The sequence below is a fragment of the Poecile atricapillus genome, chromosome W (assembly GCF_030490865.1).
Source record: "Poecile atricapillus isolate bPoeAtr1 chromosome W, bPoeAtr1.hap1, whole genome shotgun sequence".
NCBI lineage: Eukaryota > Metazoa > Chordata > Aves > Passeriformes > Paridae > Poecile > Poecile atricapillus.
Window position 1 is genome coordinate 26,066,773 of NC_081288.1, and position 136,443 is coordinate 26,203,215.

A 136,443-nucleotide genomic window follows, 5' to 3' on the forward strand; every position below is an offset into this window, starting at 1 on the left:
TGAAATTCTGTGCTAAAGGGCTGAAAAGCTGGAGATGCACTCCCCAGGGTGACTGCAGACAGGAAAGAACAGTCCCAGCACAGCAGTCAGGTCAACACAGAATGGGCTTCACCTTCACCAGCAGAACAGACTCAGCAGTGGGGTTTTGATCCCATGCCTATCTCCATGGCATCTGATGCTATGCTATAAGGCACCATGCATCCACTGAGACTCCCCACACCAGTGATGCCTGGGGACTTTTATAGAGTCCTCGCAAGTAGCAACATCGAGGGACAAAACCCATCAAGTCATTCACCTCAACCTGACTCCTGGTAGCTTGTTTCCCACCTCTTAAAATGCCATGGAAAGAGTGACAACTGCCCTTCCCTCCTTCTGTACCTCAGCTGGTCAGCTGGAACTGGATTTCCTCTTGGCTTATGAATGTTGAGAAAATGAGGTCATTTCTCCTCAGTGACAGAAAATTATTTGGTGAGGAAAGCAGTTCATCTCAGGCAATGGCTGTGTACCCCTGAGCTACCCAGGAGACCCTTAAAGAGGAGGTCAGGGCAAAGCAAGGCACGAAACCAACACCAGCTGGGGAGCACAGGAAAGTCATGGCACAAATGCAGCGCTGCTGAAGTGAGGCTGTAACTGCTGCCAGACCAGCTCACCACTGAAGCAAACACAACAGCAGTCCCACAGTCATTGTCACCTGCAAAGTGTCAAGCTTGACTCATCTGGGGACTTAAATACAGCACTCATCTGGTTCACAGCTGTGAGAAACTCATCCTGACCCAGCAGAGAGAAAGGGCTGGAGGTGGGTCACAGCCCCTTGGTCTGCTCCCTGAGTTTTGCATTCTCCCCTTCCAGACCATAGAAGGGATTCAGTGCCCTGCTGCCCTGGCAAAAGAGGTGGCTCCCATGCATTCCACTTGCCTCCCCTTCAGTAGCTCACTCCATGTCCTCCCTCACCCTCTTCCCACATGGAAAGGCACTGGGGGACACAGAGCTCTGCTCCTTCACAGCTGCTCAAGCACTTGCTGTAAGTCCAGTCTGGGAAATCCTCACCAGCAGGACCTGCAGAGCTGCCAGGCAAACTCCAGCTTTCCCCACAGCTGCCAGCAGCCTGGGATCCCTCACTGCTCAGGACAGCTCTGCTCCTACATGAAGGAGAAAAGCAAAACCACCTCTGCTCCCAGAAAAAGGGATGATTTTCTGGAAGACATGTGCTCTGCACCTAAGCTGCTTCTGTCCTACTCTGGTGCACAGGCATGGGCAAGGGCTGTAAGTGTTTTTTGGGACATCACATCCCTTTACCAGAGCAAGGCGTCCCTCGTGAGCTCACAAGGGTGTGAGGACAGAGGTGTTCCCTGCATGTCCTCTGCCCTCCCTCACACTAATAAAAGAAACAGCTTAGCCCAGGTCCATATTTACAGGGACCAAGGGGAAAAAAACCCCAGTATTTAGGATGAAGGAGAGAGCATCCAGGTCTCTCTCCCTCAGCAAATGTGCTGATATTTTCTGACACAGCTGATAAGAGCACTGGGAGGTTTCAACAGGCCCTGATACGACCAGTAGCTTTTTTTCCCAGGTGGGCAGAGCTTTTCACCACTCTTCAGCAGGGTCAGGTGAGGCAGCTGCACTCTGCCTGGAGCTGCATCTGGCTTCTGACATGACCCAGGTAAGAGCAAACATCACAGACATCATCGCAGCTATGCTTCCCTCCCTTCTGCCTTCCCTGCAATTTTTACCTTTCCGATTTGCAAGCTGCCCCCCAGCAAAACCTACGCCTCCATATGCCCCCCTTTCCCAAATGCCCTCTCTACCCTCCAAGTGGCTTCTGCTCCACAGCGTAGCTTTGCACCAGTGCAGTGGATCAGACAGCATATTCCCAAATACCCACTTTGCCTGGAGCTGGGGGAAGAGCGGGAAAGGCCATGCATCCACAGTTCTTCCCTTGGTGTCGTAGTTTTCAATGGGGGAAAAGCAACGAAGGCAGTTTGCTTCATGCTGACAAATCTGCATGCTTGCGGGTTGGGTGTCCTGAAAGCCAATCACCCCCCAAGGAAAATAATGGCGTGAGGAGGGTGGCAGATGGGGAAGGGGTTGGGGGTGGGGGCAAGGTTGGTAGGTTGGGGAAATCAGTGGGATTAAAGTGTCTGCTCCTCACCCCTGGCACTGCATCGGCACCCTTCCACTCCCTGCAGCTTCCTCACTGCTGCTGGTACGGTCTGCACAGAGCGGGGAGGCGAGAGGGGGGCTGTATTTAAATGTATTAATAATGCATGTTCCATGCAAATGAAGCTTCCCTTGAATATTACATTAGCGATGCTGTCAGGCTGCGTTTCTTGGGACCCAGGAGTGACGGGATGAGTGGGGACCCGGAAGGGGGGTGTGGGGAGGTAGGGCTCACCAGAAATTCCCTCATACCCCAGCACAGCCTCCTTTCTCCCCCTCCAGCCCAGCTCCCCCACATTACACACACTCCCACTCGCTCCCACCTCTCCGTGCATGACAAATTCCTTGGCTCGCAGTGTGCAATGCAGCCAGGTTCCCCAGGCCCCCTCCAGTGGCATGGCCCACCCCATTCCCTACATAATCTTTACCCCCCCTCCAATGTCAGCAATCCTCTCCCTGCTCCACAGCTTGCTTTATAGCTCTGTACCTCCCGAGCAGGTAGAAGGGTCCTGCTCTGCAGCCTTTTGGGGCAGGGAAGGGCAGCAGTTCCCAAGTCTGGCCTGCACATGTGCACCCCTTTTGCTTGCACCCACCGTGCCCGTGTGAGCCCAGAGTGGGTGCCACAGCTCCACGGGCTGTGCCAGATGTGTTTGCCCGCAGCACAGGAGCGATGCTCTCCATCCCCATCACCGACAGCCCCTTCCCTGGGCGCTGGAGAGGCTCTTTGGTGTTTGTGCACAGCTCTGTGCACACTCAGGCGTGGGACACGCACCCGTGTGTTGCATGGTGGGGCACACCAGCGCACACACGCGAGAGGGCATTACGTGTCACAATATTGTCACAATTACGCACAGCAGCTCCCGAATGTGCTGCCTCCTGCAGTATTAGCTGATTTATGCTGCCTTTCCCCAGCCAGATCCAAGCTCTGGAATGGGAACAGTGGCAGCTGTGCACTCCTGCCTGTCCTGGGATGAGAATAGGATGCGCCTGTTCGTCTCTCTCCCCCACCCCCACCTCTCCTCCTTCCCCCTCCTTTTGCTCCCATTCATTCATTCAGCTTCTCCTCCCCCCCCCCCCCCTTCATCCCATGCCCCAAAGCAGGAAGATCCTTATGCATAAAAATGTGGGCATGTTTTCTCTGGTGGAATAAACGGGCATGCAGACACCCTGCAGGCAATACATACACACTTACATATGCATTCGAGTAGCTGTCCTGGGCCCCTACATAAATACCCGGCTCCCACCACCACCACAGACACATTCACACACCCGACAGACACCACGCAATGACTTTTCTGCAGCCAGCCAGTCTCCCAGCAGAGCGGTGTAAGAGCAGAGGAGAGATTTACTCTGCATGCAAACCAGGCGAATATTCACACACCGCACGACGGACAGACACACAGACACGGACAAACCACTGTCCGCAGGGGCTCCCCGACAAAGTTTGCAGAGAGACAGGGAGCAGGGGGCTGAGGGGTGGGACTGGGTCCTTCTCTGTCCCATAACTGCGGGCAATACCCGGAGAGGTCTGCCTGTCTGTCTGCACACGCACATGCATGCATGTGTGGGAGTACACACATACACCTATAGCTACACCTATACACGGCTACACACATGAACACACACATATATACAGATATATATATGTACATATATCGCCTCCTCTTGCAAGGTCTGAATAGATGCAGGCGGGTCAAACCCAGCTGTGTGCAGCAAGCCCTGAACCTATTCATGATCCCAGTCCTAAGCAGAGCACACACACACACACACACACACACACACACACACACACACACACACAGATCCGTCTCCAAGCCTCTCTCCCTCCCTCCCATCACCCTATATAAGCATAATCTCCCCCCCTCCCCACACTCACACACCCTGGGCCACTTCCCCATCTCCTTTGCACTCACCCCTCGCCTTCATCCTCAGATCAGAGGCATCCAGCCCCCAGGGAGTGCGTGCACAAGCTGGAGGAAAAGGGCAATCCATGCATCCTGCCCTTCTTCCCCTTTTCCAATCTCAGCTGCTTCTCCGAGAGGCAACACGGACGGCAGCCGGGAGCCGAGGACACGCGAGGCAGCAGCACAAGGACTGCACACAAAAACGTGTCACACACACACCCACACACAAACACACACACACACACACAAACACACCCACACCCACACACCACAAACACGTACCTGCTTCTGGAGGGGTGACTGCTCCCAGCTTCCATACGGGGCATGACAGAGACGAAGTGGAGGCACAAAATACCCCGGTCCTCAAGCAACTTGCAGCCCTGCAGATGTGTCTGGGGGGCGGTGGGGGGTGTGTGTGGGTATCCCCCACTTGTGTCACCCCTTGGAGCTGGAGCGATGCTCGCCCCGCAGCTGTCTCATTCCCGGCCGCACCTAGGCAGCGCTCCCAGCCATGCACACGCGCGGCCACGGCAGGCGGGGATGGAGCAGCAGTCCAGGGAGGGCACGCACAGCCGGAGGATTTGCTGCCTTCGCCGCATCCGCATCACTGGGGGAAGAAGGCAGAAAGGGCTGTATTGGCATTTAAAACGCAAGTGATTAATTCGCCACAGGCTCGGCTGATAGGGCTCTGGGACCAGAGCCGGCGGCACTGCTTCTCCCGGCTGGGAAGGCTCTCACAGGCAAAGGACCCTCTCCCATGGAGCCAGTTCCGAGCTCTCCTCGCCTGCACAGCCACTGCTCCGGTGCAGGCGGAAAGGGGTGGGCCTCCACCGGAGACATGAGCACACGCATGCAACAGCTGCTGGGAACTGCACACACACACACACACAAACACACACACACAGACACAATTCCCCACAACAGCTGCTCAGGAGCTGCACACAACACACAACAGCTTCCCAGGAATACACACAAACAACAGCTGCTGAGGAATCACACACACACACACAGAGGCTACAGCTTCTCAGGATTAAGTCACCCACATGAAAATACAACAGCTTCTAGGAACCACACAGCTACAAGCAACAGCTGCTGAGGACACACACACACACACACATGCACGCAATAGCTATACACCTACCGACACAGGTATGTGCAACAGCCATGGGAAACTACACCTGGATACAAGCCCCTGTGGTATTTGCTAAAAAATTCACACATAAAAACGTAGCAGGAGGTGGAGAAAACCTTTCATCCACACACAAACACACTGCTCTGGGGGGATTGTCTATCATACACCTCCTCAAATCACCACCACAGAAACACAACAGCTCTTCAGCCCCTGGAGCCACATACCCTCATGAACATCTGGAAGACCTTCCACCTCTCTCTCCCCAAACCCACACGTGCCATCACCCATGGAGATCACAGTCAGAAACAAGCATCCATGTGCACCATAAGCATCCATGTGCTGGGGACTCAGCCACAGCTTGGCCCCCAAATACTTCACACAGGCAGTGCCTGCTAGGAAAGCACATTACCAAACACAGGGTCACTCTCAAGAAATTACTCCTCAGTTTCTTGACAGAAAGCAGAAGCACACATGACAGACATAAATAATCTCTGCATAGACATGCAAGACCACAACTTAGGGGACACAATGCACCCCTCACACTCACCACAACAGCAGAAAGACTGCCTGCCTCACTCAGAGACACACGCACATGCAACAGCTGAAAAAACTTAGGGACATTGGATGGGAGCTGGCTTCCTGGGATGTACAATCCAGCCTCCTGCTATTCCAGGCAACCACATCATACAGCCGTGCTCAGAAATGTCTCAAGGTCCATCTGAGTACTGTGAGACTATTTTCTTCATGCTCAGAAGCCACGTTGAAGTTAAAAGCCTGCCCCAACATCTGCATTTACCCAGGCCCAATTCAAACCCACATGTTCCTGGGCCAGCTGGTCACGTTCTTCACCCGGGGAATGCACAGAGGTTACAAGAACAAATGGAAGCGCCCTGAACCTCCACTCCCACCTGAACAGACACCTCCTGTTCCCCAGCTTCACACAGACATAACACACACACAACATCTGGGTGAAGACCTTCCCCTCGGCATAAGTACCAACATGATTGCAACAGCTTCTAGGTAAAGGCACCTAAGGCTGCCACCCACAGCACTCACATGTACTCGGGTACAGAATATACAAACATGTATAACCTCTGATGGGAAACCAGTGACTTTCTTCATGCAGTCCAGAAACTGAAGAGGAATTAGGCCAACACACACACCCCACTGCAAGCAACACTGTTATTGAATGTATTATATTAATGGCATGAGACTGCATCAGGGGAGGTTTAGGATATTAGGAAAAGATTTTTCACCCAGAGGGTGGTTGACATTTGAACAGAGTCCCCAGGGAAGTGGTCACAGCACCAGCCTGACAGAGCTCAAGAGGCATTTGAGCAATACTGTGAGGCACACGGTGTGATTTTTGGATTGTCTTGTGCAGAACCAGAAGTTGGACTCCATGTTTCTTGTGGATCTTTTCCAATTCAGGCTATTCTATTCTATTCTATTCTATTCTATTCTATTCTATTCTATTCTATTCTATTCTATTCTATTCTATTCTATTCTATTCTATTCTATTCTATTCTATTCTATTCTATTCTATTCTATTCTATTCTATTCTATTCTATTCTATTCTATTCTATTCTATTCTATTCTATTCTATTCTATCCTCCCCTCTCCTATCCTATCCTATCCTATCCTATCCTATCCTATCCTATCCTATCCTATCCTATCCTATCCTATCCTATCCTATCCTATCCTATCCTATCCTATCCTATCCTATCCTATCCTATCCTATCCTATCCTATCCTATCCTATCCTATCCTATCCTATTCTATTCTTATTCTTTGTGACACCCATTGCATCTAAAGAAGCTCACCTGTGGCCCACCTCCCCATCCTCCTAGCTAATATATGAGCACAAAGCAATGGAATTTCCCCATCTGTCTCACGCCTGCAGCATTATAGAGGGAAGGTGAGCTCCTTTGACCACCCTGCATGAGAGGTCATGCATGATTACCTCATGTAAATCCAACCCCAGCAAGCAGAGGACTGCCCCTAATGATCTCACATGCTCTACAAGAGCCTCATGGACAAAGCACCAAACCAATAAACCTCTACACGGGGAAGCAAACAATAAATAGCCCTAAGGGAAAAACAAAACAAAGGACCCATCTACAGAAGGAGGCCCAGGATCACACACAACAGCTGGATGGCATGGAGAAACAAACTGGCCCACTAGGCACAAACACACAAGTGATCAATCCTTTTGAAAATGACACATAGGAAGCTTGTTGTGCCCTCTTGTACTCCAAACCTGCAAACTCAAGTGGGAAAAATCACCCAGACACAAAAATACACACAAAGACACACACTCCTCAGGAAGACAGGCATGCAGCTCTGAGGACAATTCTGGATGTTCCCTGGACCATCTGTAGACATCTGTTCCCAGTGGATTAAGTGCCAAAACTACTCACACCTCCCAGAATCAGAGAAGGAAGCTTGTCTTGGCAACTACAGGCTCAAGTTTCCTCGCCTTTATCACTTTGGAGTGTTATGACTGTGGGGTGTTTCCTCCAAGCTCTTTTGAAACTAAAAGCTAAAGGAACAGAGACTTGCTTCCATCTCTCTCTACTTCCTCCAAGGACAGACAGTATCTAATTTTAGAGGGTGTTGAAGTAGGAGAAAAGGTTTCCAACTCCAAATTAATGCAGGATTTGTTCCTGCTTGAGCTCCTCCAGGATCATCTTGCAGTCTGTTTGTGATGAGTCTCCCAGAGACTCTCCTGCTGGCACACATCTCTTCAGGACTCGGAAGTGCTGGGGCAGGATCCTTGTACTAGCAGGACCTCTGGGGGTCAAATAGTATTTGCTCATATTCCCACCGACCCAGGAACAACACTTAACTCCAGCAGAACAGAGGTGCCCCAAGAGACAAGCAGAAGCAAGTACCACATTTCCAGCAGTGTGGGACATCTGGGTCCTCAATCTGATTCAAAGCCAGTCCCTCCATGCCTATTTGTCCCATTGCAGATGATCTAGAGGGTACAGAAGCTCACCCCCATGTTTATTTTGCAGTGGCTCTGACCTTGCCAAAAGCCCTGGAGAGACTCTGTTGTTTTTTACTTCACACACACACACACACACAAAAAAAAAAAAAAAAAAAAAAAAAAAAAAATCACTGAGAGGAAAAAAAAAACCTCCTAAGGACGTCATAGATACTTTAAGCCAGCTGCAGAGGTGCCTCATTCCCTATGTCCAGCAATACCGAAAAGAATCACCTTCTAATTCTTTTGTGCCAGTGTCTTTGAGACCACTACCTACAGTCAGGCCTGACCTCTCTGCCCCCTTAATGGGGATGAAAACAGCCCCAAAAAACACTTTGGTTTATACCTTTCTGCTCAGCTCCTGCTCTTTTGGGCTGCCACATCCTCTAAGACTGGAGATGCTGTTAGGGGTGAACAAGGGAGCTGACCTTATTAGAGCAATTCCCTAGTGTTTTTCCAACTTATGCCAGGGAGCTGTTAAGTCCTAGAATAGCCCAGAATCTGGGAATCACAAAAGTGATGATTAAACTGATATTTTAACCCGCTGTGGCCCGCCTGGGGATTGTCAGTTCAGTGGGGATGGTACCTGCACTCCATGTAAGGAGTAGGGGCGGGGAGTGCAGCCAGCCATCCCCGTCTCACCCATCACCTTGTGCCGCTTCTGCCCAGGAGGAGGGCAGAGCCGGCAGGGAAGGCAGCCACGCAGCCTGCCTCTACCTGCGGTGGGTGCTGCCAGGGAAGGGAGCCTCGCTGGCAGCGATTCCAGCTCACGGAGCCGGCGAATCAGCCCTTCTCCCTCTCTACCTCTTCCCCTGCCCATCTCCCGCTAGGGCACAGCCGGGTCCCACGGATGGGGAAAACAGGCCGAGGGAGAAGGCTGGGCTCTGCCCTCGTTGCAGTCAGAATCTCTCCGCTGATCTATACTGCGGTGAGCAGTGACAGATTGATTTTACAGCTCTGCTTGGAGCCGGCCGCTGGCCCTGGGCTGTGGATGAATCAGCTTTCTCTGGTCCTTGGCTTTTATTTCATTATTTTACTGCAACCTCGCTCACAGGCAGCTAAAGAGGGAGCGACAGGGAGAAACACGAAGTTGGCAGATTTCCTTCCCTGCTCGTGTGCTCCCAGCCTCCCAGCCTGGCTTTGGGACTCCAGCAGGAGGGAGGGAAGGGATTGTTTTCCAGGAACTGACATCTGTCAGGAATAAAGACATGAGGAGGCTCCTTCTACATGGGCAGATGCATGTTGCAGTGGCTGTGGGAGCCGGCAAGGACTGCGTAGGCACTGCACAGCATGAACGCTTCCTGCTCTGCTGTGACAATGCTGCCATCCTTGCCAAATGGAGGGGGGCACAGTTTTCAATACAAGGGGCAGCATGTTTGGAACTAACAATGCATTCAATCCATGAGTGCACTGGACACTAACCTGCTTACAGCGTGGAAGTGATTCCAGGTTCTCCTCTTATAGCTGTGGAGGTAGAGGAGAGGGCAAGGGCTGTACCCTGCTGTCCCCAGGAGGTCTCAGAGCATACCGCAGATATAAGGTTCTCCTGGAATGAGGAAGCACCTCCAGGCACAGAATTAACCTTCTTCCCTCTCCTGGCTGTGGATATTGTAGACATTGTCCAGGGGAAGCCACTTCTAACTCTCTTGGTTCTTGTGCTGTCAAGAAGAGCAACAGTGAACTCAAGCGAGGATGGAGAAACAAAATCAAAGGGCAGAAAGATGTTGAGTTTTTCCAGCTCTGATCTCTAACTACAGTGGGACAGTTCAAGCCAGACTGTTGAAACAGTCTGGAGACAGAAGAGCAGAGAACAGAGGACCAACCCAAGTGCAACAAATGGTCCTCACCACACCCCCAACACCTCAGGAGTGAATAAGAGCAAATATCTGCTCTATCAGACTTGCTTCTGAAAAAATGTCGTCAGAACAGAAGATCTCACCTCTGCTGACACCTGCTCTGCAAGAGGAGGAGTAGCCAAAGGAACCCAGCACCAGTTTGGTCTGCTCCAGCATTCTTCCCACATGCTCACTTCCTGAGGGGGCTTCACATCACCATGGATGGTACTTCCACTGCAATGGGTTCAGGACACCTTGGAGCTTTCTTCTGCCTTATTCCAGAGCTCTCCAGCACTACAGACAGTGTAGGGAAGGAGTGCTCCTCAGAGAACAAATGTCTGAAGACAGACAGCAAAGCACTGTGTCATTGGGCTTCCCCAAGCTCACACATATCCTTTCTCTCCACCTGCCCCTGCACAATCGTCAGAGTGGCCTTGAAGGTGGCCAGCACAGCTCAAACTGTCAAAAGGCAAGGGCCTTTAGATCTGCAAAGATCAAGGTGTGGGAGGGGAAGGGAGGGCAATCAAGACAGGAAAAGCAGGAGAGGCTTCCCAGTGGTCTGTCCCAGCAAGAGGGAGGGAAGCAGCAAAGTCCATCTCATCCACTTTGTGTCATCTTTTAATCTCTTGGGTTTTAATCTTTCACATCAAGAATGAGACACATCATTAAGAGCAGAAGAAATCCCAGTTGGAAGGCAGATGGGGATGGGGAAGGAGACAAAAAGTCCTCTTACTTCTAAGTCTTCTGACTTGTTCCCTTTCTCTATGTCTCTCTCTCCCCTCCTTCATTTTTCCTCTCCGCTTACAAGCAATAATATAGGTGACCTGAGAGACAGAGAACACACTGGGGGCCTCAGCACCTGCGGGAAGGGCAGTGTCATGGCCTAGGGGTGGTGCAGGTCAAGCCCTCCCTTGGTGACAACCTGTGGTGACACACAGGCACAAGGCTCAGTGTGCCAGCTCCTCCTGAAAAGCTCTTCTGCAGCCAGAGGGACAAACAGCAAACATTGCCAGCCAGCTTTTCTCTTGTCAGAGACAGGGTGACCTGTAGAAGCCAGCCCACCCCTCACCGTGAGAGGAGAGACAAGTTTTTGGAGGGCAAAGGAGGACCTGGTGGCACTGACTGACTTGTCCCACAGCCTCAGGCTGGGCACTCCACATCTCAGCTTCTCCCATCTGTCCAATCCCGTGGATAACAATCCTCACCTCAGAGGGTGATTGAAAGAGGTTAATGAATTAACATTTGTAAAAGCTTTAGATAAAAGGCTAAGGATTATTACTGTTGTTATGCTTGGAAACAACTCCTAACGAGCATTTCCCATCTCCTCCCTCCTCTGAGCCTGGGGGATCATCTGACACAGATCCTGCCACACAGGAGCTCCCCCAGAGATGGAATTACAGGGAGAGGGCTGCAGGCTGCCAGAGACACTAATCAGGGGAAGACAAATTGGGGCCACTCCATCAACCAGCAGTGCGCGGGGCTGTGGGGCCGAGAGCCTCTCCACTCACTCTCTAATGACTGGTGACAGGTCCATGCCACTCCTGTCCAAGTTCAGCAGGAAAAGGCTGCTGACTTCTGACCATAGCAAGCCTGCCCCTCCTCTTGCCCTTTCGAGGCTGTCGACTGACCCAAGATAGATGCGCAAGGATTTGCTTTAAGGAAAGCTTAATCCTCAAAGGAAACTTCTGGGCTGCTGGCTTGCAGCAAGATTCAGGAACAGGCCAGACAGACATGCCAATCATAGGCATAGGAAGAGACTAGCTGGGATCAGTTTTTGGTGTCTTAAACCTTGAGCAAAACATTTTTTAAGGGTTTGGGATGAGAAGTAATTCCAAGCAGAAGTCTTAATGTTATACATCTCTTCCTCACACACAAGTACAACCTCAAGGGAGAAAAGCCCTCCCTAACTCTCCTGCTATAAATACACCAAACCACTAAAAATGGCTATGTTAAAAGAGAGCTGGTAATTTGATAGTGGTCTCCACTTAATTAGATTAGGCTCTTCTTGAACTCAAGGGCTGAAAGCAGCTGATCCTCCTTTCTTTTTCAGTACTATCCCGTCAGCTGCCATGCAGGAAATTATTGTAGTCGCTCATGTCTTGGGCAGCTGGATCACCAGCCCCATGTGTGCCACAAAGTGCAGAGCTCCAGGTCCCAGAAGAGAGTGGCTGCAGCAGTACAGTGCCCCGTCTGGGCTGCTCAGCAGTGTTGGAAGGAAACAGTGCTGTGCACAGCTTGGTGACAAAGTTCTTCTGTCACATCTGGGGCACAAATCAGCCTCTCTGCACTGCAACGGGTGGGAATGACTTTGAGCTAGGCAGCTAGCAAACAGCACAGTGAGTCCCCCCTGCAACAGGAGACCAGAGGACAGCACTACCTTGGTCTTCTCAGGAGACTAGAGCATATGCTAATAAACTATATATGCAGCCAGAATGTTTTTTAAAGTATCTTGTTTGCCTGACTTCTCACTTAGAGGGAAATAAGTGACCTGTTTGTAGGTGACTGGAGCTAGTTGACAGGGTCTGTATCTGATCAACATTGATAGTAAGACAGAAAGTCACTTAGAAGGGAGAGGTGAAGCTGTTCTGGCCTTAGGACAGCGACTTGACTTCATCAACTCTTGAGGGATTTGCCAAACCTCCCCAGCAAGGCAGTCAGCCAGTCATTACCTTTCTCCCTGGAGTCCAATCCAGCTCTCACTCAAACTGAGGATAATTGTGGCACTGCTATTAAACTGCTGTATTGGACTGATGCCCTTCCTATCTGGGTCTTCCAACCTTTGCTCAATGAACTTTATTCTGTCCCTAGCAGGGCTGCATTCTGCTCCCTCCACAGAACACCTCCAGATTTGGAGAATTAAAATTGCCAGACCTTTTGCTCTCCTTCAACAATGGAGGAACCTTGTTTTAACAACACACAATTTTATATTCAGTATGCTCTTAATTAATAATAAAATATGTCTCGGGTTGTTTTGTTGTGAGGTTTGTTGTTGTTGCTTTTTTTTATCTTCCTTTTTTTGTTAGTTATTCAGTTTGATTTTTTTATTTTACCTCGTTAATGTAGTGGTGATTTAGATGCAGTTTCCTCTCTCTGCTGCACTTAATGAGTCGTCAGCTTTATTCACTCTCACCCGCATCCTCATGGGAGCATGCTTTGATTTTCTAGTGGGTGCATGAAAACACAGATTAAAGCAATTAGACAGAAATAATCTTAGGGAAAGGGGAAAGAGATCCAGAGCACCTAATTATACCATTTTAATCAAGATACAATTATGCAGAGACTTTTATAGATTATAAATTAACCAAACTCCAAAGGCAGAAAAAAATATCATTTTAAATATGGTTCATTATGCTTGTTGTTTCTGTCTTCTGAACTCCCTCAAACTGGACTTCAGGGTTAATTTAGACAAAAAATCTGGACAAGGCTGCGCAAAAATGGAGGAGAAATAGAAGACCCTGCTTGCTTGGATCAGGGTCTGGAAATGGCCTCTGAGGGAAGGTGGGTGACCAGAGCACATTTCTCACTCACTGATCTCACCAGTCTTTTCACAGTGAGTAGGTGCACCTGCTGGTCAGCCAGGCTTGACTGAGGACCTCCAGCCACCTGCATGGCTCAGGTAAGGAAAGCCCCAGATGAGGTCTGGGTCTTGCTTTGTCTGAAAAGGCTGTGCCACGCTGCCAGTGAAGGACTGTGGGTACTGTAGTCTAAGGAGCAATTTTCCAAGCTACAAACATTCCAATTAGAAACACAGTGAGTGGGCAAACAAAACACATCAGGCTGGATGTGTTTTCTCCTGAACCCTGGAGGAACTTAAGCCAGCTGCTCCAGATTTATAGCTGCTCCAGATTTATTGCAGCAAAACCACGAGGCACTCAGGCTCTCAGAGCACGTAGGAAGGTGCTCTGCTCCTGCCATCTCTGCAGAAGAGACAGGGAGACCCTCACCCCCTCAAAACTCCAGGGAGTCCCAGTTTCCCATGTAGCTGTCACACTGACTTTATGATGGGGAAAGTGTCCAGACATTGGGCAGAAGCAGGAGGAGAACTCGGGCACCTCTGACTTTGTGGCTGCAGCCCAGTGATGTCTGTGAAGCATCCCGCTGTTCACTTCTGCCTTGAGCACAGCTCAAGTGATCCCTCCTGCACTGGCATGTGGCACTCCTTGAGCTGCTTCCAGGTGACGAGGAGACAGGAGAGGGCTCACCGCAGTGATCCTCAGCTTCCTGAGAGGTTTGCCAGCAAGTCTCCTGAAAGGTTTTGCTGCACTGCGGCCTGTGCAAAACACTTCTCCAGAAGAGTCTGCTGCCAGGCACCTCTCACAAGGGTATCTCAACCCATCAGGGCTGCTCTCCATGGCCATGGCCACCCTATGCCAGGAGCAGCAGTGCTGAGATGGCTCCTGTCTTCTCCATTCAGGGCAATGCTCTCATTTGCCAAAGGACCAGCCTTGACCATTTCCCACCTGCGAGTCAGTCCTGCTGACATTGTCTGCAATGTGAGGATGGCTGGGATGCGCCCACAGTGACAGCGACATCACCAGGACAGGCAGCTGGGAAAGGAAGGGGACTGATGGGTCCTACTATTGAGCCTGAGGCTCCAAGGAGTGAAAGACAGCTGCCCTTTCACTCAGCTGTGCCAGAGCCAGGCTACACCCACTGCCTTGGCGGGGAAAACCCTGGGCTGTGTGTCCTGTATCTCCCATCCACGGCTGTGTCCGAGTGAGCTGATGGAGACAGACATGGGAGATTCCTAGGACATCTCCCTCTTGCATCCTCCTCGCCCATTTCCCCCTCCCGCAGTGTTGAAAACACGGCTTGCAAGGCTGCTGCACTTCATCATCACCTCCTCCTCCAGTCAGGGCAAAGCCCCTAAGGGCTGCAGGGTTTTGGGGGCGGCCCCGTTCCCCATCTGAGGGCTCGGTCTGGTGGGTGAGCGGTGGTATCGGAGTGCCCTCTGCTGGCCCCATTTCCGGACTATCTGGCCTGTCCGAGCCTTGCACACCCCCCAGTAGCCCTGGAAAGCTGAGCCTCGGCTTGCTCCCGCCGTGCCCCGAAACCCCTGCCATGGTGGGCACCTCTCCAGCAGCCACACCAGCCAGCCCACGGGCAACACGGAGCCCTGCCAGGGCCGGGACACAGCCCCAGAGGAGCCAGCACGGTGGGGAAGCGGGGACAGAAATCACTGTAAGTCAGCAATTGCTCTCCTGCTTACCGAGTGCTACGGCAGAGATGCGGCAGAGACTCACAGTGACCTTCGGGATGTGTCCCCCATTCCGCAGAAGGAAAAGTCCACCCCCTCCTCCTTAGCCCCAAGAGGCAAGAAAATGAGAGTTGTGGTGAAGGGGGCAGTGGAAGAGCACTCTCTCTCCCTTTAGGTTTGGGGCCATTCAAATGGTTGACCCTATGAATGAATTTCAACAGAGCTGGGGCAAAACATCCTGACCGTTTACCTGTTCCAGGTGGTTGGGATCTTCCATCACACTGGGATGTGCATGCATCTTATTCTCTTACTCCTCATGCCAAATTTTCCTGCAGAGCTCCCCTAGATAACTCCCAGTGTTTTGACTGCCCCAATTTTCCACAGTGAAACTGGCAGGGAAGACTGGAATCATTCTGCCTGGACCCAGGACACCTGGATTAGGACCCATCTGTGGATTCCTGAGTTATGCTAAGAAAGCTCCCAGGACTGAGTATGCAGAGTGGGGGTCTGAAATCCCTGTGGATCGATGCTGATTTACACCAGCAGAAAACCTGGCATGTCGTCTCTGGGCTCTGGAACTAAAAAGGTGACCTTCAGGTGCTCTTAGGAGTGGAGAAAAGGAGAGAGATAACAATCCAAGGAGCTCAGGTCCCTCTGTGGAGCTGGTCATTCATGCAGGGATCGCGCTGACCTGACAGATACGAGGTGAGCTAACTAGCAGTGCTCTTCTCAGGCTCCTTCCAAGCTCAAGTGCTGCAGAAATGCTGAATACCAGGTCTAGTTACCATTCAGGGCAATTGTTAGCTGGAAAGAGGTAATGGAGACTGGTTGTCTGGGGAGATGACTTGAGTTTGGGTCTGGGAGTGTGTTGAGGTATTTGGGGGCCTGTAAGGGAGAGATGCAGCGAGGTGCTGAACATGCCAGCACGAATGGGCCTGACAGAGCAGAGAGGAGTCCCAGAGGAGCCCTGGAAAAGAATCCCTGAGGAGAAACTTCTTCCCACATGTCATGGTAGGCAGCTGAGCCCTGCAAGCACTTCCATCAGGAACTGCCCTTTATAAATATTACAAAACAGTGACAGCAAAAAAAAAAAAAAAAAAAAAAAAAAAAAAATGCAGTGGAAGGAGGGTTTTTTAAAGGAAAAAAAAAGAAAAAGGCATCCTGCAGCCTCATCAAGGGGAACAGAGCTGTGTCCTGCACTGGGAGAAAACATTGAAATTACTTAGATATGCAGTACATCAGAAGACTACATCTTGGGACTAACACATTGTGTTGCCACCCTCACTGGGACTGCTTGTGGTCTTGAAATGCCATGCATGGCAGCTCTCTGCCAGGGAGGGGGCTATGAGTGGACACCATTCTTTCCTGCCCTTCATTAGAGTAATGTAAAATGCAAGCTGACAGCATCTGAGGTGAAGTAAAAACTTCCCTTTCCCTCAGCTTTTCATTAAGCACTGCTGAAACCACTGCCCTCTCTCCCATCTGATAGTCATCTAAATGTTGAGCCACAGACAATGAGGAGCCAACCTCTGCTCCTATTAACCAAAGTGCTGGAAGAATTGCAGGGCAGAAAAACTACTTTGCCTGGTAAAAATGTAAATGTCACTTTACAGAAGACAACTAAAATTTGACAGAAAATCCATCACCTCTTCCAAACACTTTGTGAGCTCTTTTGGATGCCATGCCATGGCTTGTTGAGCAAGCAAGGTGGAACACAACTGCTCTTTTTCCACATCCATCTACTCAATCTCCATCTGTAGTCCATTTATCTGTCACTGGATGGGCCTGTCACTGCCACAAGGGCTCCCATTTTAAAAAAGCACCAAAAAAAGTGAAAGGCAGCCAAGACCTCCTTCCTTTCTCCTCACTAGACAAATTCCAATCCCTAAGATGTTGGCATGGATCCCATTCTCCATGGTCCCCTGGCTAAATCCCAACCAAAGTGGTGTCAGACTGGGAGTTCCCTGGGCTCCTCTAAATGAAAATTATTTTCTGCAACTGAAATTGAGATCCCATTATCCCAGTCTGGATCACTTCCAAGTAGCACAGAAGCCTTCAGCCTGTTTTCTCACCCACTAGGTACCGGTTCCTACCAAGTAAATCAATACACTTTCCTGGTGACCTGCAGCAGTGTTGGGGAACAGCTTCAGGGCTTCTCAGGGTTTGAACTCAAAGGTTCTTCCTCCCAGGGGGAAGAAGTCTGTGATGATTCCTGTGCCACCAAAACTAGACTTTCAAGAGAAGAGCTGAAAGATAGAAATCCACACTGAAGTCCTGGAACAAGCCCTGACTATAAAGCTCTGCAAGATTATTTTCCTCAAGGTCTCTGTGGCTTTCTGCCCTATTCACAGCCTGGTTGATCTGTGTTGGCACAGACCATGTGGGAAACAAAGAACCAGAATTCTTGAGATATAGGAAATGCTTTTTATCAGAGCTCTACCCAATCCACTCATCCATTAGTCAGTGACTCCCACTGTCTGCCAGACCGCTTTAATTCCTTTTCTGTGAATTCTTCCTGCCTTCACCACCCTGGGAGTTCCTCCTTAGATCAGGTGGAAGGCACGAGGCAGTATGTGAAATAGTTAACTCCCCTGCTGAAGATGCCAAGCTCCTTCAGCCGTGCCAGGGTTCCAAAAAACTAAGAACACTCCAGGTATTTTGCACTCCAGGGCACAGAGGGCTCTCAGAAAAACTCACAGCACTGTGGAAATAACCACAGAGAAACAACCAGAAGAGCAAATGAGAAAAAGAGATATAAAAAGGAAAGCAGAAAAATGCACACATTTGAGGGCAGGGAAAGCACAAAGAGCAATGTGGAGATGCAGAGCAGCAGAAAGTGAGAAGATAAAATTATATTCACAGACACCTGGCTATAGGGAAAGAAAAGGGAGGAAGCCATATAGAGGGGAGAGCATAGATGCAAGGAAAGAGAATATGGAAGGGAAGGGGGGAGTCAGACAAGGAGAAAGGGAGGGATCTGTAGGGATTGCCTGATGTCAAATCTGATAGAAAAGAGGATTTATCTGCAAAAATAACCCACATCTAAGCCACAGCTTCAGAGCAGCTGCACACACAGCCACAGCACTATTTGCTCTTAAGCAAGAGAAAAAATGTGCTGGTGCAGGTTGCAAGGCAAAGCAGGGTCGTGCCACACCAGGAGGCTTCCCATCCCAGCCTGCCCATCAGCCTGGACCAGGGCGAAGGGAAGGCAAGGCAAGGGAGAGAGAGAAAGAAAGGCAAATCAGAAGAAGCAATGGCGAGCAGGGGCGGCCGGTCCGTCCCTGTCCAGGGTGCTGACCAGAGCCTCCTTCCTCCAGACCCGGCTGCTCTCCTCCTCCTCCTCCTGCCCCTTCCTCTGTCCCTCCTGCTGCTGGATCCCAGAGATGGGAGGATGAGCTCACAGCTGTCCCACCCGTACCTGATCCATCCAGAGTATATAACCAGGAATTGGCAGTCACAAAAGTGCAGGTGTGTTGGGCCATGTTTCCACCAGGGAGTTTTTGGTGGGGATGTTTCACTCCATGGCCTTGATGCTTACAAAAGGCTTAGTCTGAAAAGAGGTCTGAAAACCACAGCCCACCCACAGGTGGACAGCTGCACTGTCCACACAGCAGTTTGAGCTGTGGACTGCCAAGTCATTTCAAAAGATGAAAGGGCTGGAATGGAGCTTGGCCTCCTCTGCCCTCAGCTCTAGGATGTGTCTCTGCCTCTTCCCAAACACATCCTGGCCTCACCAGGCCATTTTTGTTCCAGAGAATTGCAAAGCAGCTGCCTCACAGAGGAGAAAGCAGTGTCCAGGACCCTGACAGAGCTGCTCAAAGGGCATCTACGGATGGTGTTGGCACAGCGCTGCAGAACAAACCTGTCTTTTCAAGATCAACCAGGTATCAGTGCTTTACTATCAGAAACTGGGTTTTCAATTCCAGCACTGATAGTCTGGACCAGAACAATGTGTTTTAAAGAGCCAGTTAGACAAACATTTGATGGAAGGGGTATAAGGGGCTTCAGGACTAGATAACCTCCTGCTGGCTGGATAACAGCACCTCTCTAACTCTCTGTGATTCTAAAATGTGACCAAGTCAGAGAGCAGTTCCCAGTCACACAGATCGTTGTGCTACCAGACTAATAACAACACAAACATTTTTTTCCAGCACTGAAATCTTGCTTATATGTCACATGTAGCAGGAACTTGATATGGCACAAACATGATTCATGCTATGCCCATGTAACAGCAAGCAGGACTCTAAAAGCACCTTTCTTCAGGTCACCATAAGAGGCAAAAATACCTCCAGAGATGCAGATACAGGGCATCAACTGGGTCCCAACTCTTCTGTGAACCAAGCAAATTAGGGAGCTTTTAATCACCTGGGCCCATCTTACATGAAGATGTTCTGCCTGGCAGCAAGCCAGCCCCATCTTTTGGGATGACTGAAGCCAGGAAAATAAATCAAGAAGAATCAGAACAGAACAGTGCCAGGTTAGCTAGGATAAATTACCTGCCCTGTGGCATCTCCCCCAGCTCTGCTCTCCTTGGCTGTCCTGTGCCCAGTAGCTTGCTGGCTGAGTAGCCATCTCTCTCCAGTGGGCCAGTGCCACACGTTTAAGTTGGAACATCATTCTCCAGTTCTAGGAAATTGGATTAAGGGTCAGACAACACTGACTGTTATTTACCTTTGATTAAAACCAGCCCTCCTCCCTCCCGGGCCTGAGAGACCGATGTTGCTGTTATTTACTCTGCTGCCAAACTCGGAGTTCAATCCCTGCCCCGCGGCACTCAATAAAAGTCAGCACAGAGGTGGGGGTGTGCAGCAGGCAGGGCTGAGTGGGTGGAAGGGGAGTGATTATCCAGGCCACCATGTGCAGTTTGTTTCTTTTGAGACTCTGGCTCAGCAAGGACAGGGGCGGTCAAAGTGCCTGCCTCTGTGGCTCATGGGGCTGAGGAATCCAGCCAGGGTGATCCCAAGCAAGCCCTGTTTGCCCCATGCCTGTCTCTGGCGCTCTCCTCTCAACAAATCCCCATTTCCACACAGCTTCCCTTTCTGTTTATGTTCTTCTTTCTCTCTCTTCCTTCAGCCTCCCCTCCCTGCCTCCCCTTTCTGCCTTTTCCTCTCTTCTGCTCCCACTCCTTCCCACCCTCTTCCCCCCAGTCCCTTTCTCATTCCTCTCATTCTCCTCCTTCCCTCTCCCCCACTCTCCAAGCCGCTATTCCAGGACAATAGAGCAGATGGCAGGCTGTTTGTTTTATATGTCCCTTTGGAAAATCAGCTCAGCTGTTGAATCTGCGACTTTTGCTAAAAACAGACACCGTCCAATAGAGCTGAATGCCAGGGAGAAAGGAGAGGGTGTGGGGGGGCCCTGCTCTCCCTACCAGCTGCACCGAGACTCTGTCCGCACCCCACGCCATGCCTTTGGGAAACAAGCCTGTCAGAGAGCCCAGAGAGGAGCTTCTCCCCTGCAGAAAAAACACTGTGGCAAGCAGGGAGCTTGGCTAGCTTCTACAGCCAGCCTCGCTCCAGCCACAGCTGATGGTGATGTGGGAAAGGTGGGGCAGTGTGGAAGGGGCAGACTCTTGTCAGCACATCCATCCTGATCCTGCTCATTGCCTCAGCCTGCTGCTTCTCCTAGGGCTCGTGGAAGCTGAGGTACGTGGGGTATGCTCAGGCAGAAGATGTGGCACAGAGCAGAAGATGATGCTCTTTGCCAGCCCCACATCTCTTCCTGTGCTACTGGGAGAGCTGTGAGTGAGAAACCACCAGCCAGCAATGAGTGTGTGGAGAGGGGACGAGAGTCCTTGCCTTTTTCCTTCTGGCTTTCCCCTCTTTTCTTTTATCCCCTAAGCCCCAAGGTACTGGTCATCAGGCCACCATTCATTTTCTGCCACCACAGCCATGAAGAGGATGTAGATTTTTTTCTCTGGTTCTTTCTCTTATCCAAGCCACTTGCTTTGTCCCTCACGTCTCCCTTCACATGTGATTATACCAAACATCTTTCAGAACTTCATGGTATTTCTGGGTGCAAACTCTGCTCCTGAACTTTGCCCCTCCCTGGCCCAAAAAAGCATCTTCTTCTCCCTGCTTAGACATGACAATACTGTCTCATCAATCCTGTAAGCCCTCTCCTCCTTCCTCACCCTGTCTGTGCTTCTAAGTAATTCAGAGTAGGCACCCTGTCCAGCATGAAGTACAAACTTGCCTTGGCTCAGAACCAGGGCTGCTGGATTCTCTCTCTGCCAGTGCAATTGCTGGATATTTGATGGCATATCCTGCATCTGATAGGTGGCCAAAGGCACCAGCTGCAGATTCTCTCTGTGCCCCACTTCTGGGGGTGGGATGGGGAAGGCAGGGTTTCAGAATAGCAGCATCGCTCCCCATCCAAATGCCCTGTTTCATCGCACTTCTTTTTCCTACAGTGCTAAAATCAACACTGTCTTGTTTTCAAGCAGTGGCAGAAGGGTCAGGGCCAGAAAATCCTGTTTAATTTGTTCTTAAAGTTCATTATGGATCACATGCAGCTCCCAAAAAAACCAAGAGAGGCTTAACCAAGGCACAGTCAGCTGTAAAATCGGAAGAGGCTCCTTAGCCTTGCAAAATCCTGGAAGGCATTTTAAACACAAGAGATAGGCAAGGAGCCCATTCTTGGGGTCTGTAATTAATCACTTACAGTTCAGGCAGGGAGAGAGATAAGTTCCCAGCTTGCTTGGAGCCGAAGCTGGATCAAACAGGAAGGGAAAAAACCTCTCAGGCTGTCAAGGAACAGCCTGAAGAGGCAATGCCATCTGAGCAACAACAGCTCAGCTCTGCACTCCTTTGAGCTCCCAGGTATTTAGGCAGAAAGTCTACAGGAAAAATTCCTGCATCAACTGGTGAGAACAAGCACAGTTACTTGAACACTTATGATGCTGCTTTGTCTTCTGACAAAGTGTTGCTTATGTCTATGGCAACACTTGCATCCTCTTCAGTGCAGCCACATGATGAGCACTATTTGGCAGAAGAGAAAGTTCCAGTTAGTCTGAGATTCCATCTCAGGCTCCAACTGCTAGCAGGCTCCTCGAGGGAAAACATGAGGATGGTCCAGGCCTCCCTGTGACCATGCACTTACTGAATGCAGTAGTCACCCACCCTCCTCCAGCTTTCCATCCATCCCAGAAGTGTGTAGAGCCAGATGTCAAGTCAGGTTTTTCAGAGATTGATAACAAAAAAAATTTAACAAATTAATTAAAAGAGCTGCTGCTCCCACTCTGGACTGTCTGAAAAGCCTGCATTGTAAGCAAGGGCAGAAGAAGTAAATTAAGAAGCTAAATCTGTTGTAAGCAAGTGACTGTAACACTGATGAAAAGCCACTGACTTATCTGCAGTGTTATTATATACATATGCAGTGTATATTATATGCATATACTTATATGCAGAGGAGAGGTTCAGGGCCAACCAAATGGATCTCACCTGAACTCTGTCTCACAGGCTGGCATTCTCAGTGGCATTGCTGTGCTGCAGTTGCCCTGATCACAATAAAAAATCCAGAGCTGGGGGGCCAGGCAGCTCCCAAACAGTACTTTCAGTGCACTGCTAAAATTCCCATGCTCCTCCAAGGCCTCGCTCAGTGGTTTCTTTCCTTCCAATCTCCTTTCTTCCTGTTCCTATTCCTCATCCTTTGGCTTCTGTCTGATAAACTGCTCGCCTTTTGAAGGCTGCTTCCTTAGCAAGAAGCCTGGGGAGAGAGCTGAAGGCTGCAGTGTGGGTACAAGTTGGGCAAATCCCACAGAGGCTCAGGAATCTGTTTTTCTTTGGCAGCAGAGCTGTTAAGAGGAGTTGGCACCAGAGACAGAACCATTGTCTAGTGTTGCTATTCTTCTCTCTCTCCCCTTCAAGTCTTTAGCAACAACTGCAGTTTCCCACCTATTTCAACTAACTTCTCTTTCCCCCTAAAGAAAGGATAGTCATTAGCATTTTTTTTGCACTGTCAAATAGGGCTCTTCTTATAAAAAATCTTCACGCTAAGGGGAAAGTGAAGAAAAGATATTGTTAACATGAAAGCCTTACTTAATATTTTACATTTCAAATACTGTAACTGCTTTTTTTTTTTTTCCCCTCCTTCTCCTTTTTCTGAATTTTCAGTACACAGCTTAAACATCATTAATAGTGTTGGTTGCTATGGCGTTGGGCAGGCAGAGGTGTCTGTACTTGAAACCTTGAACTACACTTAATGTTGTACAACAGCAGGGTCATGCCAACACCCTTGACTTTGACCCCATTTTTCCCAGTAAAATATAAAGACCATGTCTCCATTCCTTTTTATTCTTGGGAGAGGGCTTTTTTTTTATTCCCCCTGCAATGAGAAAAGGAAGTGTGAGCTAGAGAAAGGTAAAAAAAAAAAAAAAAAAAAAAAGAGAAAATACAAATTTAATAGACCCAGCGGAACCTTTCCAAAATCTTTGTTATATCAAGAGAAAGAGAATAAAAAAAGACAGCCCCCTGAAAAGTTTCACATGAGATTGTTTCTCATTTTCCCAAGCAGCTAAACATTTTAATAAACTAGGAAAATGAGATTGTAAAACCACAACATCTGACAGCAAGCCCCAGGGGCAGGAACCATTCCTGAAACTAATTTTAACTCATGTTTTAGCGTTGATCAGATTTCATGTGGTGAACGTCCCATTAAGCTGTCTCTCTGTTCTTAGAGAAAACCTGGTTTCTTTTGTCGACTCAGAAGCTATTTTCTTTCCAGAGTACTGTCGTCACAGGCATAGCAGGACTTTTCTGTCATTCATTTCTCTATGGCCCAAGAGCTGCCCTGCCCCAGACATCTTCTCATCTGTTCTGTTTCCTTATGAGACAAGACATTTTCCACAAAAGTGGCACTTAACTGCTCCAGCAATGAAACCCAGTCTTAAACAGGTCCCCATGCAGCCACTCAAGGATTCAACCTATTAAACATCTGATCTTCAGCCATGCAAAAGGCACCAGGTCAATTCAGACCAACTGAATCCAGGATCCAAAGCAAGCTTTCAGTTTCTCTGCTTTGCTTTTACCCCAGGGAAGTGAAGCTGCTGTACCAGTTTCCTCACATGAATTGCATTTTGCTCTGATTGTCACCAGGACATCTACAGACAGGACCAGCTTTTTAGCTCAAAGTCTCTATTAACATCAGCTGAAAAGATGAATAGGGAAAAATGATATATCCAAGTAGTGTAGGTTTCTCTTGAAAACTCATTCTTTCTCACAAAACTGTATTTCATCTTCTGGCTACGTTCAAGCCCAGCCACTGTGGGGCAGGACTTCTTGGTGCTGCAACTCTCTTCCAATAGCTGTGTCTCTGTTTTGTGCCACGTAGATTCTTGGCTGGCATAGCCACGTGAGCCAAGGGCTTTCCACAACTCGAGGAATGATCACTGGCATCAGCTTGCTCCTGTGCCTGCTCAGGATGAGCTTCTACTTCAAAGGCCTGTTGTGCAACAGAAGAAAGCAAGGATGTGTGCTGCTACACAAGCTGACTAAATGCCAGTAAGAATGGCCAGGTTGAAAAACAGCTCTACAGGCTCCTGCCTTCTGTTTTTTCCAGAAATTAAAGTGCTTGTTCCTTTCTAGATTCCCCCTTTGCAGAGGTGGAAGGTCTTTCTGACGCCTTTCCTTTAAACTTTGTGTGCACTGTGTAGGAGATGCTGGTGCTTGGGGGTGGAAGGAGGTGACAAAGTGGCCAGTTTTCAAAACAGCAAAGCCACAGTGACAGTCCCCTTTGGCTCTTCCAGCCCACCAGCAGCAGGCTTAGTCACATCAGCAGCATCAAAGCTGAACAGCTCTTTAGAGAAAGGGCATTTGTCCTTTCATCTGGAGATTACAGGATCTCTCACAGATCCCAGCAGTCTGTTTTGAAATGCTCTTTCAAGAAAAATACCTGTTTGTGGCACCACCTGCCATTTAAAACAGCCTCTTTTGCCTTCCAGCTTTTCCTGAAAAACCCTCCCCCAGCCACTTAACTGTGGGTACAAGGACAAAATGATGCCAAAGTTCATTCCCCAGCAAGGACCATTGCCCAGCTTTCACACTGGGCACTGTATTGCAAAAAGAACCCTTCACAGACATGCCAGAAACCTTGTAACCTGTTTGGGTCCACTCCTTCCCCCTGTTGCGCTCAGCAGGGAGAGCAGGAAGGCAGAAAGCCGCTATTAGCATCTGGAGGAAAGACCCACAGAGATAAAAAGCTCTTTGCCTTGCTGTTTCCATTCCTTCATGACTCAATTTTTGTGGTTGGGGACAGAAAAGATTATAAAGCTGTAACCTCTAATCCGCTCCTAAGCGCTCCTTCTCCATCTCTTCCTTTCTCCTCTCTTCCAGGCAGTTCTAATCCTTTATGTCTCTTCTCACAGATAGGAGCTGGAGTCTAATCTCAGACGACAGGTTGGTAATTAGAGCAAGAGATTATCCTGACCCCACATCAAGAAGGTAAAAGGAGAGGAATAATGCAGCACCATACAAGATCGAACCTTCAACATTCAATGCGGGAACCATCCCCAGCTCACTCAGTTTCCTCCTGGCTCCCTTACCCCATGCCCTCCCTTTTGTCCCAGCAGAGCAGGGAATTCCTAATGCTTTGTACTTCCTGCCCATCTCCCCTCTGTTGAGCAAGGACTATGCTCCTCCAGGATTCATTCAGCACAGAAATGGTCACATTTTCCATTTCTATAGACTTTGACTATGCAGAGACTCAGCAGGTCTATGGCTGCAAGCGTGGGCAGTAGGGAAAGCACGGATATGGAGGAAGAGGCCCTGCTCAGAGAGTCTGGAGCCATGACGTGCTGCCACCCACCAGGAGCTGGTATACACACATATATATATATATATACCAGGTATAAACACACAGGGCCCTTCCAATCCAGCAAGACTGCCAGCCAGGGCACAGAGCAGCAGCAGCAAGTCCTCATCTCTACCCAGGTGGCCAGCAGTCACTGTCCGATCCTCAATGTGCTCAGTAGGCACACTGCTGCCATCCCTTGCACACAGCCCAGCACAGCTGAGAAGCTCATTCATGTGTCCAGCCCATCTTATCCATCTTTGGATCAGACCTTGTCTCTTGTCCTGTGTCACCGGAATTGAGCGAGGCACAAGAAAACCACCACAGAGCCCCAAAACCACCACAGTGAAGGTGAAATTGGGAGCACCAAGCTTCTTCAGTCTCCCGCTCCCTCCAGGGTGTCACCTGGATCCGCTGTAGCTGGGGCTCAGGCATCACCAGCCAACAGCCTGCAGGCACCAGGAAGTGTCGGGGTAGAGGTGGCAGTGGAGGGATCGAAACCTGCTGGGGAGAAAGCAAAGTAAGGTCAGAGGACAGTTTTTACACCAGCACACAGCTGGAAGATGAAGACCTCTCCCTCATGCCCCCATTCCACATCAGGCGCCCACCCTGCACCACAGAGCTCAGGACTGGCTGTTCACCCTGAAATGTCTTTTCTCAGCAAAGCCTCCCTCTGATACCCAAACCCAGCTCTAGACCATGGAGCCCAAGCCCACAGCTCACCCTAATCAGGGAGATGGGCACTGCACCAGCCCCTGCTACATGGTTCTCTTGATGCTCTTTTCATCACCTAGCTGCATCCCACCCCTGCTATCTCCAGCCAGGATCTTCCTACTCATGCTCTGCAAATAACAACTTTAGGTTTGTTCACTCAAAGAGAAGAAGGTAAATCAAAGAACAGTTTTGTTTGCAGTCAGCCTGAAGTGAACCTTTTTCTTTTTTCCCTTCAGTTTTCTCAGCAAAGCATAAAATGAAAAAACAATCAGAATTTCCTTTCCTGAGTTTAAAAGACCATTTCTGTTCCTGTCCCTGAGGTAAAAGGTTAGCTTGTTCAGCCTCAAAATGGGAAATAAACAGCAATACTTTTGGCTTAGGCATTGTCCAAATAAAATGTTTTGAATGCTTCATTTCTTCCCACTCACCCAAAAAGGTTTGCAAAGTTTATAAGCGTTCACAAACAGATTAGTGCTGGGGTGCCCCTCACCCAACAAGCCATGGGGCTGTAAGGTTTCTGTCCCTCCCTCCAGCCCTCCTGCACCCTGCTGGGCTGCCTTCCCCTCTCAGCCTGTTGTCTGAGGGCTCACACAGCAGCAACACCCAGAGCAGTCATGCCCCATACCTTGAGGGATCCTCCTGGGGCGAGAAGGGGCCGCTGAGCTCAATGACATTGAGCTTGTTCTCAAACACACCATAGCTGAGGGTGACCTACAAAGTAGTGGTGAGAAAGGAGTAGAGAGAATGAGATGAGTTCAGGAGACAGGAATTTGCTGTGGATGATGAAAACTCCCATTCTAGCTCTTTCTCTGCTGGCTTAGCCTCTATCTTCCACATCTCTCCCATCTTCCTTCTTCCCATGACGGTCCACCCTACTAGTCATTTGCAAGGCAGACACAGTGCCATGTCAAAGGCCCTTTCCCAATTATCATTTCTGCTTGTCCTTGTACCACATTCTCCCAGGGATGCCCTCAATCCTCCCATCACTCCCCATACAGTGCTCCCCCACTACTGATCCCAGGGCACCGTGACTGCCAGCTGTGCTGCAGGCAACATCTGCTCCTTATTTCAAAGAAGCATTTGTCAGGAAAGCCTGCCCGGAAGAGCGGATGATTGATTCAATGCACATCAGTGCAACAACGTGCCTGTAAGCTCCCCTCCACTTCTCCTTCCTCACACACCTCCCTCTTGCTTCCTCTCCCCTCCTCACCTGCTGCACGAGCTGAGAGGTGGGGATGAGCTGCAGGTTCTCCAGGTGGGAGTGGAAGAGTGTATTGGGAATCAGCTGCCCACCGACTTTGCACTCGATGATGTAACCCACGGTGCAGTCATCCGGCAGGCGGATGAGCTCGGAAGTGCTCAGGAAGTTCCTGCCACTGGAAGAGAGTAGGGCTGCACGGGTTAGGAAAAGGGTAGGAGCAGATGTGGGCATCCATTTGGGCAGGAGATTACTGAAAACCAGGGTAAATCCTGTAACAAGGCATGATATCCCCGAGTTCCACCTGCAAATACTTGGGAATGGGTTTGCTCTTTCAGCATTCCCAGCCATGCTGTCCCTGATACACAATCCAAGTTCTTGGTAAACTGATGCTGACAGACTCAGCTTCACTGAGGCATTTCTCCACGTGTTTGGTGAAGTGCACTGCGCCCCTGGGAGGGGCGGGGGGGGGGGGGGGGGGTCAGTCAGACAAGAGAAACAGTGGGAGCACATGGCAACGTCCAGGGGGAAGAAAAAACAGGACATGCAGCTTGGATAAGCCATCTACTGTAACGTAACACCACATACTGGGCCACTTTTTGATGACAGGCTAAACCAAATTTTAAGGCTTCTGGAATTGGAATTTACACAGTGTGAAGCACTGTCTACTACAACAACCCCCAGCAAACTTAAAAGTGTTTTAAGCATTTTAAAAACAGTAGTGGCAGACTTTATGCCAGGTTAGGCATTGTCTACCTGTGTCACTTTCACTTTACCCCAGATCACAGATCATCCTCTTGAGTGGGTCTACCATAAAACACATTTCATGGTTTTTGGCTAAAGCAGCCAGCTGGTGTGGATCAGATCTGTCCTTCTGGGTATGCTCAGATCTGGTTAAGGCTGGCACAGCCAATGGCTACCAGTGTACCCGCCTGTGGTATAAGCTAGGGCATCATGGAATACATCATCCTGTTCTAGGCTGGGATAAGATGACCTTGGGACCTACCTCTGTTTCCATGCATCAGGCTGAGGAAATGACAGTGGACACCTGAAGCCAAAGAGAGTGTGGGGTGAGGGAACAGAAAATGAGCTCAGGAGGGAGGTACAGAAAGCTGGAAAGAGACTGATGAAGGGGAGATGAGATAGGCAGATGGGAAAAGAGTCATTTGAAGCTGAAAGGGATGGGAAGGAGTGTGGGGAGTAAGCAAGAGCCTTAAGGAGATGGGGAAGAGGCATCATCCTGTGACCATGTTTCCTGATGCGCCTGCTCTTGCCAGTTTTCAATCAGTTGGCAGACACAGCCACTACATCCTTCCTCCAGTCTCACATCTGGCAGACGTGCAGCACGTGGCACTCTGCACCTCTGCAAACACCACAGGCACAAATCCAGGTCTGACATGGCCAGGAATTAATGTGCAGCCATGCTGCTCACCCCCAAAGGCTCCCACACTCCCCAGCTCACCTGGCCCAGGGCACCATCTTCCTTGCCAGCTCGCGGCTGATGCAGAACCCAGCCCCTCCTGTGGCAAACCAGAAGTGCACGGGTTTCTGGAGAGAAACACCAGAGAAAATCAGTGGCAGAGGCTCAGACAGTACCATACTCCCAGAGGTGAGAATGCTGGAAACCCGGCTTTGATGTCAGGACAAACACAGCCTTATTGTCACCCCAGCCCCCTGACTGCTGCCCAGAAGAAGGACTTGCTGGCAGCACAGCATGGATTTTCACTTCCTCATAACTGGAACAGCCAGTTGCTCCTGCTGGCAGCAACAGGTGGGGTGCGAGGGCAGGCTTATGTCCTGTCAGACAAGTACCCAAAGGCAGAGCAGCAATGTGGGACTGCCCCTTGGATGATCAAATTTAGTCAACACCTACAGCCATGTTCAGACAAGATGGCAAGTTTTCAGCTGTTGCCATTGCTCCTGGGACCTGGCTCTCCTTGCAATACTGTGCTGGTTTTGGCCAGGGTGGGTAGAGTTAACTTTCTTCACAGTGGCTGGTGTGGGGCTGTGTTTTGGATTTGTGCTGAACACAGAGCTGACGATACAAAGATGTTTTTGCTATTGCTAAGCAGGGTTTACACAGAGCCTTTTCTGCTTTTCATACTGACCCACTGGTGAGGAAACTGGGGATGCAGGGGAGGCTGGGAGGAAACACTGCTGGGACTGGTGACCCCAACTGACCAAAGGGATTTTCCAGGCCATATGACACCATGTTAGTATATATATAAAGAGTGGGGAGAAGCAGGAAGGGGGGAACATTTGGAGTGATGGTATTTGTCTTCCCAAGTCACCACGATGTGTGATGGGCCTCTGGAGGTGGCTAAACACCTGCTTGCCAATGGGAAGCAGGGATTCAATTCCTTGTTTTACTTTGCTTGTGTACATGGCTTTTGCTTTCCCTTTCTTTATCTTAACCCAGGTTTTCTACCTTTTGCCCACTCCCTCTTGGTGGGGGAGTGAGTGAGCAGCTGCACAGTGCTTGGCTGCTGGTGGAGTTAAGCCATGACAAATGTGAGCCAGAGCACCAAAACAACCCACTGCCCCCGCACCACCACCACGGGCCGTACTGTCTGGTTGTTTGGCAGCGTTTCAGAGGCCCAGATGGGTCGGTTCAGGCTGGGTTTGCCCAGGTAAACATCCCACGTCTCCGCGTAGGAGGACAAGAGCTTCAGGAGCGCCCGAGGGTTCAGGTAGTTGTCATCATCCAAGTGGCAAAACCAGCTGGGGCAGACAAGAAGACACAAGAAGTTCGTGGTGAGGAGGGTGCCTCTTGCTCTCAGGGGTCCCCCCACGGCAGCCCTGCCTCACCTCAGACCGCTGGCCAGGAAGGCGTCGAACTCTGCAGCCATTTTGCAGGACAGCGCCAGGTGGCTGTGCTCAGCAGAGCAGTTGGTGAAGATCACATGGCCACCTGCCAGAGGAGGGAAAACTCAGAGCCAGCCCACTTTGCACAGTCACAGGGAGGACATCTGGGCAGGAGGGAAGGGGTTTGTTCACAGACAGTCTCCTCATGGCCTCCCAAAAGGCATCCATGGCAACATGGGTTCCACTCTTCCCCCTACCAGGGGATGAAACCTGGACAAAGCCAAGCAACTTGGCCAAGACTAGGACACCTGCCATCCACACTTTCACCTTGCCAACCATGTTGCAGAGGTTGAGGGGCTCTGTCATGTGCTGCTTCTGCCCATGGATGCTTTAAAGCAGACAGCACTCTTCCTCCAGTCAGCTGCATGCCCTGGGTTAAGCCACTACTCCAAATCACCACCACCACAGGAAACATGGCAAGGGGTGTGTTTTGATGGGCAGTGCTGGGGCAGGACAGCCAGCCCTCACACCAGACCCCTCTCAAGGCCAGGGCAGTTCAGCGGCTGAAGGTGGAGTAGAAAGGTGGTGTCATAGGACAGGTCATTACCCATTCTGCTTTTCAAGGCACCGTCTTCTTCATCAGTGAAGATGTAGGTCTGGGGAAACAAGGAGAAGAGATTGCTGTCAGGGATGGAGCTGGTGCTGTTCCTGGCTGCCCACTTCTTCCTCCCACAGCTGGACACACTTGACATGGCTACCCCACTCCATCCTCTGCTGCTGTACCCACTCCCAGGCAGCAGATGATCAGAAGGATGGCTGTGCTCCCCCTTCCTGCAGGGCACAACCATCAGCACTTGCGTGGCTTCATTTTCCCCCCCACCCCACTGCCTTGGGAACAGGGGACCCGTGACGCTGAGCGAGGGGGTGAGGAAGCCCTGGAATTGGTGTCAGTGGTAGAAAAATTAAAGCATTGTGGTTAAATGATGCTTGGGTTAAAAGAACATCTGCTTGTGTGTGAAGTGTGCACAGCCCCCTGCCACTTTCTGCCCCCACCTCCTCCTCTTCCTCCACTCTCAGGCTCCTCTAATCCCCCTTGCTGCCATTATGTGGCACATCTCCCCCTTTTCAGAGCCAGGCGAGGATCAGGGCTGGTGGAGAAAAGCTTTCCTCAAGCAGAAAATGAGCTTTCATGAAATGAAAAAGGAGTCGCGAGCCATAAACAGTCTCCCCACCAGCTGCCCACAGGCTGGTTAAACACAGCACCTGCGCAGGCACAAAGGGAACAAGGCAGGCAGACAACAGCTCCAGCAGCCAGCACTGCTCCCCAAAGGCTCTGGCAGGGAGACACGAGTCTACATCTCCCCACAGCCACTCAGCATTTGGGAGATGGATCCCTATCTAGAGGACACAGCAGGAGAAAAGCTGTGTACGTGAAAATAAGGCAATGAAGGATCCTCAGAGATCACCTGGCCCAAGCAGAGACAGCAGGATGGTTTTGTGATCTCAGATGGATGAGCTACAGTGCTTGATGAATTACCCTCCAAGAGCTGAGCTGCAGCAATGGAGCATGCACACATTCCTACCCTGCCCCACCAGTAAAGTCGCTTAGTTAAAACCACTTTCAAGAAGTAATTAACTAAGTCTCAGGTAAAGGAACTGCTCTGGGTCAGGGGACCATATCACAACCTTCAGGCAAGGCAGGGATTGTCAGCAGCATGGGATTTCTCTTGCCAGCACGTCAGAGTTAGAAATTTCCACTCTGGCAAATGCTTTCATCTTAAGAAAAACAAAATCGGAAACCATTGAAACTTTCTGACATTTTCATTAAAAATAAAAAAACCAAAAAACCCAAGAAATATTGTTGCTGGAAATTACTTGCTCACAGATATAAAACCAACTAGATACCACGTGTCTAACAAACATCTAATTTGATTGGCTTAAAATAGCAATCTGCATCTTTTCCAAATTTTCTTGTAAAAATATTCTGAGGTTCCCAGTTTTCTCTTGATGCAAGATGGGAAATGTTTTTGGTTTTTTTTGCAGACATCCAACATGTTTCTGTGGAACCCAAAGATAAAAGTACACCATCACCACAGGCAACACCAGACTGTCCAAAATAACTGGAAAATGGGAAATATGAGTGTGGGGACTAGGCAAGTATGATTTTTCTGGCACTTTCTAACTTTGATCTCCATGGCACACCTGACTGTGCTCGAGAAGTGCAAAAGAAAATCACAATAGCACATGCAGCTGCCTCCATCCTCCTCTCTCCATCCCTCACAACCCTGAGGGTGGGAAACCTGGAACAGCAGTTGCTGCCAGAGATGAAGCACAGAAAGTATACTTCCATTCTGGAGTGGGAAAGATGTCTGTGTAGGAAAGGATGTCTGCTGGACAGCAGTGCCAGCAGTGACATGGAGCCACTGTGTCAAGCAGCTTTTTCTGGCAAATCTTCATGAACCTAAGAGCCCAGGCAATGGATGAACACTAGACTTTGAGACCTCCTCAGCCCAAACTGGGGAAATAGCCTAGCAACAAAAAACTAGGAAAAGGGAATAAAGGTGTGGAACCTGACAATCCAGGGCCATGTTCATCGCCTAGGTTCCCAGGGTACCCCTTTTCTATGAAGAAACCCTCTCTAAAATGCAAACACATCAGCAGGATTACTGTTGTGTCCTGCACAGAAAACAGATTCAAAATCTGTGGTGCGTCCACATCACTGAAAATCTGAAAACAAGTTCAGGATGGGCCATTCAAAGGTTTTATTTCAATTGGCTGGGTGTGTGGGCTTCCAAAAGGAGGGGAAGTGCTAGAAATAGTTCACGTTACCAAACCACAGAAAGCTGGACTTATCTCTGTCAAAACTACTGGGGCCAGGAGTGTAAGTGACTCCAGGATTCCACCCAGCTAAACAGTCATCAGAACCCGCACTTCTATTTAGATTAAGTTTTTGCTGAGGAAAAGGCCTTTCACTAAAACGACTTTCACATCAATCTCCAGTGGGAAGTTTGTCATGGATCAGTTCTCAAGAGGCAGAGCATGGTCCAGCAGAAAGTGCCCATCTCCCACTTCCCCATCTCTCACCAACTGCATGATTTCAGATTAAACAGAGCATTTGCAGAGACAATCTCTCCCTCTCTTATTTTCTACCCAAACAGAGGATTTTTAATTCAGCTCCCATACAGTCTGTCCTTGCCATCAAAACCACAGCTGTTCCTGCCTCCTGTTACAGTCACCTAAGCCTGACCTGGGAGGTCTGGGTTGCTTCTTCCAGGAGGAAACCATGCAGTTCTCCAGCTCTGAAGCTAGGCTTGGCATCAGCAACACAGCCAGCTGCTAAAATTTCCCTGCTGGCTACTGGTGGAGAAAGACTCACTGAATTGGTCTCCAGCCATGATTAAGGGCAAGTGAGACATAAGTTGCTGGATCAGCCCTAGGAGAAAGCAGCCTCTGCACATCAGGACTTCTGAGACCTGAATTTCTCCAGGACTGGCTCCTAAAGCCTGTGTCTCTCCATAAGGACTCACTAATAGGAGGTCTGGTGCACTATTCCTTTCCCCACAACAATTAAATGTTCTTTGCAAATTGAAAGCTGTCCTTTTTTTGCTAAGCAAAGTTTTCTATATTGTCAAATTTTCTAAAACTAACCTTTTCCTGTAAACTTAAAAAACCCTTAAGCAGGAATATATTAAAAAAAAGGTTTTGATTTTTACATACTTCTCTTTATCTCCCTTTCTGCTCCTACTCCACTTCCCTCAAAGCCATTTCATATAAAAAGCAGAAGAAAAACAACAAAAATTGAGGAGGAAGGAGGAAAATACTGAGCTTGCAACAAAAATTGATAACACTGAAAAAACTCTGTTTAAAAATGAGTGACACTCCCATTCTACCCCTTCCTTCCTACATTCCTGCTCAGTCTGTGTAGTTTTCCAGAGGCTGGCAGCTGCATGGGAAATTCAACACCTCTTCCAAGGTTTGGACATCACTTGCAAGCCAGAGGGGATCAGATGAATCTGGGGAGCTAGTATCTAATTCCTGTCATCAGCAGAATGGCCAGGCACTGATTTATCAAACAAAGGAGGGACAGGCAAATTGCTCCTTCAAAACCCACTGGGAAGGCCCCAGGAGCAATATCCTAATGCCAGTGCAGCCATGCAGTTGGGTTTGGCCTCTCCAAGGAGCTGCGGGGCTGGGGCAGGCCAGAGGGGAGAAGTGCATCTGGAGGAGGAAGAAGGGCATCTGAGATGGTGAGAGGGACACGCAGCCAGGAGAGGAAGCATGCTCAAAATAGGACACGGCTTCCTGTGACGACCGCAGCAGACCAGACAGTTGCAGCACCATGAAATGGAAAACCACCCTTACCCAGAAAACTCTGCATTGCTTCAGGCACTCTCCTACCCAGCACCTTCGCCCCCGTCCGCCTTCCTCGCTGGGGCCTGAATTTGCCTTATAGGCACCCATCACACACAGGCAGAGGCAAAAAAAACCCACCCCTCAGGGCAGCCACAGGATTTCTTCTTTCTTGAGAAGCAGCTCTGCGAGGGAGGGAGGAAAGCACCGGAGCTCTGGGGAGTACTCCTGCCCACCAGTTTGCACAGCACCACTGATGTGGTGCCCCACATCAGTTTCTCTAGCAGGAAGGAAACTCTCCAAACAGTTCTAGCAAAGGATGGAAACATTGGGCCTCAGTTTAAAAAAAAAAAAGAAAAGAAGAAAAGCACACCCACATCACCTCAAGATCATGCACATGAAAGCATCTGCCTAAGAATGGAAAGTATGGATTGTGCTGATGGTGCTGATGGTTGAGCAGGGCTAACTACAGGAGGTCCTCCAGGAGCCTGCCTGCCTTGTTCTCTTGCCCACTGCACTGCACCTTTCCAGGGCAATGGTGTCCAGGCACAGTGTAGGCATCCTGACAAAGGGCCAGGGGAGCCTGTCAGCTCCAAACCCAACAAACTCATGGCACTAGGAGGTGGAAATGCATTTCGTACAGACACAGGATGGTCTGTGCATTCAGTCTGACACGGCGTCTTCACCAGCCTGTCACATGAAGCAGTTACTGGTGAAACATTTTGCTGGGTAGCATCTCCCTCTGAACATGAAGTGAGAAACAGAGAAAATGGGACAAAGTACTGAGGGGCACTACAGTGCCCAGCCTCCCTCCTCTGGCTTTTATCCCCTTGCCCTGACACCCCATCCTTTCCCCATTACTAACACCTTCTCTCTAGTCAGAACCCACACACTCACCTGTTCGCTGACCTGGGATATCCACGTGTCCAGGAGCAGCTCCATCCTGCTCTGGTGAAACCTCTTGGTTGTCTTCACAGCTATGAAGATGTCCCCAAGCGTCAGGCTGCCCTCAGTCCTGTATACCTCCGGAGGATGGAGTTTGAGGTCCTTCTGCCCCCTGCCACCAGCTCCCTCTGGGCTCCCTTCTCTCTGTTGCTCTGGCTTCTCCAACATCCCCTCCCAGAGCCCTGGGTACCGAGCTGCTTCCCGAGCCCCACGGTGCCACACAGAGAGGAGAGCCACACTGGCAAGGAAGAGTGCGGCTCCAGAGACACCATGGATGAGCCGGCGGCCCATGGCTCCCGAATCGATGCCGCTGCAGCCAGTATCCTACAGAACGAGGACAAACTCTGCCTGTACCTCCGAGTGACGCTGTCTGCTCTTCCCGAAGCCTCCGAAAGGGCAGGGTTAGTCAAGAGCAAGGTCTGGACAGGATGTGGTCAAGGAACAGGGTGGGCAAAGACCAGGAAGCCAAAGAGTCAGCAGAACTGAAGGATCCCGATGAAGCAGGGTGGCTGTGATTTTCACGGACTACGGAGGGCTCAGTGACCCAGCGAGGCAGGGACACACGCCTGGGAAACACTCCGAGGAGACGGCACGTGGCCGGCACAGCCTGCCAGGAGGAAAGCCAGCATCCCTGCTCCCGACGGAGAGGCCGAGTGTCCCGGGCTGGGGGTCGAGGGGGCGGCGGAGGAGATCAGAGCCATGGGTGGGCAGTCTGGACCGCAGGCATCAGCTGCCCAGCGGCTCGGGAGCGGGCGGGCAGACACGGGGCTCAGCCTCGGCACCTGCTCCCCGCCGCTCCCGGCCGGCCCCGGTCCCGCCTCCGGGCACAGGGCGGGGCGCCAGCCCGGGCAGGGAGAACGGGGGAGCCCTGCCTCTGACAGGGCGTTCGTCTCCACAGGGCATCCCCGCTCCGGAACACCGCCAAGGTGACGAGGGGCACATATAGGAGGACAGACCTGTTGCTTGAGTGATTTCCCCGCTTGTCTGTGACAGTTCAGACCGATCCCTGCAGCCCTGCTCGTCCCGGTGCTCTTGAGAGAGGAGGGGACGGTGACACTGATGTGGGTTCTGGTGAAGTTAAGGTGCGGGGTCCTCTGTTGTTCTTGCTGGGAACGATTTTTCCCCAGGAATTCCCTCAGCCCCAAACTTTTCCTATGGACGCAGGTCTGAATTGCTGCCCCTGCCTTTTAGACCCAGCTTGCTTGCCAAAGCAGGATCGTGTGTTCCCTGCTGTCCCTCCTACCACCACACCCCAGAGTCTCAAGCTGGGGTGTGAACCCCACTTCTGACACCCAGCTCCTAAACCACGACTCTGCTCTGGAAGGTCCCTTTTCCTCGGCCTCCAGCCCTGGAACCGCCGCCCTCTGCCCCATCTCACATCCCCACCAGGATGTCCAAGGACATTCTGCTGCCCAGGTGGCTGCAGAACCGGTGATACCCACAGGAAGAGGTACACCAGCAACCACAAGCATGAGGAAGGGCCTACTGCCTCCCTTTCAGTTGTAGAATCACAGAATGACTTGGGTTGGAAAGAACTTTGAAGATAATCCAGTTCCAAGCCCACTGCCACGGGCAGGGAAACCTTCCACTAGACCAAGCTGCTCAGAACCTCATCAAACCTGGCCTTGAACGTTTCTGGGGGAGCACGGGGGGCTGGGGTGTGCAGTGCCACTGCTGACTTTATATCCCACCCAGGTCCTCGCCTCCTGCAGCAGGGCTGAGCTCAGCAACTTGTCTCTTGTGGCTTTCATGCTGTCCAAGATGTAGCTTTCCCTGGGCAAGGAAAGGGGATGTCCTCTCTCTTTGGAAAACCTCAGAGACCTGCAGGCACAGCAGCAAAGTGGCACCTCCACCTCCTTCCTCACCCCCCACCCTCACCACTGAGCCACCTTCACTTCCAGCCCTCTGGTTGCCAGCAAGGGATAGGGATATCAGACACCCTCAAAAGGTGTGAGAGCCCCTCCCAAGGACAAAGACCACGATGGAAGGGAAATTCTGGGGTCAGCACCACAGATGGCTGCATGCTTTTGCTGGTTAGGTATGGGGCAGGTGACCATGCAGTCCCCTTCACACCACCTGTAGGGCACTTTGCAGAGCAGCCAGGGGGATACAGAGAGACAACCAGCCCAGGATGGGGGGGGATGATACCCATAGCCCCATCTCAGCTTCCCTGTGCAGCGGGTGTGGGGACAGCAGGATGGCAGTGCTCTACATAAGCTGCCGAAATCAGAGCGCCTCCTCAGGGAGCTACAAGCTGTGGCCATCCAACCTCAGCATACCAAAAAAATAAAAATAAAAAGTAATAAGTTTGGGCCCAGGAGAATTGGTGGGGGTGTGGAATGGCTCCATGTGGAAAAGGACACCCCACCCCATGCACATGTCAGATCATGGGGCCTTAGAAAAGAGGGGCAGGACAGCCTGCCAGGGTCCCTCTGTTCCACACTCCCACCGTGTGTCCAGCCACAGACACTTCCCAGACACACAAGGAAGACCTCCCTGCAGGGCTAAATCTATGTGCTCAGTTTCTCCACTTCTCAGACACACTTTCACTCTGCCCCTGTCCCTGGCTACAACTTTTTACTTTTGTAAGTAAGGAACCACTGAATCTACTTCTCTTCCCTCCTCCCCTGTATTTCTCTAAGTCTCAAAGGCTCCTGCCTTCCCCTGAAGCAAGTACATCTCCAGAGCATCTCCCATATCCCTTTGGAGAGTCCCTGCAGGTTTTATTTTTAGATCACTTTGAATACTGATGCTTTCTTACACTGATTTGGGACATGGGGGGAGTCATTCACCTTCAGGCCTTACATTACTGCAGGGATGTGAACCTGGTGTGACTGGGATTGCTCACATAGCTGGCTAATGCTCCTGAACTAGAAATTAACCTTCCTGAGTGCTCCAGCCACATGCCAGCAGCCTCGGGCACCTGTAAAGGAAGCTTCTATAGCTCCAAGGCATCCTGCTGCACCTCCCAGCTCTGGCTTAGGAGATCATTTGGGAGGCACAGGTGAAGCACAGGCACAGCTCCTTAGTGATGGCCCCAGAAGACATTACAAATACAATTCAAAGCTACCTCATACAGAGCATGGTGCCAGGAAACTCTGCTGGGGCAGGGAGCCACTGTGGACAAGGCTGGTGACTGCCCAGGGTGACACATATGCCACCTCAACCATCCCCTCCCTGGAGGGAGAAATCTTGCTCTCACTGACTCTTTACAGGGGTTTGCACAAGGCTGTTACAGCAGGTAATTGGTGCCCAGGGCTGCTAATTGCATTGTGCCTGTTACCTAAACCGTGACTCATTCCTCTAAGCAGGCAGCCACCCCCCCAGGAGGTAAAAAGAAGGTGGGCTGGGGTGTGCAGGGCAGAGAGGGTCATTTATATTTGCCTTGGAGCCCTCTGCCTCACTTCTCACCCTCGTCCAGAACAAGTTAAGGCTGGATTTTGAGCTGGATAAAGAGAGAGCCTGGAAGAAGCCTGGGAGCAGGGGAGGCAGTGCTGCTGCTGCTTGGCTAGCTGGGCAGTGCCAACCTGCCTCCCAGCAACCTTCCTCTGCCTCCCTTTCCCTGTGGTTGGACAGCCCAGGGAAGTGCTGGGGGATGTGATTCTTTGGGAGGGCAGCAAGGGCTAAGCTGGGAGCACAGCCTGACTACCCAAGGTGGAGGGGCTGCATTTAACCCCCTTCAGCCTAGGCCACAGGGCTGGGGCTGGTTCCCAGTGCCAGCAGGGACACGAGGAAGTTGCACGCCCTGAGTCACAGTGCCTCACACTCAGTGTTTTCCCTGAATACTCAAGTGCTACTTTTCCCCAGCAAAGATGCAAATTCAAATCTCCAAATCCATGACAGGGTGAATGGGAACTTGTTTTGGGACTTGTCTTCTCATCAGCTCAACAAGAAACCCACTTTGTTTGCCTGCAGGGCAAGCACCCTCCCAGGGGACTGGCTGTGCCGGGATGCTCAGCTGCATCCCCTGGAGTGGATGCCACTTGGGAGCTTTCATCTGGAGCCCTGTGTATGCCAGCTCCCCCTTCCCTGAGAGAAGAGCTGCATGGCTCCAGGGCAGAGGACTTTGCTCTACATTTTAGTGACTGCAAGTTAAAATCTTCATTCTCTTTCCTCCCCCCTTCACTCTCGTCCTCATAAAAGACACTGGCAACTGGTTTAGAGCCTGAAATAACACCTCACAGGGGACTCGTGAAGATCAGCAAGTTAATCTTTGCTCAGAGCTTCACAAGTGCATGCATGGCACCAGCAGTGCCAGACCACAGGGGTAAGGAGGACAGTCAGAGGACCTGACTGGCGCTGGCTGCCCATCTTCTCCCACTGACCCCAGAATCAGCAGACTCTGCCTGACTTCATACCCCAAGAGCCCCAAGCATCCCAGCGCCACAGACTTCATTTTCCTCTGGCATGCCTCAGGAAAGCCCACCTACCACCCCAATCACCATCTCTCCACAGCCTGGGTATCCTGGCACCCCTTTCCTGTGGGTGGATACGACGGTGGCTGCATAACAGGATCCAGGACCACGCACCCTAAGTGAGCGCTGCTGTGGCTACCCAAAGCCTCCATCTTCCCCCTGCCAGAGTCTGAACCCACTCTTGGCCCTGTGTGAGGGTAAGAACCCCACCTTGCAGGGGCACTGTCCCCCTTTCTCCTAGCAGCATGGCTGGGCTCAGTCTCCTTGTTGTCCCCCAGGAGGGGGAAGTAGCTGGCTTGTCACTTCACACTAACCAGGGCACGGAGGGATGCAAAGCTCTAGGGACCCAGCCAGACACAATTCAAAACTCAAGTGAGTTTTGCCCTTACTTTCCTAAAGCACCCTGACCAACATCAGTGGTGGGGAGAGGCAAGGGGCTGAAAACCAGGGGCCAGATAGAAAAGGGAGAGGACATAGTCTGTGGCACACTTAGCCTGTCCCCTCCCCACACTTCTTGCTGCCCTACAACAGCAATGGCAGTGCTCCCTCCTTCCCCTGGAGGGCTGGGCAGTTGGGTCTCACCTCAAGGAGGAGCAAAAGATCCCATTGTGCATCACCCATGCCTTCCCAGTAACAGACAAGCCCACAGCCTGCCACCTATTCCCATTATGAATGGTATTTAATTCTCCTTTATGGGCAGTTTGCCAGTGAAAGGCTCCATTAATAATTTACAAGCAATAAAGAGTAAAGCTCCTATGAAACGAGGGTTTGTTGAAACCTTAGTGTCACTCCAGCCGCAGTGGGTCACAGGAAGATGAGCCATGTGCCCTGTGCCTTGGGGCCAGAGGTGAGGTAGATGGGAAGAGAGGACCCGGAGCACACAGTGCCACTGGGCAGGGGAGATGGTGGTGACGGGAGAAGAGCTTCCAATGTGTGTGAGAAATGCTCCTAGGCAGCCTGACCCCACACAGTTCCCTCCCTACGTTCCCTGTCTGTCAATCTGACCCTGTACAAGGGCAGCCCACGGTGCCAGGGAACAGCCCACAGGGGTGGTTTCCACCATGACGGTGCAAGATGTCTCTCCAATGGAATACAGGAAGCTCAGACAGGGGAGGCACTATCTGTTACTTCCTGGCTCTTGCTGGCCATCAAGGGGACAAGAAAGGCTACCCTGGGGGCCTTAGCTACCAGCCTCCCCTCAGGGAGGAAGAACACTCCACCTGGAGGGGCTTGGGAAGGCAGGGACCTCTGAGAGCAGCTCTTGGGGACAGTAGGTGGCTACCCCCCCACCACTCCCCCTCAGTCACTGCCCTCCTCAATCCACAGCGGGCGGGTTTGCTCCTGGAAGATGCATCCACGAACCACCTTGGGCAGCTCCTCGGCGTGGCTCCAGGCGTGGGGCTCCACTCGGGCCCAGGAGCACGGCAGGGCGTGGAGAGCCCGCTCCACACCACGGCACACCTTCAGCACCTCCGAGTCCCGCTGGCCCGCCTTCCCCAGCAAGCTCCTACGGAAAACACAGGGACAAATGCTACCCTTGGCACAGAGAGGTGGGGTGGAAAAAACACCCAGCAATGCGCTCACACATACAGAAAGCCAATTATTCCCCTCACAGCACCAACCCCAGCACACACATCCAGTGCTCTCGCCTGATCCTTGTCTCTGAACAGAGACAAGGGCTTCCCTCTCCTCCCGTGACATCCTCCATCCATGCCACGCCGTCTTTCATCACCTGAGCCCTCTGACGTTCTTCTCAGTGACCTCGACGTGGATAACAATGGGGTATATTTCACTTTTAATTAGATCCCTCACACCCTCAACTCCCAGCTCTAGCAGGCAGTGTTTATTCTGGAAAGGAAATTGAATAGATTTACTGATTTAAATGGAGAAAAAATAACCCCAGCCCCTGACAGTTACATTAAATCAAACCCCATACTGTGCAATATCATTGCTTTTCCAATACTAATTCCATTAAAAGTGAGATTTATGGACAGTGCCAATAGAAAAGGGGAGAATTAAAGAGCAGGGTCACCCACTCCATCACTGCCAGTCCAACCCAAGGGCTCACTGGACCCCTCTCTCAGCCACAGCTCATCTTCACATCCCCTTTGTCATCGCTGTCACCCACAGCCTCACATTTCTGCTCCGAGCAGAGCTGTTGCCACCTTGAACATGAGGAATGTGAGAGCAGGGAGGTCACTTCTGAGTATGGCATGTCCCACTGCCTCCCCCACAAATCCCTGTTTGCCATTTATTTTATCTGAGCTCATCAGAGACTCAGGGAAATGTCCCTATCTGCTGCTCCACAACTCCACAGCACCTCGACCCACAACACTCTCCAAATTACACAGCCCCCAAGCAAGCAGCTCCTTCTCTGTCACCACACCACTCTCCCTCTTCCCCCATTCAGCTACCTCCTTCCCTTCTCCAGTCTGAATGAGGTGCCCCATCCTGGCCCTTTCTCCCCCCACCAAAAGGCTCAGCACCTTCTCCATTGCCTCCCGGATCATGTGGATTCGTCCACTCTCCCTCTGGTCCTGGGGGGAAGTTCTAGACACAGGGTGCTCCTGAGCATGGATTGCACTGGGATCCCCTCCTGCCAGCTTGTCTGCAAGCCAAGAGGAAATAGGAAGAGAGAGATGTCAGCCCCCTCTTCCTCTTGCACAGACTTTCTACCTCAGATCCCACACGTTTGCTGCTGTGCTGGTGCTTGTCAAGTTCAGTGTTTATGGATTCTGGAGAGCAAGGCTAATTATACAGCATCACACTTTGGCATGGATCTCCTGCAGCTTTCTGGTAGGGAACAAGCGAGATATCACAGCTGAAGACACCCTGCATGGCAAGAGCAGCACCTTGTGTTGTACCACAGCAGCCTTAGCTGGCTCACAGACATTACCCACCCACTTCCCCACTGCCACACTGTCCCAACCCCTCCCTAACAGAGCATGGCAGAAAAATAACCACTTTATCTTGCCAGATAGGTTTTCTGCAGGGTTTGAGTGCTACACAGGCTTATATTCGGCTCCTGTAAGTGAGCACCACGGCTGGGGAAGCAAGAGGAGTGGGTGTATGCTGGCAGAGTGGGAGGAAAATGGGCTGAACCTCCTTTTACTGGTGGCAGCCTGCTCAGAGGCAGGACAGCACAAAGCAGCCAGTGCCAGGAAAGCAGAGGTGATGCTGGGACAGAGAACTGGGGGCAGAGCCAGCTGTGAAGAGCCATGGTCAAAGCAAGGACAGCCAGGTGAACTCCCAGCAGAGGCTGACCCAACACACACACCCAGACCTGGCTTGGCAGACACAGGCCCTGCATGCCAGTGTGGCTGAGGCAGGTGCCAAGCTTCACCTGCCCACCATGCTGCTCTAGGCAGATGCCCACACTGCCATGGAAACATGAGGAGGCATCATAAAAAGGCTTTTAGGAGCTGCTTGTCCCTACGATAGAAATAAAGTAATATTTTTAGCAGAAGGCATGTTTGGAACTGCATCCAGAGCATGTTCCAGTTATCCCAGGGCCCAGGCTGGCTGGGCATACTCTGCCTGGTGGCACAGTAATTCCCAGGCAGACCTGGATCCTGCAAAGCCGTGTTTCCTTTGCAGGCAGCATACTCTCCTGGAGGATCGGAAGAAAATACAGGCAGCAAACAAAAGAGAAACAGCTTGGGGTTCGTGGATTATTTTCCTTCCCTCACAGCAGGCGAAACTATCAGGGGAAAATGAAGTTTTTGCCCCCAGTGAAAATTCCCAGTTGCAGTAAAAGCTTGGAAGCAGGTCCCCCGTGCAGTGTGAGGGGGACCCTGCAGAGGGCTCAGCAGGACAGGATATATGGCCAAGTCACTCAGCTGAGAAGCCCAGCAGCCAAAATTTTCAGAGCCATCCTTCAGCAAACCAGAGATTTTTCACTACCTCCATCATTACCCTGCAAACAAGTAAACCAACTAATTTTTCAGTCCTGCAGTTGGCAAAAGGAGAACTCTAAACACTGGGAAAAGGGCGGACTGGAGGAGTGAGGAGGAAGGAGGAAAGAGGGAGTTGTCCTCTCTGAACATTCCCTGTGGGAGAAATAACCTTTCCCCAGCAGCCTCTTCAGCTGTGTGTCAGCCTCACATCTGCTGGCAGAAGGAACAGGATAACAGCCCTAAGGTTGGATCCTCCCATTCCTTGAGCAGGAAGAGCTGGCAAGAAGTCAGCCTGCAGATCCCACATCAGCCAGGGTTTCCACCTGTGGGAAGAGCCACCCAGAGCAGGAAGGCAATGCTACACCACCACCCACCCAAGGGTAGAGAGATCCCCATGCCTCAGGCTACCAGAAGGGAGGGCTGGCTTCCCTGTGGGCCAAAGGGATAGGAAACAGTTAAAAACAGCAGGGAATATCTTGCAGACACTCAGCCCAAAAAAGTGATCTGTCAACAGGTATTATACGGGAAGACTGAGAGATTCCCACACCTACCCTCTGAAGAGAGATCTCATGGGTTTTCCAAGACTCCCATGAGACCATAACTCAACCTTCCAAGAAAAGAGCAGCTCCTCACTGAAATGGCCTGAGCAGCCACGTATTGCTGCCTACCTGCTGGGCACACATGGAAGTCCAGGCGAGAGGTGGGCAGGTCCAGCAGGTTCCTGATGAGCCGTGGTGCAATGCAGCTTGGGGACAGCACCACAGGACGAGGCATCTTGACCACCACAGGGCGCACCAGGCTGTAAGGCTTCAGGTTTGTGTCAGGGTCTGGAAGACAGCATTGAGGAAGAGAAAGCCAAAGGTGAGAGTGCAGGAGACCAGACCATCCCATTGTCCTGTACCACCTCCTCATCCTGAATCATGGAGGCACCTACCAAACCATCTTATGTCCCAGGAGAGACCCTACCTTGGTTGCAACACTCACTCATGGACAGATATGCTAGATGTAGACCCCTTGCCTGTTTTCTGGGACTCCCTTGACTTACACAGCAGTTTATTTTTCACAAAACGTTGGATGATCAGGGGACAACTGAGTCTCCAAGGGTGACAGGGCACAGGGCTAACAGCTCACCTGAGCAGGGGTCCAGCCACAGCTGCTGGGGGGGCTGTTCTGGGCTCCTCTGTGGTTTGGATTTCACCAAGCGCAGTTGGCCCAAGGCCCGTTTCTTTAGCTGAGGAGAAAGTGAGGGCAATTAGACGGCGAGCACTGCCCTTTTCACACACATGCAGAACCAGCTGCAGAACACCCTCTGGCAAAAAGGATGGAGCACCCTTACAAAAAGCAAGGGATTAGGTCTGCCACCTGTTAGGTTCAGTCTGGGAAGTGGTAAAGTGGTAGAAAAGCAGCCACAGAGGAGTAACACTGCCTGGCCTAAAAGCTTTGCTTGCTAACCCATCTTCCACCTCTACACAAGTTGGTTTACCAACAGAGTGGGGCAGATTGTCTCTGCGGTGGTGAGATGGCCATGGGCACACACACACACGGCTCTCATCACCCATTTCTTTGGCTTACAGTATTTCTGTGGCCTCTCTGCTGCCCGGGCATCTGGCGCTTCTCCTGGATCTTCAAAAGCTGATGAGCCCTGAAAAGATGGAGAGCTTACACTCAAACAACTCCAGAAGCCCCAGGGACCACAGCCTGCTGGGATCCTCCTCACCAGTCCCACAGACCTGCTGAAGCACAGGCATATCAAAGCCCTCACTCAACCTCCCAGTCCCTCAAGGGCTCCCAAACACCACCACACTGGTCCCCGTACCAGACTTACTCATCCTACACCATCGAGAGGCCAGTCTCCATCCCCAGGACCGCTAGGGCATGGCCAGCACAGCCATACGGGGCAGGAACCCCCTGCCAGCCTCCCTCCTAGTTACCTGCTGTAGTTGGGCACCGTGCCCTTGTCCAGGTCCCGCATGGTCAAGGGATCGACGCGAGAGCAGTACCACTCCAGCCGCCCTTTGTGCATGGTGTCGGTGACGTGCAGGATCTCCCGGCACTTCACGCACAGCGCGTAAGGGTCTGACAGCTCCAGAAGGGACACGTTGGAGCGGACGTAGAACGAGTCTCCAGAAAACTTCTTGCCTTCTTCCAGGGCTGCCCGCAGAGGCCGGTATCCTGGAGCATAAAGCACAGGTCAGCACAGGTGGGACGCAGTAGACAACAGTCACCAATAAGAAAGCCAAGTCCCCAGGCACAGTTGTGATGCTCTGGATTGGGCTTAGGGTGCAGAGGAGGCAAACAGACAGAAGGTCTGTACCTCTGTCCCATAACAGAGGATGCACAAGTCACACCAGAGAGGGAAAGCTACTGGAGCTACAGCCAACCCCTGTGTCTGACATGGTAGCCTAAGACCAAACAGGAGAGGAGAGAGAATAACTGAGATTAATCTCCAGGTTTGAGTGGAGGTTCTAGAAAGGGAGGCAGAGAGCTCAAGTTCAAAGGTGACCCAGCTGCCAGCACCTTACCTTCTAGGTCAAGCTGAAAGATGAGACTGGATGGCTCATCCCAGTGCAGCAGGCTCAGGTAGGCAACCTCCCGTGTGCAGTTCTCCAGGGAAAGCACCTCTTCCTTCAGCAATGGCACCCTCAACTAGCAAGGACTCGATGCCGTTAGATTTAAGGGCTGGAAGAGCACGTACCCCCAGGCTCCCTCACCCATCAGGGTTACACAAAAGGTGTTACAGAGAGAGGCAGGTCTGGAAAAAGCTGTATCTGAGGACAAGGCATCCTCAGTCTGACTCTGGCGCCCTCCTCTGCCTCTGAAATACCTGCTACCAACCATCACCCACCGTCTGGATGGTGGGCTGCTGTGAAAGGAAATGTGTGTGTGCGTGAACGTGTGTGGGAGCAGGAGCACTGGTTTGTTTTCAGCTACAGGTGGCATATTAATTCAAGTAGTGCAGCTGTAATTCATGTGGTGTCATTCTTGGTAAAACAAATGCCCTTCTCTCCTTCCAGGAGCTTTCTTCAGAGCAATTATTCTCTATAGCTCAGGAGGGTCACAGAGGCCTAAGAAAACTTCTCCAGAATTGATTGGTTTGCAATGGGCATGTGCAGGATGCAAACTGCTCTGAAAAACTACAAGGTGATAGACAACTTGAGGGACACAAAGCCGTACTACCATCTTAATTGTGTGGCTCCTTTTTGTTTCTCCCTTCCCACAGCTGAAGGAAGGGTTTCAGAAGGGCTTGGCATTTTTACATGCACAGGTACACTCAAGTGCCATGAGACCTGGGTGGGTGTTTGTGCTGTGTAAAGCTCTAGACAGGGAGCAGTCCTGGAAAATAAGAGAAATGGAGGTGGACTTCAAGCTGAGTAGAGGTCATCTTGAACTGGGGATCACTCCACACTCCTTGCATCATCTCAGGTGCTTTGCAAACCCACAAAAGGAGCCCATTCCCAGACTCACCTCAATGAGCCGGCACCCTTCCCTGAGTCCCGCTTTTTCAACCCGTGAGCCCGGCTTGACCCACTGGACATAAATTCCTGTCCTGTTCCCCCCAAGGATGGAGATGTCTGCTCCAAGCCTCTTCTCCTGCGGTGAGGGCTTGCTAGGATGACCCACACTAGTGAGCTGTACCACCAGTGACCTGGAAAGAACAAATACCAAGTCTGGAAACTGAGGTTTATTGCCTTTTCTAAGGGAAAACCTTAGTCCCCCATGCCTTGTGTACAGCTACAGGGTGTTTACTGCAGCACAGAGCTCATGACTCACAGCGTGCCCATCACCAGGGCACACAGAACTTAAAAAGCCCCCACAGCCCCTTCTATCCCACCAGCCCCGTCACCAAACCAAGCTGGGCTCCCACAGGTGCATGTCCAGCCCAGAGCAACATCTCCACCCCTGCCATAAACAATAGGACAGTGCAAAAAATTGAAGTCCTGCTAGGAAGCAAGGACTATAGGATCTTCCTCCCAATAGCAAGAAAGGGCCTGTAATGGGAGGGGCAGAAAGGCTGGGTCTCCCAAGTGTGGTCCCTGGCACCACAAAATGCCCCCTCAAGCACCACCAGAGAGTGCCCAGCTCAGAGAGTAGCAGTCACCTCCTGGTCACCTCCTTGCGGCTGGAAAGCGTGGACAAGCAGATCTCCGACTTCACCCTGGTGTAGGTGCTGCTGGAAGAAGAGGAGAAGGCCCCCAGCAAGGTGCCAGGAAAACTGCTGCCTAGAAAAGAGCAAAAGGGAGAGGGAGCACTTTACCTGTACTATAATGCTACAGGGAGTTCATGTTCTGGGGGTGGCAAGGGTCTGCCATCCTCTCCTGACCATTTTCTAGCATCTGACTGGGAAACTGAGGCTGCTGGGAGGCTTTGAATGGTCACCCTCAAGAAAAGAGTTTCCTGTGTTTCCTGAGAACAAGCAAATCTTTATTCCCTTCATCAGCATTTCGGTCAGAAGGCAGCAGCAGCCAGGGCCACCTGGCTGTGCCCAGAGATCAGCCACCAGCACCCACCACAGGACCTGCCAGCCCCAGGAGCTTCACCCCAGGAGACTTACAACCCATCACACAGGTAGTAGCAGATGAAGGGAGTATCCAGTAACACCCCAGGGCAAAGGTATTCCCTCTTCTATTACCTACTCCCCCCAACAGCTCTCCATGAGTCAAACAGAGCTGATGCAAATAGCTACCTGCTCTGCAGAGGAAAAGCCAGCTTTTCCAGCTGCTGTGCCTGACAAGGCACGGGGGCACATGAGGGCCCACAGTACCACGCTGCAGGTTCAGAGCCCTCACAATGAGCTGCACAAACCAGAGGTGTGAGGGAGGCTCAGCTGTCCAACCCCTCTCCCCACAGCCCCCACTTCTTTTTAGCTAAGCCCACTGAGGCAAGCCTTGTACCTGTTGCATCTTCAATGCTGCTAAAGGAGCCACAGGACAAGCTACAAAGGAGACACAAAATGGATCTGTAAGGCAGCAGCTTTTCCAAAGCCTGTTTGCATCGCATTCTCAATCTCAGCTCTGCAGACTTCCCCACCACCGCCAAGCACCCCTGGAGCCAGCACACAGCTTCCAGCCAGCCTTTCCACTCCGTTCCCACTCCAGGTTCTCTCCTAACCCTGCCAGGCAGCTCTCCCTGGATCCCACAGACCCCACAGAGGAGACAGAGGCCTCAGCAATCACCTTTTGTAGGGCATGCACCTCTCTTCCCGCTGCCGACGGAGGATGGAGCCGATACAGGGAGGGAAGGGGAAGGTGGAAAGGCGGTTGATATCCTTCTCACTGTCGGGAGTCCCGTCCTTGGGCAGAGTGAGAGACACGATTGCTAACATCAACACCCAGCACCAGTCCTCCCTTCCCTTCAGGCCAGGGGAGCAAACAGCTCCTTGGCTACCACAACCCTCTTTAGGATAATCCACATCCCTCCAAACTCCCAGGGGCACCTTGTTTTCCCGAGCAGATAGCTCAGACAGAGATCCATGACACTGCATCACCATCATTTTGCAAAATACAAGCTGTGGGAGCAGTGGCAGATGAAGAGACTATCCAATCCTTGTTCTTATATTTCTGTTTCAGCCACTACACACCCAGAGGTGTGAGTAACCCATGGGACTGCACTTTTCAGGGTGCTCTGGGATGACAATTCAAGGAGTCAAAGGAAAGAAACTGACTCCCTTAAAAATAATATCACGCTGCTACAGGGTTTAAAAGAGTCTGGATTTCTCCTCCAGCATGCATAGATTAAACAGTGTTTTAGGAAAGATAGCATCTTACACAAGGCTGTTGGTTTCTAGGGTGTCACATGGGATGAAGGATTCTCACACACTTGGTGTGAAACTGGCAGTATTGGCCAGTTTGTTAGAGACGGAGAGCTTTGCATCTGAGATCTGCTCATGCCTTACACACCACCCCATGACCAGTCATCCACCAAGTCACAGCCCCATGATGAAGCCACTCCAATGCCTGTGTGCCCTTCCTGAGCAGTGTCTCCACTGGCCTCAGCTGAGGGCCAGCCTCACGTGGTCAAGCACTCACCATGCTCTGGATGGCTGAATCCCCTGGGAATGGGGTAACAGAAGTCCCCAGAGTATCCATGAGTCCATTTGTAGGGTTGTCTATGAGGCTCCAGGTGCTGCTGAGGTTGGAGCAGAGGGAGTAGGAAGAGCTGCACATCTGGAAGAGAAGGGACTCCATCATCCCATTTGAAGCCCCCAGAAATCAGTCCTGACCCCTTTGTCTTCCCTCTTTCCCCTTCCTTCTAGCCACCCTCACCTTGCTGAGGCTGCGGCCGCCTTGGCACCGCTGCAGCTGTGCCTGCAGCGTGCTGTTCAGCCCTTCTGCCTGGCTCAGCTTGCTTAGGAGCTCATCCCTCTCCTCCTCCAGAGCCCGCACGCGTTTGCGGTAGTGGTCCTTCTCAATCAGGCTCTGGGAGTACTGCAGCTGCACCCCATCACGGCTCCGGATGGCCTGCAAGGAGCCAGACTGAGAGCGAGAAAAGACACAGAACTGCACTGCTCATCCACACCTCCCACCCTGGCATGGCTGGACAAGATCTGCTGGGGAAGGAGAGGGTATCCAGAGCCCTGTGAAAAGCAATTTACCTGGTCCCGCTCTTTTTCGATCTCCTCCAGCTGCAGCAGCACTGTGTTCATACGATGCTTGTAGAGATCACAGTCTTTCTGCAGCGTCCGGTACTTCAGCTGCAGATCTTCCACCTCCTGGAGGTACTGGTAACAGCAAGCAATGAGCATCTCCTGAAAGCAACTGCTTTACAGCCCCCTCCCTCCCCTCTCTTCCAGGCCCTGCTTGGTGTGCAGGGACAGAGGCAGTAATGAGTGCTCTACCTTATCCCTCAGCTCTTCGGCCCACTGCAGCTCATTCTGCAGGGAGTTGAGTTTCTGACAGAGATCCTGCCGGTCGTCTTGGGCTTCCTTCCAGTCATGCTCCAGGATGTCCAGGAGGATCTGCTCAGAGCCTGGAACTGCGGCCTCGCCAGGTTTCTGAGAGGCAAGAGGGTTCTGTCACTGCACCACCAGCACCAAGGGAGCAACAGACCAGGGCAGTGACTGGCAGATTGGCACAAATGCCATCATCATCCTGCATCAATCTGCTGTGCATTACAAGGCACAAAGTCACACTTGTGAGCACAACCAAGAATTACAGAGCTGTAAAAAAGCACCCATCACTACCCAGATGCACTGGCAGCCACCACAGCCAAGCAATATGCTCAGAGGATGGGACAGGCCAGCCCAAAGCAATGATTTCCCCATCTTTCCAGTGGCGATGTAAACAGCACTGGGGGTGGCCCAGGAAAAGAGGTGACCTGGAGCCTGCCCTGCCCTGGCAGGTACCTGCAACATGCCCTGCAGCTCCTGCAGCGATGCTGTGAGCCGCTGGTTCTCAGCCCACAGCTCAGACACGGTGTCAGGGTGGCCCCGCTCCTCCGCCTCTCGCTGGGGCAGTGCTGATGCCTGTTTCCGCAGCAGGCTGCACTCCTCCTCCAGGCTGGAGACTTTGCATTTCAGCTGGTCCACCTGCAACCCAGGGAAGAAACAGTCTGACACACATGGCCCTGCACCTCTGCCTTGTTAGGAGAGCAAAGCAAGGAAGGTGCTGAGAAGAAAACAGGTCTGGAGGCACGTAAGGCACAGGAGGCAACCACAGGGAACCATGTGAAGGAGTATCCTACTGCTGGGCCAAGATTAGCAGCACAGCTGCACACAAAAGCTTCTCCCTCAGGGAAAGGAGGAAGACACACTTGCATAAGCAAATTCAGGATCATCTTTTGGTGCAACAACTTTCTTGCCACCTTGGGGCATCCACAATGCAGCTGGCCTTGACCGTGGGTGGACCTGGGACCTCTGGTGCACTGCCAGGGCCAGCAGCTGTGCGTATCTCCTAGACAGACTCCTAGACAGCTGAGAAACCAATTCACAGCAGAAAAATCCACTGGAGGCTACTCAGTGTGGGAGGCCACCTCTGGCCTGGGAGGTGTTTGAGGTTCAAGCTGCTGGAGGCTGATGCATTCTACAGGGGCATCATCATTCCCTGGCCTGGTCTCACACTCCTCCACCAACATGTCACAGGAGACAGCAGAGGTCAGAGATTTAGGAATAAGAAAGGTCCTGCTAGAACTGTAATAACTGATCAGACTGATCGGAGAACCAGTTTCACAGGAAAGTAAGGCTTTGAGAGGAAATGGAACAGGAGAAAGTTATCAAAAGCCACCAAGAAGCACTGGCCAAGAAGGGATTCAGGAACTGAATTACTTCTGTGAATCTACCCAAAAGACCTACAATGAGTTTTGGGGACCAGATACTTCTGGACCCAGGAGTCAGGAGGGGAAGGCAAGCTGAGACGCTGCTTCCACGGGGATTTCTTCACCCCACGGTTACCTGAAAGTGATTCACCTCCCTGCTCCAAAGAGGCCCAGAGGAGCTGGCATTGGCAGGAATACCAGAAAAAAGCTAGGGGAAGATCCTACCACTGGCAGAACAGAATGAGGTATGAAAGACTGTGTGAGAGATCCAGGCCCAGACTGGTAAGGGGAATGTCAGGAGGCAGCAGAGAACTTAAAAATATGGGTTATTAATAGGTTCAAGGTAGGGCTCTCCTTGCCCAGGCAGGAAATGGGTGCATGTTTGCAGGAGGTGAGAGCTTGGCAGCTGGAGTGCAGTGTCACAAATTCCCGCAGCTATGCAGGGCATGAGTCTTACAAACGTCATGAGAGACATGAGGAGGCGGTGGGGAGTGGCAGGGGGATTGGAGTCCAGGCCAAAAGGCTCCTAAGCTCAGCAAGGCTGGCTGGGCAGCTCCAGGCAGCACACACACACACACCCAGTGTGGGTGGCTACACAGCCACCGGCCTCTCTAGGGAGAGGAAAACACAAACCCTTGAAGGGGAAAAAGTAAATACAGCTTGAGAGAGTGAGCTGCCTGCTCCCTGCCTGTGCTGCCCAGAGAGCAGTGCAGGCAGCACCGGGCAGCAAGCATAGAGGGCATCTCGTGGTGCCAGGCTGAGCATCAAGGGACGCCAGGGAAGGCAATCAGCCCTGCTTCTGGATCCTCTAGTGATGTACCTCCAACTAAATCAGCTGGCAGGAGCTGGTGATGTATTTCCAGCTGTCTCCTGCACTGTGCCCATGTCTCAGCCTCTCTGCAGGGCATGTTTCCATCAAGAGCAGGGCAGGATCCCCAACACACATCCTGTGTGCCATCTGCTCCTCCGTGCTCACAAGCCACCATGTGCAGACATCCATGTGCATCCTTCTCGGCCATCAGACCCCCACCACATCCGGCTGCCCACCTTGTGCTCCCCAGGATCCTACCAGCAGCTGCAGGTCCCTGCTCCGCAGCACAGCCACGTTCTTCTCCTCACAGAGCTGCGCGTAGCGCATGGCCATCATGTAGTTCTCGTCCTTCAGCCTCAGCAGCTCCACGCTGTTGGAGTCCCACTCCTCTCTCAGCCGCTGGCAACGTTCCTGCACCTTCAGGAGCTCCTTCAGCTGCTGCTCCAGCCTGACCTGTTCTTGCTCCAAAGCCTGGTTTTTCACCTGGAGCTGGTGCTCCTTCAGCAGGTGCTCTTTCCGTTGAGCCCTCACCTTCTTCACCTCCATCATCAGGAACTGAGTGAGCCCCTCAGGGCCTTCTTCATCTGGGGAGAGACAAAGGAGAACCTGTTCCTGGCTGCTGAAACAGGGGTAACCCTAAGAAATGGATTTTCCCAATGCTCTGTTTGCCACCAAGAGGTGCCAAGATCTCCAGAGGGTTTGCAGCCCTTGTTGTTCCAGGCTTATGGCACTACAGTAACACCTGTATACATGTCCCCCTCCCTGCCAGTTCCAGAGTACAGAACTGTCAGGATTCCTCACACACCGCCAGCATGAACCAGGTTTTTATGCACGTGAACTCGCACAGTTTTCTGTCCCTTCCCATGCAAGCAGCAGCTGAAGGGAGAACAGAGCACCTGTTCCTACCCAGGATCATAGAGCAGCGCTGGGCTGGTTCCCTCCCCGTGAGCCGTGTGTAGTGCTCAGGGTAGTAAAACTCCAAGGATTCCAGGAAAGCTTCGTAGCCTCGCTTTCCACGGCGCCGAAGGATGTCCATCAGGTAACCTGGAAGAACAGATAGAGAGCTAGGATGAATCCCCTGCAAAACAGAGAGAACGCTGCGTAGCCCCACTTCACGATATGAAAAGAGCATCACCATCAGTTCTACTTCCAGCCACAAAAATGGGAATGGCTAGAAGAGAGAGAATGGGGTGAGAGCGCTGCCCTCCTCTGTGTGCATGCAGGGGGAGGCCCACAGAGGATCAGAGGGGAGGCCCTGGGTACAGAGCACCTCAGAGAACAACAAAGCTGAGGGAGCAGTGCAGTGTGTGTAGCATCCACTCTGTTTCTGGTTATCCCCCCCAAACCAGGCCCATCTGAGTGCAAGTTTGTGTCTTGTCCCACCTGTCTGGTTGCTCTTGCAAGGGAATCGGCACGAGTTCAGCACCTCCTCCTCATCCTGCTCATCTATGACGCGGCACTGGCGCAGGTACGGGGTGAGCTTGGCGGGGTTCAGGGAGCGGGTCAGCTGGTGTCGCGCACTCTCAATCTTCTCCCAGAGGGTGTCTTCTTCCTCCTCCTGCTCTGAGAGGCTGCTGGCTTGGACAGATGCATTCTCCATGGCTAAAAGGATAAAAGGGAAGGATAAGATGATGAGGAATGATTGAGGAGCGCAGGTAGGAGGCATGAGTAGGCATGGAGAACATGAGCAGAGGTATGATCCTGCAAATGATCCGTTAGTCTTGCAAATGGGACTCAGATACAATAGAAAACATTTTACATACAAATGGGTTCAGCAGGATCTTGAGCATCCACCCAGAGCCTTAGATATGCAGAAGGCAAGTGGTGCATAAGGGAGTTAGGAGTGCATACAGTAGGAAGTCTAGAGAAGACATCATCTTTATCTCTCAAACATTCTTAAATCCCCCCAGCCATCACACACCATCCCTTTTGTCCCATCCCTGAGAATAGGAAACTCTCAGGACCAAGAGTTTTCACAGCCTGGGACATGCTTTCTCATACTTGGGGCTGGAAACTATCCAGCAAATGAATCCCTGGCACTGTGCACCAAGCATTGGTGACCAAACAAGTTCTCAAGAGCACCATCCCACAGAGAAACCTGGCTACAGGTACTGGAATCATCAGGGAATCACATGAGCATTATCTTTCATGTCTCTACCACACAGCTGTAAGGAGCCCTGAAAATATGTAGCAACAAGGCAAGCACTCTGCCAACCAAATAGAGCAAGAGAGAACCCCTCAAGTGAATGGGCCAAAACCTCTCAGAGCCATGGTGAACCTTCTCCATTATGTCCTACAGGCTGTGATGGATCAGGTATGCATAATGTGCTCTTTCTCCAGCTATGGATGGATCAACTCAAACAGTTATCTATTTTCACTCAAGAAATGAAGTCTGCTTCCCAGGCCAGCACAAATCCTTTTAGCTGTCAAGGCAAAGCACAGCAAAGTTCTCCTGAAACTTAGAAGCCATTTCTCCTCCAACCAGTGCATGGTTACCTGCTGCTCTGGTGCTAGCATTAAGTCCAGCTTTGGTAGCCCAGGCACACAAACATCCCCAGGGGCAGGGCAGAAATTCAAGTTCCACGGGGGAAGGAAATGTCCTAGTCTTTTTTCCTTTTCTTTGGAAATTTGGGGGTGGAGTTCTGTTGGGTTTTGTTTTTTTTCTTTCTCGTGGTGCAAATGACATCATGCTATTGCAGACTGACAGCCAGCACAACAAGGAGGATGTCTAAGAGAGCTATGCAGAAGTTAATCCTCCAAATACAAACACAGGAGGCTTGGGGTCTGATGGATGAAAGATAGCAGGAACAGAGAATTGCTGACACCACGAAAGATTCCCGAGTGTCTCATTTTCTGCACCAAGGAGTTGAGAAGCCTAAATACAAATACAGATATGTATTGTTCTAGGTTGACTAAAAATAGTGTTTCTTGCAGAAACTGAACTCTCGTTTGAGACTTGCCACATCGACACAAGTATGCTGGAGGGGGACGCAGCAGCAGGCCACAGAAGTTGAGCTGTTCCAAACTCCACAGCAGATTTATCCCTTTTCTCCGAGAAACTCAAGCCGGCTGCGCAAACCTCCACCAGCTTCTCGACAGGCAGGCTCGGCAGGGAGGGAAAGGGCGAGGGGAGGGAGAGAAGGAAAGGGGAGGGGTGGGCAGAAGGTTCCAGAGGCGGTAGCCCCGCTCCCGCCCGGGGTACCCCCCTCCCGCGGCGGGCGGAGGGAGCGCTTCCCTTTCGCCGGTCTGAAGGCGCTCCTCGAGAAATGCCGAGCCGGAGGCCATTCCTGAGGAGGCGGCTGGGGAAGAGGATAAGAAGCGCAGACATCCCCCACCACCACCACCACTCCCGAGCCAGTGCGAAACTCAGGTCCCGGGGCGATGCGGACGAGCAGCCGCCGGCTCCGGGACAGCGGGGGCCGAGCGGGGCTCCCCCGGCGCCGGGAGCCCGCTGCGGGCCGGGGCTCGCCCCTTACCTGCCATCCCCGCTCCGCTCCGCGCTCCGCCGCGCCGCCCCGGCAGGTGTGTCTGAAGCGCCCTCCCCAGCCCGCCGCGCTTTCCCACCCTCTTTCCCTGCCTCCCTCCCTCCCTCGCTCTCTTTCCCTCCCTCGTCCAGCCGGCTGGAAAGAAGCCGGCAACCCCTCGGGCTATGGAGAGCGTAGCTCTGCCCACCTCCGGGGGTCGCGGGGGCAGATCCCCCTCGGCCACTCCCTGTTTCTGAGAGCCTCCGGCTGCTGCCCACCTGGGCGAGCAGGGGAAGGGTTTTTCTCTGCGTGTGTCCTGTCCTTCAAACTCGCCTCGGTCCCTAGCCCCGGGATAGAGCTGCTCCCCGGAAGGATGTGGCTCGCCAGCCACTTCTCTCCCAAAACGCACCCGACAGACCGGTGGGGGAAGGAGGGTGCCCACTTTGTCCAGGACCGTGCCCGGGCAGGATGGATGTCTCCTCCTTGCCAAGGCACAGCCCCATCCCGCCCCCCACCCCCACCCCCCCCACACACACTCTGCTGCAAATAAGAGATTCATAAGAAGAGCCTTCCTTTGGTTCCAGGGCCGCAGAAATTGTAGCCAGGCCACCCAAGTTGTAGGCCTGGTTCTGGATGGTGAGGGGATCCAAGCAAGGGGAAAAAATTGAGAGTGCTGGAAAGATGCCTGATCCAGGCCAAGAAGAGATCCCACAGGCTAGATTTTGGCCCCAGTCCTCAGCTGTGTCTGTGGGTGGAACTGGGTGTGGAGACACCCCAGGGCAGTGTGATGGAGATGTACTCCAGGGCATGCAGGAGCTTGCAACCTGGGCCTGACCCAGCCCTGAGTTGCCCAGGCCAGGAGTGGATACTGGGAAGCCCTCATCTGGTCCAAGTGGCCACAGCAATCACAGGAGTGGACCTCTGTGTCCACACAGCATCCCAAAGAGTTTGCAGAGTACCCTCCACACCTCCCATGTACTCAGTTGCCCAAATCTGTGCACACCACTGGACAAAGAGGGCTCTGGGAGAGATGGAACTGGACACCAACATCAAGCCTCCCCCTTCAAGGCTAAGATGTTTTTCACTTTCTGTAGCAACCCCATTCCACTCTCGTTTCATCACTCTCAGCTGTGTCAAACCTCAATAGCCAGGCTATGCAGCACAGGCTCTGTACAAGAAATTCCCGATGCATTATCAAGCTCACAAGAAATGGGAGTTCCCTGATTCTCCCCAGCCTTGGAGTCAGCCCACGGGGTAGCCCAGAGTACTGCTGTGCACCTCTCCAGGGCTCTGAACTCAACATGAAGGATGCATTGCTCCTGCCCCTGCCAACTCACTCAGAAAAGGGAGGTGCCTTTAGCACCCCACCACTGCCACTTCTAGACCCCACCTCTGCAAGGAAACCTTCCTCTCCTCATACACATAAGTGAAGAAGCAGATATATGAGCTGGGCCACCCTTTCCTAAAGAATTCTGCTGCACCCAAACTGAACATCTTCATTTGTTTCTCGGCCAGGGCCAGTGGCAGGGCTCCTGCACCAGTTTCAGTAAGGTGATTTGAGGGAAGGGAGGCTTTCACGAGACCCTTTCCCCATGCTGCTATGTTCTTTTCAAGATCAAGCACAACCACCACCTGGGAACTGAGAGTGCATCTGTGTGATGCACAGAGCACACAGCCTTTTTGTTGCAAAATACACACAGATATCGAGCAAACACCAGGCACGTGCATGCACGTGGGGCTTTCAACAAACTGCCCTTGGACAGCATCCATCCCAACAGGCCCTGCTTGACACCCTGAGCACATGAATTTGTTGTTGACTCACCCTCCCTGGGAGGGGTCCCAACAGCCCCCTGCCCACCCTTGTAAGCACAGCTCCCACACAGAGGGCACATGGTGACCCAAGACCACCTGCAGCAGGGCACAGCTCTGTCTCCAGCCCTTACCTCCAGCCAGAGGCATCCAGCTGAGTGATGAAAAGCAAGTACAAGCAAGGCTGCCTGCTGGGAACCAAGTCATGTTCTGACTCAGGCCATGTCAATTTTTGCCTCCTAGTTATTCTCTTGAAAACAGCTCAGGTCTGTCTCTTTCCCTCTCTAGTGAAAAGATTTCCTGAGCTGGATATTATGTGGTGATAGAAGATAAGATCTTCACAATCCTGATAAAAGTCCCAAAGCAAGAGTTGGTTTCTCTCATTCACACAGAGACCAACTCAAGGCTGATGACAAAGAAATCCTCTCCCTCCACCCACCCTGACCCCACGGGCAGTGGCTGCAGTGCTTTGTGACTCAGAGCACTCAGACATCAGACAGAGCAGGTCCCACATCAAGAACAGCCAAAGAAATACCTTCACCCTAGGTTGCCCACGGAAGAGTCTCAGACACCCAAGTCCAGGGAAAAATAAATAATTCAATAATTGACAGGTACTGCAATAAGGGCAGGTCCTTGGACTGACTAAGTGACTAATTTCCTTAATTTTTTTCCAAGCTCCATTACCTGTTCTCCTTCATGGAGAGTCTCTGAGCTTGCCTACTCCACAAGCAAGAAGACCACCCTTAGCTCTGGGCTGGGTAACTGATCCCAGCAGCTCCTGATAGGAGCAATACATTCCATCCTTGTTTTTTGGCCAGGGTGTGGAGGCACAGTGATGCAAAGCTTATGCTTTGGAGGGAAGCTGCAGCTGTATAAGACAACCCCAGTTTGCTGGAGATACATAGTCCCACCAGACTGTACATGCTTACAGCCTGGTGCTACATTTCCAAAACAGCTTTTCCAGTAGCACTTGCTGGCACACTTCAGTTCACACTAGGAATGACACCGGAGTGTTTGGGTGGGTTTTTTTTTTTTCTGTTGTTCTTGTATTGTTGGTTTGGTTTGTTGTTTTGGGTTTGTTTTTTTTTCAAATCCTAACCAAAACAGTTGCATTGGTAAAACTTTCCAAACCACACGGGCTCACACAGGAAATCAGTAACAAGCAGATGGTGAGCCACGTGTCCTTTCCACCACCAGATGAGAGGCTTAGCACACACGGCCCAGAGAGTGTGGCAGGCTGCTTGGTTTTCTGCAGGACCTTGAAGTGTGGGGTGACCGATGGCACTGAGAGGTCAGAGGGATCCCTCCAAGGCAAGTGAGCCCGTGCTGTGGAGAGCTGGGCTGGATATGCCTCAGCACTGCATTGTTTGCCCCTGCCTGGAAATAGCTTTAGGAAAGTCTGAGGCGGGGCAGGAATTCAATAAATTCCTGATTATGTGGCTAAAATGCCATTGGTACAAAGCTCAAGCTGTGGTTACAGATGGTGAGCTGGGTGCTCTGTAAAGCCTTGCCCTGTGTTTTGGGAAGAACAGTAAATTTACAAAGCTGAAACTGCCTACCCACATAGTGTCCAGTATGTGAGCTAGTCAGAACATCTTCAGCAATATATTTCTTACTTCATCCTTCTGTTTTTTGGGGGTTTTTTTCTTCCCCAATGAAAATAAGCTATTCTTCTTGCAGCCTGGTGATTTGCAGAGATTTACAGCATCCATTGAAGTTTTAGGGGGGAGGTTTGCTAAGGTCTCCAGGGTGATCGCCCAAGTCAGGTTGAGGAAGCGAGTTTGAAATAATTCTCCTAATAATAAAAACTTCCACCCTGCAGTAGCTGTCCCAACACGATTTGGTGTCATGAAAAAACACTGCAGTTTCTGTTCCTGTGTGGAACAAAACAAATGCCAAAAACACAAAAGAGCTTGTGACACAGAATTACCAACTCCAGCCTGATCTAATTGGCTCATACGCTGCTTCACACTGGATTAGTTAACACACACAGAAAAAAAACCAACCCTTTTCTTAATGACACTCATCAAACTCAGTGTTTATATTAACAGCCTTCGCAAGGACTTTGTCTACCTGCTCTTTTGCCTGACACATTTAACAGCAGACGTAAGACGGCTGCAGCACACTGACAGTGGTTTATTCCCTCCACACCAGTGGCTGCACAGGGGAGGAGGAATGAGGTCCCCCCTCAAAAACCGAGGGCCTTTTATAGCAGGAAGGAAATGCGTGTATCTATGTGCAGATAGCAAAACAAGCAAATATTTCCTTCAGCATTCCTCCCCCTCACCACATGAACACACCCATTGCCTGGAGCTACAAGAGGCAAAAGCATGTGGGAGCCTTTTGGTAAGGCATTGGCAAGAAATCTGCCTCCTCATTAGGGCACCAGAGGTGTGCAGGGTCACAAGGAAGACCTGAACTAGAGCAGAATGACAGGATTAGAGCCACTGGGATGAGCTTTCTCGCTCCAGCTGCCTCTGGCAAAGGGGCTCCACCTCAGCAGTTGCTTTATTCTTAAGCCGTTATCCCAGTGGGATTAGTCCCAGCTCTTTGCCCCTCTCTCTCCAGGATATAAACCAATCAAGGGTCCATCTCGCTGGTCATTGTGAATCCAGTCTGGTTGGTCACCCTTTGCGAGAGGACCATTAAAGTCTGCCTTCGGCTGCACAAGAAGGGTCTGAACAGTGACAGCACAGAGGTTACAGTGAATACAAGGGAGCAGTCTGCTCTCCTCAGATATGACCCACTCTGTCTAGAAACTGGGAGTGAATTCAGCTCTCCAACAAAGGATCCATCTTTGTGTTTTACTGGTGTGTGTGCAAGCAGAATTTGTTTCTCAGGGAGAAGAACCACATGGACTGAGGGTGTACTCACAAAGAATGGGTACCTGCTTGCAGAAGAAAACAAATTACTGTCGAAGAGGAGAGGGGGTGGGGAATGGAGCCTAGAGAAGGAACAAGCCCAATGGCATTTCAAGTGCAGCAAGCATCAGCTCACCAAACCCAGCCCGTTTGCCTTAGTGCCTCCTTGCACGCCAAGGCTGCAGCCACCAGAGGTCAATGTGACCACATGAACCTCACCCAGCTGCTGGGTGCTGCACCCCTTTGAAACTGGGACGTCAAACACAAGTATGAAATAGTGTTTTCCACCTCTTAGGACACAACTTTGGGACAGATTTGCATGTAAACCAACACTCAAAGCATTAATCACAATAGGACCTCAGCATTATCTGGGGAAAAAAAGAGCTTGGGAATGATAATCTCTCTAGTTTGCATCCTGCAAGCCCTCTGAATTGAGACTCTTATTGGCTGTGGACCCCACAAGTGCTCCTGACACCCCAAGCATGTCTCAGTCCTGCTGGTTTCAGTGTCACTCAGGTATTCTCACCAATCCCAGCCCTGGTAGCAGGAAAGGGGTAGAAATGGGCAATATGTCCTTCTCTGAGTCTCATTTCTGCTTTCTGGGGATATAGGTCTGTCATAGTGAATGAGGTCTGCCCCAGAACCAGGCTGGCTGCATAAAACAAGTAGCTGACCTGCAGCCAGAGAAAGGCAAATGGGTTAAATGAGGCAGGGTCATCAGTCTGAGTTAGAAGTCAGCGAGGGATGATGAGACTGCAGAACCAAAATCAATATGTCTAGATAGCTTTGTAACGGCCAGCCATTCCTCTGCATTCCCACATGCACCAGTTCTCCTCTCTATCTCCCCTAAGTCCTCCCCTAGACCTCCTCAAACAGACACCAAGAAGCCCTTTCCATCCTGGCCTCCCAACCCCTTCATCACCTGTGTGGACACCCACCTAGTTAGAGCAAACAAAACACTCCTATTCCACCTCCAGCAGAGTCCCAGCCTTGTGGGATGAACAGGTTTCCCCAGACAGTACACATCATCTTCTCCAAGAAGACTCCACTGCACTGCAGGATCATCAGTGACCCCCTCCAGAAGGCCAGCTGCCCAGACCAAGCATGTTCCCACCATCTCCCAGGAACTTAGGATGGGAGCAAAGAGGGAGCAAAGAAGGACCAAGAGGCAAACCCTGGCTTGTCTTTGCAAGGCAGATGAAGGCAAAGACACTGAGACAGTGAGAAGAACCGGCTCAGATGTCATCAAAAAGATGAACAAATTGTCTGTAAGCAGTTTGAATTCAGAGGAACAAATTGTCACCAAGACATCAGCTGCTTAGCTGGGAGCTCTGCTCACCCCACTTCAGAAATACTCTGTATGCTTCAACAGGAGGAAAGGATAGAACACACCACTTCCATTTTCCCTTCCTCTTCTCTGATGTGATCCAAGTCCTGTATGGCTCCTCTCCTGAGCTGGTACATAAAGATGCCCCAGGGTGTTCGGCTGGCAGAGTCCCTGAGTCACTGTCAGGCTGGGCCTGGTCAGATGCAGATGGAGGAGAGGCAGGAGGGATGATACAATCCCGCAAGACTCACACTAAACACGTGCCATATCAGGGAAAGGCACAGGTCAGGACTATATCAGGACCTTTTCCTCTGGGCTGGAGAGCAAACCAGTCCAGGACATGAACAGGGAAAAGAGCTGAGCACATGCTAAGAGGACAAAGTCCCTGTACAGAGGGCAGAGAACAGCCAAGCGCTACCATCACTTGTAACACTGCTCCAGAGCCATAGGGTGTCACCACCCCACCAACCAGCCTCCTGGGGAAGGAGGTGGTTGGGCAAGGCCAAAATGCTGAGGGTCGGCCTGGCCACCCCTGGGAAGGGTATGGGGAGCTAAAGGCTGTGCCTGTTCCTGCCCCACAGACCTGCCAGGGTTCCTGTGGGGCCCTTCCCAAGACCTTTCATGGAATGGCTTTAAAATGACAGAGAGCAGGTTTAGATTAGATATAGAAAGAAATTCTTAATTATCAGGATGGTGAGGTTGCCCAGAAATAGTGGATGCTCCATCCCTGGAAGTGTTCAAGGCCAGGCTGGATGGGGCTCTCAGCAACCTGGTCTCGTGGAAGGTGTCCCTGCCCTTGTCAAGGGGGTAGGAACTGGATAAACTTTGAGGTCCCTTCCAATCCAAACACTTTTATTATTCAGTGATTCCATGACCTATGCTGTTCCCAGCTATTCTTATCCTAGAGATGCTGCACTGAGCCAGCCTGTGGGACTGCAAAGGGGCTGTGACTCCCATCTGCTCCTGGTAATGCTGCCTAATGGTGTGTCCTCTAGGGCATCCACCAGAAGTGGCACAGAGCGCCCCTCAACCCACACTCAGCATGAGCCAAGGACTCCAAACCAAAGCTGAGATGGGACAAATTTGGTGCAGATGTGGCCTAAGCCAGGGCAGTATGGTGCTAGAGGTGAAGAAAAGAGCATGGCATCTTGGACCTCATTTCCTGCTCCACATACCACCACGGCCACACCAGATGCCCTGCAGGATGTGACCCTAGATAACATGGGAGGTCTCCAGCCCTTCTGGTGGCTATATGGGATCTGTTCTGGAGCCATCATGACTGAACCAGCACCCTCTCCTAAACACTGCTCCATGCCTGGCGTTCCCAGTGCTCCCCATTCCTCTGTCCCAAAGCCAAAATACCCAGCTACCTCCTTGTCTTGGCCTGAGTGAGTCTTTGCCCTTTAGACCATCCCAGAGAGACCAGCATCAGCCAGAGACAACCATGGGAGGAATCAAAGCCTGGCATGCAGCAGGAGCTGTCCCTCACTTCCCAGGAAACTAACCACAGTCTCTCCCTTAGAACAGAGCTTCACAAGGCCCCAGAATGCAATCCTAGCCCTCCCTGGAGCTGGATGACCATTTCCCCTGCAAAGAAGTCACACCCTGCCACATAGATGGAATCCCTCGGCTAAGAGTCGCAGACAGTCGCTTGCTGGAGCCCGCCCAAGAGCAGTGAGCTTTCCAAGTCCTTTCCCTTTCTTGGGGGTCTGGTAGTCACATAAACAGGAAGAGCCTGGCCCTCCCCCTCCCCCTTGCAGGGCTCTGCCTCCCTCCCCTGCTCTGCGGCGGGCGCCGGCGTGATGCAAGCCCCAGCGCTGGGCTGCCTGTCCCCTCGGGAGGAGCTGCCGGCTGGCCCCTGACCTCCCGGCTCCGCATTTCCTGTGGCAGCCGAGGAGGGGGACCAGACAAGGCCCCTTCTTCCAGACGCTGGGGCTGGGCGTAAAGGGGCCTCTACGGGCCAGCCTGCGGGGGAAAAGGAAAGGTCGTGGCGGTCCTTTGCCTGCGGCGGCCCGAGGTCGGAGGAGGCAAAGATGCCAGCAGCCCCGGTGGAGGTGGGAGCACGGCTGGGACACAGGCGGCCAGCCTAAATGACAGGGCGAGGGCCATGCTCCCGCCCCAGCCCTGTAGCCAGCTCTCCAAACCCTTCTTTATCTCCTGGCATTTATTTTTAAAAGCTTTGTGGCCTTCTCTCCCAAAACCAAAGTCAGCCACACCAGGTCTGGGCTGCTGCCCAGGAGGGAGCAGAGCCGGTGCCTGCAGGAGAAGGGTGCAGCTGCAGAGCCCAGCACTGTTAACCCTCAGCAAGCTAAACCCAGCTGCAGGAATAGGAGCCCGTCCTAAAATTAAAAAGCTGGACTGTTGCCTAGGAGGGTGTTACCCCTTTCCCCCAGGTCCTTCTAGGAAAGACTAAGCTGAGACAGGCACCCTGCACTCCTCCACACATCTCCCATGGGTCATGACAAGGACTGAGATCTGCAGAGGGAACCAGGAAGAAGGACAGAGCCTTGCTGAAGGCGTTCAGTTTAAGAGGCATATCCCTGTCTCTGGGGTCCCCATCCATGCTTGGGCTCTGCGCAAGCCCTAGGATGCTGGCCCAGGATGCTGGCCACATGTGATGCCCGCTCTTCACTACCTGGCAAGAGGTGCCGGATGCCTGGGGGTAGAGCGGGGAGGAGGGATGGCATTCCAGATGGAAACCTCTGGTATGCCTCTGCACTGATCTCCACTCTGCCCTGGAATGTGCCGGCCAGCAGCATGTGGGAAAGTGGAGGCAGCAGAGACCTTGGATGTGTCAGCTCCCCGGCTGAGTAAACAAGAGGAGCCCTGGCAAGCATTCAGCCCCAAGTATCCAAGACCTTGAAAAAAGGGGGCTGGAAACAGGGAAATTCTTCTGTCCCCTTCTTGATTAATCTTTGCAAAATATGTCCTAACATCTCCCCTAACTCAGATGCTAACACCATCTCCTCGTATCCCTAGCAAGTGTGGAGAAGAAGAGTGGGGAGAGACTCTCCCCGTGGAGTTTCCAGCACCATGCTGTTAGATCTAACATCCGGGAGAGACACTGCCTCAAAAGGAGGGTCTGGAGAAAAAAGAGGTAGGATAAAAGGATTTATCACCCTCCCACCATGCACACATATCCATGCCCCTTGGCAGTCTCCCAGACAGCGGGGAGCACAGAGCATGGAGGGTGCTTCCACCAATAATGGCATTGCCTCGGGGAGCACAGTGACAGCTGGGACAGAAGCACAGTACAGCTCCCAGATAAATACCTTCCCAACCCCACCTGGGGACATTCACACAGCAGGGTGCAAGCTCCAGCCACACTCCTGGTTTCAGAGGCTCAAGGGAGGGCGACAGTGCATTCCCCAGTGCTGGTTGGAAACGTGTCCCCACCATTCTTCAGGTTGGCAGCATTGCCTCCCTGGTCTCCTCTGTAAACTGCACCCGCTGTGAGTCAGCCCCTCATCCCCTCTGCACCCGAGCACAGGAACCTGGGGAAGAGCGGTGGGCTGTGGAAGGTCCCCCTAAATCCCACCATGGTCTCCTGGTGGCTGAACTCCTCCTGCAGCAGTGGCGCTAGGAGGCTGTGCCTTCTGGCCACCATCCCGTGTCCCCTATCGCTCCTCGGCAGGCGCAGACTCCCGGAGAATGAGCCATTGTTCCCCAGCCCTACAGCCTCTTCCTGTCCCTGTAGGGCTGTGTGACAAACAAAAGCAGAGCCAGACGCCATGGGGAGGAGGCTGGATCTGCTCCCCTCCTCCAGATCCCGCAGCAACCCCACAGGCAGGCAGACGGATGCCCGCCTTGGGGGAATGGGCAGGGACACCCCTATTTTTAGCTGCTTCTGCATCCCCACCCCCTTCCTTCCGTGGGCCAAAAATACATGGGCTGGATGGACAGGCAAAATCATTAGGATAAAAGAGCTGTCCAGGCCTTGTGTCCAACCACTCCCCTGGCTTTCACCTCTTCCCTTTGACCAGAACGGGTTCCCCAAGCATGGTCTCCCACTGCCAACATGGATGACTTATCTCTTCATCCCCATTTCCTCTCTCTGTACACTGTACCTTTCCTCCTCACCCCCTCATGCCACTCTCCCTCTGCTCTATGGATGCATCTCCCATTCCTTAATGGTCCTCTCTCCCATGCCATACCAGCCCTGGGGGCTTACTCCCTTCCCTTGAAATCCCCCAGCTCCTCCTTTCCCCAAAACACCTTTCTGCACCTCCTCATGCAATTCATTTCCAAAAGGCTCTTTCCTCCCAAAGGCCCAGAGTTTCCCACTCACCCCCCATCCCTTCCTTCCCCTCTGCACCCCTCCTGCCCTCACCATCTCCTCCTTTCTCTCCCCATCCCAGCTGCCTCCAGGCTGCACAGGCTTTAAACTCCCGTAGATGTGCTCCCCCTCCTTGTCCTGCCAAAGGAACATATTTGAGGAAGGGCAAAAAGACTCACAGATCCCCCTGCACACAGAGAGCTCCAAGCACCAAATTTCTACTTAAGCCCTCCCCTCAGTCCCTCCTGCACTGACTTTTACAAGGTCTGTGAAAAAGAACTGGAGAATCAAGTGTGGGGTTGTTCTGGGGAGATGTAGTCTACATACATAAATATATATTTTTATATTTACATCTTCTTTCCTAGTATGTGGAATCACAGAAGTGTTTCCAGGCCACAGGCAGCTGGATTCTTGGATTACTTCTGGTTTATGCAACATCCTCCCTCTCCCTCCCAGCTATGTCCCAAACCCCCCCCCCCTCCTTCCCTCTCCTCTGTGCCATGTAAAACTCAGAGGGAGAGCATAGATCAGGGTCTGTCCTGGGGTCTGTCCCTCCATCCTCACACCCAACAACACCCACTGCTGCCCCACAGCACCCCACATCCCTGGCCAGCAGACAGGACTAGCATATCAGGAGGAAGCTGGGGAGTGTGGGGGGAGGAGGAAAGATGAAAATATTTGGGATAGGAGGAGATGGGCAGAGGGAGGGAGGCAGCCCGCCAGCAAGCCTGGGAACTCATCCGTGCCTCCTCCTGGGCTTTGGCAAACCCAGAGGCTTTGAGTTCCCAGCCCTGCTCCCAGGGGAAAAGCACACACTCCCCCCTTTGCAAATCCCACAAGCAGGACGTGGTCAGTCCCATTCCTTCAGCCTCCCACTGCTCCAGGGGAGGGGAGGAGTTGGTGGAGAAATTAGAAATTTGGGTGTTTACAGGGTTATCCACGCCACTTCTAGCATGAGTGGGTCTAACCCAATGCTGCTGCTTGCCTGGTGGTGCTCACCACAATCCCCCCTCTTTCCCTCCCCAGTGCAACACAGGGATTCGGGGAACCAGAGAGCTCCAGCCCCTTTCCCTGGTTATCTCAGAGGCAACAGGCACCGTCTGGCCGAGCACATGTCTGGGGGTTCAGCCACAGGAGAAACTGCTCCAGTGGAGAAACTATAGGGGCATGAGGGATCCAGTGCCTACAAAGCCAGAGCTGGCATCAGACCAGGGGTACTCTTGGCAAGACGCTGGGTGCTTACACCTACCCCTTGCCCCAGGGTGTCACCTCCTGCCACCACTCTGGCTTGCTCACCCTAAAACCGGCTTTGCCTTCAGCCCATCCCCAGGGCAGCGAGACATGGACTGGAGGCAGCACCAAGAGCCATGGGCTGGGAGCAGGGAGGAGGGATCTGACAGCAGCAGGGTGAGGTGGGGCTAGATGAGGCCATGCCAGGTGGGGCAAGGGAGCTCTCTGCACCCCATTGTGGCAGGGTTCTGTCCCTCACCCCACTGCTGGCCCTAATCCCCATACTCATGTGGTACATGCCCTCATGGCCCCAAGAGAAGAATGGAAACATCTGGAAGTCACCTGCAAACGAGCAGCACTTTCAGTTAATGAGGAAATATGAGCCGGAGACCCTGGGCAGAAACAGGATATCTGCGTCTTGTGCACTGAGCAAGGCACCCCCTTCCCATTGAGCCCCCTGCCTGCCCTCCTTCTTCAGGAAGTTTCCAGCACTGTTGTGCTCTTGGAGCTCCATCCCTGGAAATTTCTTAGGGAAGGAGGGCAGGTGGGAAGGCAGCAAACTGAAATGGCAGGGAATATAAACCCAGGGGTGAGCACCCCATCACAAGCTGGGATGCCCTCATCACCTTCCCACGCACTGGGGAAAGAGAGTAGGAGGATTTTTCTTTACTGGAGGGGAGTCCTGTATCAGCCTCCTTCAGGCATTGGGTCTGCGAACAGAAGGCACTGCAAAGTGAGATAGGATGAAGGACTGAGCACCAGGAAGTGTGGGGCAGAGACCTCAGCCCCTCCACATCTGTCCATTCCTCTCTCTCTCCCCATCACACTCAGTCAGTCACCCACAAGACCTCAATCCCGTGTTGGAGGGATGAGTGCTGAGGAGATGAGGGGATGCAATTTGCACAGCCCTGTCTTTGATGTTGCGGTAGTCAAAGCAAATCCTCATCTATGAAAGCTGCTGGGCCACTTTTCTGCTCCGTGATAAGCCCAGTGGCCGGTCTCTCTGTAATGGTGAGACTGGTACTGCTGCCTGGGGCTTAGGGTTACAGATGGGATGAAAGGTTGGGGTGACTGAAGGTAAATGAGGTGGGAGGGGTCCAGGCATAAGCTCCTGCCCAGGGCACCCATGGGTGACACAGTGACTGCAGCACTGTCCAGCCTCACAGCCACCTCTCATTTATCAGCCAAGGGGAATAAATAGGCTGAGAAGCAGGATTGTATGGATTGACTTTCCAAGTGTATGAAAGAAGGGGGTGTAACCAAGCAGCCAGAGGCCAGGATGAGTACTGAGACCCAGAGCTGGCACATACCCTGACCCTGGAGGTCTCCAAAGCACTTCAGTGCTAGACCTAGAAGTACAAAAACCAGAGCTTGGCTGGCATGGCCACAAGTTCACAGGTTTGGGGAAGGACGCTGAAGAGAAGGCATTTCCAGATGCTCTCCTGGACATGAAGCCCATCCTGGCCCGGAGCACAGAGATGCTTGGAGTAGGAGCAAGGAGAAGGAAGCAGTGGAGAGCTGACTGCCCTGCAAGAAGCAGAACGTGGCCCCTATCCCATCTGGAAAAGATTTGTTCTGCATTCCCCAGTGGAGGTGGCTGCCGTCGCCCAGGCTCTGCTTCCTGACGCAGCCTCTGCTGCAGGGCACAGGGATGGGGGTGAGGGAGAGCCCCTCAGGCAGGGTGGAGGGAAAGGCCCTGGCAGGCCATGCAGAGGGAGGACACCCAAAGAAAGGGTCTTTTCCTGCCTCTCCCAGCACCCCCATTAGCTTCCACTGAGCGGGACCTAGGGGAAGGAATGCCTACCATACCTCTGGCAAGCCGGGAGGATGCATGTCATGATTTCTCCTCCCTCCCTCACTGATGGCAGAGCTCATCTCCCATCAGAGCTAAGCTTCCATGTTCCTCCGAGTGACAGAGCCACTTAAAGTACCACCAACATGCACATACGGTCTTAATTCCTAATGGAGAAAACTTCCACAAGAAGGCAAAAACTCCAGCTTCCATTTTGCAGAAGAGAAGCCAGAGAATGGTGCCAAACCCTACCACTACTACTTAGCAAACCTCTGAGCAATAAGGTGCTCCTGCCTGGGCGCCCCAGCACAAGCCACCCAAACCCAGTGAACGGCCAGGCTCCATTTTGACATCTCCTTGGCAGACATCTTGTCATCCCTTCAGCCAAGCCCTGCTTAACCCCAACAAGTCTTGTCTCGCCTTCACCAGCAGAGACACCTCCCTTCTCCTCAACAGGGCCCTGAATAGGTACTTTTATGTGGCCAAGTGGTCCCCAGCAGAGCCACCAAGCCAAGCCTGAAGGCCATGAGGGTCACCAAAGGCACTGATGATGCTACACCCACCAGCAGGCTGCCCCTCATTGGCATTGATAAAGTCTTCTGCCCTGTGACCATCAAGGGATAATACACGATGCCAGAGGCATGTGGTGTCCCATGTGTGGGCAGAAAGTCTTCATGGTGCCACCAAAGAGCACCTCCTTGCATTTATCTGCTGCCACCCCCTCACCCTGGTCTGACACACTGTCGCTGGTATGACGCTTGTCCTGATGCCCTGACACTTGTCCTGACCCTGTAACAAACACCAGCCTGGCCCACGTGGCCGTCAGGGAGGCTCTCATCCTGCTAATGCCCATCCCAATGCCACCTACAGGTCCTGGAATGACCACCCACTCGCAGACCCCAGTCCTGACTGGCAGTGCTACACCACTGGGAGTTTCCTATCCAATGTGGGATCAGGGGACCCTGTGTGATACCCGCGGGGTCACACACACACACAGGCTTCAAACCCCTGTCCTTTGGCCTGCAGCCAGGCTCCTCTAACCGGGTTAGACAGCAACCTGGCCTTCCCCCTTCCCCCAAACCCACTGAAGCAGGCACCCGGGAGCGGGAGCAGCCAATGCCGGCGGACGGGAAATGGCACTGGGGAAGCGGGGAGGAGGAGGGGAGCGGTAGAGAAGTTCCTGAAGTTTTCTGTCCTGGATAGTTGGAATAAATCTCATTTTCTCTGCTCTCCTTGCCGAGTCGAGGATTGGCTCAGCGCTGCTGCAGCCCGCCCTCCTCCTTCCCACGTCCCCTCCCCGGCAGCTTCGCTCCCTCTCTCCCGTGGCATCAGGGCGTCAGCCTGCGGGAGCCAGCCTGGGGGGACAGCCGTGGGAAAAGGAGGGGGACGCTGGCTCCCCTTTGTCCCCCACGCCATCCCGGAGCACAGCACCAGTAACCCTCGGAACAAGTTACAGGGGCCTGCGGAGAGTGTCTCGCAACTTTTCGTCTGGAGGAGCGGGGAAAAAATAATAACCCTGGTTCGGAAGAGGTAAATCCTGAAAGTTTTGATTAATCAGTTTGTAGAGCTGGCGGCAGGGGGGTGTCGGGACTAGAAGGAAAAGGGCTGAGAGGGTGTTTGGAAAGGGGAGAAGCGGGAGGGGTGGCAAGGCGATAGAGACGGGAAGGATGGTAAAAAAGAAAGGGAGCAGAAGGCAGGAATGCAACAGGAAACTGGGAGTGAGGAGAGGGGACACAGGACAAGAGGGAGAGGCGGGAAGGAAAGGGAGTGAGAAGAGGGTCCCACGGATGGGGAAAGGCAGGAGGACGCTTGTCTCCCAAACCTTGCTCTGGATACCCCTCAAAGCCCCACAGGCTCTTGGCACTTCAATTTTGGGGGTAGGGAGGAAGAAAGGGAGCACTTTTCTCACAAGTGAGCAGGGAAGGGATGGCTGGAAACTGCCCATCTCCATAGCTCCGGCCTCCTCTATGTCCCAGCATGTCTGCTTGGAAAAATACCCTTGTTATACTGAGATATCACTATGTGTATATATAGCAGCCAGCAGCACAGGAGTCAGATTTAGGCGTCTGCCTACCGCCCGGCACTGCTCCAGGAAAGCTGAAAGAGGCCCAACCCAGCCAGCCAAGCCCCTTTCCCCCTTCCCCAAAAGCCTGCCCCTGCTGGCTTTCCTCATCCCAAAGCAGTCACCCAGTAGGGGAACTGTGCCTCCCTTCCTTCGGGGAAAGGGAGGTTTTTCATCACTCAGGAAGGCTGGGAAAGCCTTCCTGGCCACCCACAGCCATTTCCACCCTCTCTTCCTGCTGTTGAGACCACCCCAAGTTTCTCACCCTCTTTTGCAGTATGTCCCCTTTGGGGGAGGGAAGAGGCTGCTTGCAGCAGCTCTATCCAACTAAACATCTGGATTATTTCCCCCCCTCCTTTTCTGGTTTCCGCTCTTCCCAGCAAGCAGAACAGCTCTGGCCATTCCCAGCTAGTGGAAAACCAGTGGTAACCAGCTGAACTCGGGGGGAAACGGGGGAGGCCAGGCTGGGAGCAGGAGGAGGTGCTGGCAGTGGGTCTTTGAAGGCAGGGGGCTTCCCAGAGGAGGCAAGAAGGGAGCCAGAGAGAGTATGCCAGGGAGAGGGAGGTCGTGGTGGACTGTGGGCTTGCTGTGCCAGGAACTGGCAAACACGGGGGGCTGCCAGATGGAGGTGGTGGCACGTGGACAGAGAGGTGGCCAGGCAGAGGGGTCCCTTTGGCCAGTGGAGGAAAGGACAGCACAGAGGGCAGCCTTTGCCCACAGAATCACGAGTTTCCCTGGCGTGGAGGAGTCGTTTCAGGTGAAGGGGAGGGCTCAAAGGGGCAGGGAGCCACACCAGGGGCAGAAGGAAAGAAGGGAAAGGGGGAGATTGGAAGGAGGAAAAGCCCAACAGCCCTGCCAGAAACCTGCCATCCAGGTAGGGTTGGGCACCAGCTGCTTCACTCCCTCCCTCCCTCTTCCCAGCACTTGCTGCCTGCCAGCAGGCAAGGAGAGCCAGAGGCCAGGAGCTGCTGGCTGGCTTCCCTGTGGTGACCAAGAGACAAGGAAGGAGAAACCCTTTTCTCCACCCCACTCCCTCAGTATTTGTCCAGATAGAGAACAAGGGGATGCTCTCCTCCCACTTTTCCCCTTTTTCCCCACTGTCCCCGCCTTTTCCTTGCCTCCCCGCCCCATCCCAATGTCCCCCACAGGGGTGTGCAGGGCAGCTATGTTGTGTGGGGGACCTGGGGTGGGGTAGGAAGGTCCCCCCTCAGAGTAGCCCTGGCTGGTGCAGCACATGCTAAAGGGGACAGTCCCTACTTTGAGTTTATCAGGGGCTACAGTGTGCAGAGGAAAGGGAAAACTTGAGTGCTGTAACTCACCTAATCCCCTCTCCCAGGGTCACTTGCTTTCCTGGAAGATCCTGGGGATAGCTCAAAAATATGGTTGCATCTCTCTCCCTGTGGTCCCAAGACCCCAGTTATGGTACAGGGACCACCCTAGTAGTTTCCTTTGCACTCCAGGAGAGCCCTGACCCAATGGTTATGGTTGGGCTTCCACCAGAGAAAGGAAATAGCTCCCCAGTTGTACCCTCACCCCAAATCTGCCACATGTCTGGTTTGTCCTGGCTGCAAAGCAGCACTGCATGGCCTCTTTGGGCAGGAGGAAGACATGAGCTGCATGAGCCAGGGAGCTGGGGGCCAGCAGGAACCCAACCTGCCACCATTCTGTCCCTGCCAACAGCCACTGCCACCCCAGGAGGCCACTGCCACCCTGGGGAGGCAGCCAATGGTGCTAGGCACTGCTGGGGGAGGTTTGTTTTCTCTTCCCTAGTCATTAACCCCTGGCAGATAAGAGGGGCCCCGGGTGAGCAAACAGGGCCAGGGCAAAGCAAAATGCATCTAGCCAGCCAGGAAAGCAATTTCTTATCCAGGACTGCCTTTCACCTGAGCCTTTGCCATCCTGGCACTGCCTGGCTGCTCCGAGGCGTTGCACGGACAAGCAGGAGAGGCAGGGAACGTGGCAGGGGAAGTCATGCAGCAGTGGGGGTCCCAGCACATGGAGATCAAGAGATGTGAAGCTCCTGCGTCACCTCTTGGCACGCTGTCCTCCCCAGCCAGCCCTGCTGGAGGGACACAGCTCTGTCCTGACACCAGAGCCACAGAGCTGAGCCCAGGGAAGGATACATCCCCAGCTGGCTGCCCAGGCCACTGACACTCTGAGATGCCCCACAACCAAACCCTCTCCTCTCCCCAGCCCACCGTCTCCCACTCGCTGTGCGCACCAACAGGGGATCTGCTGATCTGAGAGTCCTCCCCACTGACTGGGGAGGTCATCACCCTGCCCTGCATCCAGCTGCTGCTTCCTGCCTGCCCCTCAGTGCCTCAGGGATCTGCCTGAGTGCAGGGACCCACCCCACTTTCTCCTCCAGCTCAGGCAATCACCTCCCTTGCCATGCCTCAGTTTCCCCTGCCTGCAAAGCAGCTGCCCTCCTCACACTGCCGACTCCCTGCTCCTCCAGCATGTCTGCCCAGCACCCAGGGACCCAGCCAGTGAAGGACAAACAAAGCAATATACAAATATTGCATTTTTGCTTCCCACCACTCCTCCCTGAGAAGCACATGGGCCCCAGGCCTCACCCTCTCCTCAAGGGTTCATCTGAATAGCAAAAAAGGAGGGAGAGGTTTGTCGCCCCAGGAGCTGGGGCAGCCAAGCAGGGCACTGCTCTGGGAGGAGGTTCTGCCTCGGAGGGAAATCCTCAGCCTGTGTTGCGGCGTGGGTCTGGCAAAGCTGCTTTGCAGACAGGAAACTAAGGCACACTGAGGTAGGTCAGCAAGGTGAGGGAGAGCACATGTTTTTTTGGAGGAAAGCCTTTTTCTACCTCGCCAAGAGAAGGGCCGGGTAAGGGGGCAGCCAGTAGCAACCTCGCCACTGCCTTATGCACTGCCTTTAACCTCCTCAGGCAGTTCTGTGGATACAGCCAATGGGATTGGGAAAATCCTCTCCAAGGGTTTCAGTGTTCCTCTTGCCTTGTTTAGGTGGCCAACAAGGGGACCAGTGCTCTTGCCCTGCCAGTCTACCCCAAGCTCTCTTCGTTGCCTGCTGCCCCATCCGTGACTGGCTCCCACTCACCCAGCACCAGCAGAAGACGGTGGATTAACCTCTAAGTCCACGACCAGACACAGCTTCCAGCGACATCTGCAGAACAGGGGGTGACCCAGACAGCCCCTGGGGACATCTCTGTGCCACCACTGACCTCAGCACTGAGGACGTGCCCTCTGAGGGTGATTTCATGAGCGCGACGTAGTGCAGGGAAGGAGGAAACCTGCCGAAAGCCAGAGTGACACGAGCTGTTACCCCAGGAACATCGGAGCACAAGCAATGGGGAGGCTGGGGATGTGACAGACCACCCCAGTGCTGGAAGCCTGGTGAGGGCTGATTTTTGGAGCTTTTTCAAAGGCAGGGCGAAGGGTGCAACAACATGAGCCTGGGGAAGCTGCCGGTGCTCAGCTGGGTGTCAGGCTCCCACGGCAAGCGGCGGCTGAAGTCGGAGTTGACGCCAGACATGATCAGCCCGCCGCTGGGTGACTTCCGGCACACCATGCATGTGGGGCGCGGCGGGGACGTCTTTGGGGACACCTCTTTCCTTAGCAACCACGGCGGGGCTGACACAGCCAAACCCAACAACTTCTTTGCCCGGACACTGCGGCACGTCCGCCGGGCGCCGCTGAAGAGACGGGGCAGTGGGGGCCAGGCGGGGGCCTCGCCCGAGCCCCCAGCCATCTCACCCATCATCAAGAACGCCGTCTCCCTGCCACAGCTCAACGAGGGGATGTATGACGGAGGCGGCGGCGGTCGGGGCTTGACCAGCAAGTTCTCCTTCAAAAGTGCCTCCAACAGCTTCTCCAAAACACACCAGGCCTACGGTGAGTGAAGCAGAGGCTGGCGCCCAGTCACTGAGCATCCTCTGGGGCCCTTCTCCATTGCTCCGTGCCTCAGATTGTCCCAGTGAGGGGCTTAGGGTTTTAAGGAGAGATGGCATATTTAAGACTGCCCAGTCTTGATAATCCCTCCAAGTTCTGAACCATGATCCTTGCTCCTGCTTTTGGAGATTCTCCTCCCAGGGTGTCCCTCAAAGTGGGGCAGGGATTGTTTCTCTGTTTCTCCCCCTTTCCCATAGCCACACACAGCTGGCAGCCTGTGTGGAGCAGCTGTGAGGGAGCACCCCCCATCTACCCTCGGCCCTACACCTTTCACTTGAGCGGCCTCCCTGAGGAAGCCAAAAAGGTGCTGGGACAGTGAAGCAGTTCCCACTTCAAGGTTGTGAGGTCAAGGGGACCCACAGCATGGCCTTCCCCACCTCCACACAAATGCTCTAACCCTCTAGCTAGCTGTGCCAACCTCTGTATCTCCATGTCCTGCTCCCGAGGGATTCCATCCCCCCCTTCTCCATGCATGTCCACATCCCTCCCTGCCAGCCAGGGTGCCCTTTGGGGAAGGACTGTGGGAAGGATGGGACAGGCCATCTGTGTGGCTCCTCTCCAGCCTCACAGCACTGGGCTGTGCTCAGCTTTTCCCCAGGGAGGGAGGTCTGGAGCAGAAGGTCTCAGGGTGGATCTGGGGTGCCTGCAGGGGCCAGGGGAGGTGGCCAGGCTCAGAGGGAAAGGCAGGCTGAGGCAATGCTGCCATCTCCTGGTCTCACCTGCCTGGCTCAGCCCCCACTGCCATCTTACCGAGCCCAGAGCCCACCTGGAGACCCTCTGCTGTAACTCTGGGCTTCAGAGATGTCCCCAGAGACACTGACCTGTCCTGTAGAGGCCAGTGCCACCGACGGGAGCATGACCTGAGCCACTTCGGCAGTGTCCCTTTTTCCCTGCAGAAGTAAGTCAGGCTTCCTCCCTTGCCTCACCAGCCATACCTTCTGCCTCACAGGGCTGGAGTCCGGATTTTGTACCATCCCTCGTGTCCCTCGCTTGGAAAAGGCCCAAGAGAGCACCCATCCTGGGGAAGATGAGCTGGATCGCTCCGACTCCCTGCTGTCCTTCCGCCTAGACCTGGGGCCCTCCCTGATGAGCGAGCTCCTCCAGGTGATGAGCTTTTCTGAAACCAATGGGAACGAGGTGGGGGAGGATGGCCCACACTTCCTGTGTGAAGAGGAGACCAAGGACAGGGTCCCTCCAGCAGTGCATGCGTCCCACAAAGAGGACAAGGCAGCATCCAGCTTCTGGGACCACTCCAGGCAGAGCAACCTGTCAGGGGCCAGCTCGCTGCCGGGTCTGTCAGTCCATGCCAATGGAGAGGCACGCACCATCGAAGGCGCTGGAGCGAACTCTGTCTGGGCTTCAGGGCCAGGGGCGGCGCCCAGAGGGTCCCCGTGGCAGGCCCACTGGAACGACTGCACCATTGAGGCTGGAGAATTTGACCGAGCAGCCCAGGTCCTGGCCCGCCATTACGGTGGGACCAGCACCCCACGGAGCTCGGAGAAGGGCGAGGGTCCCCGGCAGGCCCGGACACAGACCCTGTGGGAGAGCCCCAGCAGCAGCTTGTGGGGGTCACAGGTGACAAGGGAGAGCCGGTCCCCTGAGGCCAGCTGGAACCAAGGAGAGGAGGAGGAGGAGGAGAGCAAGCTCTCCAGCCTGCAGGAAAGCTGCAGCGGTGCCCGGGGGGGCCACAGCAGTTCCTTTGAGTATGCCGATGAGGAGGAGGAAGAGGACGATGAAGTCAAGGTGTGAACGGCCATCCCTCCCATCACAGGCCCCACCAGAGACACTGGTGCCAGGGTCTTTGCCCTCCTCCCTGTGCCCCACCCGCTGGTGCCAGTGTCACCAGTAGACCCAGTGGGTCTCTCCTTGCCAAGTGGGGGCACTGGGCAGGCCGGGGAGGGCAGGAGGAGAGCCCGTCTCCTGGGGGGCTCTCTGGGGCTGGGCCAGGCTGCTGCAGAGGGCCAGTGGGCACCACACAGCCAGGCATAGCACCCCTTCTCCAGCCTCACGGCCATGATACATCAAAGGAACATTCCCATGTGCCAAAGGAACCCCAAATCCTTCCTACCCCATCCCATTCTCCCCAGTACCCCAGCATCCCACTCTCTCTCAGCCCTCAGCCTGGCTCCACCAACATGTCTGGGGACATACTCCATCCTCCCACTGATGTCCCCAGCCATCCCCTGCAATGGCATATGTTCTCCCCAGAGATATTCCCACTGATAGCTCTGGCACATAGGGGATGGGGTCTCCCCAGGTCCAGCTGGTGCAAGACCCTTCAGTATAGCACATCTATCAACATAGAAAGGTCAGCTGGGGTCCCAAGGGGCAGGCAAACCCCACAGAGCTGAGCTTTCTCTTTTCCCCTGCCCCCCCTCCTACCAAAAGCTGTGTGCTCAGTATTCGGGAGGTGAGAGCATGCACAGAAATAATGAGGAATCTTTCCACTTGCCTCCTGCTGCTGGGCATCACTTAGGACAGCTTCCTTCCTGACTCCTGCTCCTCTCAGCAACTGAGAGGGGAGAAACTTCTTGGCTGACTGGTGGCAAAGGCAAGTTGTCAGGTCACCAAATTCTGTTCAGGCTCTAAAAACCTGTTCTTTTCCCCCTGCCTCAGAACAAGGAGGCTTCTCTGCAGCCACTTGGCTTGTGCCGCTATCCTCATGGTGGCGGCACAGTTTGTGTCTCCATCCTTGTCCCCCTCCCCATTCCCCACACACCCCCCTCTTTGCAGCGCGCCCCTTCCCAAGGGTAACGTGGCCCGTGGCTAATGTCCCTCTCTGAGTGGCCCTGGGTGACACAGCCACCCTGGAATGAGCTGCTCCCCACGCTGGCCCGTGTGCAAAGTGGCCCTCATAGAAGCGCCTTTGTGCCATGGTGTGGAGCCGACGTGCTCGGGGGCTGAGGTCACCGCAGGGACCCTCACAGGACCCCCCTTGTTCTCTGGGACAGGAGGGGGTGTGCAGTGGGAGGAGATGCTGGGCCATGGCTGCAGGACTCTGCTCCCACTCAGCTCGCCCGCCACCCGGCTGCTTTTGCTAGGAAGCTCTTCAGAGCAGGATAAAGAGCTCCAGGGTGTGCACATACCGCACGTGGAAGTGCTACTTGCAGCCAGGCCACCCAGGTTAAGGGCAAGCCCGTGTTCCCCAGCCTCCCCAAGGGGCTGCCTCTTGCCAGCCACCAGCAGCAAACCAGGGCAGGCACCAGCTTCAGGAAGTCCCCAGGTCTGGCCAGTGGCACCCAGCAGGATCAGCCTTATTCTCCCTTGCACCTTCCAGGGTGGGGACCTGGGCTCTCAGGATGAGCTCCCCTCTGCCCTCTGCTTTCCAGACCATAACACAAGACCAAAGACCTGTATCCGTGGAATTATCCTTTCTGCCTCCCCTCTGTATCCCATGCACTTATTATTGTCCTTATTAAAACAGTTTTGATACTAACTTCTCTGGTGCATCCCCTTGGCTGCTGTGACCTTTTTGTCTTTCTTGCTATGTTGGCTGGAGCCCCAGCCACCAAGCCCTCCATCTTGGGCAGTGAAGATGTGGAGAGAGAGGGCAGGGACCCTGCCACCTTGCCATGGCCCAGGCTCTCCGTAAGATGCTCTTCCACTCTGCTCTCCTCCCATGCAGCCTCAAGTGTCCCAATGTTTACTGTCACACATCAGTGTGACTTCAGGCTGGCAAGATACTTTTCAATTAGAGCAGCAGGATGTAATAACTGGGACTATTTGTAGTCCTGTGCAAAGAGGTACTGAGCCACGTAACTGAGCCCAAATCCCACTGCCTCCCCTGCCTCATATTCAATGAGTAGGATCCGCTGTGGAAATGTCAGAGTAATGGCCAACCTGACTGGAATGCACCAGCAGATAAGTGAGGTTAGGTAAAAGGGAAAGTTGGAGATGATCCCTTATCTATGGCAGGAATGCTGGCTGGGGACACCCCTGTGCTGCCGTCCCCATGCCACCTTTCAATTATGCACTTTTGTAGCACCAAATGCCACATCAAATGCCACTTCATTCACATTTATGCCTTCTTTCCCATTTGATGTATCTCCCCTTCCCAAAAGCTCGGCTGCAGAAGGAAATGGAGCATTGTGAAAAGATCACACAACAGTTTCCCAAACTATCATATAATGTCCTCATCCTGAACCCCACCTACAGCCTGCTTTGGCCTACCTACTATCCCTTCAACCCCACGGCCTGTTCTGACCTGGAAGGTACCTGGAATTATCCAACAATGGCTTCTTTCCTATTGGTGGGAGAACCTTGGGCTTTGTCAGTGGCTTGCACAGAGCTCTCACAGAAGAAAAAGCAGTCTTCCACTGGCTTGGGATTTTATTAGAGCTAGGAAGCAGTGCCCATCAGAACAGCTTGAAGGAGACCATCTTTAAGCCTCCCACGATGCTTATGTAGTTGATCCTGCGGTAGCCGTGCCGGTTGGGGAAGTACACTTCATAACCATCCGGCAGTTTCACACGGAATCTGTCTGACAGCATTTCAATGAAGAACTGGGAGAAAAAAGAGAAAGAAGGGCAGGAGCTGAGGGCAAGGAGAGTATTCAGAGGTCAGCATCTAGGCAAAAGGCCTGACTGTTACATAAGAGTGGCTGTTACCTGTCTGCTGTAACCTTAAGCAAGGTGCTGGGGGTTGAGGCCAGGGTGATTCAGGAAGTGAGCAGGGTCTAAGGGTCTAAGCAGGAATACAGACTATGATTGGAGACAAGATCTCTCCCGAGGCCGTTTCAGCTACTCAGATTGTAAACTCAGAGCAGCTAAACTCCAGTGTGTCTTCACATGTCTTTATAGAGCATATGGAATGTGCACACCACCGTTCTGCTCTGAACAGGGCAGAATAAATCTGATCCCCAATGCCCTCAGCAGCTCACCAGGACTCAGAAAAAGGAACTTTGCTGATAAACATGCACAAACAGACTGGACAAGAATGCATCACTGGTCATTGCAAACTAAAGGCAATGTTCCCCAAAGCTATCGCCTCACTACACCTTCCCCAAGAGCCAGTTCTGTCTGAGGAAACAAGCTTTCTCTCCACAGCTCCAGGAACCGGACTACTCCTAAATGCACCCCTGTTAATGATTTAGGACATCAGATAGAGTGAGGCAGCAACTAGGACAGCATCCCTGGCAGGAAGAGAAAACGAACAGATTGGCAGCATGGATCCAGGAGTAATGAGGACAGAAGAGTTGAGGGAGAGGCTTTTGGACATTGCTCCAAACTCTGGGTTGCCTTGAAGCCTGTGTTTACCTAGAGGGGAGGGAGAGAAGTAAGGTAGACAGCAGCAAGATCCTGTTTCTTGGAGACTCCCTTTACTTTCATACATGCCCCAGGTACACTCACCTGCTGGGCAGATGGAAGGGCTAGGAAGCGCTTACAAAGTGTGAGACAGACAGGACTCACATAAAATTCCCAGAAATGCTATTGCAGTATTGAACGAGGAGTGGAAATGGCAATCAGGACCAAAAGCCCAGAAAATGAGGGGCAATTGTGAGTGAGCAGGAGGTATCGGGTAGGACCGGGAAAACTATGGTATGGGAACCTGCTAACTGGGGGCTTCCTCTCACCACACATTCCCCACATACCCCATACCCACCACACACACCACACATGCCCCATAACCCCATACTGGCACAGACCCCTCACCTTGACGGTGCAGCCCCTGAAGAAAGAGAGGTGGCGGTCACGATGTTCCGTCTGCCAGGCGTCGGAGCACTTGGAGTTACAGACGATGACAGACTCATTGAAGCGGGGATTGAAGTGAAATGCCAGATCTCTGGAGCTGCAGCCAAGATTGACGCTGAAGCTGTAAAATGAGCATGAGGAAAGTCAAATGCATGGACAGGAGAGGGTTTTGGAAGACTTGAGATCCAATACATCACTCTGCACCCAGTTCCTCCCATCAGTGTTGCAGGTGGCAGAACAATGTGCTATTTTGTATCTGGCAACCTTGGGAAATCACTTTCCTCTACAGCCTACCTTCAACCCTGGCATTCCAAGGTGGTTTCTTTGTACTTACCCAACAGCATCAGCAGGTATTTTGCCCTTCACCTTCAGGGTGTCCCCAGGCTTCATATCCAGGTTTAAGATTTCGATATTTCCCTGAAGTAGAGAAAAATAGTCTGTGGGGCTCCTTCAGCCATTCCTCCTGACTTGCCACTGAAACTGAGAGGGTGCTGCTTGGAGGTATCCCACCCAGGACATTGCTCTCAGCTAGTGCTCCTCTGATGACCAAAACCCTCCACGCTGCAGGTCTTGCATGAACTTCTCATTCAGTGAGAGTGAGGTGAGTGAAGCCCGCAAGAGAGAAGAGACATCGGAGAGAGAGGAAGTGAAAACAGGCTTGTTCTCAGCAGAAGGAAAAGAAAGCAGGACAGCCAAGATACAAAGAGAGTTAAAGCAGAGGGGCACTGCCCAGGGTTTGGTGGAAAGCTGATGCTGCCCAAGAAATGCAAATGGTGAGAGTGGCTATGACTTGCCAGTCTCACTCAGCTTTGCTGAGCTGATGACCCTGGGTGACAGAGAACAGGAGCAGCAGCCCTTACAGGCATCTTCCTCAGAGGGCAGAGTAACCAGGCAGGGAGAAACCAGCAGTTCAGCTCAGAAAGGCTTTGCACATAGGATCTTACAGCCCTAAACTTCCCTGTGGTTTATACATTAACATGACCCCTGGCTCTGCAAAGCTCCAACAGCTGTTGTTAGGCCAGAAGACTTTGATCCAAGGAAAAAGCTTATATGTACACTTCTCACTAGGGATTCCAGGAAATAAAAGCAGGTCCCAGCCTCCTTGGTGGGCTCCCAGTGGAAGGACTATCACACACAGCCCTTAGGGGTGCTACTTTAGACATGACATGACAAAACTTCCCAGCTATCCAAGGAGGTGTGACCACCGTGCTCACTTCTCTCCTGCATGTAACAGCTCACCCAAAAGAACATCCCAGCTCCTTCCCTTTGTGGCAAAGGGCAATTCTAAAATCCATACCAGCACACAAAAAGGTCTCCACCATCCTTCCCCACAGTGCTCCAAGGAAGGGCTCAAAGGGGCCTGGAGGAGAGGACAACCAACACATCCCCTCTAGATGGCACGAGCTATGGAGCGTCCTTTGCAGGAGTGACATGGTGGCATCCAAGCTTCTTCCCTTCTTGTGCCTCTAGATTCACCCTCAGCTGTGTGGGTTGCAATACCCATGTGTGGTAGCTCTCTGCAACCTCCCATCCAAGCCCCATGTAGACCCAAACCTTTTAGCCTGAAGAGCCAGACACCAGGCCACATCAGGTTCAATCGTCCCATCCTCCCTAACCCTTGAACTTGGGAATGTTGTCCTCACAGGCAAGTATCACCCCTGCTGTCTTCTCCCCAGGTAGGAGCTACAATGTAAGTCAGTAGACAGTGTCCCTGACTTGTAAGACTCCAAAAGTGGAAAAGAGAGACAGAGGAGGAGGTCAAGGCTCAGGAGCCTAGTAGTCCCTCAGTCCCCCTCCCAAGCCCTGCAGGGAGCACTTGAGTGCAGTCATCCTGCTGCTGCACAGACAGCTGGGAGAAAGCTTCTACCCTTCCCTAAAACATCCTGAAGAAAGGAGAAGTGAGTGCTGATAAGCACTCCTTCCCTGGAGGTGTTTCCCACAAGCAAGGGGTCATAAAGTCCAGCAGGCTTAGGAAATTTGTTTGCTGTGGAGGACTCTGAAACTGTTGGTGAAACCTCCATGGGCTGAGCATGGAACCAGCAGGAGCCAGTGATAGGGATGGTGTTTCTTGGCATTGGGTCTCCTTCCCACCACACTTCTGTGTCCAAGGTACACCTCTACACACCTCCACATCTTCACACTGCTCCCCTGCAGCCATCCCAGGGATAATACAGAGCTATGGGTCCCCTTCTCAAATATTGGAGCAAAATTGAATGGCTGGCTGAATTACACAATAACTTGCTTTTTATCTGGGGAGTAAGGATTTGCTGTCTGGAGGGTATCCTGGGAATTCCAGTCTTAGTAAATATACCCATGAGAAGGGGGTCTTCTACAGATTTAAGCAAAAGCAACAACAAAAACAAGCAACAATTGCTTAATTTCATTAAATATAAACATATTAAACCAAGGCATATCTTTCCAACACAGTTTATAAATGCTGCACTTGTTAACCTTCATTACTTGGTTAAATTGGTAAACAAAACTTACAGATACATACAGAAATTAAAACCCCCAAAACACAGTATGCACAAAAGCTAAAAACCTGAGCTGTGGATGCTCAAAGTTGGAATAGGAGAACCCTCAGCTCTAGGTGCACTTTCTAATATGCAGGATGCCTATAACCTGGAAAAACCATAAAATGGAATCACTCAGTTTCCATCAAACCAGTGCACAATGGGTTAACAGGAGGGCATTCTCCATCTCACAGTAATTTGATGGATTTTTTCAGAACTATTTTTCACTTCCCAAGCATAACACAGAAAACTTTGGTTCTGCCACCACCCCATTAATACCTGCAGCAGTGGGTATTGTTAACCTAATCAAGTCTTGGTTTAGATTTTAGCTTTGCTGCGCTGATATAAATTTGACAGACTCACCAGGAGGGTTCAGGTGGCTTCCCAGAGGTTGCTCCAACCCATCTGATAAGGCACCCATAATTCCCTATTTCCTGGGCAAATTCATACCAGGCAAGTATGTCAATTTGGTCTATAGGTGGTTGTGCCACTGCTGCAGTAATATTCATGGTGCCATCCATTTGTATGTGATCTTGGGTTTAAGAGAAACATTGTCAGCCTATCTGGAAGGCCACAAAGGGGAGGAGTTAATCTGGCTGGACTGGCAGGAGCTACCGTCAGGAATCACCTTAACTGATGTCTTTTGTACATTGCTTAAATACACACTGCCTTTTGCACAGAGGCTGCCAGAACTGAGAATCCTGACATTTTAAACTGCAGTAGGCTTTCCTGTGTCCTGTGGGTCCATGCTCCCAGCCCAGTAGGCAGCTCAGGTTGTTGATGAGTAGTTACGGTTACCTGAGGTAGTAGTTAAAAATATTCTACGTCACCAGAATCTTTCTGCCTCTTCCTCACTCAGCAACATCTGATCCCTGCCCATAAAGGAAACTTGCATTCGGTTTTGTTTTCCCCTGAACATCTAGAACGTTCTTCCAGCAATGTATCTTACTCTGTGGGGAACAGCAGTGTGGGTTTCTCCACCCCCCTCGCCCGCAGTTTCTGTTTCAAATAAAGGCTGAACTTTTACTGCTTTTGGGGTAGGGTCAGAATCTGCCTCTAAAAATCATCAAAATGATGACCAAATGTCCCCATGCTGTGTTTCAGGATCCTCACAAATATACCACCCTATAGATGTGCTGGACTGAATTAGAGGATGATTCATGTGGGATTTTATCAAGTAATTTACCTAGATTTTTCTGCATTTCTTTTTCTCATATTTCTGCTGCAGACAGTAGTTCTTCTAATTGCTCATTTTTATTTAAAATAATATCTACTAGTTATTACAATTTCTCCTGTGTCTTTTTCTCAAAAGACAATGCTGTTCTAAGAACCTCATTTTCTGACTCCAAAGTCATATATTTTACATCTGCAACTCTTTTCAGATGGCAGGAAGCTTTTCATTTCCTTTTGCAAGCAAGATAAACAACCTCCCAAAACTGCACAAATAACTTAACTTCTTACCTTTAATGGGCAACTTACCTTTTCCTCATCCCATTTTTCACTCGACCTGCAAACTAGCAATGTGATCAGCTATTGCCTGTTCATTATCACAATTAGTTTATGCCCGCTCCAACCCTGGAGGAGAGAGGCAACTACCAAGCTTCTCCAGGAGAGACTAAAACTTTAGCCTTACACCGGTCATCCTTGGTAACCATTTTTCTTTTTGTTCCCCTCAGAGGGAGACAACCTGGGCACACCAGGCAGGAGAAGGCTGTCACCCACAGAAGGACAGTAAAAGTAACAGTAAAAGTTTGGTCAATCTCCCTCAGAGGGTGAATCTCCCACCAGGCAGGAAGAACAGTAAAAGTTCAGAACTGTTAAATGGCAGTTTGGGTCAGAGAACAGTGATGCCAATTAAAACTCTACAATTCACTGTTGTAGTTCTCTGCCCAAATTAAGGTGCAAAGGAGACTAAATGTCAGTTCAACAATGCTGACTTTATTTTACAAAATTAATCTTATATGGAAACAAGAAAGAGAGAGAGAAAGTGAGAGGGGGAGAAGAAGAGAGATAAGGCAAGTAGAAGGCAGTCACCTCCATGGATCTATCAGCCTCCCACTGGTCCTCCTGTGCCTTGGGCTTCTTGATGGTGAGGTCCCACGCAGTTCACTTTATTTCCTGACTAATACTTATGCAGTCCTTTATTTTGGTAAAAAGCAGAGGTAGAAGTGACTTTCAATTCCTCATTAGCATGTGAGGCAAGAGTAGGCATGGTTCTGCCATCACACATACTCAGATCTTAATTTGACAGTCACTGGGGGTCTGTTCTGGGGGTTGTGCAAAGCAAGTACCTCAAAACCCAAATGTCCTATTTGTGACCCCACTTCTTGCACTTGCACAATTTCTTGCACCTGTAGTTCACTTCTTATCTAACACACTACGGTTGAACTTTGACCTGAACTGCAAAAAGCCAAAACCGAAACCGTGCTTCCTTCATGGGTTGTGCATAGGCACTTGTGACCTTTTTTCTGCAACATGTTCACCACCAAGCCCTTGTTGAAGGCATATACTGCAAATTACTAACCCTATCCTTACAGCTGCCTGAGAGGGAGAGCAGCATGTGTCTCTTCCTGTGTCCAGTTCTGGGCTCCTCAGCAGTACAAGTGAGACATGGAGCTCCTGGAGAGGGTCCAGCAGAGGGCTGTGGAGATGATGAAGGGGTGGAGAATCTCTCTTATGAGGAAGGGCTGAAGGAGCTGGGTCTGTTCAGCCTTGAGAAGAGACAACTGAGAGGGGACTGCATCAGTGGCTGAAGGGAGAGTGACAAGAGATTGGGGCCAGGCTCTTCTCAGTGCTGCCAAGCAATAAGAGGCAATAGGCAGAAACTGATGCACAGGAAGTTCCACCTGAACATGTGGAAGAACTTTACTGTGCAGTGACCACACACTGGAACAGATTGCCCAGAGAAGTTGTGGAGTCTCCCTCGCTGGAGATAATCCAGAACCATCAGCAATCCTGTGCCTTGTGCTCTGGGATGGCCCTGCTTGAGCAGGGAGGTTGGGCCAGATGACCCCCTGTGGTCTGTTCCAACCTGACCCATTCTGTGATTCTGTCTGAGGGACAAGTAAAACTACCCATGCAAAGAGCTGAGCCACAAGTACCATGGATGTGAGAATATGCAGAGAGGGAGACGAGCAGGAAAGAGGCACGAGCTGCTCAGAGAGGGGCCATGAGATTTTATCAAGATAACATTTACCCCCTCCTACAATGCTCAGCAGGGGCGTTCACCCCCCTTTTATTTGCCACTGGGAACAATAGTGGGAAGCCAGACAGCAACTCTGCCAGCACTGGCGACTTCCTTCGTCTGCAGAGCTGAGCCTCCATATAGTCAGACACCAGCCCTGTGCAGATGGGGTCCCTTGTGCAGGGTATGTGCTCCCAGCACTGGAAGGGGATGAGACTTCAGTGACCCCAGAAGAGTCAAAATTCTCCACTACAGTTGGAGAATTTTGGAGGTGGCAATTGGGATGATGAAAGGAGGGTGGCAGGGGCAGGTTGATATTTCCCTGCTGACACTGCAAAGCAGAAAGCCTGGGGAAACAATGATAGCATGGGAATGTAAATCCCAAAGAAAGAGGAAATCCGGCTAAAGAGCATCTGCAAAAGAGGTGGAGGATCTGTGTAGTAAGGAAAACGTAAACAATAGCTGTGGAAGCTGGCAGCCACTGGTGCAAAGGATCCAGGAACCCTTCACTCCCCAGAGAGATGATCCTATAATAGGATACCTGATTGGGAGTACCTCTCCAGGGCCCCTGAGATTCTTACCCAGGCCAGAGGGCAGTTGGCTTGTACTGGTACAGGACACCCATGTTCACACCACTGTGACCAAGGCATCACTTGCTGCATTCCCAGAAGGCCAGCAAAGACCCAACAAGTAGTCACTTGGTGTGAGGGAGGGGGCCACATGCCACCCAAAAGGCAGGGTGAGCTTCCAACAGGGAGCAGGCAGGCCTGCAATTTTGCCTGAAGAAAACAAAATAACCCCAAACACATTTTAAGGAGGGAAGAGCCTAATGCAAGCATGTTGGCTTTCAGCTGGAAGGATGGCAGGGCAAGTGCTCTGCAGAGTCCTTTCACCTCATAAAATGCAGCAGCTCTATCTGCAGAGGTCCCACATGGTAGATTTTGGGGTCAACAATCTTTCCCAGCCTTCCTGCTAGTCCTGAGGCGATCTCAGGCCAGTGGGAGCACCAACAGGATCTCAGGAGCCTTGGGGTGTCTCCACACAGCAGCACCATTTGTACTACAGCCTAGAGCTGCCACCTTTACCACAGGGCACCCATACAGCTGTTGAGAACAGACTGAATTCCTCCATCCCCAGCAAGCTGCCAAGATCCTCAGCAGCATCATTTCTGGCAGCAGTATTTATTTTGTTTTCTTATTTGGGCAGGAGATAAGCCAACTAGGTGTGAAGCCCTGAGGAAAACCACAGACTTCCCCACTTCCCAGCCAAGGTAGACTCAGCAGTTAGAGGATTCTCAAGGCCTTTTGTGGCAGAGACAGCCCCCAGAATCCACACCAGCACACCAAAATCATACCCACCATCTCTCTCAACAGGATTCTGAGGAAGGGCTGCAAGTGGCTCCAAGGAGAGGGTAGCCAACACATTCTCTCTAGACAAGGTGAGCTGTGAACTGTCCCCTGCAGGACTGACACAGGTCACCACCAGAGATAGCGCTCAATCCAGAAGGCATGAGGAAGACAGGGGAAGGCAAGGCAGCCATGCTGGGTGCTTGGATGCATGTGCCCACATCAACCCAAGCTCTGCAGGAAGAGGGGAGAGATCCTTTAGCATCCTGATGGAAGGCTTGGTGCTAGCTAGGCACCAAAGAAGTGGCACTGGAGACTCACACTGTGGCACAGATAAGGTGCCTGTCCTATACTGCACTCCAGGCACCAAGGGAGCCTGTGCCTTGGACCGGGCATCAGTGGCTGCTGAAGGCAAAGGGAGCTGGAGAGACCAACCATGCATTCTTTCTCGGAGTAGCAGCTGCTTACTCTGCTATTATTTCCTACTGCTTCATATAATTTGTACTCCACAGCAAGCTATTGTCCCTTTCCACTGGCTATTTATTTCCTTGAATAGCCTCTGGGGAAAGATTTCAGTGCGGGAGTAAAGAAAAAAGAAAAACTCCACACAATAAATCTCAAGCAGTGACCTGATTTAAACTGTGTTCTCTGACCTCATCTGGGCCCTGTTTGCAGTTCCTCATGGCAGTTGTGATTTAGTCCTGTTTCTGTTTTGATTTCCTCCCTTCATTAAGCTTAGGGGGGGAATGACCCCTGCCTTAGAGGGCTGTGGGGTGGATTTTCAAAGGCCAGGGCTCAGGATACAACTGAGAAGAAGTCTCCACCCCTTCCTAATGGACACGCTCAGTCCTCCACCTGCCAGTACAGAAATTCCTGAATAGGACTGGTTTCTCCTTTAGTCAAGAGGTGTTGGTTGGCCTCTCAGCAGAGAGTGCTGCAACCTACACCCAGGTGATCCCTGAGCTCTGAAAGCCAGCCAGCTTCCTAACAGAGGAGGACAGAAAGAACAAAGAGTACTTACCTCAGACAAACACTGAGGTAAGCAAGAAACTGGGTAAACAGGTCTGTGGATCTGAAGGTTGTGTACAGGAGAGAATTGTCCAGGAGATGCAGGAGAAGCCAAAGCAAGGATGAGCACAAGGAAAAGGTGCCCAAGAGCACTAAGCTCCTGCCTAAGATGTTACCCAGAGTGGGATGGGATTTCTCCTCTGGAGAAAGCGCTGGTCTCCACATTCAGATCAAGTAAAATGGGGAAAAACAAAGGACTAGAGGTTAATGTCTTCCTACCTCAGCTCCCTCACAGGGCACCATCCAGAGCACCTGTGGAAAGTGCTGAAGTAGCATCCATGATCTAAACCAGAGGGCAAGACATTAGAGACCAGTGTCCAGTAGGCTCTCCACAAACATCACCCCTCTTCAGCTGTAGGGTGCAATTTCTCTTTCTTAGGATGTGGAGGGAAAGGAGAAGGAAGGATAAAGATAGCTGAAGAACTAAAATGTGGAGGAAAGCCCATACCTTTCTTCAGGGCTAGGGACAGCAGTGAGAGAGGGAATCTGCATCAAGCAGTGGAGCAGATGAAGAGCACAGGGAACAAATACAGCCTCAGACTCCATCTCTCTCCCTCCTCTATCAGAAGGGTGGTGGTGCCACAGTGGCTGGCATCTCCCATCTCCATGGGGGAGCTCAAATGTGCCCTGATGGATGGTTTTCAGGATATGTCCATGTACCTTTGCGGGGGATGTCTCTCTCAAGGCAGCTCTGAAGACTGTGGAAACATTTTTGTGTGGTCCGATTTGTGCACAGGGAAGGGGAGAAAGGTGGTTCGTTTGCAAGGAAGTTGGTTCATAAGGGGTCGTTTTTTATCAACCCAAGCAGCCAGATGAGTCATGTCTTCTGTGTCCCCAGCTTGGCTGAGGGGCAGGAGAATGAACACAACTGGCAGAGGGTAGAGAAAGGAGGTCAGAGGACTGATGACATGCCAGCCAGTTCCATTTCCAGACTTCATTTCCCTAATTCTTTCACTCATAGGTGCATGCCAGGAACACGGGTTGTGGGAAAGGCTTTCAGAAACACACCTGGAGATAAAAATTCACTTGTGTTGAAAGCTTCCCTCCTGGAAAAGAGAAGATGTATAGAAAGCTCACAGCTTCCCTCTCTCTGGGACTTTTGGGATCACCCAGCTTTACCCACGTCTTCTGGATGAGATATTATTAGCTTAATGGGAAAAGGATCTTCCAAAGAGCCCTCCACAAAGGATCAGCTTCATGAGGTCTTATGGTCCACTTGCGTCTTCCACCAAGAGATTAAAATCTATAACAGCTTTATCTTACCATCGAGCAAGGAAGACAGCAGCTCCCTCACATGAGGAAATTGAGGCACAGACACCCAAGTTCACATCCAAAATCAACTTCTCCTGTTTGGATTCTCATCTTGAAGTTTCCATGGCCACAAAATCAAATCACTTTGCGAACCTGCACAAAAAGCTAAAAGGAAGCTGTGCTCCCCTAGCTGATACAGCTGGAGTATCAAAGATGCTGATCTCTCATCACACCATCTACTATTTGCAGGAGGTACTGAGGCATTCAGTACCTCTGGAAAAAATCAGCCCTTGGGTAGGTCCTATTAAGGCTGAAAACCAGAGGCATTCAAAGAACAGAAGCCTTCCTGCAGTGGAAGCCATGGGACTTCCAAGATGCCCCAAGCCCAACTTTGCTGACTTCAAGGGGACCATTTCCCACAACAGAGGCAGCATGAGAACAGCTGGCTGGAACTAGAATAAGCAAAAAAGAAATGCAGCATTGCACCATTATACAAAAGGTCCTTGGGGACCTCCCTCCACAGAGCAACCATCCTGGATTCTACCCCACAGCACAGCAAGGACAAGAAGTGAGAGTGACTGCTGAGTCTCCATCCCGCACAGGGACAATGGGGCTGTAGGACTCGCTTTCAGATTGTTTCTCACGGCTTCCAGCGCTGAGCCCAGGCAGGTTGGACAACTCTGAGGACTTGCAGGAATCTTTCAGACAAGCAGAATCCATCTGAGTCACACGCACACGGCACGATGCCAAGGGTGGCTCATCCACTGGAAAAAAAAAAAAGAGAGAGAAAGAAATGCTAAGGGAGAAATAGCAAGTTTTGAAAAGCCACAAGAATTAACAGCTCATAGGCTGGAAAGGGGAGCAAAAGAAGAAGTCTATTCTCCCATGTTCACGTCACTAAAGCCAAGTATCCTTCATCCCCACTGGGAAGCAGCAAGCCACCTTACCACACATTAGCTTTGAGAGCATATGAAGGGGCAACCCACCCTGGATCTAAGGCCGTGACTGAGGTCTGCAGAGGAAGGGGTTGTCAAGTCAAAACTATCTGTTGCTGCAAAATCAGCTTGAACGAACTCCCTTTGATGGCACTGCAAAATGAAACAGTAAAAACCAAACCAGATGAACATGGGAAAGAAAAGCTGCCAAAAAAAAGGGAGTCCAAATCCCCAAATGACTGACTCAGTGCAGGAAATGGGCATCTAAAGAGGGAACTGCAGGCATCTGTAGGAGATCTAAGAAAAGACCAGCCCCACAAAAATGACTCTCCGTATTCCTCTTCTCCCACTTTTCAGAGGGAAGGGCACCAGAAATACCCGAACCCATGGACCTTCAGAGTGAGACACAGGGAAAGAGCTGAGCCATAGCACTGCCCTGAGATATTTAATCTCCACAAAACACTCCAGTGACTGCTTTGCACTGATGGGACAGCTATTCTCCCTTTCCAGCACTACACTGGGCACTAAGGGACACCCTGTCCCATACAGGCATCCTGCCCCTCCTCTGGACTGCGCCCATGAGCATCTACTCTTGTTTCTGACCCATGTAGCCAGTAGTACATAAGCCCTCACTTGAGGACAGTGGATGTTTATTTTGCATTCCCAGCAGTCATGCCAAGTTCTTTGTTCTCTCTGGCTCTCTTTCCCTTCCTTCCAGCTTGTGCCTTTTCCTGCTGTCCTCTTTTTCCTCACCACTGGCAACACGCAGGGGCCAGAACCTGGCAGTGCTCCTCTAGCTGCCCCCAAATTTCTTTGTGCTGCTCCCCTCCAGGAGAGCCCCCAGCAGCAAAACAAACACCAGGCTTTAATTGCAGTCAGATTCCTGGAGGGAGGATGCTTGCTCCAGAGAGGGGAAAAGAGTATTCAAAATTAAATGCCTTCAGTGCGACTCACCCCAGACTAATCTTATCATATCCCAGGCTGAATAGCCTCACACTCGTTGCCAACAAACAGACTCAAACAGACTTCCCAAGCTAGGAGATCTGATAAGCACAATGTGAGGATGACAGGTGGCTGCGATTGCCAGGCAAGTTCCCATCTGCACGAAGGGAGCTTATCTCTTCTGTCAAGATGGGACACACATACACTTCTGCTGCACAACAGCAGGGAAAAGCTAGTGGAGACCTGCTTTCTTGTCCTGAACATGCACGTAGCACTGCTTACAACACCATCCCTGAGGAACATCTCTATTATTCACTCAGCCTCATTAGGAAAGGCATGGGAATCTTTCCTGAACAGCTCTGTCAGAGACACAGCTTCCCTGAGAGCCGGCTCAGGATGAGCTGAAGAGCGCCTCACACTAGCTCTGTATGCCAGCAGGAGAAGCACAGCAGTCATAGGGAAGAAGTCTCATGGCCTACTCTTGAACCATGCTGTGACACCACAGCTTTCAACCCTATCAAATCCCAGCAAATGTCCTCCTCCCAAAATTCAGCTGGACCACTGCTGCTGGGAGCCAGAATACTCTAGATGCAAAGCTGCTCTGTTCGAGGAGGAGCAGCCTCTGTGGAAAGAGAAACAGCTTCTGCTAGAAGCATCTCCCCACCTCCAAGATGAGGGGGCTTGGGCTGCACATCAGGGACAGCAAATGGTTGCAGCAAGGTCCAGAACCTGGACACTGCTGCCTTTGAAAAGCCTGCAGAGCTGAGGGGAACAGCGAGCTGGTTGAACACAGCCCCTCCAAGTGGAGACAAGGCAAGGCAGAGGCTGGTCAAATGCACCTGCTCCTTCTTCTGGCTGGGGGACACATCTGTCAGCAGCACATTAAATGGGGAATACATGAGCTCTCTCCCTGTTCTGCTCCCTGACTGAGAAACCTGATGTGGCTTGGAGTGATGGGGGAAATAGGACACAGGTGTGTGTGCATGGGAAGTTCTTGCAGAAGCATGTGTTCCATGGGCTTCTTGTTCTGCCAGCCTCAGGCAGGAGAGCCAGAGGGGCAAATTCAGTGTGTTTTTGTGCCCTGTCTGATCCCTGCATCCAAGAACAGGCCCCCACACTGACATCATTTGCTTGGGCAACATTTTCTCCTAGTATCTAACCCACCCCACATGACAGAAGGTCAAATGCAGCCAGTGATGCATAGCATGGAGTATTGGACACTGAGTCACAGCCCACACTTCAGCCATACCCAGCAGACAGAGCATTTCCCAGTTTCAGTCTGGCACATACACTCCCATCCCACACACTCACCCACGACCTGTTGCTTGACATTCCCCAATCTTCAACGAGGGAAATGTGGAAAATTAGAGGATAAATATACAGGCTGCAGGGGACTGCACTTCAAAAACCTGCCTTCTGAAGGACCTGGGCTTACAGGGTGTAGCTGTTCCACCCTTGGTCCCAAAAGCCAAGGAGCAGAACACAGCTCACATCCATGGGGTTAAAAGCATGGCAACAAGGCTCTGTTGGGAACAGTCCCCAGCCCACCTGCTTCCCCAGCCATGCCTGGGTGCTGTGGCACTGCTCAAAACCAAGGCAGGGGGGTTGCTAACAACTGCATGACATGAGCCACCATCCTGAGGTAATGCTCGGGCCCAGCCCTGCTCCTGATGCACTTACTAAGACAGATGAAGCCAGAAGGACTAGAAAGGAGCCTATGAAAAGCCAGGTCCACCCTAGGGAAATCTGCGTATGCAGACTCAGCGTCTCCCTCCCCCTCCTCTTGGGTCACAGTTTTCTTTTTATCCCTAGCTCCACGTGCGCCATGCCCCAGCACTGGGATCGCTCTGCCCTGCTGCTCCTCACCATCACCAGCAGCAGGGCAGAAGCTGGCTGTAGTGCCAAGTGGCAGAGACTGAGCAGCCGGGCTGGAGGCAGGGCGCCGCCGGACTGCCTCCTCCTGCTGTTTCACAGCCCAGACTTAAGCCAGCACTGGAGTTTCCTAGGGAACCTGAGACAACTGCAGCCAAAACGGGATTGCTGGCAATGGGGGATTTTCAAGCCTGGGCCAAAACCCATTTATTCAAGCTCATCATGCCACACTTGAGCCAGCTGCACAGCCGAGTACACGTGCGTTTGGCACTGGGGCATTCTGCAGCGGGAATGCGTCCTCCCTGAGCCGTGCTGGAAAAGAGAGGCTGCACACGACTGCATCACTGAGCTCCCCGGGCGGCCGCTCCATTAAACATCCCCAGCAAACACTTCACTAAGTCGCACTTGGCTGTCGCCGCAATGCGGGGATGTGTTCATCATCCAGGCTTGGGGATTTGCTGCAGCTGGGCTCCCCCGTTTGCTTCAGGACGCCTAGCTTCGTGTTGCTGATTTCTGCTCAGGTCACGCTTGGGTGCCCGTGAAAAATGCCTTTGCAACAGGGTTTTTCTCCTTTTCCCTCCTGCTGTTCTTTGGAGCCAAACTCTATCTCAGCAAAATCCAGGCTCTTGAACTACTTTTTTTCCCCACAATACTTCTGCTCTCTAATCATGCCCCTTCCATCTGCCAGCTGCAATGCTGCAAGCAAGAGGTAAAGCAAGAATGGGTGAATCTGTTCACGTTTTCCAGTGCCTCTGCTGACTCCTGCGCACCGAGTGCACAGTATTGGTCATGGATCTGTTCCAGTCTGGCGCTGATCTCATCAGTAGTGCTGTGAATGACTCCATCGAGGCTCCCCCTTGCGGGCTCAGGGCCCTCGGTTCTCACTTCAGCCCCATAAATTCAAGCAGCTCTCTCTAACCTGGCAGTCTTCCTCTCCCTGTTCAGCTTTCAGCTACAAAACCTACCAGCCCCCAAGCCACAGCTACAATGAGAGCTTCTGTCCTGTCAGTTTTATTTCATCTTTGCCTGCTGCAGGTACAGCTCCTCAGCAGCAAGAGCGTTCCCATATTCTCAGAACATACCCCAAATGCACCAGACTTCGTTGGAAAGAAGCTATCAGCATCAGCAAACCCATTTGAGCTTTCCCCAGGGTGTAAGGAGACACTTTCACTCCCCAGACTGTCCAGAAGGGCACTGCTGCCTGCTCAGTCAAGGGATCAAGACACCCCTTGAGCTGGGAAGCAAGGCTTGAACATGAGGAAACAGGGAGCTGCACAGCTCACCTCTAACTCTGGTATTTGCTTCTCCCACTTGTCTCGCCGAGCCAGTTGCTCTAATGACAGAACCAATGCAGAAAGGAAAATTGGGATACAGAGGTCAAGGCAATTCCCCAGAGGAAGAAAATGCAAATTATATTCCCATGCTAACAACCAGGGAAACTGAGGCATCGACCATAGCTGAGTATTTCCCTGATTCTTGCTTCAAGACATGCTTAATTGCAGAGATCTAGCCAGGAGGTTTTCTGATCCCTTATCCAGCATCCTGTTTCCTCATTCTGCTCCTGTAGCTGCAGAAGGATGCCTTTGATCACCAGGGACAGGTCTTCCTACAGCTGAAAGGGAAACTGCTGAAAGAAATAGAAGGGAGCAATCCTGGTGGATGATTGCATACAACAAGAAAGTGCTGCATATGAAAGGGAAGGAGACATTTCCTATTAGAATAAAGGAGCTCAAACCTGCTCTCCCTCTAGAGAAGTATGCAACTCTATACTTGCCTCTCTAATTGCAACCCTCTGCTGGGAAAGGTGGTTAATAGTATTGCAAAAGGAAGGAGATTAGCCAAGGTCAGGGAATGGCAGGGCTGCAAATCCAGAGGATTGCGAAAAGAAGTGCATGGTCTGAGGTGATGTCAGGAGAGGTGCTGCCAGCTTGTTCCAAGAGAAAGTAGCAGAGTGAAAACTGAGCCAACCCCCCAGGAACTGGCTGCTGGACTCAGCCAGATCAGGAAAAGAAAAGCAAAAACAAAAACAAAACACCAAAGAAAAACAAACAAAAAAAGAATGAAGACCACAGTACCAAGCTTCAGGAAAGTGAAAGGTCTCTCACAGAACACCTTGCCAAAGAAAGAGGAATGTGATGGGGAAAGGGAAGTTCACATCCTGGGCCAGAGATGGTCACCCAAGAGGAAGCGCATACAAGCACATCTGAAAAACATCACAGGGTTCACATAAACACACACGGCAGAGAAACCAAACAAACATTGGGACTGAGAGGGGGTGATAGGGTGGTTCTGGCCGGAAGAAGACGACCTGGTGGGTGAAAACCCCTCTCCCAGGCGGACCGGCCACTCCTGTGAGGCCTTCCCTTCCTGATGGAGAGGGACGCGGCTTGTTTGGGATTCACCTCGAGTGTGCAAGCAGCAGGAGCTGCTCAGGCAGGCGCTCCCCTGCCTGCTGGTGCCCTCTGCGGGCGGCTGCTGTAGGGTCTGACAACCTGGGAGCCACACCTGGGACTGCACCCCTGAGCTGGGAGTGCATCCCTGAGCCACACCTGGAACTGCATCCCTGAGCCACACCTGGAACTGCATCCCTGAGCCACACCTGGGACTGCACCCCTGAGCTGGGACTGCATCCCTGAGCCACATCTGGAACAGCATCCCTGAGCTGGGACTGCATCCCTGAGCCACACCTGGGACTGCACCCCTGAGCTGGGACTGTATCCCTGAGCCATATCTGGGACTGCATCCCTGAGCCACACCTGGGACTGCATCCCTGAGCTGGGACTGCACCCCTGAGCCACACCTGGGACTGCATCCCTTTCCCGAACACAGGGCCATACTCTGACCCCATGAGCTGCGCTCATCCAGGCCTCTGGCTTGCACTTTCCTCCGCAACTGGCTACGAGCTAATTATAGCTCCAGTACTTTCCCTCTGGAGCGGTGTTAATTACAGCTTGGAGCGCCTCACTCCGTTCAAACCGAGCTCAAAATTCCAGCTGTCGGTAAAAATAAATCGAGGGGAGAAAGGTTGCTCTTCACACATCATCTAACCGCTCTAACAGGGAGCAAAGATTCAGATTCCGAACTCTTTTTCCACTGGCTGCACTTTGGGTCCTTGTTAGATGGAAAGCAGATGCACCAAAGGGGAAAGAGACTCCTAAATCTGTGAGAAATAAAGGCAAGGTGACCGCTGACAGGACTGTTATGCACGAGTTCACTCGCCATTGTTTGCAACCAGCCGAAAAGAGGTGCAGCCTTTCATTCATCCTGCACTTGCTAACCACTGGGTGTTGCTAAAGGAAGGAAAACAAACAGGCTTGAGACTCAGACAGACCGAAACCTGAGCAAAAGGGGGCTGTGTAAAACACCAGCCTGCAAAACCTCTCGTTCTGAGGCATCGCTGTGGGGGATGGAGAGATGCGTGCCTTCTATGCAGATCGTACATGACCTGAAGGGCTCCTAGAGATGACTTCAGGATTCTCAGAAAAATCAAAGGAATACTGACAGGCAGGGCTGACTCACAAGATTAAAATAACCTGCGTAAAACGTGCCTGAACACAGCAAAGGGAAGGATGTTGCAATTTTCTATGACAGGCACTTTAAAAGGGCTTTGTGATGCAAGGCAGTAACAGTTAAAAAAAGAACTACATTCAGGCGCCAAAAAGTGCTTTTTAATGACCAAAAAAGCCCTTACCAAAACAATGGGTATCCATCAGGAAAAGCCATTAGGCGTGACAACAGGGCAGTTCCCTGGTCAGCCGCGGGATTAGCACTGTAAATGAGTAACCCAGCACGGGAGCGCTGGGCTCAGACGCTTGTCTCCACATCCGAGCCCGGAACGCCCAAGGGGCTGCACTGTGCTCTGATCGCCGAGCCTCTGGCCAGCCCCAAACCCCAAAGGCCGCCGCTGCCACACCCTGACCGGGCAGCCCTCACACAGGCGCTCCCCAAAGGTCGCTCGGGGTGTGAAGAGCAGGGAAAGAGCTGCAAAAGCAGCGAGCCGGGGCTGCTCCTGCCAGGAGCCCTGGGGCACAGGGAAAACAGGCGCAGTTAGGTGCCACAGTAGCGCTGGCCTGGATCACCAGAGCCACACGGAGAGCGGGGAAAAACGGGGTTTGTTTTCCTGGAACGCTCCAGACATTTCTAGGGCATCACCAACAACCCCCCCTGCTCGGCCAGGCAGAAGGGCCAGGCACTGCCTGAAAATCAGCCGCTATTTAAAGTGCAGTGCAGGGGACCGCACTTGCTGCCATGTATATTTATATTTATATTTATAATTTATTCCTGGCCGGCACCCGACCCCGGCTCGACTCCTCGGCCGCGGCGGGCGCACACCGCGCATGCGCCGCCCCCGGCGGGCCCGTGTCCTTTTAAAGGACACGCCGCTCGCCGCCCGCCGGAAGTGCCCGTTCTTCATGCCGGAAGTGGCTTCACCTGCCAGTAACACCGCTTCTTCCGGGAGGGGCCGGTTCGCCCGGTTTCCGCGCGGCCGCTGCTTTCCGGAGCTCTGCCCCGCCCCGCGCTCGCTTGCCCTGTGTGTCCTTCTCCGGGAGAGCCTTCCGCTTCCTTCCGCATCCTGCGCCTTTCCTCGCCCCTGCGCGGTGAGCCCATGGTGGAGCGGGAGTGCGGGCCAGCAGGGGGCGCGCTGGCGGCGGAGCGGCGCTCTGCACGGCCGACTTCCGGCTCTCTGTGGCCAGACGGATCGGGACTCTTCATGGCGCGGCCGCGCCGGGCCCGGAGGGAGGGCGGCGGCGGAGCGGCGCTGCCCCGCTGAGGAGCCGCGGGCCTCCGACATGGAGCCCGAGACGCTGGAGGCGCGCATCAGTGAGTGCGGCTGAGACCGCCGAGGGGAGCGGCAGTGGGGCGGGGAGGGCGCGGGCGTGGGGGGGCGCGGGGCTGTGAGGGAGAGGGGCTGGGGGTCGCGTGGTGGCCGCGGCTGCGGATGAGACCCCAGGGCCGAGCCGGAGGCAGGGGTACGGTGGGTCAGCAGGGAGGAGGGGGCTAAAGTATGTGCACATTCTCTCATACATGGGCACAGGGCTGCCATGGGAAGGGGCGAGTGGACACGAGTGTGTTTCTCCTCCCACGCCATCCCCTGCTGCCGCACCCGCTGGAGTTGCCAGGGAAGGAGTGGGATCGATGATATCCCTCCACAGGGTGGGTGCCAGTTGGGTTTTTTTTTCTCACCGTCCCCATCTCCTGTCCACAGACAAAGCCACAAACCCCCTGAACAAGGACCTAGACTGGGATGGTATCAATGCGTTCTGTGAGCAGCTCAATAAGGAGCTAGAGGGGTAAGTGCTTTGTCCTTTCCCCAGGCTTCTTCAGGTCACAGGCCTGATTATGATTTCCCACCCAGCAAAATCCAGAGGGATTGTCCCAAGAGCTGAATAGGCATGAAGGCCCTCGAGGTGGGGGTAGGTGGGGGGTCCTGGTCTAGTAATGGAAGGTTTCCTCCAGATTTTGAGGTGTCTTAGTGCTTTATCAGCATCTTCAACTTGCAACATGCTTTTCAACTCTGGATTCCCAGACAAAAATGCAGGTACCAGGCTTTTTGTCAATAACCGGCGAGCTTTTCTTTTCCCCTCACTCCTTCCAGTCCTCCACTTGCCACCCGGCTTCTTGCCCACAAGATCCAGTCTCCACAGGAATGGGAAGCTATCCAGGCCCTCACGGTAAGGGCATCTGCAGGCTGGTAGAACTAGATGGAGGGGCAGGGCGTGGAGATGCTCCAGCTTGACTGGAGAAACACAGGAAGCTTTGAATTCCCTCTGAGAAAGCCCTGGAGCACGTGGGCCCTTGGGTGGGAGAGGGACTGAAGGTGGTTCCACAAGTCAGGAGAAGTTACTTGGAAAGGTTTTGCTCCTGGAAGGATCACAGCCTGTTGAATAGGAAGCTTTTTGGCTTTTGTTGTGGTGGCCTTGGTAGTGCTGCATTAATGGTTGGACTGTATGATCTTGATGGTATTTTCCAACCTAAAGGATTCAATGATTCTTAATCGTGTTGTGGATCCACACTTTGAAACCCTGGTGCTTGTGAAACCTCTAAGGGTGTCCCTTTGGATGGGCTGTTGAGCCATCTCTGCAAAAACTCACCCCAAAGATGAGAATCTCGCTTCTCTGTGGGAGGGTGCTTGACCACCTGGGAGGGAACAGGGGATGTCCCTTTGTGCTGCTGTGACAGTAGCCACAGGCTCTGTACCTGGTGAGGGGGAACAGGAAGGAGCTGGCTTCTGATCCCGCTGCTAACCCCAGGCTGGGACTCACCTGGCCCCTCTCCCCAGGTGCTGGAGTCCTGCATGAAGAGCTGTGGCAAACGCTTCCACGATGAGGTGGGCAAGTTCCGCTTCCTCAATGAGCTCATCAAGGTGGTGTCCCCTAAGGTGGGTGTCACGGTATTGTGCTGGAAGGGACTGGTGCCTGGTGGCAGGAGGGCTTTGGGAAAAAGTGGTGGCTGAGCAGAAAGGTCAGACGCCCACTGGGATGTGGGCAAAACAGGACAGTGTTAGTAGGAGATCTAGTCCTTGTTTCCCGGTGAGTTTTCTGGTGGGAAGGGAGTTTTCACCCCTCTATTCCTGGCTGATTCTTGTTGTAGGAAGCTGAGGGCCAACTGGATATGGTGCAGCCAGCACTTGTGAGAATACTGAGCCCATGTCACCTTCCCGGCATCCCTCTTGGGCTCTGTGCTGCATGTGCTCAGGAACCTCCCCCAGCTTTGACAGGACCATGTCTCTTTGGGGTGTCCCAACCTGATTGAGACACTCTCGGAGGGCAAGCCCAGGCTTGGTCAGTGGTGTTCTGGTGAGTCCATCTGAAGGACCAAGTCATTACCTGCTCCTGTGCTGATGCTGCTGTTCCTACAGCAGAACAAGCTGTGTGGGCTGCCCTATTCAGTCAAGGTAGTGAACACCAGCAAGTGTAGAGTTAAGGGAATACAGGCTAAATATGACTAAGGAAAACCTTTGTCTGCCAGTCACAGCTTGTGATCTGTGATGATGAATAGCCCTGGACAGTGACAGCAGCATCCTAAAGTCCTCTTGCCTGGCACCCTAGAGTATGTCCTCTGCTTTAAGCCACTTGTCTGGTGGCACATGCACTGTTGCTGCCACCAGTGCTCCTATCAGACCTGTGTGAGAAGGCTGAGAAATGATTGAATGGCACTTGCTGGGTGCTGGTCATCTGGGGCTCACTTTGCTCAGGGCCCTGCCTCAGAGACCATTACCCACATGCCTCTCCCAGCCCTGCTGTCCCCTCATTCCTAAAGGGCTGCCATGCTGAGCAGCTTCTTTTCACAGGACTCTTCCCTTCACAAGGTGACAGGAGACTTGCCTGAGCTTTCTCACCTGTCCCTGTGTGTTGCTGAGGAGCTGCTGCTGCAGCATTTCTTACACTCTCTTGTTTTGCCTGTGATGAAAACCAGCCACAACATAAGATGAGTTGTAACACCCTCATGAGCGTTCCTGCTTGCTTCCTCTTTCCTCCTTGTGCCGTTGGGAACAGTCTCACTTCTCCTGGGAGGGCAAGAGAGGAACAGTCCAGACTTGCAATGGCTCAGATCAGCTCCAAGCCACTTATTTTCTCTTCCTTTAGTATCTTGGCAGCCGGACATCAGAAAAAGTGAAGTCAAAGATCCTGGAGCTGATGTACAGCTGGACATTAGGGCTGCCTCATGAGGTGAAGATATCAGAAGCTTACCAGATGCTGAAGAAGCAAGGTGAGAGGCAGTGGTCTGGAAGGGGCAGGTGGACAGATGGTTTTGCCCTCCTTTTTTTTTTGTCTGGGAAAAATCTGAAAAAAGCTCTCCCTTCATGCTGCACAGACCCAGGACCTCCATCAGTCTGACTCAGCACCAGGGTCAGGAGAATAAGCAGGTGCCTTGGGGCTCCTGGCTGAGCAGAGGGAGTTGCTGGTGATGAGTTGCTGGGTTGGTTGGCACATCTGCTTGCTCACATGGGAGATGGGGCACTGGAAGGGTCTGGGCTTGAAGGGCTGCAAGTGCTTTGGCAGTATATACTGGAATTTTCTAGGAGGGGATATTTATGGGGAATAGAAACACAATCCAGGATCTTGGGTAACAGGATAACCCACACACCCGTAGTCTCAGCTGGATTTGGTGGGCCATTAGGGAAAAAATACCTGAATGGCAGTGCCATCCCTGAGTGAGTGGGTCCTCCTGATCTCTCCTTTGGTTTCTACTGCAGGGATTGTGAAGTGTGACCCCAAACTTCCCGATGATGCTCCTTTTCCACCGCCTCCTCCTCGACCCAAGAACATCATCTTTGATGATGAAGAAAAATCCAAGGTAAGGGCTTTGTCCAAGGAGAGGGACAGTAGGCATCATCTTCCTGCTCCAGTACCTTATGTCCCCCAGATACATGAGCATCAAGGTCCCTGTTCCACATGCTGTCCTTCTGAAAATGCATCATGGGAATGCTGAGGGCCTGTTCCAAAATCATGACAAAGGAAACAACTGCAGGAGTGGGGCATGTGGGTCTGTTTGACCTTTGGAGCACTTAGCTGCAGGATGGTGCAAAGGGTAATGCTCTGACATTGGCCCAAGCAGGTTCCAGGAGGTTTGCTGCTGTGAGCTCTCTAGATTTCGGAGTTATCTGACCATGAGGTTTAAATCCTAGCCCCAGATGCTGCTGCTGTTATCTCATCCCCACCCCCAGTACTGCAATCTTATTGCTCAACCACTTATAGCCACCTGGACCCATCCTGTGTTGTCTTTCCATCAGAATTGTGTCACCACTCAGGCAAACCTCTGCATTATCAGTGCTGATACTTTTAAGCAAGTATTGGGCTCCTCTGGGTCTAGTTCTGCAGCAGGAGCGTGATGACAGTTTACTGCAAGGGATATAGTTTGCCTCCATGGGTCAGAGTCTGCAAATGAGGATTTGTAGGTGGGCAGTGGGACTGTTCACTGACCATACAGAGGGAGAGAAAGTGGGAGCTCTTCATCAGCAAAGAGGTGTGTGAAGATGTCCGAGTAGGAGTCTGTTACAATGCCATGGCAGTTCTTGCAGAAACCAGGCTTTCTGGTCTCTCTCTGGCTTTTTAGTCTCAGTGCTGCTGCACTCCAGACTCTCCACAGTGGGTAATGGGCAGGCCAGAGCAGGTTCTGAAAGAAGGGGATCTTCAGGGAAAGACCTAGCTTGCATAACCAGAGCTACAACAGCAAAAGGAATGCCAGTTGTACTTCTCTCCCTGGTCTCTGATAGCCCACAAGCTCCTGTGGCTGGGCTCTCTAAATGGTTAAAATTGTCCACTGCCTCTCCCAGGTTTGGGGTGGGGGAACTGTTGGCTCTAGTGTTGCAAGTGTGACTCTGGCTGCCATCCCTCAGCTTGGACTCAGAAGTACCTTCTCTTTTTCAGACGCTGGCTCGCCTCCTGAAAAGTTCCCATCCTGAGGATCTCCGGGCTGCCAACAAGCTCATCAAGGAAATGGTTCAGGAGGTGTGATGGGGGAAGAAGGGAGCTGGGGGGTCGTGGTCTGGGTGGCGATGGTTGGCACCTAAGGAGGACTGGCTTTGTGACCTCATGCAGACATACGGAGCTTCTCCCCAAAATTTGGCTGCAGCAGCTGTGAAAGAGTCCTTGTGTGAGTTCTGCCATCCCCTGGCTACTTGGAGGAATGGGTCTGGGTGCATTTTGTGGCCCAAACCCTGCTGCAGCACTAGATCTACAGGAATTCCGTCCCTGTCTGGCATGTTCTTGCCCAGAGATGACCTGGAGTTTTCCAATGGAGTGGGAGCTGTTTTGAGGGCAGTGTTGCTGGGCTTTAGTCCAGGGTGGTTGGCTGGCACAGCCTTCCTCCTCTCCAAGTTAGGACATCTTTCCCCATGTGCTTCCCGTCCAGGACCAAAAGCGCATGGAGAAGATCTCCAAGAGGGTGAATGCCATTGAGGAGGTGAACAACAATGTGAAGCTGCTGACAGAGATGGTGACAAACTACAGCAAGGGGGAAACAACAGAAAGCAATGAGGACCTAATGAAGGTGAGGAAATGCAATCCCAGAATCCTCCTTGAGCTCAGCAGAAATGGGTGACCCTTATCCCCTTATCCTCCTACCTGTTTTGCACAGCCAGCTGAGCATCCCGCTGCTCAGGATGCTCACCTCATCACTGTTTCTCCGCTCCCCCAGGAGCTGTATCAGCGCTGTGAGCGCATGAGGCCCATGCTTTTCCGGCTTGCTAGTGACACAGAAGACAATGATGAAGCTCTAGGTAAACATATCTGGCCTTTCTCTTTCCTGCTGAGGCTGCCCTGGAGGTGTCCATGTACCCTGGTGCAGCTTGCAGCAACAGTGGTGAAAACGCTCTTTGCAGTGGTTTTGTTTGCAGCAACTTGGGCCTTGCTTTGAAGAAACAGACAGACTTGAGGTATAAAAGTTACTCTCTTCACTCTTCTCACACTTATTTTCAGCGGAGATTCTGCAAGCCAATGACAATCTGACCCAGGTGATCAATCTCTACAAGCAGCTCGTTCGGGGAGAAGAGATCAATGGAGAGACGGTGGCAAGTCCTCTTCGAGGTGAGGAGACTTGAAGAATGGGGACAGGAAGGTCAAGCAGAGGGACCCTGTTGCTGGTGTCCTGCAGAGTAAGAAAAGACTGAGAGAAGTGGAAAGGGGAAACCTGTGGGAGCTTAGAGCGGGGCTGGTGAGATAAGGAAATGGCTTATGAATGTGACTGGTGCATGAAGAAAGGGAACTGGAAGGGAGAGCAGGGGGGTGTGAGGAGGCTATGAGTGTAGCCTCACTACACTGCATAAGGACTGGATAACATTTTCAGATTCTTTTCTTTTTGCAGGCAGCACTTCAGCACTTCTAGATCTATCTGGCCTGGAGCTTCCAGCAACATGCCCTTCCTACCCAGCTTTGCCCGCCGTTTCAGGTGGCTCAGCAGTCCCCGTGCCTGACCAAGCTGGCTCTGTCTCCTTGTTGGATGATGAACTCATGTCTTTAGGTGAGAAATCCAGGGAAAAAGCTCTTTATTCTTTGACTCTGGATAGTTCTTCTTTGGCAGGAACATGAATAAAACATAGCTCTGGTAGAAGTGAATAATGAAAGACAGAGAGGTGTCCTTCATTTAGTGTGAGGGAGAGGAGGGAAAGACCCTGCTGTGATTCTGAACTTCAGTCCCATGGTGGTGTTTTCTTGGCTAGTCAGAGAGAGCCTGTAGGAATGTGCCCACTGATTTGCTTTAGGTAAACTGACCTGGCAGGTAAATCAAGAGTGATGCAATGGCCATCCCCAGATGGGATCACAAGGGTGGATCACCCCTAGCTCCTCATGTTTTCTGTTTGCTGTTAAAGTCATGAGCTGACAACAGATGCATGGGACTTCCAGAACTGTTCACATGAAATCATGTGAGGTGCCACTCCTAGAAAGGTCTAGAGTCCTGCTTTGCACAACCAAGTGTCTGTTTCCTAAGGCAAGTGCTTTTGAGTACAACAGCATCAAGTAGACAACATGGTCAGTCAGATTGGTCAGCTCAGTAGTATTCTGGATTTTTCTGCCGATTGCGGTGAGAAATAAACTATAAATGAATGTATCTGGACAGAAAAAGCCACTATCACCCTCCTGGCTCTCCCCCATGCAAGGATGGGGACCAGAGATGGAGACCACATTGGCAGTTCTGCCCTGTGCTTCTGTGTCTTACTCAGGCCACATTTAATGTTCTTAATGATTTGGTAGGTAAACTCCATGTTTGCTTTTACTCCTGGCAGGCCTGAATGACCCAGCACCACATCCTGTCCAGGCTGGTGACAGCAGTGGCTGGAACAGCTTCCAGGTAATGCGCTGGGAACTAGCGCAGAGGGTGAGGAGGGTGATAAAAGCAACAAATGTAGGTAGGGAAACATGCTACATCTGATATTCGCCCTGCTTTGGGGCTCTCCTGTGTGCTCTTTTCAGTCTTCAGACAGCAATGAGCTCAGTATCACCCCTATCATGGCAACACCACCAGTCAAAGCAGATGCTGGTGCGTCTTCCCCCAAACCATCTCCTAGCAGCAGTGGCCTCGATGACCTGGACCTCCTGGGCAAGACACTGCTGCAGCAGTCTTTGCCTCCAGAATCTCAACAAGTGCGATGGTAAGCACTTGGTAGTGCAGTCTCGCATCTCTCCCTATTGTTTCCATTTTTGGGGTGCTGGGCAGCATTTCAGTGCCCTGTTCCACTTCTTGCTCTCTCTCCCCCCCTGCAGGGAGAAGCAGCAACCACCCCCTCGGCTCACCCTGAGGGACCTGCAGAACAGGAGCAATTCTGGCACCGCAACCCACAATCCCAGTGCTCCGCCTGTGCTCCAGAGTATCTCCCCTAACCCCACGCTGCCTATGACCTCAGAGCTGCCTGCCCCTGCTACACTTCCAAAAGCTGCCACCACACCAGCAGGAAGTACTGCAGTCCCACCACGGGCTCCTGCCACTGCGCTGCCCCAGGAGATCTCGCTGGCCAACATCACTGTGCCTCTGGAGTCAATCAAACCCAGTGAGCCGGGGAAAAAGAGGGGGGCAGGCATGGGGGGATTAAACCCCACACATGGAAGGGAAGAATGTGAAGAAACTTCTTGCTTGTTGGATTTTGTGGAGGCTGAAGAAGAGTGGTGTCTCTGTCACTTGTATGGAGTTAGGGCAATAGGGGAAAGATGGCTGTCAGGCCAGTTCCCTCCTGGTTGACTGGTGCCTGTCCCTGCCTTTCCCACAGGCAGCATCCTCCCTGTGACAGTGTATGATCAGCATGGCTTCCGTGTCCTCTTCCACTTTGCTAAGGATGCCCTGCCTGAGAGACCTGATGTGCTTGTGGTGGTGATTTCTATGCTTAGCACGGCCCCGCAGCCCATCCGCAATATTGTCTTTCAGTCTGCCGTCCCCAAGGTAAGACAGCTGCCAGGGATGAGCTCCCCAGATTGGGCCAAAGCATGATTCTACTTCTGCAGGAAAAACAGGGTGGGTGAAGAGAGCTCTGTGGGCATAGGAGCAAATTCTGTTACCTTCAGATTAGTACAATGTTTTTCTCTTTGACTAGAGAGCAGAAGCTTCCCAAGTACAGGAGCAGGGCTTCTGGCTGCCAAGTCTCACTCTCAGGAATGTAGTCACTCTCTTCTCTCACCCTCTCCCTAGATAATGAAGGTGAAGCTACAGCCTCCCTCAGGCACAGAGCTGCCAGCATTCAATCCCATTGTCCACCCCAGTGCCATCACCCAAGTCCTGCTGCTCGCTAATCCACAGAAGGTAACAGCATTGTTTCTGGGGCATGAACAGAGGCTGGTCTTGGTGCTTGGGCAAAGCCTCACTACCCTATATCCCTGTTCCCTCTACTCAGCAGCATCTGAGATGTGAATGGTTCGTGCTTCATGCTTTTCTTCCCCTTCTTCTGACTGCTTATTCTTTTTCTCCCATCTCCAGGAGAAAGTGAGGCTACGGTACAAACTGACCTTCACCATGGGAGAGCAAACCTACAATGAAATTGGAGATGTGGACCAGTTTCCCCCACCAGAATCCTGGGGAAACCTCTAGGGCCACATGTTGCAGGCACTACACTGCAGATTCCTTAGGAAGCCAACCCTGTGGGGCTGGAGCAGCCAGACAAAATGGGAGGGTGGGTGGGGGCTGGTGCTCACGCTCTATTCTCCAGATGGCCGGGCAAGGGCCTGAGGGAGCATGCCTCAAGGAGGAGAGCAGAGATGCCAGGAGATGTTCATCTCACAAGACTAGAAGTGGAGTGGAAAGCTTCATGTGTGTGAACAGTTGCCTTCCCTGCTCTTCTGAAGATGACACTCCCTCCCCAGTCTGTCCAGCTTCTCTTCTAACCCTGCTTTCCTGCTTTAGGTGCATAGGGGAACAAGGACAGGGAGCTTTAACAACCTCAGCCCAGGGCAAGGCCTAGCAAAAGAAGATCCTTTTTCTTGTCTGTCCCCTCCACTCTTCTCAGCCCTTCAGCTATTTTGTGCTCTATGGTGCTCTCTCTTGTCCCCCTTGCCCCCTCCTTGGAGCTGGGCCCCAGTGATTCCATCTGGTGGGATCACACTGGAGCTGATGAGGAACAAGGCTGGGCAGAGCCTAGGTATCTCTCCAGCACCAGAGAGCAGACAGCTGTCTTTGCTTGTGGGGGGGGTTAGGGGGAGTGATCATCACATATCTCTGTCCTAGCTGCTTACAGAGCTGTTGGTGAGAGGTGGGCCCCAGGGTGGGGCGTCAGGGGCTGGGAAAAGCTTGCTCTGTGCCTTCTCAGCCCCTTCAGCTGGTGTTCTGAACCCTGCAACAGGGAAGCCTACACCATTCCCACAGGCTTTATCTATCACAAAGAAGCTTTGGGAACGGGGTTGAGTCTCCCTGCAGCCTCCTGCCAGGTGGGGAGAGGAAGCAGCAGTTAGACTTCCTTTCCCTGGCTGGGCTGGAGAGCTTGGTGGGGCTGGGGGGTTTCTCAGCTCTTCAGTGTCCTCTCACAGAGGGGTGAGAGTCGGGAGGAGATGAGAGCCCAGCTCATCACCACAAAGCTCTGCACTGGGGCATGGGGGGTTTCAGCTGTGCCTTGTGCACCTTTGCTGCAGTTGAGGGTGGGCCTGGCTCCCTGTGGCGGGGAGGGGGCTCGCTCCAGCCGCCTGATCACTGTGACACAAGAGCTGGGATCTGCAGGCACAGAGGAGACTGAAGATAGCACATCCCATGCAATCACCAACCCCATGGGACTTGAAACCATGGGAGCTGCTTCCCATCCCTAAGCTGGTTTGGAGAGGGCCTTGATCATAAAAAAGCAGAGGCAAGCTGTGCTCTGCATTGGCTTGCCAGTGGTAGAAGGAAGCATGTGTGAGATGGAGATGAGCAGGGTGCCCTGCACTCCTGGCTCGGGGCAGCAAAGGTGACATGTCTCAGAGCTGGGCACAGCAGGCAGTAAAGGAGAGGGGGAAGCAAGGTCTCTATACTGGGATTCTGCTGTGTCTTACTTCCCTTTCCCATCTCTTCAGGGTTTTGTATGGGTTTTTTCTTTGCAGATCTTGTTTGGTTCTTGAATAGACTTGTATATATTTTCAGTGCAAAATTCTGTAAATGGAAGAAAACAAACATTTAAAACGAGACGCCCGGCGCGAAGAATCTGCTGTATTTATGGGAAATAAAGATTTCTTTCCTGATCCTGCTCCTGTCTTGTGACCCAAGGAATGCATTTTCCCCCTTACTTTCCCGGACCCCTGAGGAGCTTCTCTGCACCCTGCCCAGCTCAAATCCCACCCCTTCAGTCCTGTAGTTCATTCCTCAGTCACTCAGGCCCTTACCACAATGATTTCCCTGCTCCTATGAGCAGGGATGGTGGAATTCCCCCGCCAGTTCTCAATTCCGTTTTTGAGAGCAGTCACTTCCAGGCTGTGAACTGGGTGCTGCCCACTTCCCTCGCGCCCCTTGGAGAGGCAGTGGGCAGCAATCTGTGCCTGACAGCCCACAGGCAGCAGGGCTTGAGCTCGCTCCCCTGCCCCACCATGCCCCACAGGACTGCAGTTTCCACTGCTGGTAGTAGCACTTGGAAGCAGCTCCATGCGGCAGTTTTATTTCAGGGCTGCAAAGGGGGATCTCCTCTGGCAAACAGCAGTCCAGGGCTGGGAGCAGCTCTGATATTGCATATAGGGAATGGCCTAGCCACCACTTGAAGCACCCAGTGAGGATCTGGGAGGGTTTTGCTGCATCTTTGCAACAGGTCCTTGTAGCAACTGCCTGTTAGGAGCACACCCAGGACTCGATGGTCTCGATGGTGAGGGATCAGACGTGCTCTGCCACAGGTTTAGAACAGCCTGGTGTTTTGGGCAGGGAGAGAGTGGGGCTGTCACCCCATAACCGCTTGAAAACAGCTACCAGCATCACTTTGCTATGCAGTAACTGGAGACTTGACCCTTGCCAGGAAGTACAGCCTAGCAGCCCTCAAATTTTTACTCTTGCAGCTTCAGGGTGCAGATGGAGTGGCCGTTCCACCTCGTTTTCCTTTGCTGCTTGCCTCTTCTGCCCACGAGCTGACCGCTTCTCATTTTGGCTTGGTTTGCTACTTCCTTTGCCAGCCATGTAACCCAGCCAAGAGCAACCTCTTGCTCCCTTGTAGTGCAGGTGGAAAGTCCTATCTGCAAGTAGCCAGAAATAAGGTGAGATTTACATCTCACAGAGTCAGGACCAAAAGTCGTGATGGTCTGAAGTGGATGTTTCGAGAAGAAAAAAAAAAAAAAAAAAAAAAAAAAGCAGAGTGCAGGCAACAGCCGAGCCTGAGAACCGGGAGTTTGCGGTCCCCGTGCAACAGCGGGTGCTGCTGCCCCTGCTCGGAGGAACTCTGCGAGCGGGGGGGAGGGACCTCCCCAGTGCACAAGGCAACAGCCCCCGGCCTCAGTTTTGTGGTGGTTCCGGAGAGTCAGCTACGGCAGGGAGGGAAAGCAGGCTGAGGGGCGCAGGGACGGTACAGGAGTAGCTTTCCTGCTTGTGCTTTGCTGCTTTTGTCACAAGAAGGGAGTGTGTCGCTGGGGAAGAAGGTGGAGCTGCAGCTGTGAGCATGGAGAGGTGCCTGAGGAGTGTTGGCAGAGTTGGGTGACCAGGTAGGGCAGGGTGTTACATCAGGTGCCCTGTGTGAGCTGCACAGCCAGCTGGCACCAGTACGGGCTGCCCCGCAGCGCAGCTGACGGTGGGCACGGGACGGAAGGGGAACCACCCCAGCTGAGACAGAAAGAGCGTGGGCCCTTCACTCGGGCTCGGCAGCGGCATGTGCTTGTCCTGCCTTGTTATGTGTATGCTGTAATAAAATTTCCCCTTTAAGGCTGGGCTGAAGTTATTTTTACTCGTGGGGTGGTGACGGGAACTCAGAACGGAGCAGGAGCTCTGAACTGTTCTTACCTGATCTGCGGCATAGGGGCGGACGGAGGAGGAAGGAAGCTCAGAAAAGGAGAGGGATCGAGAGAAGGGAGGGGAAAAGAAAGCAGGCAGGGAGGGCATCCCATGGGGGGGAACTAGGGAGGGGACCAGCTGGGGAAACTGAACAAGAGGGAACGAGGAAGAGGAGTAAGGAGGGAGAGCTCCTTTGGGAAAAGCGAAGTGGCTCCGGGGAGAAGAAGGGCTGCAAGCATCCAATGCCAAGCATTACCGAGGGGAGCTGAGTGGGTACAGCCAGCAGAGCAGCTTTTGTGGTCTCCTCCCGACTCTCAAGATGATGAAAAGACAGTTTAATCGAATGCGCCAGCAGCTGTCCCATCCCAACATCACCATTAGGTAAGGACTTCTCCACTACCTGTACTGGAGGGAGTGGGATGTGGGTCCTGGGGTCTTGTGCTGGGGCTGGACTGATATCCCAGTGCTGGTGCCCTGGGAAAAGGGGGAGGAAACTTTAGAGCATCTTCAGCAAAAGCTGAGGAGCTTTGGGAAGGCTGTATTGGTGCTGCTCAGCAGTAAATGATCCTCAAGCCCAGTTACCTCTCCCAGGGCCCGCAGGTACTGCATTCATCAGGAAACAGGGCTTTCCCAAGCTTGGCTTTGCCAGGATGCGGGGCAGTGGGGCAATGGGGAGGGACCTTCCAGCCACATGCCCCTGGCTGTGCAATGACCAGGAAGGTGATCAGGCTGGGACAAGCCCTCCCTGCAGAATCTGGGGTGCCCCACAGGAACCAAATGGCCTGCATAGCTCTAGCCAGCCCAGCAGCATGAGCAGCCCAGAATGCCCTTTGAGGAGAGGACCAGGAGTCCTCAGACGGACCCATGGAGGACTTACAGCTTCACACAAAACCCTCTGTCCCTGTCCTACCTCTGCCATTTCCTTCTTTTTCTCCTCAGCTTTCCAAAGCTCTTCCCTTGCAAAACCCAGAACTGAAATTACAGGGCTGGGCTCTCCCTGCTCAGTCCCCTCACTCCTTTTCCTACTGCCACCTCTGCAGGTTCCCAGCACTGGGTGGCTAAGTGGGACCGAGCGTGTCCCCTGAACCACTGAGCTCCTTCAGCCTGCCCAGCAAATCAACCACAGGGAAGCAATTCCTATATGCTGGCGGCCTCTTGCTCTCCTTGCATTCCCTGGAAGGGAGCATGATGCCTGTTCCCACACCCCTTCCCTCAAGATTTCTCATCTCCATGACAGATGCACCTCCCTTTTGGTTAATGCCAGGCAAGCAAGTCTCAAGCAGCTTGTGAAGCAAGCTCTTCACCTGCTGCAGAGCCTCTCCTCTAGGGACCATGACCTCACGTGATCTTGCTTGCCTTCAACCAAACCACCCACATTTCCTGCAGCTCCACATCCTCATCCCACATTGGTTTTGGCAGGCAGTGAAAAGAGAGAAACATGAACTGAGGAAAAAGCAGCAGCAGATGGAAATCAAATTGGGTTCTTGGGACATAGCAATGGTAGCAGGCTGTGAAGCAAAGCTTCCTCTGTGGGAGGCATCGCAGAGGTTTTAGGGTCATGGTGGCTGGTTTTGAATTTGGCTTTGAGCAGAACCACAGAAAGCTGGGTTTGTGTAGGCATTTCTGGAGGGGCTGCTGTTGGTCTTGGACCCCAGTTTGACCACAAGGACACCCTTTCTCCTGAACCAGTGGCCCCAAAGAGTACCTAGGCCTGCAAAGATGTGCACCAGACTGAAACATCACTGTCCTGGATTCACCTTCAGGGTAGAGATGGGTAGTCAGGGGCAGTAAACATCCTGCTCCTGTTGTGGCCCTGCTGAGCACTCTGACTCCAAAAACACAAGTCACATCTGGACTTTTTGACTGAGGTGCACTGAACTGGAAGCCCTGTCTGATGGGGTGTCCACCAGCCAGCAAAGCTGGCTCATTTGCACGGCTCCTGCTGTTCTTGTCTTCCCAGGCTCATTCTACCCATAGCCTTGTATCTGACAGTCCAGGATATAGCCTGTGTCTCCTGCTCCCAGGAACCCAAAGAGAGGCGGGTACGATGCATTAGGATCTGCCTTCCCAAGGGAGCGTGGTGGAGGCCATCCCCATTTGCTGATGGTTCCTTCTCCTTCCTCTGCAGAGCCCAAGAAGCAACTGAGCTCCTGTCAGAAGATTTGCTGCAGGTGAGGTGTGGGCTGGGCTGGCAGGCGTGTGTCTGCTTGTGCCTGGGCGTGGGAACCTGTCCCGCTGCTGCCTGCCATTCGCCCTGCCAGCATGTCCAAGTCATGGGGCTGGGATCTGCCCACGTGCCAGAGGGTGATTTCAGGACCACGGTGTTAAGGGATTGGCAGGCTCCTGCTATCAGGAAGGGCTTTCCCAGCTGCTCACAGAGGCACGAATCCTCACCATTTGTGCCCCCTTTTCACTGGACCAGATGCTCCGGGCTGTGGCAGGATGCTGGGCAGGTGTTGTGGTTTGGTGCTGGGCAAATGCCAGGCACCCACAAAAGTTGCTCACTCACCCTCCCCTGTCACAGCTGGGCAGAGGAGAGAGAAATTTAATGAAGGCTTTATGAGTTAAGGACCAGGAGAAAACATTCCAAGAGCAAAACAATCTCAACTTAGAGGTACAAAGTGAATTTATTACTAACAAAATCAGAGGAGGATAATAAGTAAAATAAGCCCTTAAAAACATCTTTTCTTCCCCCAAACCTTCCATCCTTCCCACCAACAACACAGGGGGCAGGGCGTGGGGGTTTTGGTTAGTTCATCACCCGAGATCTTCCGCTACACAGGGAGAGGAGTCCTTCCGCTGCTCTGCTGCACTGTGGTGTCCCTCCCACAGGAGACAATTCTCTCTGAACTTCTCCAGCATGGCTCCAAATCTCACAAGCAGCAGTCCTCCCAAAACTGCTGCAACATGAGTCCTTGCCACAGGCAACAGTCCTCCCAAAACTGCTGCAGCATGGATCACTCTTCCATGGGGTGCAGCCCTCCAAGTACAGGCTGGAGCAGCCTGGAAGCAGGGCTCTCTCTTCACTGTGTCTCCCACTGGATCACAGCCTCCTCCAGGCATCCACTCACTCCAGAGTGAGCACCTCCCCCACAGGCTGCTGGTGCATCTCTGTATCCCCTGTGGATCCCCATGGGCTGCAGGGCACAGCTGCTTCACCATGATCATCACCACAGCCTGCAGAGGAACCTCAGCTCTGGTTCCTGGAGCACCTCCTGCCCCTCCTTCTCCACTGACTTTGGTGTGTCCATGTGGTTTCCCTCACATGTTCTCACCTCCTCCTCTTCTTTGGCTAGAAAAAAACTGTGTTCTCACTTGGTTTTGATTTTCTTCTTAAATATGTTTTCACAGAGGCATTACCACTATCTCTAATTGGCCCAGGCTTGGCCAGCAGTAAGTCCATCTTCAGAGCCGTCAGGGATTGGCTCTGCCAGACATGGTGGAAGCTTCTGGCAGCTTCTCACAGAAGCCACCTCTGTGGCCCCCCCTGCTACCAAACACCAGCCCATGCAAAACCAACACAGCAGCCATCCTCACCCAGAGCTGGGTAGTGGAGAAATGGCCTTGAGGTGCCCACGGTTGACAAAATGGTTTCCCCAGCCCCCACTCTTCTGCCCCCAGATTGAGCAGAGGATTGAGCCGGCCAAGCGAGCAGCTCACAGTGTGTCCAAGAGGCTCCAAGCCTGCCTGCAGGGACAATGTGGCTCCGAGATGGACAAGCGAGTGGTGAGAAAAATCTTCCCACCGCAGCCTGTGCTCACCCCAGCTCTGTCCCTTGCCAGCAACCGAGATGCCAGGCCCCTGCTTTGCCTGCTTTGCTGAAGGGTGGCCCAAAGCTATGCCAAGCCCAGGTCCCATTATCAGCAGCAGCCTCCAGCATGTGCCTGGGACAAGCAGAGCGGGGGATCCCTCTCAACCATCACTAATTTGGGTTACTCCTGTGAGAGTGTCTTTGCATTGAATAACCTGCCAAAGCCCTTGTTGTCAATGTTCCTTCCCAAACCCCCATGAACCCTGACACCCATGGTGCTCTGTGGTGAGGAACACCACAGTGTGGGCAGGCACAGTGGTGTCATCACTTCTCTCTCAAATCCTTGGCTGTGTGCAGAAGAAGCTGCCTTTGATGGCTCTGTCCATGGCGATGGCTGAGAGCTTCAAGGAATTAGACACAGAGTCCAGCCTTGGGTAAGTACTGGTGGGAGAAAGTTCCAGAGTGACCCCAAAAGATGCCAGGTCCTGGTAGTGACACTGTTTGGCTCAGGGGCTGCCATGGCTCAAACCATGTCCCCAGAGCAAACACTGGTGTTGCACTGGGAGAAGGGACAGCCAGCACCTTCAGCCTCCCATTGCAGAGTAGGGCCAGGGGCTGGCTCAGGGTCCCATGTGGGTACAGGTACAATGTGGATGTCAGGTCAGAGAAGGGCATGGCTCCAGCCTGCAATAATTTCACCTCTGTCCCATGCAGGAAAGCCCTGGAGATGGGGTGCTGCATACAGAGCTCACTGGCCAAAATTGTCGCTGAGTTTGAGATTGCCCTGGAGCACTACGTCCTGCAGCCACTCAACAAGCTCAGTGAGGTAGTCCTGGCTGCTCTACTGACTTCACTCTCCAATCTCACCACTCCTTTCTGTGTCCCCAGGCCTCACTCTGTCCCTCTCTCCCCCAGGAGGAGCTCCCCACCATCCTGAAGCGCAAGAAGACCCTCCAGAAGTTGATTTCTGACTGGAACACAATCAAGAGCCGGTATGGGGCACACTGCAGCTCTGGGGGGACCAGGACATACAGAGCACAGCCCCCAGACAGGTTGGGGGAGAGAGGAAGATAATTGCCTTGGGGAGTCAATTTCCTCTTCAGGAGGACCCAGCTAGCTCCTCTCTGTAGATGCATCTTGCTCTGGGCTCAGATGCTGATTCCCTAGCACCAGAGAGGGCAGTTCTGCTGCTAAAGGCAGCAAAGTGTCCCAGTGCTGCTTGGTACACTGAGATCACCTCATTCCAACTCCTGCCAGTGGTAGCCCTTGCCATGCCAGATTTCTCTGGAAGTCTGCACACTTGTTCTTCCCAGCAATCCTGGCACTGAGACCATAAATATACCTCTTTTGTGCCTCCCCAAAGGCTGAACCAAGCTGCCAAGAGTTCCAGTAACAGCACTGGAGCTGGTGCTGGCCCAGGGGCATCCTCTGCTGCCAACAAACTGGAGATCTTAAAGGAAGAAGAGGAGGAGGTGAAGAGGAAGGTGGAGCAGTGCAAGGTGAGATGGTCCCTTGCTCTCCTCTATGGATCAGCTCCAGGGCTGCAGACCTGCTCCCCTCCACCAGTCTTTTCCTAGGTGACCCCACACTGAGATGGATTGCAGCCAGAGAGCATGTCCTGCCCTCTGAAAGCAAATGGGCCCCTCAAGCAGGAATAGGGAGATGGCCCAAGCCCTGGGAAGAAAAAGAGTAAAGGAGTTCAAAGCACAAGCTGCTGCAGAGAGGAGGCTCCAGGGGCTAAATCAGGGAGCATATGGGATCCCCTCAGGCTGGGAAACAGCTGAGCTAAGATCTGTTGTGTGTGGCAGAGAAGTTTCACATCAGCTTTCTCCACTTCTGCCCTATTTCTCTGAAAAGCCCAGCACCTCGTCTGGCAGAGCTCGTGATCTCACTGGAGCTGAAGGTGCAGAGACCTTTCGTTCCTGAGACACTTGTGCCAGGACCTTGATCATGGGGCAGGTTACTGCCACTACCCAAACTAATGGAAGCAAGGAGGAAGCCCCATTGCACCCAGAGACCCTGTCTAGACCACTCACAGACCAGATGAAAGGGCTTCATGAAAGTGTCTCCTCTTCCTTGGGTGCAGGGAAGGGATGGAAGATTGCTCTTCTTTGTGTCTCCCTTCCCAGGATGAGTACATGGCTGACCTCTACCACTTCTCCACCAAAGAGGACATCTATGCCAGCTACTTCATCAAAGTAAGTCCTCTGTCTCACTTCTCCCCAGTGTGTGAACATAGACTGAAACATGTCTGAGCCCAGCCTTGTCCCCATCCACCCCAAGTGACCCCAAGCAGGGCAGGGGACACATCAAGGCATCAGCAGGTGCCTATAGGTGGCCTTGCTCCAGACACTGCAGGTGAATGCCACCACTAACACCAAGTGCAAACAAGCAGCTTGTCCTGATGATAGCCCTCTCCAATTTGCCCTCTACCCCTTACTACAGACACAGTCCCAGGGACCCCAGGTGGGCTCCCCTTGCAGCTCCCTCTTTGCCCTGTCCTCATATGGGTGCCATGTCCTGGGAACGGGCACCTCTCTGAGAAAGGCTGGTGCTAACTGAATGCTGTTTGCCTGTCCCCTGTCTGGCAGCTATTGGAAATCCAATCCCAGTACCACCGGCAGTCACTGGAATCTCTGGACTCAGCTCTTGCAGAGCTGAGGGAAAGCCACAGACAGACAGGTACTCCATGCAGCCTGGCAAGGACTGCAGCTGAGCCTGGGGGATACAAGTGTGGCCAGCAAAGCTGGAAAAGGCTCATTTTCCGTCCCTACACCTGCTGCTGCCTACCATGCTGGGCTGGTAGGTTGGGGACTGCAGCTTGACATGGGCTGGGGATGCTGCCTGTCCTGCCTCTGCCTCTGCCTGTAGCCAGCCAAGTTCAGCTTGGAGCAGGATGTTGCCATGGCCAAATGCTGGATGGTCCCAGTGTCCCCCATCCCTCTTGACATTTTCCTCCCTCTACCAGAGCCTTCCTTCACAACAGACACCCCAGTGGCGGGGTACTATGGAGTGTCCCTAGAGACACACCTCAAGAGCTTAGGCCGGGAGATTGCGCTTCCCATCGAAGCCTGTGTCATGATGCTGTTGGCTTCTGGCATGAAGGAGGAGGTAGAGAGTGCTCCAGACCCCCTCATCACTTTCTCCCCCCAGATGCACTCCTCCCAAACTCAAAATGCATCCCTTCCCTCTTCATCCCATCCCCAGGGGCTCTTCCGGCTGGCAGCGGGTGCCTCAGTGCTGAGGAAGCTGAAGAACAGCTTGGCCAGCGGCTCCAATGCCCTGGAGGAGTTTTACTCTGACCCCCATGCTGTGGCTGGTGAGTGCCAACAAGGCAGGGTGGGGGGACATGATCAGGCAGTCCCAGCCATCCATCCCTCAGCTGCCATCAGCTCCACTGCTCCCCCTCTCCTCCCAGGTGCACTGAAATCCTACCTGCGGGAGCTGCCCCAGCCTTTGATGACCTTCGAACTCTATGACGAATGGGTCAAAGTGGCCAGGTGGGTCCAGGCACTGGGGAGGAAATCACTGGCGGGTCTCAAAAAGCCCCCAGTCAACCCCCTCCATCCTTCCTGGCACTTGGAGCAGGGGTGCTCTGTCTCATTTGGGGAGATATGAGCACAGTGCCTCTGTGGATGCCTGCCTTCACTGCCCAGTAAAGCTGGACATTTCCATCTCCAGGGCTATGGCCTGCACAGGGCAGTCAACACTGGCCTTTGTCCTTGTCCACTGTGTCCCTCTCTGCCACAAGGAACAGGCTGAGCTATCTGTTCTTCCTTCTGTCTTACAGCTTAAAGGACACTGACAGCCGCGTACAGAGCCTGAGAGACACCTGCAGCCGCCTGCCCCAGGACAGCTACAACAATCTGAGGTGTTTTGTCTGAACAAGGCTTCTTCAGCCCCAAGCAATCACCGGGGTAGCCATTCCCTCCTCAAATCCCTACCTCCTAAACCCTTACCCTCTTTTCACCCCACAGGTATCTGATCAAGTTTTTAGCCAAGCTGGCTGAACACCAGGAAGTGAATAAAATGACCCCCAGCAACATTGCCATTGTGCTGGGCCCAAACCTGCTGTGGTCACAGCAGAGCACAGGGTAAGGTCTGGTTTGAAGGGGTGGGAGGCATCTCCCTAGCCCCAGCTGGGGTGCCTTGGAGGCAAATGCCATGGCAAAGGCTGATCCAGCAGCCTTCAGACTGGTCTAGAACACTTAGAAATCTTCCATCCTCAAGTCCTGTCCCTTGTTCTCATGCTCCCCAGGTTTCACGTCCCCTCACCAAGCACATGTCCTCTTAGCTACTCTGCAAAGTAGTAGAGGAAGGGGCTGAAACCCAAAATATGTTTTGTGACATGGATGGCTTTCAACACCACTGGCCTCCAACATCAAACCAGGGTTCCCAGGACATGGAAAATGGCCCATCACGCACACTGCCATGGCCCTTGGCTGGGCTGCCTTCCCTTCAGACCCTGACCCCTGCAGAGTGAACACAAAAACCCATTTAGAGTTAATTCCCCCAAACCCTTCTTCTGATGCCTCTCCCTGTCTCTCAGAGATCCCATGCAACTGGACTTGGCCTCAGTCTCCTCCATCCAGGCTGTGGTAGAAGCCCTCATCCAGAATGTGGACACTCTCTTCCCTGGAGGTAAGGCCAGGGCATCACTTGGTGGGCTGCAGCAGAAACTGACAGGGAGAGGAAGGGAAAGGAACATTTTTCCATCTCCAGGAGGGGAGAAGTGGGAGACTGCTCTGGCTCCCTGCTGTGGGATCATTGCTCTGGGTGGCAAGTGCTTCCTCACAGGATCTCCTCCTTTTTCTTCACCCAGAGTTAGATTTCAATGTCTCAGGCATGTTCATGCCACCCACCAACACCGGACTTTGCAAGGCTGCCCCAGTGGAAGAGCCAACTCCTGCGACCCCTCCAGCCAGCACCCCCACCCTTTTGGATGGAGAGGCGTAAGTCTGATGGGAGCTAGAGGCTCTGGCTGTCCCAGCTCTCCCTGTGTCCTCCCTCCCTCCCACCCCACGTCAGGGCTGTACCCTCACAGGTGCCTCACAGCCAGGATCACCATGCCCAACCAAAGCCTGACTTGCCCTGTTCTCTGTGCAGCACCTCCAGGGACCCTGAGGCCAAGTCCCAGCCGGCATCCCCAGCACTGCCCAGGTCACCTCCTGAAGCTGCAGGGCCACCAGCTCTGACGATGACTGACACCACCACCCACAAAGGTTAGGGTGCCCCTGATGCCTGGGAAATTACACCCCCCAGTGCCACCTCCTGTGGTTGTCATCATCCTGCTGTTCTCCATGCAAGTGGGCACGGGGGATGTCCTTGTCACCAAGTAAGGGGAAAGGCCTCTGACTGGGGCAGCATGGCTAGGATCCAGCCAAGATGGGACCGTGGGATGGTGGGACACAGTATGTCCTCCAGTGCTGGGTTGAACACCTCCGGTAAAAAAGTGTCAAAGCTCATGGCCCTGTGTGAAAGGAAGAGGGAAAAGCCCCCCAGAAAAGCTGGTGTGCACTTGTGTCTTCAGGACAGGAGTTGGGCAAGGGGCAATTTGTCCAACCCCCCGTCTGCAGCCCCCTCTGCTCTTTGAAGAGATCCCAGCCCAGCTTTCTTTTCAGGCAAACGCCCAGCTCCGGCCCGACCCACAATGCCACCACCGCCTGTGACGCAGCCTCGGAGCACAGCTCCTGCCCAGGCAGCCAGCCCCAAAGCCCTGCCACGTCGGACGCCCAGCCGAGCCCCCTGCATCCCACCGCCGCTCCCTCCACAGCCAGCACCCCGCCACAGCCGAGATGCCCCACCATCCCCCAAGCCTTCCACTGGTGAGGCTGACACAGTGGCTGCCATGGACTGTGTGCCAGGAACCACAGAGGAGGGGCAGCCACTGCCAGCAGGAGGAAGCCCCCTGCCCACATCGGCCCCAGAAGGACAGCCCACAGAGAACTGAACAGGGTGAGGGGTATGGGGGAATCACAGGTCAGGGAGATTGGATCCAGCACCACTCTGGGACCCAGCAGGTGCTGTGGAAATGCAGGCCTCAGGGACAGCATCTCTTAGTCCTCCTCCTCCTTTTTCCCTTGGCTCACACCACCTGGCACGCTTTGCTTACCTTCTCTCGCTCTCCTGTCTCCACCTCCCCACACCACCACGTCCCTGCTGGAGCCCAGCCACCAGTGAGGGCCCAGGTCCCTGCCTAGATCCCCCACTGCAGGCCCAGCCACTGCTTGCAACTCTTGGGCCATTGTGGGCAGCTTGGCCCCATGGGGGCATCTGTGGATGCTCAGCCATGATCCCAGTCCCATTTTCCCTTAAAATGCATTGCCTCAGGAACACACAGATGGATATATATAAATACAGATACATATATATATATAGGTAGATATATAGATATAGATACATACAGATATATAGATATATATATACAGATATATATATAGATATAGCTATTTGGAGTGCATGATCTATTAGGAGTGGCTGAGGGAGCTCAGTTGTTTGGTCTGTAGAAAAGGAGGCTCAGGAGTGACCTGATCACTCCCTACAACTCCCTGAAAGGAGGGTGCAGCCAGGTGGAGACCGACCTCTTCTCCCAGGTAACAGGCAGACAGTCTTAAGCTGCACCAGGGGAGGTTTAGGTGGGACAGTCGGAGGAATTTTTTCACAGAAAGTGATTAGACATTGGAGTGGGCTGCCCATGGAGGTGGTGGGGCCACCGTCCCTGGAGGTGTTTAAGGAAAGACTGGATGTGGCACTTACTGCCATGGTCTGGTTGACATGGTGGTGTTCGGTCTCAGGCTGGACCCGGTGATGTCAGAAGGCTTTTCCAGCGTGAGTGGTTCTGTGATATTTTGCCAATATTTAAGAAGCTGGTGTCAAAGTCGCAGGCCGGTGTGAGCAGGGCACACTTGGCAGTCTGAAGTGCTGGAGGTGCAGCCCGGGGGGAGGAAAGGAGGCGGCAGCGCGGCCGGCGCCCACAGCCGGCTGGAACGCGGGACCGGGCCGTAATGGCGCCCGCGCTGCCACAGGCCGCGCCGGCCGGCAGGGGGCGCTGCGCGGCTGCGCGGGCACGGCGGGGGGCGCGGGCCGGGCACGGTGGTTCCAGCCAATGGGCAGCGCGCCTGGGCCTGTTCCCGCCCCCTCCCCGCCGCGCTCCCTCTGGGGGCCGGCCCTCGCCCTGGCCCTACCCCTGGGAGCGTCAGAGTCTCCCATTGGTGGCGGCGGGGAGGCGGGGGGCGGTGATTGGTTGCGCGGCGGGGCGGGGCGCGGCGGGGGGCGGCGATTGGCTGCCCGGCGGGGCGGGGCGGGGCGGTCGGCGGGCTGCGGCGGCGGCGGCGGCGGCGGCAGCATGGCGAGCTGCCGGCGGCTGAGCGGCGCGGGGCTGCGGGAGGTGCTGGGCCCGGCGCAGGGGCTGCTCTTCGACTGCGACGGCGTCCTGTGGGCGGGCGAGCGCGCCGTGCCCGGCGCCCCCGAGCTGCTGGAGCGGCTGCGGCGCAGCGGCAAGGCCGCCCTTTTCGTCAGCAATAACAGCCGCCGCTCGGTGGCCGAGCTGGAGCGGCGCTTCAGCCGTCTCGGCTTCCGCGGCGTGCGCGCCGAGCACGTCTTCAGCTCCGCGCTCTGCTCCGCTCTCTTCCTCCGCCAGCGCCTCCTCGGCGGCGGCGGGAACGGGAGCGGGCCCGGCCGCGTCTTCGTGCTGGGCGGCGAGGGGCTGCGCGGCGAGGTGCGCGACGCCGGGCTGCGCCTGGCGGGCGAGGGCGAGCCGGCGCCCGGCGAGCCGGTGCGCGCCGTCCTGGTGGGCTACGACGACCAGTTCACCTTCGCCAAGCTGGCGCAGGCCTGCGGCTACCTGCGCGACCCGCAGTGCCTGCTGGTGGCCACCGACCCCGACCCCTGGCACCCGCTCAGCGACGGCCAGCGCACCCCCGGTGAGCCCGCGCCCCGTCCCGCGCCGCCCCGGGGGGAAGGGGCTGGTGGCGGGGGTGGCCTCGGGTGGGGTTCGCTGTCCCAGGTGCGGGCGAGGCGGCTCCCTGAGCGGCAGGACGAGCAGGGATGCCCTGGCACGTCCCTGCCGGCTCCCGAAGCGGTGCTGCCAGCATCCCGCTTGCCTGTCCGGTGGCGGGACCCGAGGTGCTGAGCTTCCCGCGGCTACTTCTGTTCCTCCTCCTTCCCTCCCTGCAGGGACTGGCAGCCTCACAGCCGCGGTGGAAACGGCTTCGGGCCGCAAGGCGCTGGTGGTGGGGAAGCCCAACACGTACATGTTTGATTGCATCGTGGAGCGTTTCGGTGTCGACCCGTCCCGCACCCTCATGGTGGGAGACCGTCTGGAGACAGACATCCTCTTCGGCAAGAACTGCGGCCTTGCCACCATTCTCACCCTGACAGGCGTTTCCCGCCTGGAAGAGGCGCAGGCCTACATGGCCAGCGACAGCGCTGCTGCCAAGGATCTGGTGCCCAATTACTATGTGGACAGTATTGCAGACTTGATACCAGGCCTGGATGAGTAACAGTTTGTACATGTGAGGGCAGAGGGGTCAGGTTCCCCATCCCAGTCTCCATCTGTTCCCATTTCTCTCTCACTGCCCTATGCCCTCAATTCCTGGTTTCTTCACATGCCAACATCCTTCTTCGGGGGCAAAATGGGAAGGGGATTGGCAGGAGGGGACAGGTTTCAAGTTGTCTCTGCTGAGAGCTATCCAGGGTGGACAGAATCCTTGTCTCCCTTATTGCCAGCTGCCATCATCTTTGGGAGAGAGCTGGAGGATTTGAGGCTGGGTGGGGGGGGTCAAATCAGTGTCTGTGTGGCCTCTCCCCCTGCAGAGGTTCAGGACTGGCTGTTTTAGTATTATTTTCCCCTTGGATAACCAGTGGTGGCCTTTTACTGCTGTCCTTCAACTTGTAACTCTTCTGAGCTGCAACCCTGCAGTCCTTGTGGTAACCCCCTCCTTGCCAGGGGATTGGCTGGCATTGTCACCCACCTGGTGTCTATCAGTGCCAGGGCATGTGGAAGGAGTGTGCCAGAGCTCTGGAATCATGAATGAGAGCATCTCTGCCTCCCACAAGTGAAAGAGAGCATTGCCTCATCTCTCTCCTGTTCCTTAGAGATGTTTCCCCCACTATCGCCCTGCCCTGACCCAGTTAATAACTGTGCCAGTGTCCATCTGAAGGACGGAAGAGACTGGTTTGAGGATCTTTCTCCTGTGCCAAACAGACAAGCTGTGACTGCGCACAGTGGGTCTGCAGTTGTACCTTGTTTTCAAGCACCCTTTCTGAAGGGGCTTGTGAAGGACAGAGGGCTCCTAGACCATGACAACACAGCACTAATGAACTGTATGACTCTCCCTGGTTGCCCCTTCTCAGTTGGATTTTGTCATAGTACAGTGAGAGAAAAGTGCTGATGGGGGTCTGTGCTCCAGCTGCTGGTGTGCAGGTGAGATGGTGATGGTGTTGTCACTGCTGTGAATGTGTCACAGTCCTCAAAACCATTCCTTGCTGCTTTGTCTTTCTACGTTTTTTTTTTTTTAATTTCTTGATCTAATTTATCAAAATTATTTATTGTTCAAATATTGTATTATTTGTATAAATTATGCTGACTGGTTGCACCAAGGGGACAGAAGGCAGTGCCTTTGGGCATCCCTTACTGTCCAAGTCCCATGTTGATGTTCTTACACTCACTGTGTCTCTGTATATAATAAAGTGTGAGCATAGGCTGGAAATTACCTCTTTTTTTTTCACTCATCCTGGTCCCACTAGGGACCACCTAGGGAACTGCCCTAGGTATCTTTGAGCCCTCACAGGTGAGGACATGGCAGGACCTTTCCTCACTCAAGGGGGTGCTGCTGGGTAGACAAGACAGCTGGGTAGTCTGGTGGATAGTGTCTTTGAGCTGCCCTTTGCTCAGAACCGGGGTGGAGGTGGCTGTGGTGTGGGGCGTGGGGTCCAGCTGGGTCACTTGGAGCAGTGGGCAATGCAAGCCCTGCCAGCTGCCTTTGCGTTCCACAGCACAGGGGATTCATTGCTGGGGAGCTGTGACCTCTTGTGCTGCACCTGAAGGCTGCCCTCTGCTAGCCAGGTGCACCCCCATGATCTGTGTGGCCCTGCTGGGGTAGGGGTGAGGTGCCATCTCTGTTATGTGCATAGAGCTTGCAGGGGGCTGAGAATTACCCAGGTGAGGTTTTACCGTAACCCTTCTTGACTATGCTATGCTTTAAGGGACAGGGAGGTGGCTGACACTGTACCCCTGGGGTGACCTTAACCAGACTATAGCTTGCCATGTCCTGGGTTTGTCTGCAGTCCCAGCCCAGAGGGAGAAAACAGATTGGGTAAAAAAAGTTGGAAGTGACTCAAATGTACTTTTTCTCCATTCCTCATACAGGAGCCAATCCTCCCTTTTGTCTGTCAGACCCCTTTAACTGCTGTTGATGGCAACCAAGCATCACATCTCCCGCTTGAGAGATCAGCATTTAACGTTCAATAACTGCTCTATGTAAGGTAGTGTGGTGTCAGCTCACATGAGAGAATTGGATGCAACTTATTGTCCCTAGGATAGTTCCAGGTACCGAGTGCCTTTTCCTTCTTTGTTTTTTTTGTGTCCAAAACAACATAGGAAACAGCCTTCCAAAATAAAAGAAGATCCAAATGGTTTTCTGAAGACTGCCTGTCATCTTAATCAGTCCCCTTTGTATATGCCTGTTTCTCTCTTTTGTCTGTCCCACATCCAATTAGGCCACCAGAGGACTGCTAGTCCCTTAATGAGTACTTGACCAACACTTGCATTAGATTAAATAAAAACACTTGCATTAGATAGAACTAAGTAGAAAAAGTTTGAGACCTCATGTGTCTGCTAACTTGGGTTACCAATCTAGAGATACCCAGACCCTGGTTTATTTTTCAGAGCTCTCAGTTCTTGTATCAGGCTGAAATTTGAAGCGCTGCTGTTGTGACTTTGGGGCCGCAGCTGGAAATGCTCAGTACAGCTGCAAATTTCTCAGGCTGAGTTGGTTACGTGTGGGTGTACAGAGGAGTTCTGTGCAGTGAGAACATCCCCAGGACGTGCCCCCTTTTTTCTAGGGTGCTTTGAGGGTGAACACTTGTCTGCTCTGTTCTTTCCAGTTCTCCCAGACAGCAGATGGGATGCTGGAGGCTGTAGTCTCCCAGGATGGCACACTGGAAATGAAACAGGAAATCCAGTAGCTGGTCAGAGTGTTGCAGCCTGAGTTTGGGCCCTCTCCAAAGATACTTTGGAGTTTGACCTTTGGATTCCAAATGGTGAGCCTGCAGAGTAGGTTTTTTCCATGTGACTGCTGCTGAAAACAGAGCTCAGCAGAGGTGATGGCTGATCCCTGTCTTGTGGCCATGTAGCTTCTTTTCATCTGGTGAAAAGATGAGGGCTTTGCTATGAAGCAGAGCTGGACTTGGAGCAGAAGGGTTTATCAGCTCTTCCCTTGGTTCATCATGTAGGTGAGGACATTAGGCAGGGGTGACTTTTGTCCTGTAAACATCAGTGGAGCTGCTCCTGCTCTGAGCAGGGATGGAGCAGCACTGTAGGGGTCCATCAGGTCTGCCAGGCTTTGGTTTTGTGTGGCTTCCCCCTGCTGTGGTCACTCCAGCATGTAATGAATGTGCATGTGAGCAGATCTTGTTAGGAAACTAGACTGAGAGTACCCCTGGGGGTGATGAGCTCCCTATCCAAGCCTGTCAGACACCCATTTAGCTGCTGACAATATGGGGTCTGTGATCCTCATGGGGTTCAGGCTTTGGTTCCCTCTGGAATAGGTCTGGTAGGGCTGCAGATAACATCTGCTGTTGAAACTGAAAAAAGCAATGGTTCGTGCCTAAGTCAGCTGATTTCTTCTTGTCTAACACAGCATTTCTTCTTGGGTTGAGTGTTTAGGGAAGCAGTGCAGTTGCCAGGGAGGACAGGGCTGTGAAGTGTAGAGCTGTGGCAGCACACAGGAGGGTGGAGCAGATGGGAAGCCCCACTTGGTGTAGTGTAGGAAAAGGTATTTATTTTCTCATCCTCAGAAAATTGCATTGCCTTTTCCTGCCGTGCAACAGAGACAACACCCAGACAGGTGGCAGTCGTTCCATTACACCAGCAAACTCCTATCCATAAGTGCAGTTACTGTGGCAACCGCTGGCTGGATGATGTCAGCTGCAACCTGCTGAGCATTGCCTGCTCTGGGCAAGGCTTCAGACCCTTAGTTATCTTCGTGCCCTTTCTCTGGACTCTCTCCAGTATGTCTCTGACTCTCTTGTACTAAGGAGCCCAGAACTGGACCCTGTGCTGGATCCCAGGTCCTTTTCTGTCATGCTGCTTTCCAGTTGGGTGGTCCGCTATATTTACTGGTCCCTGGGGTTATTGTTTCCCAGGTGAAGGACTTTGCACTTCTCCTCATTGAATTTCTTGAGGTTCCTGCCATCCCATTTTCCCAGCCTATCAAGGTCACTCTGGATGGGACCACAACCCTCTGGTGTATCAGCTGCTCCTCCCGCTTTTGTCCACCAGCAAACTTGCTGAGGGTACACTCTACTGATGCTTCATCTTAGAGTTCATTAATGAAGATGCTAAACAGAATACCCAGTACTGACCCCTGGAGGACACCCCTAATTGCAAGCCTCTAGCTAGACTTTATGCCACTGATCAGCATTCCTTGGGCCCAGCTGTTCACAGTTTCCTGTGCACTTCACTGTTACCTCAGCCAGCCCATACTTCCATTATCTTCTCTAGGGGAATTCTGTGGGAGGCAATGCCAAAGGCCTTACTGAAGTCAGGGAATATGTCCACTGCTTTCCTCTGATCAAGCAAGCCAGCCATTTATCATGGGAGATTGTCAAGTTGGTCAAGTAACTGACGCTTCAGGAAGACAACAAATGGGCCCAAAGACATGAATCGGTGAGTAGATGCCTTTAACATGAGGAACTAGAGATAATCCTGGCTGGGAAGTTGTTAATGTTCAGCCACATGACATGGTAATAGAACCAGGAGAATTTGGAAGGTGTTGAGACTGGCAGGACGGAGGAGGTTTTCTTTGCATGGGAAAGTGCCTCCAGAGCCAAGAAAGGATCATGATCCTAGGAACTCGCTCGATACTTGCCTGACCTGATGTGAGAGTCCCCCTCTGCCAAGGCAGGCAGCTCTGGCGCCACCCTGTCCTGCAGCAGCTGGAGCAGGGAGGAGGAGGAGAAGGTGATGAGCAGCAGCCTGTTACTGCCTGCCCTGGTGAACCAACCAGCATTTACTCTTCCTCCAGCAGCAGTGTGTGTACAGTCCCTCCTCTGCAGCATAGCTTCCCTCTCCTCATTCTTCACTCAAGGCATTGTCCCCTCCACAACATAGCATGGGTTTTCAGGCTCCCCTTTGCCATGTCTCTATCATAAGCCATTTTTTTTCCTTCCTTACTGCTGCCTCATTTGCTCTCTGGACTCTGACCCCAGAAAACTCATCTGGCAGCCCAGGAGAATTACGTGGCTATGCACATCCAGAAACTGTTGCTGTTGTTGGACTCTGCCTTGGAATTGTGTGTGGATAATGTATTGGAAGTGCTCCTAGCAGACAGGCTGTTTTGGTGTTCCTTATACTCCCTGGGAAACGCTGAACTTTAGGGCAGTTAAAAACTGTTCAGTTTTCCACCAGCTTTCAGAGTTATACTGGTCTTTGTAGCTTCAGTATGCCACTGCAGCAAAGCACTGTCAGCTCTGTAAGCCTTCAGCATGGAGACAAGAGAGATGTGATACCAGAAACATTCCCAGATCACAGGGCAGCTGCCTGTGACGATCCAGGTTGTTCTACCCTGTGATTTAGCCTGCTGGATGTGCAGCTCCAGCATCTAGCAGTTTCCAGTCTGTATAGGATATTGCTGAGCACTGAGATGCTCTCTTCATGTGTTGTGGGTGAGAGAAACCTTGTCCTTTAAATGGACACAGTCGTCCATCAAGTCGCTCAAAAGTCCTGTGCCAGCCTTTCTGCCCTTGCTGAACTTCTAGCCTAGCTTCCACATAAGCTGGACAGAAAGTGGTACCTGGGTAAAATTTATGGCAGGAACTGCTTCCTTACTTGACCTGTTTCAAGCAAAATGAAACAACTCAGATCTCTGTTTCTGTTCCTGCCAGGTACACTCTGCTGTCATACTACAGCTGCCTATGTTCATCTTAGGTAGTTTATCCCTGCAGCATAGCAGCCAGAGTAAACTGAGTCTTTGTGGGCTGTAGATTAGAGATTTCCCATCTGCTGGGACAACATGGTCATAGCCCTGGGCAAGGCTTCCTTCATGAAAGAGAGCTGTTCCTGACTTGGTGTCCTTCTCTGGACTGATGTTTGGAGGCTTTTGATTCAGCTGGGTTTGGGCAGAGCCTGAGCGTGGCACAGAGCAGTGGCAGTCCCTACTTGTGCACTTGCCAGGGTTGGGGGTAGACATGTGAAGAATGGCAGTACGCTGCTGCTCAGCACTCAAGTACAGCTAGAAGATCATGTGCCTGCCACAGTCTTGGTTACCTGGACAATGACACAGCTCATGAGGCAGGGTGGCCATACTCCTCCAGTGGAGAGTGTAGGCTGTGTTTAGGTTGCTCTATGATGCTCGCTACCTTGCAATTCATCACAGTCTCATTAGCTGCCTTCCCAAAATTTCAGGGCGGAAAAGACATATGTCACTGAGCAGTCTTATGCTGTATTTGATTCCTATTTGGCCATAAGCAACTCTGAATGCCCTTGAGCCAATATTGCTGGAAATCTGCCAGTTGGTTCAGGTGTTTGAGCTGCTTTCTTGTCAGTAATGTGTTGGGGGCAGCCTGGTATTTAAGGATTCTCAGAAGAGCTGCCTACAGTAGTAGTCTTCCTCTTGGTCACTTGTCACTTGCTGACAACACAGCAGCAGTAGAACGGTCCTTCTAGAGGAGCATATCTGATCCTCAGGTCAGCCCAGGGATTGGGGTGGCTGGTCACAGCAAGCAGCACATGGTCCTGGTTGGCACACCCTTTGAGTCACGGGATCTGAGACCCCACAGTACTGCTTGCTGATGCAATTCAAATCTCTGTCATTACTGCTTTGGGTGTGTTATAAGTTTTTCCAGGACAGCATGTCCAGCAATTGGACACAAGAAGCATCAGGAAAACCTGTCTGATTCCTGTAGTGACTTAGAAAAAGGTGCATCTACCTGGAAAGGGAGTATGTGAATTACCCCGGGACTTTTACTGGCAGCATGCCTCCAAACTCAGAACATGGAGGAATCCTGTCTAATACCCATAATTCCTCCTCTTTTCCTGGCAATGCTCTGCAATGCAGAGAAGTAAGACACCTGCAAAGGATCATCCCTATATGCTCCTTTTCTCTTGAACTTGGATCCTATGCTAGTTGCAAAAAGTAAATCAGACAACCCTGGTTGTCTAGGGATCTCACCCTCCCATCCCCTGGACTATTGTTCTTTTGGCTGGAAATAAATCTAGAAGTAGGAGGCTCCTGTATTGTGTTCCCATTATGCTGGCTGGAGTTAATTGATACCAGATTTTTCTTTAATTTCATAATATTTACATGAAATACTCTCTTTCCTTTTACCTTTCTGTTATCACTACCAGGGACTCCACTGCCTGACTGTTCCTTGTATAACGGTGTGACTTGTGCATCCCTGCCACCATCCAACCCACTCAGACCAGCTGTTACCCTGTCCTTTGGCACACAGCTGGGTGATACCTAGGGAACTCAGTGTTGGGCATGGTAAGAGACAAAAATACATCTGATTAGAAGGAAATGCAGCTGAAATTGCTTTCCAGCAAAACCTCGCTTTCACTGTTGCCTGAGCTTACTGTCTGTCTGTCTGTCTCAGTAGGGTGAAAGGAGTGGGAGGTTCCACATCAGAGTTCCTCCATAGATCTGTAAACCCAACGCAAGCTGGTGCTGCAAAAACCACAGTTATTCTCACATCAGTCTAATGCTCAGCAACAGGAATGCTTTCACGACAAGAAAGGAGGTTTGCCAGGCAGGGGTGAACAGCTGAAGGTTGAGGAGCAGAATGGGATGGTGTAGGGTGTCATCCCAGCCGATATGAGCAAGCTCACAGAAATACAGGTTGATAAATGGCAGCTGGTTGGGGAAAGAGTGTGAAATCCTGTCCCTTTGCAAAGCTTTCATTCCTCTGAGTTGTTCAACAAGACCCCTTCCCAGGAGATGAAAAGCTGGATTTATACCCACAGACAATTTTGGCTGTACTTCGGGTGTCAGCTTCTTTTACTAGACATTGTTCACACTACAGAGCCCTAACTACTGCTGGCTCCCTGGGTGCAGCCAGCCACCCTGCAGCTGCAGCTCCCTGCTCCAGAGCTGTTTCTCATCACAGCTCATTCTTACTTCAGCCCACAGCTCTAGTCAGCAGCGGCTTGGTCACGCAAGCGTCTCTGCTCATGAGAGCTTGGTTGCTGGCAAGCACAAGGCTGTGTCCTGGAGAGCAAATGGCACACAATGTGGCCAACAACCCTGCTGTCTGCATCCAAGTCACAGATCTCTTTTGTGCATGCTAAATCAGCTCCTTCTGTGCTGGGCATATTCTGTCTTACTTCCAGGGGAACATGCCCTCCACCAGTGCTCTATAGTTTAATTGGTATAGATGTACACTTTCAGTTTGCACATTATCCTCCCTTCAAAAGCTGACTTATGCAGTACTCTTCATCCACTCTTGATGAATGCCAGGTACCCTGCTTGCTGCTTTACTTGTTGCTCCATCAGCTGCATCACCACAAGGGTCTCATCTTCTATTTTTCACAACCATAGCACATTGGTTTTACCTTTCCAAGTCAAAGTGAAAAAGGATGTAATCTGTTCAGGCACTGCTGAAAACCCCTTAGCAGTTTCAGGTACTTAAATCTCTGTGAAAGGAGCAGGATGAGAGAACCATCCACAGCCATCTGCAATCCCTTCTGAGGGGTACAGCAATCCCCAATGCTTGTGCAGTGCCCATTTCCAGACTCACATGGAGGGCAGTTATTCATCCAGTGGGTGAGCAGCCAGATTTCACAGAATGGAGCCCCTTCTCCTCCGCAGCTACGTGGGGCTGGCCATGCAGGGAGAAGGACAGCACCTGGGACTGTGGTTGCAAGATGCTGGGAAGCTGCACGAATGCAAACTTGATGATGTAATGGCAGCCTTCATCCCAGCTCATTCACTGGTGCCCGGCAGGTTTGCCCTCGAGGGGCAATGCTTTAACAGGAGGAGGCCGCAGACACTCAGCCAGGGCAGGGCAGCTGCCACACCACTGAGGTTGCCACCACAGCATGCCCAGCTATCCCAGCTCTGGGAGAGCCAGGGCTGTGGTCACGAGTCTCACAGGCACAGCCAGCAGTGAAGCTGGGCTTGGCACCCTGGTGCAATGCAGAGAGGGAGCTCATTGCACTTCCTTGGGCAGAGCTGAAACCTGCCAGCTGGGCAAAGGCTTGCTGGGGATCTGGGGCCTGTTGGTGCTTGTCCTGGCTGCAGATGGAGGAGGACAGGGACCTGGTCCACCTGCAGCCAGGGTGGTGTTGAGATGCCACCAGCAGTGAGAGCCAGGGGAGCCACCTGTGCAAGCTGTGGGTGAGAGGCAGGCTTCTGTCCAAGCATCCAGTTTCTCTGTGATAACAGCCGGTGTGCCAGCACTCTGCAAAATATACAGTCAAAATTGTTTTGGTGGGTTATGGGAGGGATCCAGAGATGTATGGTAATCCCCCAGGGAGGAGGTGCCTTGAGAAGTCTCAGGATCCCTGTTCTTATCCCAAAACCCTGCTTGCTCACTGGCCATCCTCTCTCCCCCTGACCAGGCCAGCTCTGACTCTCTCTTGTGCTACATGCTTCAGCCTGCATTGCCATCAACACTGCTTGTGCAGCTGAGATCTGATCCGTGGTGTGACAGTGCTGGATGATTCTCTTTAGCAGATATCATGCTGTTTCTGGAATCATGCACACGCAACCCAGGCAACTGAACAACATTGCATTGAAAAGGAAAGTAGGAAACAAAAGCAGCGCATTTCATGTTTCAGCCTCTTGGAGGGACCAAAGGGCATACTGTCTTTAGAAATAATACAAAAGGCTAAAAGAGATGTATAAGCTCAGCTGTGAAACATAATACATGTCCTGCTTTCTGGCTTCTCCTGGGATTCATCCCTCCCTGCCCACTGCAGGTACCCATATCCTGGCACCGTTCTGGGGCTCTGCGTGGCTGGGCTGAGCCTTCCTTGGGCACCTGGCACAGAGGGAGGCCCTGCAAATGTATAGAGGTAATTCTGCCTTTGGCAGACCTGTGCCAGGCCAAAAAACCCCAAAGGATGCAAAATTTTCTGAACCATGTGTGAGTCTCCCCTGAAAAAGGGAGAGCACATACCCAGCAAACTAGGCCATCCCACCTCCAGCAGCTCTCAGCCCCTGCCTAGACAGTGCTTGTGGCACACAATTTGCCAAGAGCCTGCCTTTCTCAGAAAGTGCCCAGCCACCCCATGGAGAGTATCACTCCAAGCCAACAGTTACCCTCCTGCCTGAAAGAGGGATGGTCAGCTCACAGTATGGCCAAACATATTCCCACTTCTGTATGGAAATAGCAGCCCAGAGCCCAGCATCCCAGTTTCACTGAGAGGTAAAACCATCAGCCTCCCAAGTGAGCTAAGTTGCAGCCATGTGCTAGGCACGGCCTAACCTTTCTGCAGAGGGAAAGCAAATTTTACAAAGGGGAAGTGGCAACTTGATGAGGAGCTGGTCAGCATCCAGGGTCAATCCTTGAGAGAGTTTCCCAGACAGCAGCAGCACACCAGCTTTGGTCAGTCATGCTCTTCACTCACATTGCATGCTTTCAAGAGGTTGAGCCCAACATCTCTGAGGCTGACCTGAACAAACCTCAGCAGCCCTGTGATCCCCAAGAATGGGTATGTATGTGGAGGGACTGGGTTTTCTCTGTCAGGGCTGCTCTGAGCAGAGCCAGGGATAAGGAGGAGATGGGAATGCAGCAGCAGCAGAGTTCCTGCATGAACCCCATCTCCTGCCCAGCCCATGAGACACATCACAAGGATGTTCAGTCTACACATGAATGGTTCAGTCTACACAGAGCTTGTAGCCAGGCTCAGCAGTGGGTGTTTTGGCCAGAGAGATTTCCGGAAGTGCCAGGTGCTGCCTGTGGTTTCTCTGCTGTGTGTGGGGTCTGTGCAGGGCTGATGGAAGGAAAAAAATGGATAGTGATGAAGCAATGGTGAGCTTGAAGGAAGGCCAACTGAGACACCCTGAGAAACGAAGCAAGTAATAAAATCCCAGAGAAAAACAGCACTCCGCACCCAGCCGGGCCCTCTCCTGAAGCTGCCAAAAAGGCATCCTTGGCTCAGAGGTAAGCAGTCATAAAATGCAGGGAGAGACTTCCCAGGGAGGGAAGGTTTTACCTGTTGAGCAAGTTCATGGGTACCCTCGCCCACCAGCAGGGAGTGATGAGCACGAAGGGCAGTCATCCCACTGCAGCACTGCAGGAGAGGGGGAAACAGGGTTCGGTTTCTCCTGTGGCACCCAAGAAAGAGACAGGCTGGGTCATTCTGAGAGGAGACCAGGCCCTAGGGAAGGTGGGGTGGGAGCCTGTGCCAAGTGGGTGGGTTGCCAGCTAGGGAAGACTGAGTGCCTTGGCTGATTTTGACAGGCTGATTGTATTTTTGACCACCCTCCTCAGACCCAAACCTTCATGGCTGGAGAAGCGGTTCTGTCTACTCGTAGGGCTGTCCCTCAGCAGCCTGGCCCCACCAGACCTGATGGGTCCTTCTCCCAGCCGCTGCTCTCCCTCCATGGCTCATCCCTGCTCATGGGCACAGGTCCTCATGGACTCGCTCAGCAGGTAAAACATCCCCTGCCCACAAAGCTGAGCTTGCACCCCCAGGGCAGATGAATAAAGCACCACGTGGGGCAAGGCCCTGTTCTGCTCTCTGCTGTTTCTCCTTCCCTTTCCCCCAAATAAACAGAACACCACAAAGAGAGACAAATGCCTTTGTTTTCCAGGGAAGGACTGTCAGAATGGCATGTCCCCCTGCATCTTGTTAGGGGTTAGATAAGTCCGCAGGAGCCATGGGGAGCTCTGTCACACAGCACAAGTCCTTGCTGACAGTACTATTGTTAAGAAGGGGTGCATTTTGGGAGGGCCAGGGCTTTTGCCCCCTGCTTGTTTCTCTCCAAGAAAGTCACAGCTCATGCCTGCTCGCCCAGGGAGATTTCCCTCCCCAACAGCTCTTATCCTGAACAGACAGCAGCTTGGCATTCATCAAGGGGGTGAATGGGGCTGGCCTCTGTTTCTGGACCTCTCCGTGTGCCCCTGGGCTGGCAGGCATTTCATGGGGTGGCAGAACTGAGCTCTAAAGAGCTTGCCTTCTTTTGGGGCTGCCCAGCACCAAGTTCACAGTGCTCCAACCCAACTTCTGCACCCAGCAGTGTCCCTTGGATTGCTCCTGCCAGGACCAATCTCCCTCTGCTCCCAGCAGAGCCAGTGAAGCAATAGCAGGATGCTCACTCTGCCTGGTATGGGGGACGCCTTGCCCAGAGTTTGGCTTAGGGCTAGGTCTTGCAAAGGTCCTGTCCCACTTGGGGCAAGGTCACACAGTAGCAGACCCTGCAGAGACAGAGCTTTCGCTATAAGGTTACCTCCTTATCATGGGCTTGACCTGGGGACTACTCTCATCTCCCATCTTCCCTTTGAATGGGAGGAGGTGGATTATACTACAAACTGAACCTGCCTGACTAAATATAGCCAGTGCAGAGACCAGGAGAGCCTCCCTGTTTTTCCTCTGTTTGCTTTGATGGGAATGGAAATAATGAATCCCAGCTGTTGCCTGCTTCTGGAGCAAATGCCTAAGGGCCAGGAGGCCAGTACGTCTCAGATGTCCATGGTTTTTGAAGATAATCCACCCTGTACAAGGAAACTTTTAGATGGTGCAGTGGCCCTTGGC

The 136,443-nt window shown here is 52.6% G+C and overlaps 7 protein-coding genes across 11 annotated transcripts; 4 read left to right on the forward strand and 3 right to left on the reverse strand.

Annotated features, from left to right (window-relative positions):
• Nucleotides 1–26,411: 26,411 nt before the first annotated feature.
• LOC131591824 (beta-1,3-N-acetylglucosaminyltransferase manic fringe-like) lies at nucleotides 26,412–36,631 on the reverse strand. Its single transcript, XM_058862903.1, has 8 exons — nucleotides 35,963–36,631; nucleotides 31,323–31,371; nucleotides 30,719–30,821; nucleotides 30,478–30,631; nucleotides 29,373–29,458; nucleotides 27,923–28,088; nucleotides 27,338–27,423; nucleotides 26,412–26,499 (listed from the first exon to the last, which is right to left on the reverse strand). The coding sequence occupies exons 1-8, from the start codon at nucleotides 36,299–36,301 to the stop codon at nucleotides 26,433–26,435; spliced, it is 1,050 nt and encodes a 349-aa protein (XP_058718886.1). The 5' UTR covers nucleotides 36,302–36,631; the 3' UTR covers nucleotides 26,412–26,432.
• A 4,495-nt stretch (nucleotides 36,632–41,126) lies between these two features.
• LOC131591968 (caspase recruitment domain-containing protein 10-like) lies at nucleotides 41,127–56,896 on the reverse strand. Of its 2 annotated transcripts, XM_058863134.1 has the most exons (21): nucleotides 56,859–56,896; nucleotides 54,766–54,984; nucleotides 54,289–54,426; nucleotides 53,641–53,966; nucleotides 51,664–51,846; nucleotides 51,157–51,312; nucleotides 50,914–51,039; nucleotides 50,585–50,779; nucleotides 50,348–50,485; nucleotides 49,496–49,611; nucleotides 49,214–49,254; nucleotides 48,421–48,541; nucleotides 47,787–47,967; nucleotides 46,844–46,967; nucleotides 46,253–46,493; nucleotides 45,894–45,963; nucleotides 45,453–45,552; nucleotides 44,990–45,148; nucleotides 42,912–43,033; nucleotides 42,158–42,273; nucleotides 41,127–41,932 (listed from the first exon to the last, which is right to left on the reverse strand). In XM_058863134.1, the coding sequence occupies exons 1-21, from the start codon at nucleotides 56,863–56,865 to the stop codon at nucleotides 41,725–41,727; spliced, it is 3,087 nt and encodes a 1,028-aa protein (XP_058719117.1). In that variant the 5' UTR covers nucleotides 56,866–56,896; the 3' UTR covers nucleotides 41,127–41,724. The 2 variants fall into 2 exon arrangements, with proteins under 2 accessions (XP_058719117.1, XP_058719118.1); XM_058863135.1 differs by lacking the exons at nucleotides 54,766–54,984; nucleotides 56,859–56,896 and having other exon boundaries at nucleotides 54,279–54,358.
• Nucleotides 56,897–71,276: 14,380 nt separating this feature from the next.
• Nucleotides 71,277–79,554, forward strand: LOC131591969 (cdc42 effector protein 1-like). The gene is made up of 3 exons (XM_058863136.1): nucleotides 71,277–71,671; nucleotides 75,179–76,066; nucleotides 77,073–79,554. The coding sequence occupies exons 2-3, from the start codon at nucleotides 75,622–75,624 to the stop codon at nucleotides 77,870–77,872; spliced, it is 1,245 nt and encodes a 414-aa protein (XP_058719119.1). The 5' UTR covers nucleotides 71,277–71,671; nucleotides 75,179–75,621; the 3' UTR covers nucleotides 77,873–79,554.
• An 862-nt stretch (nucleotides 79,555–80,416) lies between these two features.
• On the reverse strand, nucleotides 80,417–86,483 carry LOC131591926 (galectin-2-like). 3 transcript variants are annotated; one of them, XM_058863054.1, is made up of 4 exons: nucleotides 82,674–82,783; nucleotides 82,148–82,230; nucleotides 81,775–81,934; nucleotides 80,417–80,625 (listed from the first exon to the last, which is right to left on the reverse strand). In XM_058863054.1, the coding sequence occupies exons 1-4, from the start codon at nucleotides 82,677–82,679 to the stop codon at nucleotides 80,479–80,481; spliced, it is 396 nt and encodes a 131-aa protein (XP_058719037.1). In that variant the 5' UTR covers nucleotides 82,680–82,783; the 3' UTR covers nucleotides 80,417–80,478. The 3 variants fall into 3 exon arrangements, with proteins under 3 accessions (XP_058719037.1, XP_058719038.1, XP_058719036.1); XM_058863055.1 differs by having other exon boundaries at nucleotides 82,608–82,697; XM_058863053.1 differs by lacking the exon at nucleotides 82,674–82,783 and adding an exon at nucleotides 86,361–86,483 and having other exon boundaries at nucleotides 80,418–80,625.
• A 12,763-nt stretch (nucleotides 86,484–99,246) lies between these two features.
• Nucleotides 99,247–110,052, forward strand: LOC131591935 (ADP-ribosylation factor-binding protein GGA1-like). Of its 2 annotated transcripts, XM_058863068.1 has the most exons (17): nucleotides 99,247–99,745; nucleotides 100,131–100,215; nucleotides 100,521–100,596; nucleotides 101,205–101,303; nucleotides 102,511–102,634; nucleotides 103,122–103,222; nucleotides 104,296–104,376; nucleotides 104,780–104,917; nucleotides 105,065–105,146; nucleotides 105,346–105,453; nucleotides 105,731–105,886; nucleotides 106,650–106,714; nucleotides 106,837–107,015; nucleotides 107,128–107,411; nucleotides 107,628–107,797; nucleotides 108,044–108,154; nucleotides 108,329–110,052. In XM_058863068.1, the coding sequence occupies exons 1-17, from the start codon at nucleotides 99,262–99,264 to the stop codon at nucleotides 108,437–108,439; spliced, it is 2,454 nt and encodes an 817-aa protein (XP_058719051.1). In that variant the 5' UTR covers nucleotides 99,247–99,261; the 3' UTR covers nucleotides 108,440–110,052. The 2 variants fall into 2 exon arrangements, with proteins under 2 accessions (XP_058719051.1, XP_058719052.1); XM_058863069.1 differs by lacking the exon at nucleotides 99,247–99,745 and having other exon boundaries at nucleotides 101,176–101,303.
• A 1,508-nt stretch (nucleotides 110,053–111,560) lies between these two features.
• Nucleotides 111,561–121,899, forward strand: LOC131592417 (SH3 domain-binding protein 1-like). The gene is made up of 18 exons (XM_058863911.1): nucleotides 111,561–112,153; nucleotides 113,901–113,943; nucleotides 115,394–115,498; nucleotides 115,881–115,957; nucleotides 116,238–116,349; nucleotides 116,439–116,515; nucleotides 116,887–117,022; nucleotides 117,653–117,721; nucleotides 118,115–118,205; nucleotides 118,492–118,634; nucleotides 118,731–118,842; nucleotides 118,942–119,023; nucleotides 119,314–119,394; nucleotides 119,501–119,617; nucleotides 120,073–120,164; nucleotides 120,346–120,475; nucleotides 120,630–120,745; nucleotides 121,145–121,899. The coding sequence occupies exons 1-18, from the start codon at nucleotides 112,092–112,094 to the stop codon at nucleotides 121,471–121,473; spliced, it is 1,974 nt and encodes a 657-aa protein (XP_058719894.1). The 5' UTR covers nucleotides 111,561–112,091; the 3' UTR covers nucleotides 121,474–121,899.
• A 919-nt stretch (nucleotides 121,900–122,818) lies between these two features.
• On the forward strand, nucleotides 122,819–125,233 carry LOC131592412 (chronophin-like). Its single transcript, XM_058863906.1, has 2 exons — nucleotides 122,819–123,445; nucleotides 123,699–125,233. Exons 1-2 carry the CDS (start codon nucleotides 122,869–122,871, stop codon nucleotides 124,022–124,024), a joined length of 903 nt encoding a protein of 300 aa, XP_058719889.1. The 5' UTR covers nucleotides 122,819–122,868; the 3' UTR covers nucleotides 124,025–125,233.
• The last annotated feature ends 11,210 nt before the right edge of the window (nucleotides 125,234–136,443 follow it).

Coding starts and splice junctions, on each gene's coding strand:
- LOC131592417 (XM_058863911.1), top strand. CDS start 112,092: ATGATGAAAAGACAGTTTAATCGAATGCGCCAGCAGCTGTCCCATCCC. Junction 115,958..116,237: donor GACACAGAGTCCAGCCTTGG/GTAAGTACTGGT, acceptor TGTCCCATGCAG/GAAAGCCCTGGAGATGGGGT. Junction 119,395..119,500: donor GACAGCTACAACAATCTGAG/GTGTTTTGTCTG, acceptor TTCACCCCACAG/GTATCTGATCAAGTTTTTAG.
- LOC131592412 (XM_058863906.1), top strand. CDS start 122,869: ATGGCGAGCTGCCGGCGGCTGAGCGGCGCGGGGCTGCGGGAGGTGCTG. Junction 123,446..123,698: donor CGACGGCCAGCGCACCCCCG/GTGAGCCCGCGC, acceptor CCCTCCCTGCAG/GGACTGGCAGCCTCACAGCC.
- LOC131591926 (XM_058863054.1), bottom strand. Junction 81,935..82,147: donor ATACCTGCTGATGCTGTTGG/GTAAGTACAAAG, acceptor CTCATTTTACAG/CTTCAGCGTCAATCTTGGCT. Junction 80,626..81,774: donor TCAGGGGCTGCACCGTCAAG/GTGAGGGGTCTG, acceptor TTTTTCTCCCAG/TTCTTCATTGAAATGCTGTC.
- LOC131591969 (XM_058863136.1), top strand. CDS start 75,622: ATGAGCCTGGGGAAGCTGCCGGTGCTCAGCTGGGTGTCAGGCTCCCAC. Junction 76,067..77,072: donor CAAAACACACCAGGCCTACG/GTGAGTGAAGCA, acceptor TCTGCCTCACAG/GGCTGGAGTCCGGATTTTGT.
- LOC131591968 (XM_058863134.1), bottom strand. Junction 51,313..51,663: donor AGCTGCAGGGCATGTTGCAG/GTACCTGCCAGG, acceptor CTTGCCTCTCAG/AAACCTGGCGAGGCCGCAGT. Junction 45,553..45,893: donor AGAGAGGCCACAGAAATACT/GTAAGCCAAAGA, acceptor CTTTCTCCTCAG/CTAAAGAAACGGGCCTTGGG.
- LOC131591824 (XM_058862903.1), bottom strand. CDS start 36,301: ATGGGCCGCCGGCTCATCCATGGTGTCTCTGGAGCCGCACTCTTCCTT. Junction 30,822..31,322: donor TGCCTTGAAAAGCAGAATGG/GTAATGACCTGT, acceptor CTCCTCTGGCAG/GTGGCCATGTGATCTTCACC. Junction 30,632..30,718: donor TTCCTGGCCAGCGGTCTGAG/GTGAGGCAGGGC, acceptor TGTCTGCCCCAG/CTGGTTTTGCCACTTGGATG.
- LOC131591935 (XM_058863068.1), top strand. CDS start 99,262: ATGCGCCGCCCCCGGCGGGCCCGTGTCCTTTTAAAGGACACGCCGCTC. Junction 105,147..105,345: donor AGACAATGATGAAGCTCTAG/GTAAACATATCT, acceptor ACTTATTTTCAG/CGGAGATTCTGCAAGCCAAT. Junction 107,798..108,043: donor TTCAGTCTGCCGTCCCCAAG/GTAAGACAGCTG, acceptor CCCTCTCCCTAG/ATAATGAAGGTGAAGCTACA.